The sequence below is a fragment of the Simochromis diagramma genome, unplaced genomic scaffold, assembly GCF_900408965.1.
Source record: "Simochromis diagramma unplaced genomic scaffold, fSimDia1.1 OVJJ01000107.1, whole genome shotgun sequence".
NCBI lineage: Eukaryota > Metazoa > Chordata > Actinopteri > Cichliformes > Cichlidae > Simochromis > Simochromis diagramma.
Window position 1 is genome coordinate 1 of NW_024387209.1, and position 144179 is coordinate 144179.

At 41.1% G+C, this 144179-nt stretch overlaps 5 protein-coding genes, 3 long non-coding RNA genes and 9 other non-coding genes across 23 annotated transcripts; 8 read left to right on the plus strand and 9 right to left on the minus strand.

The window, feature by feature from the left end:
• Positions 1-5530: 5530 nt before the first annotated feature.
• Positions 5531-5613, minus strand: trnas-uga. Its single transcript has one exon. It is a non-coding gene; the product is annotated as a tRNA-Ser (tRNA).
• Positions 5614-6375: 762 nt separating this feature from the next.
• Positions 6376-6447, plus strand: trnaw-cca. Its single transcript has one exon. It is a non-coding gene; the product is annotated as a tRNA-Trp (tRNA).
• Positions 6448-7756: 1309 nt separating this feature from the next.
• trnam-cau lies at positions 7757-7828 on the plus strand. Its single transcript has one exon. It is a non-coding gene; the product is annotated as a tRNA-Met (tRNA).
• A 917-nt stretch (positions 7829-8745) lies between these two features.
• trnas-uga lies at positions 8746-8828 on the minus strand. Its single transcript has one exon. It is a non-coding gene; the product is annotated as a tRNA-Ser (tRNA).
• Positions 8829-9590: 762 nt separating this feature from the next.
• On the plus strand, positions 9591-9662 carry trnaw-cca. The gene has a single exon. It is a non-coding gene; the product is annotated as a tRNA-Trp (tRNA).
• A 1302-nt stretch (positions 9663-10964) lies between these two features.
• Positions 10965-11036, minus strand: trnaw-cca. The gene has a single exon. It is a non-coding gene; the product is annotated as a tRNA-Trp (tRNA).
• Positions 11037-11798: 762 nt separating this feature from the next.
• On the plus strand, positions 11799-11881 carry trnas-uga. Its single transcript has one exon. It is a non-coding gene; the product is annotated as a tRNA-Ser (tRNA).
• A 918-nt stretch (positions 11882-12799) lies between these two features.
• Positions 12800-12871, minus strand: trnam-cau. Its single transcript has one exon. It is a non-coding gene; the product is annotated as a tRNA-Met (tRNA).
• Positions 12872-14180: 1309 nt separating this feature from the next.
• On the minus strand, positions 14181-14252 carry trnaw-cca. Its single transcript has one exon. It is a non-coding gene; the product is annotated as a tRNA-Trp (tRNA).
• Positions 14253-21732: 7480 nt separating this feature from the next.
• On the minus strand, positions 21733-22769 carry LOC120746222. Its single transcript, XM_040051577.1, has one exon. It carries the CDS (start codon positions 22705-22707, stop codon positions 21733-21735), a length of 975 nt encoding a protein of 324 aa, XP_039907511.1. The 5' UTR covers positions 22708-22769.
• A 258-nt stretch (positions 22770-23027) lies between these two features.
• Positions 23028-28068, minus strand: LOC120746034. Its single transcript, XM_040051245.1, has 2 exons — positions 27900-28068; positions 23028-27752 (listed from the first exon to the last, which is right to left on the minus strand). The coding sequence occupies exon 2, from the start codon at positions 27564-27566 to the stop codon at positions 23028-23030; it is 4539 nt and encodes a 1512-aa protein (XP_039907179.1). The 5' UTR covers positions 27567-27752; positions 27900-28068.
• A 4867-nt stretch (positions 28069-32935) lies between these two features.
• On the plus strand, positions 32936-50153 carry LOC120746198 (hydroperoxide isomerase ALOXE3-like). 5 transcript variants are annotated; one of them, XM_040051537.1, is made up of 9 exons: positions 32936-33045; positions 33307-33436; positions 36363-36566; positions 47680-47766; positions 47841-48010; positions 48446-48567; positions 48654-48754; positions 49620-49790; positions 49937-50153. In XM_040051537.1, exons 2-9 carry the CDS (start codon positions 33416-33418, stop codon positions 50114-50116), a joined length of 1056 nt encoding a protein of 351 aa, XP_039907471.1. In that variant the 5' UTR covers positions 32936-33045; positions 33307-33415; the 3' UTR covers positions 50117-50153. The 5 variants fall into 5 exon arrangements, with proteins under 5 accessions (XP_039907471.1, XP_039907468.1, XP_039907470.1 ...); XM_040051534.1 differs by lacking the exons at positions 32936-33045; positions 33307-33436; positions 47680-47766; ... (3 more) ...; positions 49620-49790; positions 49937-50153 and adding exons at positions 36962-38602; positions 41486-42525; positions 42729-42884; positions 43553-43645; positions 45908-47618 and having other exon boundaries at positions 36452-36566; XM_040051536.1 differs by lacking the exons at positions 32936-33045; positions 33307-33436; positions 47680-47766; ... (3 more) ...; positions 49620-49790; positions 49937-50153 and adding exons at positions 36962-38602; positions 41486-42519; positions 42729-42884; positions 43553-43645; positions 45908-47618 and having other exon boundaries at positions 36452-36566.
• Positions 50154-62635: 12482 nt separating this feature from the next.
• Positions 62636-95210, plus strand: LOC120746199 (polyunsaturated fatty acid lipoxygenase ALOX15B-like). Its single transcript, XM_040051538.1, has 13 exons — positions 62636-62886; positions 63575-63659; positions 63942-64055; positions 65853-65953; positions 66174-66340; positions 66508-66651; positions 69649-69852; positions 76868-76954; positions 77038-77207; positions 89696-89817; positions 89899-89999; positions 94665-94835; positions 94987-95210. Exons 1-13 carry the CDS (start codon positions 62664-62666, stop codon positions 95164-95166), a joined length of 1869 nt encoding a protein of 622 aa, XP_039907472.1. The 5' UTR covers positions 62636-62663; the 3' UTR covers positions 95167-95210.
• Positions 68212-84604, minus strand: LOC120746201. Its single transcript, XR_005698798.1, has 4 exons — positions 84594-84604; positions 82005-82006; positions 77028-77210; positions 68212-68242 (listed from the first exon to the last, which is right to left on the minus strand). It is a non-coding gene; the product is annotated as an uncharacterized LOC120746201 (long non-coding RNA).
• On the plus strand, positions 69929-76006 carry LOC120746200. Its single transcript, XR_005698797.1, has 2 exons — positions 69929-70540; positions 74578-76006. It is a non-coding gene; the product is annotated as an uncharacterized LOC120746200 (long non-coding RNA).
• Positions 95211-122051: 26841 nt separating the features above from the next.
• Positions 122052-130543, minus strand: LOC120746094. 3 transcript variants are annotated; one of them, XR_005698775.1, is made up of 3 exons: positions 130199-130412; positions 122798-129978; positions 122052-122577 (listed from the first exon to the last, which is right to left on the minus strand). XR_005698775.1 is itself a non-coding variant. In XM_040051367.1 (3 exons), exon 3 carries the CDS (start codon positions 129294-129296, stop codon positions 123330-123332), a length of 5967 nt encoding a protein of 1988 aa, XP_039907301.1. In that variant the 5' UTR covers positions 129297-129978; positions 130199-130273; positions 130422-130543; the 3' UTR covers positions 122052-123329. The 3 variants fall into 3 exon arrangements, 2 of the variants coding, with proteins under 2 accessions (XP_039907301.1, XP_039907300.1); XM_040051367.1 differs by adding an exon at positions 130422-130543 and having other exon boundaries at positions 122052-129978; positions 130199-130273; XM_040051366.1 differs by having other exon boundaries at positions 122052-129978.
• A 7941-nt stretch (positions 130544-138484) lies between these two features.
• LOC120746095 lies at positions 138485-139518 on the plus strand. Its single transcript, XR_005698776.1, has 2 exons — positions 138485-139189; positions 139486-139518. It is a non-coding gene; the product is annotated as an uncharacterized LOC120746095 (long non-coding RNA).
• Positions 139519-144179: the final 4661 nt, after the last annotated feature.

The following is a 144179-nucleotide window of genomic DNA, read 5'->3' on the forward strand; positions in this document are numbered from 1 at the left end:
TTAGAGAGTCTGTTACATCCCTTTCAAGTATGGAAAGAGGTGTGAAGGCACATGGAGAAATTTTTGAGCTTTACTAAGTGGTAGAGGTGATGGGGGAGCCGCAAGTGTTGACCGTCTGGGGAGGGGGCCCGGGTAGCTGGACGTTCCATTGTTTTCTGAAAGCACCAGGTGTGAATACATTGGATAGGTGTGAATAGTAGCTGAATTAGAGGGCTTCTGTAAATGGAACTGAATAAAAATGGCAAACAAAACACCCGCATGCTGCAGGTATACAGAGAGCAATGCCATGAGATACATGTAAACACATAGTTGAAAGAAGTAAAGACTGCACCAAAGAGAAACTCACAAAATTATTGTAAAGAAAAGAACATTCAAATATCAAGTATAAGTTTTTCATTCCGAGCAAACAAACAGTTTTGAATGATAATGAAATCTAAAAGCAGCTTCAGAGCTGGGCTTAGCATTCAAATCAAATTCAAATCAAATTCAAATTTTATTTGTCACGTACACAGTCATACACAGTACGATATGTAGTGAAATGCTTGGACAACTGCTCGTGACCTAAAGAAAACAAAAAAGGAAAAGGCTATGAATAAGATAGGAAATAAATATGAAAAATTAAAAAGGGTAAATTTAACTAGGAAGGAATAAAATATAAATTAAGGTTAAAAATGAAATAACTGTACAACACAAATTAGAATGAAGGGTAAATTTAACTGGGAGAATAAGATAAAATATATAAATTAAAGTTGAAAATAAAATAACTGTACAACAAAATACACAATATAGAACTATATAAGAATGTATGAAGAAATATAAATAAATATATACACAATAACAGCAGCGTGATTTAAGTAATGAAGTGAAAACAATGTCCAGAATGTCCAGTGTGTGTGTAAGAACTATATGTGTGGGTCAGTACTGTGTGGTGGTGTGATTGAGAGACCGTATCGCCTGCGGGAAGAAGCTCCTCCTCAGTCTCTCTGTGTTGGTCTTCAGGGAGCGGAATCGCTTTCCTGACCTCAACAGAGAGAACAGTCTGTTGTTGGGATGGCTGAGGTCCTTCATGATCTTCCTGGCCTTGGTCCAGCACCGCCTGCTGTAGATTGAGTGCAGGTCAGGGAGCTCGGAGCGGATGGTGCGCTCAGCTGACCGCACAACCCTCTGTAGAGCTCGTCTGTCCTGCATGGTGCTGTTCCCGAACCAGGTTAAGATGTTTCCCGTCAGGATGCTCTCTATGGTGCACGAGTAAAAGTTCCTGAGCACCTTGGAGGGCAGTTGGAAGTCTCTCAAGCGTCTGAGGTGGTAGAGACGCTGACGGGCCTTTTTCACCACGGTGTTGATGTGACAGGACCATGACAGGTCCTGCGTGATGTGAACTCCGAGGTATTTGAAGCTGTCCACTCTCTCCACTGGGCACTCGTTGATGACAGGGGTCTGGTAGTTCCTCTCCTGCTTAGTGCTGAAGTCCACTATCAACTCCTTTGTCTTACTGAGGTTTAGAAGGAGGTTGTTCCTCTGGCACCAGTTCTCCAGATTCCTAATCTCCTTCAGGTAGGCCGTCTCGTTGTTATCAGAGATCAGGCCCACCACGACGGTGTCGTCAGCAAACTTGATGATGGTGGTGGAGCTGGTAGTGGCCACACAGTCATAAGTGTACAAAGAGTACAGCAGGGGGCTCAGAACACACCCCTGGGGGGCTCCAGTGCTGAGAGTGGTGGAGGCTGAGACATGTCCGCCCATCCTTACTGCCTGTGGTCTGCCAGTTAGGAAGTTGGAGATCCACAGACACATAGATGAGCTGAGTCCCAGATGCTCCAGCTTGGTGGTGAGTGTGGAGGGAATTATGGTGTTAAATGCAGAGCTGTAGTCTATGAAGAGCATTTTAACATAATTCCCCCTTCTAGTGTCCAAGTGAGTGAGTGATGTGTGGAGGAGATGAGAGATGGCATCGTCTGTGGAACGATTTGGACGGTAAGCGAACTGTAGTGGGTCCAGTGTGTCTGGTAGTGAAGAAATGATGAAGTCTCTGACCAGGCGTTCAAAGCACTTCATCACTACTGAGGTGAGGGCTACAGGGCGATAGTCATTGAGAGAAGCAGGGTGGGGTTTCTTCGGGACAGGAACAATGATGGACTCTTTGAAGCATGTGGGGATCACCGACTGAGATAAAGAGATGTTGAATATCTCAGTGAACACAGGAGCTAGCTGGTATGCGCAGTCTCTTAGGATACGACCTGGGATGCCGTCTGGGCCTGCTGCTTTCCTGGTGTTCACTCTCTTGAAGGCTCTCCTTACTTCATGCTCGGAGATGACGAGCACGTTTCCGGTGCTGGCAGTATCTTCCTGTCTGCAGCCGTTAGCGCCGCTAACACTAGCATCGTTGGAGTCCTTAGCTGCAGCCTCGAAGCGAGCATAGAAAGTGTTCAGCTCGTCTGCCAGAGTCACGGCCGCGTTCGTCATACCGGTTGTTGGTGCTTTATAGTCCGTTATTGTCCTTAGTCCCCGCCACAGGCTCCTAGAGTCACTCTGTTGGAGTTGTGACTCTAGTTTCCTCCCGTAGCGCTGCTTCGCCTCTTTCACCGCCCTCCGCACGTTATATGACGCGGCTTTGTACGGGTCCATGTCCCCCGTCATGAGTCCCGTGTTGTAGGCAGCGGTGCGGGATCTCAGAGCGTCGCGGATGGTTTTATCCACCCACGGCTTCTGGTTGGGAAACGTTGTGATAGTCTTTGTCTCCACGGTATCATCCGCTAGTTTCCCGATGAATCCCACAACCGCTTCCGTAAACACGTTGACATCATCATCGGAGCTGTTTCTGAACATGCCCCAGTCTGCGTCATCGAGTGCGTCCTGTAACGCGGCCACCGATTGATCCGTCCAGCGCGCGACCTTCCTCTGAACCGGAACTTCCTGTTTCAGCCTTTGTTTGTATTTTGGGATGAGGAAGATGGCGGCGTGATCAGATTTGCCAAAAGGAGGGCGGGATTGTGCCTTGTAGCCGTCCTTGACCGTAGTGTAGCAGTGGTCCAGTGTCCTTTCACCCCTGGTGGGGCAGGTGATGTGTTGATAAAAGTTCGGCGCTGCGCGTTTGAGGTTGGCGCTATTAAAGTCCCCCGTCACAATAAGCGCAGCGTCCCGGTGTTGTGTCTGGTGCTGTGTGAGTGCCTCATGCAGCTCGCATAAGGCGGTGACCGTGTCCGCTTGTGGTGGAATATAAACGGCACTTACAATGACCGATGTAAATTCCCGAGGTAGATAAAAAGGACGACACATGATGGACAGTAGTTCCAGATTTGGTGTGCAGGAGCGTGTGAGAGGAACAACGTTCGCACTGTTGCACCAGTTGTTGTTCACCATTAAACACACGCCGCCTCCCCTTGACTTCCCCGAGTCCCGTGTCCTGTCCATGCGGTGAACCGAGAAGAACTCGGCCGGCTGGATGGCGTGGTCCGGCACCGCTGGGTTCAGCCATGTCTCGGTGAAGCAGAGGAGATTGCAGTCCCGAATGTCTCTCTGGAACTTTACCCTGGCCCTGAGGTCGTCAAGCTTGTTCTCCAGTGACTGGACGTTGGCGAGCAGGATGCTAGGCAGAGGTGTGCGGTGTGCACGAGCTCTCAGCCTGTTCCTGACGCCGGCTCGCTTCCCTCTAGGCCGCCGCCGCTTCCCTTTGTTCTCCCTCAAGATCTCACTCGGCCAGCTCGGATCCGGAGTTAAAAACTTTGAATTGTGAGTACATTGTATACCAATAGAAACAAGAGTGTCACTGTCATACCTAATGTACCCAATGGTGGTGATTTTGCCGATTTAGAAACGCTGAAAACTAACTTAAAAAACAAAGACAAAGAAAAAGTGGTCGGAGCAGTCGTGACGGCAGCCGACCTCACCGGCGCCATCTTCTATTCTGAAGCAAGCTCTGAAGCATTCTGAAGCAAGCTCATCATATCCAGGATAGTTTTTCACTGTGGACAATGTCACTGTGTCTGCTGTGTTGGATACATTCAGATTTCACGTCTAATGTCGGTGCTTGTGATTACAGACGGTATTACATCTCTACCGATAAGAACTACCATTGACAATCAGCGGGAAGTATTAAGAGCATCGAAGTGCATCAGCAGAGTGTGTTCGTGTAACACAACGTCGATTTTAGTTAACTAAAGGTAAAATAAGGTTCATTGAAGAGAGTTCATGGGTTTATTTAGGAAGTAAACATATGCAACACCAAGTGTCAGTGTTTTCACGTCTAAGCGTTTATGTGACTATGCGACTCAGTGGCTCACACAATAAGCTCAGTGATTCTTAAGAGTTAGCAGCTAACGAGGAAATGGTTGGCTGACCCTAGCTTAAAATCTGTTGGGCCGCACACGAGACCTGACAAGCAGTCCAAGAAGCTCTGAAGCATTGAACGCCGAGGTGACAAAGATTTATAAAAGTCAGTGTTCAAACGGGTACCGTCCACCTTCAGAATTCCCACAGTTTGTTCATGCAAGATGTTAATGAAGGCCCACTTTTAAGCAGCACTAGTCTGACGGCACATGTAGAGCAGAGTGGCGCAGCGGTAGCGTGCTTGGCCCATAACCCAGAGGTCTATGGATCGAAACCATCCTCTGCTAGCCGCGTCAGTTTTCAGAACGTGCTAAACAACTGTTCTCCGAAAGGCTTGCTTACAAGTCTGGGATAGGTTTCCAGGAAGAAGCCATTCACCTTCCTAAAATTGGACAAAACAGACTAAACCCAGAAGTTGTCTCACTAAGAAGCAAATCCTAGTTAATATAACCTGTTCCCCACATCTTTTTCAAAGCCCATTCACTTGTTACCTCAAAAGCGTGACATCACCTGTTTGCAACACAAGAACAACAATGGAGGCAACGGTGTACCTGCTGCTAAAGTGACGGTAAACGGTTGGACCACTGTGTTGCTTTGGGTGTACCCAAATGGCTGGCTCTGTTTGCCGGGAGACCAGTGACCAGGTACTGTCGCCTAACTGAAAACCAAACGTAGCCAGAAAGGATTAAGATTTGTCATTCTAGCCTTTCTATAGCAGTGATAACAAGTAGCCCCTGCAACAATTTTGATGTCTTGTGTGGAAAGAAGATGGATTGGCTTTGCAGAGATTTTCAGAAGTTTTGGGCAGAGGGGCAGGTTTGTGGGACCTTGTGGGGCAATGGTAGCGCATCTGACTCCAGATCAGAAGCTTGCGTGTTCAAATCACATCAAGGTCAACCAAGAGTGAGAGGACTGCAGCCTGTTTGAATTAATATGTGATTCAAAGTCTGTGCACATGCCACTGATCGACATCTCCCACCGTTTTTGTTTATAAAGCCTGGAGAGAAGAAGACGGACTCTCCTTGGAGACAAGCACATTTTGTACATGAATGATTAGTATGTAAGTACAGTGGTGTGAACCAGTGATTGTAGAATTGTCAGTCACTCAATGCTCTTGGGCACCGTTGCAACTTTTGTATATGAGCTCCTCCAACTAATTGCAACCTTATCTTAGCAGAAAAAGGAAGCTCCCGTAATGCATTTTCGCTGTGAGCAGGGTTTGAACCTGCGCGGGGAACCCCCCATTGGATTTCAAATCCAACGCCTTAACCTCTCGGCCATCACAGCTCCTCCACTTCACCTGCACCTTTTGGCCTGTGGTGAGAGATGCCTGCTCCCTGCTCCAACAGCGCTGGTTCTTTTGGAGATCATCACATGCCAGAACACTCCCTACTCAGAAGTCACTTCTCTGGTAAATACCATTAACAGTCGTTGAAGAGACCATTGTGTGTGAACTGTAAGGTCGTTTAGTCAGGTAAGATTTCATTCAAGGCTGACAGCACTGGTCTCCTACCCCCATGGATAGCATTTTGGTGCAGACGGCACAAGGAGCCTCTCCAGAGCAGGTTGTGTTTGAGACAGGAGATCATCACGTACAAAAGCACTCCCTTCTGAGCAATCACTTTTCAGGTGTGTGTGAGAGGAAGGTCTTTTATTTTTAGACACTGTCCAAGGACTTTGTCTTTCTCTGACAAGCATCAGTAACAAATATGCATTGTTAAGAATTTGTCTAGCTGGCTTGCAAAGCTCATCAGAGCGTGAGCACTGAATGACAGACACTATATTAGGCCTTTGATTGACTACTGCAAGCGCACTTCAAACCTCGATTTGTATTCTTTTGTCAAAGAGGAGAACCTTTCAAGTATAAAGAGAGATTCTACGTGTGCATGTTGACATGCATGGTCTGAAATGACATGCGTCTTTGGCACAACCTCTTTGCATTCACAAGTTGAACAACCTCCAGTTGCCGAAAAATTGCTTGTGTGGAAAGAAGATGGACTGGCTTCTCAGAGATTTTCAGAAGTTTTGAGCAGAGGGGCAGGTTTGTGGGACCTTGTGGCGCAATGGTAGCGCATCTGACTCCAGATCAGAAGGTTGCGTGTTCAAATCACGTCAAGGTCAGCCGAGAGCGAGAGGACTGCAGCCTGTGGTTCCCTTGGAATCGGAGGTTTTTAGTTGCTTGTGGCATACTCGTCCGTCTGTCCAGAAATTCAGGTCCATGACTCATGACGTGTCTCCAGTGAGTTGTTGATGGTGTCAGTGAACACTGTAGACAACTGATCAGCACAGTGCTTCAGGGTGGATGGAGGCACCGAATTTGGCCCAGCTGCTTTGCGTGGGTCCTGTGTCTTAGAGAGTCTGTTTACATCCCTTTCAAGTATGGAAAGAGGTGTGAAGGCACATGGAGAAATTTGTGAGCTTTACTGAGTGGTAGAGGTGATGGGGGAGCCGCAAGTGTTGACCGTCTGGGGAGGGGGCCCGGGTAGCTGGACGTTCCATTGTTTTCTGAAAGCACCAGGTGTGAATACATTGGATAGGTGTGAATAGTAGCTGAATTAGAGGGCTTCTGTAAATGGAACTGAATAAAAATGGCAAACAAAACACCCGCATGCTGCAGGTATACAGAGAGCAATGCCATGAGATACATGTAAACACATAGTTGAAAGAAGTAAAGACTGCACCAAAGAGAAACTCACAAAATTATTGTAAAGAAAAGAACATTCAAATATCAAGTATAAGTTTTTCATTCCGAGCAAACAAACAGTTTTGAATGATAATGAAATCTAAAAGCAGCTTCAGAGCTGGGCTTGGCATTCTGAAGCAAGCTCATCATATCCAGGATAGTTTTTCACTGTGGACAATGTCACTGTGTCCGCTGTTTTGGATACATTCAGATTTCACGTCTAATGTCGGTGCTTGTGATTACAGACGGTATTACATCTCTACCGATAAGAACTACCATTGACAATCAGCGGGAAGTATTAAGAGCATCGAAGTGCATCAGCAGAGTGTGTTCGTGTAACAGAACGTCGATTTTAGTTAACTAAAGGTAAAATAAGGTTCATTGAAGAGAGTTCATGGGTTTATTTAGGAAGTAAACATATGCAACACCAAGTGTCAGTGTTTTCACGTCTAAGCGTTTACGTGACTATGCGACTCAGTGGCTCATACAATAAGCTCAGTGATTCTTAAGAGTTAGCAGCTAACGAGGAAATGGTTGGCTGACCCTAGCTTAAAATCTGTTGGGCCGCACACGAGACCTGACAAGCAGTCCAAGAAGCTCTGAAGCATTGAACGCCGAGGTGACAAAGATTTATAAAAGTCAGTGTTCAAACGGGTACCGTCCACCTTCAGAATTCCCACAGTTTGTTCATGCAAGATGTTAATGAAGGCCCACTTTTAAGCAGCACTAGTCAGGTGGTACGTGTGGAGCAGAGTGGCGCAGCGGTAGCGTGCTGGGCCCATAACCCAGAGGTCGATGGATCGAAACCATCCTCTGCTAGGCGCGTCTGTTTTCAGGACGTACTAAACAACTGTTCTCCAAAAGGCTTGCTTACAAGTCTGGGATAGGTTTCCAGGAAGAAGCCATTCACCTTCCTAAAATTGGACAAAACAGACTAAACCCAGAAGTTGTCTCACTAAGAAGCAAATCCTAGTTAATATAACCTGTTCCCCACATCTTTTTCAAAGCCCATTCACTTGTTACCTCAAAAGCGTGACATCACCTGTTTGCAACACAAGAACAACAATGGAGGCAACGGTGTACCTGCTGCTAAAGTGACGGTAAACGGTTGGACCACTGTGTTGCTTTGGGTGTACCCAAATGGCTGGCTCTGTTTGCCGGGAGACCAGTGACCAGGTACTGTCGCCTAACTGAAAACCAAACGTAGCCAGAAAGGATTAAGATTTGTCATTCTAGCCTTTCTATAGCAGTGATAACAAGTAGCCCCTGCAACAATTTTGATGTCTTGTGTGGAAAGAAGATGGATTGGCTTTGCAGAGATTTTCAGAAGTTTTGGGCAGAGGGGCAGGTTTGTGGGACCTTGTGGGGCAATGGTAGCGCATCTGACTCCAGATCAGAAGCTTGCGTGTTCAAATCACATCAAGGTCAACCAAGAGTGAGAGGACTGCAGCCTGTTTGAATTAATATGTGATTCAAAGTCTGTGCACATGCCACTGATCGACATCTCCCACCGTTTTTGTTTATAAAGCCTGGAGAGAAGAAGACGGACTCTCCTTGGAGACAAGCACATTTTGTACATGAATGATTAGTATGTAAGTACAGTGGTGTGAACCAGTGATTGTAGAATTGTCAGTCACTCAATGCTCTTGGGCACCGTTGCAACTTTTGTATATGAGCTCCTCCAACTAATTGCAACCTTATCTTAGCAGAAAAAGGAAGCTCCCGTAATGCATTTTCGCTGTGAGCAGGGTTTGAACCTGCGCGGGGAACCCCCCATTGGATTTCAAATCCAACGCCTTAACCTCTCGGCCATCACAGCTCCTCCACTTCACCTGCACCTTTTGGCCTGTGGTGAGAGATGCCTGCTCCCTGCTCCAACAGCGCTGGTTCTTTTGGAGATCATCACATGCCAGAACACTCCCTACTCAGAAGTCACTTCTCTGGTAAATACCATTAACAGTCGTTGAAGAGACCATTGTGTGTGAACTGTAAGGTCGTTTAGTCAGGTAAGATTTCATTCAAGGCTGACAGCACTGGTCTCCTACCCCCATGGATAGCATTTTGGTGCAGACGGCACAAGGAGCCTCTCCAGAGCAGGTTGTGTTTGAGACAGGAGATCATCACGTACAAAAGCACTCCCTTCTGAGCAATCACTTTTCAGGTGTGTGTGAGAGGAAGGTCTTTTATTTTTAGACACTGTCCAAGGACTTTGTCTTTCTCTGACAAGCATCAGTAACAAATATGCATTGTTAAGAATTTGTCTAGCTGGCTTGCAAAGCTCATCAGAGCGTGAGCACTGAATGACAGACACTATATTAGGCCTTTGATTGACTACTGCAAGCGCACTTCAAACCTCGATTTGTATTCTTTTGTCAAAGAGGAGAACCTTTCAAGTATAAAGAGAGATTCTACGTGTGCATGTTGACATGCATGGTCTGAAATGACATGCGTCTTTGGCACAACCTCTTTGCATTCACAAGTTGAACAACCTCCAGTTGCCGAAAAATTGCTTGTGTGGAAAGAAGATGGACTGGCTTCTCAGAGATTTTCAGAAGTTTTGAGCAGAGGGGCAGGTTTGTGGGACCTTGTGGCGCAATGGTAGCGCATCTGACTCCAGATCAGAAGGTTGCGTGTTCAAATCACGTCAAGGTCAGCCGAGAGCGAGAGGACTGCAGCCTGTGGTTCCCTTGGAATCGGAGGTTTTTAGTTGCTTGTGGCATACTCGTCCGTCTGTCCAGAAATTCAGGTCCATGACTCATGACGTGTCTCCAGTGAGTTGTTGATGGTGTCAGTGAACACTGTAGACAACTGATCAGCACAGTGCTTCAGGGTGGATGGAGGCACCGAATTTGGCCCAGCTGCTTTGCGTGGGTCCTGTGTCTTAGAGAGTCTGTTTACATCCCTTTCAAGTATGGAAAGAGGTGTGAAGGCACATGGAGAAATTTGTGAGCTTTACTGAGTGGTAGAGGTGATGGGGGAGCCGCAAGTGTTGACCGTCTGGGGAGGGGGCCCGGGTAGCTGGACGTTCCATTGTTTTCTGAAAGCACCAGGTGTGAATACATTGGATAGGTGTGAATAGTAGCTGAATTAGAGGGCTTCTGTAAATGGAACTGAATAAAAATGGCAAACAAAACACCCGCATGCTGCAGGTATACAGAGAGCAATGCCATGAGATACATGTAAACACATAGTTGAAAGAAGTAAAGACTGCACCAAAGAGAAACTCACAAAATTATTGTAAAGAAAAAAACATTCAAATATCAAGTATAAGTTTTTCATTCCGGTTGGACCACTGTGTTGCTTTGGGTGTACCCAAATGGCTGGCTCTGTTTGCCGGGAGACCAGTGACCAGGTACTGCCGCCTAACTGAAAACCAAACGTAGCCAGAAAGGATTAAGATTTGTCATTCTAGCCTTTCTATAGCAGTGGGGCTTGATAGAGATATCCTGACCAGGGAATATTAGAGGATAGAGGAAAAGGGGATAAATTTATTATTTCGGTGATGAAATACGTATGCATGGGGGGAAAGATAGGGGGAGCTGAGAGATGAGGGATAAATAGTGATAATAAAACTATTTTCTTTAAAATATTTTTTTTTTTAAAATGAAGATTGGGATGGTGTTGGAATATTTTTTGGGCGGAGATAGAGGAAGATGGAGTGAGATAAGCTAATGAAAAGAGGAATGTTGTAAATACTTAGAGGGGGGGAAAGAGGAATGGAGAGTGTGACACAGGACCCACGCAAAGCAGCTGGGCCAAATTCGGTGCCTCCATCCACCCTGAAGCACTGTGCTGATCAGTTGTCTACAGTGTTCACTGACACCATCAACAACTCACTGGAGACACGTCATGAGTCATGGACCTGAATTTCTGGACAGACGGACGAGTATGCCACAAGCAACTGAAAACCTCCGATTCCAAGGGAACCACAGGGTGCAGTCCTCTCGCTCTCGGCTGACCTTGACGTGATTTGAACACGCAACCTTCTGATCTGGAGTCAGATGTGCTACCATTGCGCCACAAGGTCCCACAAACCTACCCCTCTGCTCAAAACTTCTGAAAATCTCTGAGAAGCCAGTCCATCTTCTTTCCACACAAGCAATTTTTCAGCAACTGGAGGTTGTTCAACTTGTGAATGCAAAGAGGTTGTGCCAAAGACGCATGTCATTTCAGACCATGCATGTCAACATGCACACGTAGAATCTCTCTTTATACTTGAAAGGTTCTCCTCTTTGACAAAAGAATACAAATCGAGGTTTGAAGTGCGCTTGCAGTAGTCAATCAAAGGCCTAATATAGTGTCTGTCATTCAGTGCTCACGCTCTGATGAGCTTTGCAAGCCAGCTAGACAAATTCTTAACAATGCATATTTGTTACTGATGCTTGTCAGAGAAAGACAAAGTCCTTGGACAGTGTCTAAAAATAAAAGACCTTCCTCTCACACACACCTGAAAAGTGATTGCTCAGAAGGGAGTGCTTTTGTACGTGATGATCTCCTGTCTCAAACACAACCTGCTCTGGAGAGGCTCCTTGTGCCGTCTGCACCAAAATGCTATCCATGGGGGTAGGAGACCAGTGCTGTCAGCCTTGAATGAAATCTTACCTGACTAAACGACCTTACAGTTCACACACAATGGTCTCTTCAACGACTGTTAATGGTATTTACCAGAGAAGTGACTTCTGAGTAGGGAGTGTTCTGGCATGTGATGATCTCCAAAAGAACCAGTGCTGTTGGAGCAGGGAGCAGGCATCTCTCACCACAGGCCAAAAGGTGCAGGTGAAGTGGAGGAGCTGTGATGGCCGAGAGGTTAAGGCGTTGGCTTTGAAATTCAATGGGGGGTTCCCCGCGCAGGTTCAAACCCTGCTCACAGCGAAAATGCAATGCGGGAGCTTCCTTTTTCTGCTAAGATAAGGTTGCAATTAGTTGGAGGAGCTCATATACAAAAGTTGCAACGGTGCCCGAGAGCATTGAATGACTGACAATTCTACAATCACCGGTTCACACCACTGTACTTACATACTAATCATTCATGTACAAAATGTGCTTGTCTCCAAGGAGAGTCCGTCTTCTTCTCTCCAGGCTTTATAAACAAAAACGGTGGGAGATGTCGATCAGTGGCTTGTGCACAGACTTTGAATCACATATTAATTCAAACAGGCTGCAGTCCTCTCACTCTTGGTTGACCTTGATGTGATTTGAACACGCAAGCTTCTGTTCTGGAGTCAGATGCGCTACCATTGCCCCACAAGGTCCCACAAACCTGCCCCTCTGCCCAAAACTTCTGAAAATCTCTGCAAAGCCAATCCATCTTCTTTCCACACAAGACATCAAAATTGTTGCAGGGGCTACTTGTTATCACTGCTATAGAAAGGCTAGAATGACAAATCTTAATCCTTTCTGGCTACATTTGGTTTTCAGTTAGGCGACAGTACCTGGTCACTGGTCTCCCGGCAAACAGAGCCAGCCATTTGGGTACACCCAAAGCAACACAGTGGTCCAACCGTTTACCGTCACTTTAGCAGCAGGTACACCGTTGCCTCCATTGTTGTTCTTGTGTTGCAAACAGGTGATGTCACGCTGTTGAGGTAACAAAGTGAATGGGCTTTGAAGAAGATGTGGGGAACAGATTATATTAACTAGGATTTGCTTCTTAGTGAGGCAACTTCTGGGTTTAGTCTGTTTTGTCCAATTTTAGGAAGGTGAATGGCTTCTTCCTGGAAACCTATCCCAGACTTGTAAGCAAGCCTTTTGGAGAACAGTTGTTTAGTACGTCCTGAAAACAGACGCACCTAGCAGAGGATGGTTTCGATCCATCGACCTCTGGGTTATGGGCCCAGCACGCTACCGCTGCGCCACTCTGCTCCACACGTACCACCAGACTAGTGCTGCTTAAAAGTGGGCCTTCATTAACATCTTGCATGAACAAACTGTGGGAATTCTGAAGGTGGACGGTACCCGTTTGAACACTGACTTTTATAAATCTTTGTCACCTCAGCGTTCAATGCTTCAGAGCTTCTTGGACTGCTTGTCAGGTCTCGTGTGCGGCCCAACAGATTTTAAGCTAGGGTCAGCCAACCATTTCCTCGTTAGCTGCTAACTCTTAAGAATCACTGAGCTTATTGTGTGAGCCACTGAGTCGCATAGTCACATAAACGCTTAGACGTGAAAACACTGACACTTGGTGTTGCATATGTTTACTTCCTAAATAAACCCATGAACTCTCTTCAATGAACCTTATTTTACCTTTAGTTAACTAAAATCGACGTTCTGTTACACGAACACACTCTGCTGATGCACTTCGATGCTCTTAATACTTCCCGCTGATTGTCAATGGTAGTTCTTATCGGTAGAGATGTAATACCGTCTGTAATCACAAGCACCGACATTAGACGTGAAATCTGAATGTATCCAACACAGCGGACACAGTGACATTGTCCACAGTGAAAAACTATCCTGGATATGATGAGCTTGCTTCAGAATGCCAAGCCCAGCTCTGAAGCTGCTTTTAGATTTCATTATCATTCAAAACTGTTTGTTTGCTCGGAATGAAAAACTTATACTTGATATTTGAATGTTATTTTCTTTACAATAATTTTGTGAGTTTCTCTTTGGTGCAGTCTTTACTTCTTTCAACTGTGTGTTTACATGTAACTCATGGCATTGCTCTCTGTATACCTGCAGCATGCGGGTGTTTTGTTTGCCATTTTTATTCAGTTCCATTTACAGAAGCCCTCTAATTCAGCTACTATTCACACCTATCCAATGTATTCACACCTGGTGCTTTCAGAAAACAATGGAACGTCCAGCTACCCGAGCCCCCTCCCCAGATGGTCAATACTTGCGACTCCCCCATCACCTCTACCACTCAGTAAAGCTCACAAATTTCTCCATGTGCCTTCACACCTCTTTCCATACTTGAAAGGGATGTAAACAGACTCTCTAAGACACAGGACCCACGCAAAGCAGCTGGGCCAAATTCGGTGCCTCCATCCACCCTGAAGCACTGTGCTGATCAGTTGTCTACAGTGTTCACTGACACCATCAACAACTCACTGGAGACACGTCATGAGTCATGGACCTGAATTTCTGGACAGACGGACGAGTATGCCACAAGCAACTAAAAACCTCCGATTCGAAGGGAATCACAGGGTGCAGTCCTCTCGCTCTCGGTTGACCTTGACGTGATTTGAACACGCAACCTTCTGATCTGGAGTCAGATGCGCTACCATTGTGCCACAATGTCCCACAAACCTGCCCCTCTGCTCAAAACTTCTGAAAATCTCTGAGAAGCCAGTCCATCTTCTTTCCACACAAGCAATTTTTCAGCAACTGGAGGTTGTTCAACTTGTGAATGCAAAGAGGTTGTGCCAAAGACGCATGTCATTTCAGACCATGCATGTCAACATGCACACGTAGAATCTCTCTTTATACTTGAAAGGTTCTCCTCTTTGACAAAAGAATACAAATCGAGGTTTGAAGTGCGCTTGCAGTAGTCAATCAAAGGCCTAATATAGTGTCTGTCATTCAGTGCTCACGCTCTGATGAGCTTTGCAAGCCAGCTAGACAAATTCTTAACAATGCATATTTGTTACTGATGCTTGTCAGAGAAAGACAAAGTCCTTGGACAGTGTCTAAAAATAAAAGACCTTCCTCTCACACACACCTGAAAAGTGATTGCTCAGAAGGGAGTGCTTTTGTACGTGATGATCTCCTGTCTCAAACACAACCTGCTCTGGAGAGGCTCCTTGTGCCGTCTGCACCAAAATGCTATCCATGCTACCATCCTAGCACCACTCATGGGGAACACCCCACATCACATCAAGAACTCCACCGACTTCACCGACAAGGTCCAGAAACCTACCCTGGATTCAGATGAAACCATGGTGTCCTTTGATGTAGTCTCTCTCTTCACTTGCATACCCACCACGGAGGCAGTGGAGACTGTCAGAAAACGACTACAAGAAGACAGCTCCTTGGAAGACAGGAGCAACTTCACACCTGATCAGATTTGCACACTGTTAGACCTCTGCCTTACTACTACATATTTCAAATACAACGAGAGTTTCTACAGCCAAAAACATGGCTGCGCCATGGGCTCCCCTGTGACATCTATTGTAGCCAACCTTTACATGGTCGAAATGGAAAGAAAGACTCTTGGCTCTTTTAAAGGGAGAGTACCCAGCCACTGGTACAGATATGTAGACGACACCTGGGTCAAAATCAAAACACAAGAAGTAGAATCCTTCACTGCACACATTAACGCCTTGGATAAAAAGTTCAAGTTCACCAGGGAAGACACAAAGGACGACTGTTTGCCTTTCCTGGACTGCGCTGTGCACATTGAAGAGAATGGCAACCTCAACATTGAAGTTTACCGGAAGCCAACACACGGACCAGTACCTCCTCTTTGAGTCCCATCACCCTCTGGAACACAAACTTGGAGTAATTAGGACCCTACACCACTGGGCAGAACATGTTCCGTCTAAGCCTGAAGGGAAAAAGGAGGAACACACACATGCAAAGGAAGCACTCAAAACATGCGGTTATCATAATTGGGCATTTATAAAGTCAGCAAAGAAATGGTCTGTATTTGTATAGCGCTTTACTTGGACCTAAGGACCCCAAAGTGCTTTACACTATACACAATCATCCTCATGAGCTGGGGCTCAAACCTGCAACCTTCCGACTACAAGACAAACGCCCAACTCTTGAGGCACAATCACCACAGAAAAGAAGATGAGACACCAGCTAGGGAAGATAAGAAAGACAGACGCAACAAGATTGTCATCCCCTATGTAGCCGGTGTATCAGAGATACTCAGGAGAGTTTTCTCCAAGCACGACATCCCAGTGTATTTCAGACCCAGCAACACACTCAGAGAAAAACTGGTTCACCCGAAAGACAAAACTCCAAAACACAAACTTAACAATGTGGTGTATGCTGTACAGTGTAGCGAGGAATGTCCAGACCTCTAAATTGCAGAGACCAAACAGCCACTTCACAAGGGCATGGCACAACATAGAAGAGCCACCTCCACGGGACAAGACCCAGCAGTTCATCTGCATCTAAAGGACGAAGGTCACTCTTTCGAGGATGCCAATGTTCACATTTTTGACAGAAGAAGAAGACAGATGGTTTGAAAGAGGAGCGAAAGAAGCCATTTATGTCCACTGTGAATTACGGTGGTTTACGACACCAACTGTCTGCCATCTATAATCCAGTTTTGAGATCCCCAGACGCCTCAATGCCCACTCACATCCTGGGCCATCTGACCCCAGGAAAACACATCATAGGGTGGGGCTAGGTTTCACAATGAGCTCACCCGAAACCCTGACCGATTGTGACCCACACCCATTTTCACACCTTGGCTCACGTGATTAGGTAGAGGATCATCAGGGAGCAGTGTTGGTCAAGTTACTTGAAAAAAGTAATCAGTAACTAATTACTGATGACTTCCCCAAAAAAGTAATCCCGTTACTTTACTGATTACTTATTTTCAAAAGTAATTAATTACTTAGTTACTTAGTTACTTTTTAAAAACACGATTTACAACCTGAAGAGGTGATAAAGCGATAGATCTTTCAGCCCAATTCTACTTTTTCTACATAATCCATCATACAAAATGTAATCAAATGGAAAAGTCTCTTTTTTTAACTTGTTTTATCAGTTTTAATCTTTTAAATTTATGCATCGAGCAAAAATTTAATTATATGCAACATTCTCTGACTTGAATAAATTAGTTTAACATTTAAACCTATTTTCTACACATTCCAGCACATAAAATAAAATATTTTTTGTGTTTACACTCACTATTTCAAATAGATGCAAGTAAAACACAGCAGAAAATAAATAAAGTCAAAGACTCAGCGGTCCTGTTGCTCTATTTTCACCTGTAAAGCAGGACTGGGGTAGGCGGAGGTTTACCCTGGTGCAGGTGTGCCGCGGTCAGTTGAAGAATCCGTAAGTTTCTCTGTGAATTTCCCATTACGTGGTAGCGCACTCGGTGCTTGCTTGGAAGTTTAGGGTTTTTTTTCACTGTAAAAAGAAGTTTTCTTCTCACGCACGATGGACGCTAATGTTTTTGTCACTTTTTATGGAATCAAACTCAAAGTAAGGTCAGTACTTCCACGCTTTAAACGCTGCACGCTCATACTCTCTCCCACAATCGATATGTGATCCATTGTTGATCTGCACACAGCTGTTGTCACTAACGGCGCACTCGCTTACGTCACTGTCGTGAGACATTCTCGCAAAAAATCGTGGTTTTAGTAACACAGTAACGCAGCGTTACTACGGGAAAGTAACGGTAATCTAATTACCGTTTTTGCAATAGTAATCCCTTACTTTACTCGTTACTTGAAAAAAGTAATCAGGTTACAGTCTCTGTCAGGGAGTCCTTTGTCCTTCCTTGGGGGGACTCTCTGGGACTGGGACTCTATTGGCGATCACTGGTTGTTGGACTGAAAGCAGCCCATTAATCATTAGAATCCAATCTGCACTGTATTCTTACAGAATAACATGAGGTGACTAAACAACAATGAAAGAAGGATATTGCTGCTGAAGCACCAAGTCTTTTGACTTGGTTCATTCAAGCAAGAAGTTCAGTTCAGAAGTTTCTGAGCTAATTTTGTTTTCTCCTGAATTTCCAACAGCACCCCAAAGAAGGTGACAAGAAGACAGTCTACACACACTTCACAAACCAGCAACTGCAAAGTTAATTTAGAGGTGATTTTATTTAACTGCTGTATGACACAGTGTCTCAAGTATTTAAATACACTGTATATGTGTATCTGTGTATTCTACCAGTAAATTAAGAGGGCTTAAGTATTGAGTGGGAGGCTGCCTGGTGGTATGAATCAGTAGTTTCTGCAAACAGAAACAACAAACTAACTATGAAATGAATGTGAACCAGCTCATTCTAATAACTGTGGCTTGAACACTAAGCTTTTTAAGTGAGAACCTTGTGAACACTGGACAGTTTCCTCATAACTTCATTTGACATCTTTACTTGTTACTTGTGTATCTTTTCCTTGTTCCTTGTAGTGTTCTGAATGTTAGTTCTTATCATAGTTTAACCCATTAAAGCCTAAACCACGAGATAATTGCCAAAAAACGAAAATATTTTGAAAGTGTGTATTGAACCTTCAAAAAATTCAAAAAAATGAAATATCAGTTTGCATATATGACTTGTTTTGCTACATTTCTGTGGAATTTATTGCTCTGAATTTGTTTATTTTACACTTCTTCTATGATCTGTGAGCTTCCTTATAGATCATCTATGAATAAGATTACATAGACAATTAGCATTGCTAAGAGTACAGCAAAATATTAAGCTGCAACCCAACAGAACAAATGAAGGACATGCTCTAAATTCAAACAGAGGTTTGAAGAAGTAACAACCCAGCAAACAATAGGCTAAATGAAAAATGAAGCTCTACCAGACTCCAAAATAACTTCCACATCTGGTTTGGGATCTATGGGAAAGATATGTCTGTGTAGGTTCTCAATCATCCAGGTCACGATAATCTAAGAGCTTTGTTTAAGTTTCTTGAAGACATTTCACCTCTTATCTCAGAAGCTTCTTCATTTCTAAGAGCAAATGGTGGAGAGTCCCAGATATGTTTTGCCTAATCACACAAGCCAAGGTGTAAAAACGGGTGTGGGTCAGCCAAGGTTTCAGGTGAACCCAAAATGAACGTGCCCCACCCTATTATGTGACTTATTGAGACCAAATGACCAAAGAGGTGAGTGGGTGTTAAGACACGTGGGAAGATGTCTCAACTGATTTATACATGGCAGACAAATGATTTTCTAAGCCACTGCCTCTGTTCAAAGATGGTCGCTCACGGTGGACATAGATGGCTTCTTTCGCTCCTCTTTCAAACCATCTTTCTTCTCTGCATCCAAAATATTAACATTTTGGACAGAGTGACCTTTGTCCTTTAGATGCAGATGGACAGCCAAGTGTTGTCCCGTGGAGGTGGCTCTTCTATGTTGTGCCATGCATTTATGAAGTGGCTGTCTGGTCTCTCCAAATGGAGTTCTGGGCATTCCTCACTACAATGTACAGCATACACCACATTATTAAGTTTGTTTTTAACAGTTATGTCTTTGGGATGAACCAGTTTTTCTCTAAAAGTGTGGCTGGATCTGAAGTACACTTGGAGAAGACTCTGCTGAGTTTCTCTGATAAACCTGCTACATAAGGGATGACAATGTTGTTCATTTTGTCCTTCTGGTTCTCCTTAGTTGGTGTCTGAGCTTCTATACTGTGAATCTTTGCCAATTTTATGAAATCCCACTTGGGATAACAACATGTTTTAAGAACTTCGTTTACATGCGTGTGTTCCCTCTTTTTCCCTTTTGGCTTAGCGGGAACATTTTCTGCCCAGTCTGGAATACTTCAATTTTGTGCTCTATAGGGCGGTGATAGTCCAAGAGTAAGTACTAGTCTATGTGTATGGGCTTCCGATAAACTTCAATGTTGAGGTTTCCATTCGCCTCAATGCGTATGGCACAGTCCAGGAATGGCTAACTATTATCTTCTGTGTCATCCGTTGTAAACTTTATGTTTCTATAGTAGTGAGTAGTGAAGGTTTCTACTTCTTGGGCTTTGATTTTGACCTAGGTGTCATTCACGTATCTGTACCAGTGGCTAAGGACAGCACCTCTATTCTACACATACCTCACTGAACAACTAGCCTATAAATGTACTAGAAATGTACATTTAACTGCTTATTTTCCATAAAGTCACTAAGTAACCCTAGAATGTGGGCGAAATCAAGCTAACAACATATAATAGCTGAATATAGTTGAGATGAATCTAGCTGGGATAATGCCAGTTATTGGAAATTGATAGAAATGATATGCTCACTGAAAAAAAGTAAATAAAGAAAGGAAAGTGAAACAAGTTCATTTTAATCTTTCACTTGAACATTGAATGACAGTATCCTTTTGGGTTTGAAGAGAGCCGTCTCTTCAAGAGATTAAGTACGTATCATTGTGCAGGCGTTTTGTAAAGTTTCCTTGTTTTTTGTTTTGTTTCACTTGTGTGTGGTTCCCCAGGGTTTCACCTGTTTCTTAGTTAGTTCTTCTTCATCTAAGGTTCATCTACTGTTCAATTGTCATGGTGAATCATTACCAGCAGGGCCGTGCAGAGAGGTTTAAAGGGGCGGGTGCTCAAAGTTAAAAAGGGGCACATTGAACCAGGCTGAATAACAACAACACACATTCATCAAGAATCTAATATGGGCAACAAGGCAAAGCAAACGTAGCCGATGTTTTACCTGATGGATACAATGTTGCTGTTGAGGGGTTTCTGCTGTTGCTGCAGCTGATAGTGCTGGAGGGCGGGGCTGTGTTGATCTGAGACTGTAGACATTAAAAAGTCCATAGGAGAGATGGTAGCTGATTAAACAAGTGTCATGAGATAATAACAAAATGCAAAGATTGGTGACAGCGCTTGGAACCATAAGGCAACAAAAAACTGTGAGAAATAATTTAGGCTCTGCCTGTGAATCACTCTTTGCTTATCTTCTTCCTTCCATCCCATCATTTCATATATCACTCTCCACTTGCTGTCCATCTGAGAACAAGGCACAACTTGCTATTGCAATAAACTATAATTTAATTATCCACACCTAACAACTCTTGCACTTAATCTATAATAAAATGATGACAGAAAAATGTTATAGCACTGCCTTTAGTAGCCTCACACAGCTCCTACTGTTTCCTCCTCATGTCCTTACCAGGAATGTCTGGACAATGTTATATCATGAGTAATATTTTTTTTAAAAATCCATCTAAATAAAACACACACATGCACGCACACACAGTGACATTTTAGACCTTCTTCAGAATACTGTATATACTATGGGTATCATGGTGCTGATCCAGAATCCTTACATATTTATTACTAGAGCTACAATAATAAAGCAATGAGGAGGGGGAAGTAATAAATATGAAATAATGTCATTATGATGATTCCATTTGTTTCACTATCCACTCTGTGCAGGGGCAAAGCTTATTACATTTTTAAACTGTAGAGATACAATAATTTTACTGCTGTAAAATCCAAATTTTGTCTTATTTAAAATATAAATCTAATATAATCTGCTTCTTAATGTATGTTCTTTAAAATACAGCATGTGTTTTTAATATATTATAATTATAATAATGCATAATTGTGAACATGCATTGTACTGTTGCACCCAATGTGACCCAGTGTCCTATATTGAGATTCACAGCCAGCTAAACTCTCTCTTGCATCACTTCCTCCAAGGAACAGACACGTGTTGTATTTGGACAGGATTTAATGCAAAAAAGTGTGAAACTGAAATGATACAGAATACAGAAATGTCACATAAACATTAGCTTGGGTTGAACTTAAGTGGACATATAAAACACATCAAAAGTTTCCAAATCACTTCAATAATGTCATATACCCTCTCTTAAAGGTAAACACAATTAAGAAACTTACTCATATTGCCACTCAAAGGGATTTAACGGAGTGGATGGCTTTGGATCGGAGGAAAACACACCATGTCTTGCTTCACTCATGAGCAAACACTTCCTATCACACTTCTTTTAGTGACTAATTGGCTCAACATAGCAAACTGTGCAAACCTGCGCCCCCTATAGGCCTGGGGAAATAACATACAAACAGTTCCAGTACACTCCCCACCTGGCATTATTTTAAGATTGGTCTCATGTGTAAATAGGGTCTAGTGGCAATCTCTCAGAAGAAGGATACAGTCCGAAATGGGTCTACAGAACGTCTTTGCAATCTTGTCGCGTGTCACCTTCACTTCCATCTTTCTAACAACTCCATCTCTGCTTGGAAGTGTCTTCACGATGACACCCATAGGCCACTCATTTCTTTTTAGTTGCTTGTCCTTCAGAAGAACAACGTCTCCTTCCTTCAAGTTTGGTTTGCTGCGCTGCCATTTCTGACGACCTTGGAGCATGTGGAGGTACTCCCTCTGCCACCTGGCCCAGAATGTGTCGGCAAGGGCTTGAACTCTCTTCCACTGCCGTGTATATATGTCGGCCTTGGTGAAATCCCCAGGTGGAGTTGGAATCGGATCGAACTTCTGGGTGAGCAGAGCTGAGGGGGTCAGGATTAAGGGAGCGTCTGGATCCGAGGAAACGGGTACAAGGGGCCTTGCGTTGATAATAGCCGTGACTTCCGCCATTAACGTTGTCAGGACCTCGTGAGTTAGAGTAGGGTTTCCTGCTTGTAGGAGCATTGAGTCTAGGATGCGTCGTGAGATGCCTATCATACGCTCCCAGGCGCCACCCATGTGAGATGAGTGAGGAGCATTAAACACCCAGGAACACCTCTGCTTGCGTAGGTAGTCATCCACACTTGTATCACCAGGTTTTGGGGAATGCAACTTTAGGTCCTTGGAGGCACCAATGAAATTGGTTCCGCAATCTGACCTCAACTGTTTGGCAGGGCCTCTGATCGCAAAGAACCTGCGAAGAGCATTGATGAAACTGGAAGAGCTGAGAGTTTCAATCACTTCAATATGAACAGCCCGTGTAGACATGCAAGTGAACAAGACTGCCCATCTCTTACTGTTTGCATGACCACCTTTGGTGCGGCGTGTTGAAACCTCCCACGGTCCAAATACATCGAGGCCAACATAAGAGAATGGGGGGTCCGTCTGAAGGCGTTCAGCAGGTAAGTTAGACATGATTTGATGCTCTGTTCTACCTCGAAGCTTTCTGCAGGTGACACATTTGTGGATTACACTGCTGCAGACCTCTTAGAACCAACTACCCATAAGCCACTTGCTCTCACAGCCCCCTCAGTGAAGTGTCTTCCTTGGTGCTGGGTGGCTTCATGGTGATGTCGAATGAGCAGTGTTGCAATGTGATGCTTCCCTGGTATCAGAAGAGGGTTAGCCTGATGACTCGGCAAGCCAGACTCTGCAAGTCGACCTCCTACTCGCAATAAGTTTTTGCCAACGACGATGGGATGAAGTTTGTGAAGAGCACTGTTGCGAGGTAAGTCTCATTTCGCCATGATGCATTTTATTTCTTCTGCATAGGCTTCACGCTGGACACACCTGATGATCGTGTGCTCTGCTTCAGATAACGCTTCATCTGTGAGACTAGCCTTACAAAGATGCCAGCCGCTACAGGCACCACCATCTTTAGACTTGAAACTGTGGGAGATGTGGCGAAGGTAGGCCACCGCTTGGACAAGGGAAGTCCATTTTGAGAATCTTTCAAAGCGTGATGAACCCAAGACACCTGGAGCAGTTGTGGTCACAAACACATTGACGTTACGTCGAATTTCAATGTCCGACTCTGGATCGACGAGTTCAAATGGACCCTTTTCTGGGGAGAGAGTCTCGTGAATGAGAAGAAATGCTGGGCCGTACAACCATGAAGTACCAGAGAGTTTGTCTGCTGGTACAGACCGAGAGCCATGATCGGCAGGATTGTGCTCTGATGGGACGTATCTCCATTGATCTGGTAGGGAAGACTGCTTGATTCTCTGTACACGATTGTTCACATATACATGAAATCTTCTGTTTTGATTGTTAATGTATCCTAACACCACTTTACTGTCAGTGTAGAATGTTGTCTTGTCAATCTTTACGTTTAGTTCTACTGTGAGAAGCTCTGACATCTCCACAGCAAGCACTGCAGCACACAGCTCTAATCGAGGAATGGTCGGTTCTGGTACAGGAGCTAGTTTGGCCTTACCCATAACGAATTCGACCTCACTGTGCCTATCTTCATGTGTGACCTTCAGGTAAGCTACCGCAGCGATGGCTTTCACTGAAGTGTCTGAGAAAACACAAAGTTCGATGAATGTGGCTTGTGAAATGGAGAACGTGACGTAGGGGCGGGGAATGTGCAGGTTTGTGAGACTCCGTAGCGAGTCATGCCACCTTCTCCAGCCGTCGTACATGTCTTGGGGTAAGGAACTGTCCCACTCAAGGTTGCCGCTGGAGAGCTCTCTGAGAAGAAGTCTGCCTTTGATGGTTACAGGTGCAAGCAAACCAAGAGGGTCGAACAAGCTGTTCACTGTTGAGAGTACGCCCCGGCGAGTGAAGGGTTTTTGCTCTTGTGGAACGTGGAATGTGAACGTGTCTGTTGTGGGGTTCCAACTTACCCCCAAGCTGCGCTGGACTGGAAGCTCATCTGTTGTTAAATCGAGATCTTTGATATCTTTGGCCCTATCCTCAGGGGGGAATGCACTCACCACTTCCACTTTATTGGAAGCAATCTTGTGGAGACATAGATTTGAGAGGGCAAGCATTTTCTGAGTTCTCTGTAGGACATCAACAGCCTCAGCTGCAGTTGGGAAAGACTTTAATGCGTCGTCGACATAGAAGTTGTGCTCTACGAAGTCTCGGGCATCAGTTCCATACTCGCTTTCTGCTTCCCTTGCTGCCAGTCTCAGCCCGTAAATTGCCACTGCAGGGGAAGGACTGTTACCAAAAACATGCACCCTCATTCTGTAGTCTACTACGTCTTTGCCAAGGTCGTTGTCTTTGTACCAAAGAAAGCGAAGGTAGTCTCTGTGGTCTTCTTGGACCACAAAGCAGTAGAACATTTGTTCAATGTCAGCTGTGACTGCGACTGGTTCTTTCCTGAAGCGAAGCAGCACACCCAAAAGTGTGTTGTTCAGGTCCGGGCCAGAAAGCAGCACCTCATTGAGGCACACTCCATCAAACTGTGCACTCGAATCAAACACAACGCGTATCTTCCCTGGCTTTTGGGGATGGTACACACCAAAAATCGGGAGATACCAGTTCTCTTTGTCTCTATTGGGAGGTGGTGCGAGCTCTGCGTGTTGGTTATCTAGCATTTTCTGCATGAATTCCACAAAATGTGTTTTCATTTCTGGTTTCTTGTCGAGCGTACGTCGTAACGACATCAGCCATTGGTAGGCGTAGGACCGGTTATCCGGGAGTTTGCGTCTGGGGGTTCGGAACGGGAGTGGTGCAACCCAGCTGTTTGTATTGTCCTTGAAGAAGCCTGCCATCTTTTTCAAAAAGATTACATCTTCAGCTGAATGAGCAAGGTCGTTGTCGTTGCTGGTGTGACAAAACACAGAGTCTCCCAAATTCTCAGCCGTGGGCCTTTGGTGTGAGAGAGCAGATGGCGGTTGACTGGAGATGGCTTTGTTTTGGCTCAGACTGAAGTCCTCCTTTACACTAAGGTGACTGTCGCAGGGAGTGAGATAGCTTGGGCGTCCATTGTCCAATACATAGGTTTTCAGAACATTCACTTTACTTGGCTTGTGGGCATTACCAAGACACACATCGCCAATGATAACCCAGCCCAGGTCAAGCTTCTGTGCAAATGGGTCATTGTCTCTGCCATTGATTTGCTCCCTCACTTTGTGAACTCTCAGAAGGTTGCGTCCTATCAGCAACAGAATGTCTGCACTTGGGTCGAGAGGTGGTATTTGAGCAGCTATTGCTTTCAGGTGCGGGTGGTGTAAAGCAGCTTCTGCAGTTGGCACCTCTTCCCTGTTGTTGGGGATGGCATTGCACTCAATGAGCGCGGGGAGAGGGAAACTCATTTTTCCATCTAATGACTCAACCATGTAGCCACATGCTCTTCTACCAGTCGTGTGTGTTACACCACTACAAGTTTTCAGCATGTATGGTTCAGGTGTGGTTTGTATGTTAAATATGTCAAAAAACTCTGTCTTTGCAAGTGACTGGTTACTTTGATCGTCAATTATTGCATACATCCTTCTGGCGTTGTCTCGCTGACCCTTGGGATAGACTTGCACTAAGCAAACCTTAGAACAGGATCTCCCTGTGATTTTATTTCCACATACCTCTGTACATGTGGCAGTAACATCCGGGTCTTGTGGATTTGCTTGCTCCCCGCCGTGCACTTCAGGAGATGAAGGTGGTCTGAGCATTTGCAGTGTTGGGGCAGGATGAAGAGCTGCCAGGTGTTTCTCACTATTGCACTCTTCACACTTAATCATGACTGTACAGTCTTTGGCTTGGTGGCCGGTGGAAGCAAGGCAGCGGTAACAAATGCTATTGTCTCTGAGGAACCTCTTCCTCTGCTCAAGCAGCATAGCTCTAAAGCCCCTGCATCTTTTGAGTGGGTGGGGTTTGTGATGTATGGGGCACTGTCTTTCAATGTCTTCATCTGCCTTTTTTACCTTTGATCCCTCTGATGATATGTCCATCTTGTGCACTGTAACCGATGACCTTTGGTTGTGGTTACTTAACGGTTTTTCTTTTCTGTAGCTGGACATGTGGTTGGCATAGGAAAGAGTCGTGTTGAAAGGTGTGGTAAAGCTTGGATCATTCCTTGCTTTTGCTTGACGTTTCACAAATTCAACAAAGAATGAGAATGGTGGGAAGCTAACATTGTGGTCTTCTTTAAACTTTGACCCTACCATTGTCCACTTCTCTTGAAGATGGAAAGGCAACTTCTCCACAATTGGATGTACTCCCCTAGCTGTGTCGAGGTAACTTAAACCAGGCAAATAACCATCTAGCTTTGCAGCTTGGAGTTCACACAGCAGATCTGATAGGTCGCGAAGCTTGTGTGGTTCTTTACTGGAGAGCTTTGGAAAGTCTCGTATTCGGGCAAACAGGGAGTTTTCTATTGCTTCTGGTGAGCCGTAACATTCCTCTAGTCTCAACCATATCATGTTCAGACCGGCAGGTGGATGCTTTATGTTGACTGCTTTTAATCTCTTGGCGTGTTCAGAAGACTCTGGGCCTAGCCACTTAATGAGTAGGTTGATTTCTTCAGTGGCAGTTAGACCAAGGTCCCTAACAGTGCTCTGGAATGTGGCTTTCCAACTAAGGTAATTTTCTGGCTTGTCGTCAAATTTAGACAGCCCTCCAGTTATTAGCTGACTCTTGGCTAAGAATCTGGCGAGGTCGCTTGCTATGGTGTCTGCATTATTATTTGAGCTTAATCCGTGCTGCAGTTGTAATGCATCGTGGAGAGTCTGTGGACTTACATCTCTTTGTAGTCGTCTCTCTGCCCCATCTTGTGGCATGAATGAGTACTGCACTGGCTCTTGTTTGGGACAAAGAGGTGCGTACATTACTGGTTGTTTGGATTGTTCATTCTGATATTTACTGTCATCATGGTGAGATGTAATGTCTGGAACCAGGTCAGTGTGGCTGTGTTTATTTATGTATTCACTCACTTTTTGCTCTGGGGTTACTTGTAGGGGTGACAATGGCCACTCTTCCCCTGATTCAGCTTTGTCAAATTGAGCTGCTGCTGACTCCATTACCTCTGCTTTAGCCAAGGCTGCATCTGCTTCCTTTTGGAGGTTGATTACATCCAGAGTTGCTTCTAGACGGGCCTTTTCTACTTTAATGTTCATCTCCTTCTCAGCGTAAGCTAATCTGGCTTTTGCTGCTTGAGCTTCTGCTTGTGCCCGCGCTGCTGCCATACTGGCTCGGGTTGATGCTGACGACCTGCTTGAACATGCTGCAGATGATCTAACAGTCAGTTTTCCTGAAGACTTTGAGGACCTTCTTGAGCGAGTGGACCTTGCTTCCTCGTCGTTTTGACCTTCAGCGTCTGATTTCTCCATGTTAGAGTAGAACTGTCACTCGACGTCCCTCGCAGAGCGCTATGATTTCACTGTACTGTTGCACCCAATGTGACCCAGTGTCCTATATTGAGATTCACAGCCAGCTAAACTCTCTCTTGCATCACTTCCTCCAAGGAACAGGCACGTGTTGTATTTGGACAGGATTTAATGCAAAAAAGTGTGAAACTGAAATGATACAGAATACAGAAATGTCACATAAACATTAGCTTGGGTTGAACTTAAGTGGACATATAAAACACATCAAAAGTTTCCAAATCACTTCAATAATGTCATATACCCTCTCTTAAAGGTAAACACAATTAAGAAACTTACTCATATTGCCACTCAAAGGGATTTAACGGAGTGGATGGCTTTGGATCGGAGGAAAACACACCATGTCTTGCTTCACTCATGAGCAAACACTTCCTATCACACTTCTTTTAGTGACTAATTGGCTCAACATAGCAAACTGTGCAAACCTGCGCCCCCTATAGGCCTGGGGAAATAACATACAAACAGTTCCAGTACATGCATATTAGATCGTTTTTAGTGAAATATAATCCCTCCAGAAAGGCAGGGAAAGCCCAGAAACTTGCTTTAAAACTAAATATGTTTCTAAATACTTTAAAACTAAATATGTTCCCTAAAACGGTGACAGAGCTACAGACCCATGACAGCCTTACACAGGTAGCCAGCAGCTATGACCAGCACTACTTGTGCAGTTAATAAAAGGACAGGTAATGTTTGTCGCGCTGTTGCACACACAGCACGCTCGTTTGTTTCAGTTCGTCAGTTGCAACAAGACAACTTACCAACGTGTACGTAATAAGCTAATACTCCTGGGTGCTACACACTACAGTGTACGCTGTACACCTACTTACTGGTTGTGTCGCATCAGTCTGTGTCTCTGAGTTAACTTGTGTTTCTCCTACAGCTCCGGACCGCTAAAAATGCGCGTGCTCTTTGTGAGCTCGTTCCCGGCTCGTAACCAGCGCGTTCTGCCGTCAAGGGCGATCATTGGTTAAATGTGATCATGTGACTGATGCAAGCCAGATCCTTTTATTTAGCAAAACTGTGATTAATAGTTAAATATTATTGTTGAGGGGCACAGACAGGACTCCGCACGCACACACACATTAAAAAATAAATAAATAAAATTAAAAAAAATTTAAAAGTTGCCTCAACAAAAGGGCACTTTGGGCACTCATCAGGAAAGGGGCGGGTGCTCAAGCCCCTCTAGCCCCCCCCCCCCTCTGCACGTGCCTGATTACCAGTGTAATACAGTGCACTGCCTACTGCAGGAATAGTTGCTTTGTTAGTGTGTTCGTACTATCTGTGTTTTTGCAAAACAAAACAACTAAAAATCCACTCTGGATTTGCAATTTTAGGTAGATTTCTTAGATGCCAGGTATTCAGCCAGTCGTGTGCTCAGTCACTTTTCACTACCCACCAAGTCAAAGCCCTTGCCTGAAAATGTTGTGATAGCTGAAGCAAGTAGTTCATAAGAGATAACCCGCTGTCAGCCCTGAGCTGAATTTTTTTTTTCACAGAGAAGAGAACTTTAAATGTCAATAAAACCTGTACTTGTAAAGATAAAATAAATACAAATAAAAAAGGAGCATCATCATGTGTATCATTCTTTAAAAAATGAAGGCCTGAAGGTGTTTCCTCTGCAGAAGTGTTTCTCTAGGTCTGGAACCTTGCAGCTTTTTTAGGATTCTAATGTCTTTTTTGAAACTACCTCACGTGGCTAAGTCATTCACTAGGTTTTGACAGGTTTTTTTTCCACAAAAAATTAAAAAGTTTATTGGGGGGGCTAATAATTTTGTCCCCATCTGTAGTTGTTGACCTGAAAAAGAAATTTGTAGTTGCATACTCCTGCACTCTCTTATGTCTGTACTAGAGATGGACCGATCCGATATTACGTATCGGTATCGGTCCGATACTGACCTAAATTACTGGATCGGATATCGGAGAAAAATAAAAAATGTAATCCGATCCATTAAATATCACGAAAGCACCTCACAAAACTTGCAACACGCCGTAACTCACCTCAGAACGTTAGCAGTCGGAGCAGTATGCATCACGTGATAGAGCGGCTGTGGCATGCGGGACCTGTGGTGGTCTGGATAGCATTTGGAGCTTCGCTAGCAACCCGGCATTTCATCTCCGACAAAGTTATCCCGAGAGAAGTAAAGCAAGTGTGTAAGTCCATCTCTGAATGTTTGTAAAGCATTCCTGCGTTAAGCTTAACAAGCGACTGCCTCTCGCTCTCCGGCTGCTACTTCAATCATGAAACTGCTTAACGATCAGCTGATCGGCTTTTCTGTCGCGAGTCCGTCTCTCTGGTTTGTTTTTGGCTCACTTTGCACCAGAAAGAGGAAACCAGCGGCTGAACAACAGCAGCACGTTTAAGCTTGATAAGCTGTTGTTAGAATTTATTTAATATTACTTTCTACACCAGGATCTTTTTCTGCGCAGCTGACGGCTGGTAACTGTGCAGGGGCGGATCTAGCAAAGTTTAGCCAGGGGGGCCGATAGGGCATTAACAGGGAAAAGGGGGCACAAAGACATATTTTCTTTCTTATTCTCATTTAAAATGTCGAGCTTTTAATAAATAATTATCCGAATCTTACACCCAAAGTTTTAATTTGATGTAAAATGAATAGAAGTCCATTACTGTATATAGTGACTATTAAGTCTAATATACCCTAGTAAGCTATAGTACTTTTTCCTTTGGGAAGGTACCATCTGTGCAGTCTGCAATTTTGTTGAAGAAAGATGTTGAATCTATTTAATATTTCTTGAAAAATAATTGATTTCTGTGCATTTTTTTTCCACACTGCATCAAATTAAGGTTGATTACATCGATTAAGCATCATGAGGTGGAGCGTGGTTCCCTATTTTTTATTTATTTATTTTTGTTGTTGCTGAGAGTTGGAACCCTATTAGTTAGGTTGCTTAATATTTATGCTAAGTACTCTTTAAAACACCAGAATAGGGAGGATGGTGTAGGTTTAAGTTTATTAGATTGATCAGTATTGCTGAACTATGAAATATTTTTTTTTTGCATACAGGTATAACAGAATAGCTTTAGTGTAGTTGTTGTTTTAAACTTGAGTATGAACTTATACAAAATGCAGCAAGATATTTAAAAAAACAGTTTTGTTGATTAAAAAACACTATATCGGATTCATATCGGTATCGGCAGATATCCAAATTTATGATATCGGAATCGGTATCGGACATAAAAAAGTGGTATCGTGCCATCTCTAGTCTGTACCAGTATTTCCGTTGATAGAACGATTACAAAAACCTTAAAAAGCAGTCAAACAGATATCTGTAACAGAAAGTCAGTAATTTTTTTTCAGTGTGTAATTAGTTTCTAGACATAAGAAATATTCATAATCTTGTAAAATGAGGTGTAAAATGTATTGTATTGCATGTGCTGTTTTTTTTTTTTTTTTAGGTCCCACAGGTTGACCATGATCTCACCAGAGATGACAGTTTCATTTCAAAGGACACTCCCACAAAATTGTGCATAAATAGAGACATCAGTACTGCTACATCAGCAGAGCAGTTCATCAAAGGAACTTCTTGGTGACATTAGAAGAGGTAAGACAGATAACTTTTGAAAGGATTTCAGTCAGTGTCAGGTTTGGGATTAATTCATTGTCAAAAAAAAAAGAAGAAAATCATAAAAAAATATATTATTAGAATTCTTTAACCATCAGGATTTTTGTTTTACTTTCAGGGGTGAAAATGGTTGATTATGAAGTTATTGTGCTCACTGGCAGTCTGGGCTTTGCCACCACTTTTGACAATATCTATATTAAGCTGGTTGGCCTTAATGGATCGAGCAAACGCAAATGCCTGTGGAGCTGCATGCCATCTTTCTACAGCGGTGCAGTAAGTCAGAAATACCCATCTCCATGTTTAAATGTGTGTCATGCTTACTGATCTTTGGCTAAATTAGATTAAATACTGTTTTATTACATCAAATACATCAATTTTTTTCCACCATTAAAGTAAATGTTTTATAACGTTACAGCCTAGCTCCCGATTATAATATGTATGTAATCTTGATCACTTGTAAATGTTCCAAAGCTTGTGTGTCATTACTCTAGGTGTCCCGTTTTACTGTGACCTGCCCAGTCTCCCTTGGAGAGCTTTTGCTGATAGAGGTAGACAAAGAACATCGGTTACTCCTCCCAGACATGTCTTGGCCAAGGTAGAAGTGACTTCCCCTGAAGGAGACACCTACCACTTTCCTATCTACCAATAGATCACCAACAGCGATGTTCACCGCTTCAAAGAGGGAGAAGGTTTGTGGAAACATGCTTGCCTGACATCATGCATGTAATTTACTGATAACATGAAAGATAAAAACAGAAAGATAAAGTATAAAGAATAATGACAAAATTCAAACCATACTATATTTAAAGGTAATTGCTGTAAAACAGTACACATTTCTATGTTTAAGCTCTCAGAGCCTCTCAAGAAAAAAACAGTCTTCTAGCCAAGTACAGTCGGCAGGAAGAGCTGGAGAAGCAACAGCAAGTCTATTGGTAAGAGTGCTGAGCTGTTATTTTAACATCTAATAACTAAAGCTAATAACATTATCCACCTCTGTGTTTATTCTCAGACACAGGCATTGTTTGTGAATGGGGACCACCCGCATCCTTTATGTCTTAAAACTTTTTTTTTTCAGCTGGGAAAAAGAGGGAATTGCACACTGCATGAAGGCAGACAATGCCCAGTCACTGCCCTATGATATCCGCTTCTCTTTAACTAAGACTGCAGAAATGACCTACATTTCAGCCAAAGGGTAAATGCCTTAACTATCTATCTATAGATACAATGTAATTATTAAATTCATCTTAACACAAACTGTTGTATCTTTACTTTATAGACTGGGGCAAATGGGACTAATGCAAATATTGGAGTGGAAAAAGGAATTTACTCGTATGGAAGATATTAGTCTCCTGTTGCGTATCCATCAGACTAAAACATCAGGTAATGAAATGATCATTAAACTAAAGATGACAATTGACTCAGGAGTACTTAATTCCCAGTAAATAAGGTTGTGAAATCACTATTCCACTATATTCTCTTGGCTTCTTCTGAAACCAAGAGAAAATTACAAGTATATGAAATTTTTAAAAAGTTGTTTATCTATCAAAACATGTATATTTTACCAATTCCACTAAAGATTCCTGTTTAATATCTGGAAGGCTCAGACTCACAGTTACATCCATGAACTTAAAGTCAGTTTTATTTTACGATGAAGTAAAATGATGTTTTATTTTCAGATTATGTTCAAAAACATTGGAAGAAGGACGCTTTCTTTGGCTACCAGTTTCTAAATGGTGTCAACCCCATATTGATCCGACGCTGTACAGCACTGCCAGACAACTTTTCTGTCACTGATAAAATGGTCTTCCCTGATGGTCAGCATAATCTCAAAGATGAAATGACGGTAATTGTTCAATTCCCATCAAATGCTGTAAAGATTGGCCAGAGAAGTTTTCTTTCCCTAAAGGCAAGGTCTTTCCCAATTGTCAGTGGAAATTGGAGGATGAAATTATGGTAATCCCGATGAACTAAAGTTGACTGTTATCTGGTTTATCTGTTTGGCAATGTGAGGACATTTACACGTTTACTTTGTAAATGTAAAAGGCATAAGTACAGTATGTGTACAGAATCAAATTGTTGTGCCTCTTTCTGAAATTTAAAACAGAAGGGCAACATCTTCCTGTGTGACTATAAGCTTTTGGATAGAGTGCAAGCAAACACCATCAATGGGAAAAAACAGTACTTGATGGCTCCCCTTGTTCTGCTCAGGAAAAATGAAGAGAATTGCTATTCAGGTAAGTTTAGGACTTTGGTTCTCAAGTACTATCAAGGTTATTTTCGTTTACAAGAAAAAATATCAGCCTTTCTGAATGTGATAGTCACAGTTAGATCAGCTGCTAATTGATCTCGACAGCAGCAAAGACTTCTCTTTGCTATGAAGTAGAGATGGCACGATACCACTTTTTTATGTCCGATACCGATACCGATATCATGAATTTGGATATCTGCCGATACCGATATGAATCCGATATAGTGTGTTTTTTAATCAATAAAACTGTTTTTTAATATCTTGCTGCATTTTGTATAAGTTCATACTCAAGTTTAAATAAACAACAGCACTAAAGCTATTCTGTTATACCTGTGTGTAAAAAGTACACTGCGCCCAAAATATTTCATAGTTCAGCAACACTGATCAATCTAATAAACTTAAACCTGCTCCATCCTTCCTATTCTGGTATTTTAAAGAGTACTTAGCAGAAATATTAAGCAACCTAACTAATAGGGTTCCAACTACCAGCAAAAAAAAATAAAAAATAGGGAACCACCCTCCACTTCGTGATGCTTAATCGATGTAATCAACTTTAATTTGATGCAGTGTGAAAAAAAAATGCACAGAAATAAATTATTTTTTCAAGAATAATTAAATAGATTCAACATCTTTCTTCAACAGAATTGCAGACTGCACAGATGGTACTTTCCCAAAGGAAAAAGTACTATAGCTTACTAGGGTATATTAGACTTAACAGTTACTATATACAGTAATGGACTTCTATACATTTTACATCAGATTAAAACTTTGGGTGTAAGATTCAGATAATTATTTATTAAAAGCTCGACATTTTAAATGAGAATAAGAAAGAAAAGTATGTCTTTGTGCCCCCTTTTCCCTGTTAATGTCCTATCGGCCCCCCTGGCTAAACTTTGCTAGATCCGCCCCTGCACAGTTACAGCCGTCAGCTGCGTAGAAAAAGATCCTGGTGTAGAAAGTAATATTAAATAAATTCTAACAACAGCTTATCAAGGTTAAACGTGCTGCTGTTGTTCAGCCGCTGGTTTCCTCTTTCTGGTGCAAAGTGGGCCAAAAACAAAGAAGAGAGACGGACTCGCGACAGAAAAGCCGATCAGCTGATCGTTAAGCAGTTTCATGAAGTAGCAGCAGGAGAGAGAGAGAGAGAGAGGCACTTGCTCCATATATCGGTTGTTAAGCTTAAGGCGGGAATGCTTTACAAACATTCAGAGAGGAACTTACACACTTGCTTTACTTCTCTCTGGGATCACTTCCTCGGAGATGAAATGCTGGTTTGGTAGCGAGACTACAAATACACACAGCCGCTGTATCACGTGATCACACTGCTCCGACGTGCTACGGTTATGAGACGAGTTACGCCATGTCGCAAGTTTTGTGAGGTGCTTTTTTGATATTTAATGGATCGGATTACATTTTTTTATTTCTCGCCGATATCCGATCCAGTAATTTAGGTCAGTATCGGACCGATACCGATACGTAATATCGGATCGGTCCATCTCTACTATGAAGTGAAGTTTACCCACTGAAGTTTGATTTGTGGAAATCCAACTGTAATAATCATACATTTCATCATCATCTGCATTCAATGAAGTTGGCAAAAAAAAACATCATTAAAGGATCTTTATTCTGTTGATTGCATGGGTTGCAGGAGGGGCCACAATGGCCGACTGTTATGTGGATCAGAGTCCTTGATAGCTCTATCCCTATTTGCTGTAACTCTTTCTTTAGACATGGGATGTCACCTTTCTGGTATGGAAAGAATCCAAGCTTGTGTATGAGAAAGCGACCAGGAATGGGGATAATTGCATTGCCTCAGCTCTTTGCTTTTACTTTGGGGTTGCCCCTAGCCTGCATGTGTGTCCAACTGGCCTCATTGGAGAACCCAGATTAAGTGAACAAGATGCATGAGATTTAATTTTCATGCTGGAGGACTTAATTGCTCATGTGGGCAACGACAATGAAACTTCAAGAGGCAAGTAAGAATGCCTTGCTTATCTGAGCCTGAGTGATGATCTGTACTGGATCTCAATGTTAATCACAGATTATCCATAATAAACACTTCAATCTTAAGTGCATCTGGCACCAAAACACCAGGTCTGGGACAATTCCTACCTCTGCAGAACTTCAACTGCATTCTGAAGAAGGCAAGATGTGGGTGCGTGAAGTTCCTCCAGTTGGTAGTTGGCGCATGTCATGTTGGCAGTCTACAAACCGAACAATAGGCACCAAAGGTTTAGAGTGCTGTCAAATCAAAGGAGGAGTGTTTTTTTAACTTGGTTAATTTTTGGAAATCGAATTTCCCAGAGGAACCCACCCGAGAGATTAATAAAGTTCTATCTTATCTTATCTTATCTTTATAGGATGCTAATGGATGACTACAGTTACTGCTAGGCTAAGCAGAGTGCTGCTCCGGCAGTGGCTGAATCAAATACATTGATGTGGGAATAGTTTAGTGAGAGGATTCTGGCAGAGAAGGCAGTTTCCTGTTTTATGCTGCTTACTTAAAATAAGGATATATTCCTCCATGTGTGGAAGCAGGGTGATTGTGTGGATCAAATGGGATGACCATCCCATCATTACTGATATCAATCAAGACAGAAAGTAAAAGAAAAACAGGAATAAAAACTGGAGTACATGAGACTGCAACATTTACTCAAAACACTTTCATTTTTTAATTAGATCAAAATAATAATGACCATAACTGTGTTCACATACAGAACTCTAAAAGAGTTTCATTTTATCATCTGACCCCTTTGGGAAAACTGAATTACCCACTGTTGATGAAAACCTACACAAACCTTGCTGTCTAGTCTCTGGGAAGAACATGGGGCATTAAAAACACACATTGTATGTATTTATTCAGTACTAACACATTCATTGAATTTACAACATGTTTGTCTCGTCTGCTGCAGCTGAAGCAAAAATCAGCAGAGGACAACCCAGTCTTTCTCCCTTCTGATTCTGAATACGACTGGTTGTTAGCCAAAATCTTTGTGAGGAGTGCAGATTTCAACCTGTATGAACTGAATGCTCACCTGCTGCTCACTCACCTGCTGGCTGAGGTTTTTACAGTCTCATTGCTGCACAACCTGCCCATGGTGCATCCTCTATACAAGGTAACTAAGGCTGAGGAGCCTTCATGCTTCTAAGTTAACCTACACAGCTAAATAACTTGATTGAGCAGCAGTGAAACACAGGACTACACACAAATGTGAACATGAATACACTCTAAAAAGTAATTAATGGGACCTTTAGTCATTACTTACATATATATGTTGTTGTGAAATGAAAAATCAAGTTCATAAATACTGTTAGACTTCCTAATTAAAATTTTTATTTTATTGAGTTCGGGTGACACATAAATTATACCTCTTTACTCAATATATAATCGTGTTTTGTCTGAATTTAAAATCTTCTTTTAATCAAAAAACAATATAATTTTAAGTTCTGTCGATGTAAAATACAACTTGATGACGTGTAAACAGCTCACAGTTCCCTTCTTCTACTCAAGCGGACATATTCAACAGCACGTGTTCAAGGTTTATCAAGAGCTGTGTTCGTCGCAAACGGTGAGTAATTTTATGCGAAATTACACATATTTGCAGTCGCTCTGGATTTTGTTAGTTTACTTTAAAACAACAATGTAACATACATAACATACATCTTAGCTTGCCCCCGCGTTTGTGTGTTTTAATATACACACAGCAGCTAATTCCGCGATAGCATAAATTGTTGGGCTCTTTTTGGAAAATTTAACACTGACGTTACTCTAATGCAGACCACTGTAATTGTCTTATAATTTTTAAAAGATAGCGGACGTTGTTAGCCCCGGCACAAACTACTATGCTAACGTAGCTAGCCAAGCTAAGTTGTGTTCACTGTGATTTTATTTTTGAGATGTGAAATTTATTTTTTGAAGGGAAGCATTTTATGTTAGTAATTGTTAAGAAACGCTTCTAAATTTTCGTAACGTTACGGGGTGAAGTTCAACCCCGTTGGCTTCTGCGCAGGAAGTGCGGTCGCCATTAGTCCGGTGTGTCTGTTGACTGCTAAGAGCGGTTCTTCACCGGCTGCTCGGCCTATTTTCACAGGTAAAAGACCAGACTTAAGTGCACTGTGCCGCATATGGTAGGGTAGTTAGCTGTCCCTAATTTTTGGGGACTTTCCGTGTTTTGTAGAGACGTAGAGGCGACGTGCATTGGCACTGGCTGTAACATTGATATGCCTCAATAAAGTTTGAAAGTAAGAAAAAATCAATAGCGGACCACCATCTTGGTTGGGTCCCAATTCGCCGCCAGTGCATTTTTTTCTACTGAGGAATGTATTCACCCATGGTAAATAAGGAAAATGTTTAAATATTTTTCCAAACAGATAAGGCAAGAAAGGTCAATAATCCCACATATGGTTTCAGTAGTATGCCAGTTTTTGCAACACTAAGGTGCACAAAAATGACCATAGCTGCTGACTCAGCATTGATTCCAATTTGGTTTTGGAGAATGAAATGAAAACAGATCAAGTGGGATTATTGACATTGTAGCTTGTGTATAAAAAGTTTGGGTTTTTTTTTCATATTTACTGTCAGAAATGATTCTGTCCTGTCATGCCACACCTTATGTTTGCTTTTGTTAATAAAAAAAAAAATATATATATATATATATATATATAGTTTTTTTTTTTTTTTTTTAGTTAACACATTCCTCAGTAGAAATACATGCACTGGGGGCGAGTGGAGACCCCTCCAAGATCGCGGTCGGTGGGGATACACGCTCCAACAGACTGGCCCAGTCCATGTCACCTCTATGTATATTTGATCGATGGAAAGCCACGTTAGGCTTTCCAGCACCCAGTGTATTCAGGTCTATGTAGTTTTGAATGTTTGGTTCTAGCTCACACAGCTTTGACAGGTGAAACTTATTCACTGTATTGAAGACTCACAGGTGAAGTTGAAAATACCATCTTTTGTATTTTTGTGCAGGCATGACTTTCTGGTGTTATACACTGTCCTGGCGTTGCAGATCTAGGGGTTCCAGTTAAGACATGGTCAGCCTTCTAAAGAAAGTGGGAATCTCACCGAAGGCCAGGACAAAGGCTCAAACCATCATCTTCTCCTGGTATCGAATACCAAGGGACCTTCTGAAGTAAGCTTTAACAAGTAAGCTTGAATTGAGTAATTCAGAATCATGAAGTATGGATTGGCCTTGCAAAATCTGTAAATTTGCAACCTCCACTAAGGAAGAGCTGATGAAACATTATAGGTTACGCCATATCCCCAGTGTACAGCCTCTGCCATGTCCTTACCTAGATTGTTTTTGTTCATTTAAGTCATGGGGTAGCCTAAAATCACACATATCAAGGAAACACTCAACTCACTCAACAGTGAGAACCTCTGAAATACTCAGTTTCTGTTGCCAGTTCTGTAATGTGGGCACATTTTCCACTGAAAAAGAGTATTTTGAACACCTTCGTCAACATTTGAAAAAGCAAGAAACTGTGTCCTGTGTTTTCAAAAATTGTAGTTTCAAAACTAACATTTATGGAACATTTGCGTCACATAAAAATCGCAAGCACACTCCCCACTCTTTAGATGAGTTTAAAGAAGACGTTTTAAAGAGGTTTGAAAAGCCTTTACAAACAGATCAGTGCAGCGATGTAGTTAATCAGGAGGGTGAACAATCTGACATTGAGGAGTTTAGAGATGATGATGTGAATGTACTGCCAAAGTTGATTGAAAAAAGCTTGGCTCATTTGATGTTGAAATTAGAGAGTTCATTTCATGTTCCCAACCAATGCAATGATGAGCTTGTAGAGTCGTTGCATTTTATTTGTCATTCAGCTTCCGCTCCCATCATGAAAGACATTTTACAGTCCTGCTTGAAGAGACACAACTGTGAAGTTGATGAAGCCATTGTGTCTGAAATGGTGAACAACATATGTGTTGCTAACCCTGTTAGCGCTGCCCTTTGTGATGGTGGTCCTCTCTCTTCTGCCTTCAAAAGAAGAAAGTATTTTAATGAACACTTTTCTGTCGTGGAGCCGATTGAGTATATTCTTACTGGAGAGAGTAGCTTCCAGTATGTTCCCATTCTAAAGTCTTTACTTCAGGTTCTTAGCAGGAAAGATATACTAGACCTGATCTTGAGTGAAGCAGAGGCGCAGAGAACTGTGTACAACTCATTTCATGACGGCACCTTTTACAAAACCAATGAGTTGTTCTCAAAAAATGACCTTACAATTGCGCTAAATCTCTATGTGGATGACTTTGAGATTTGCAATCCTCTCGGTACATCCAGGAAAAAACACAAAATCACATCTGTATATTGGGTGTTAGCTGATGTCCCTTCATTGCTCAGATCTGAGCTAAACTCAATCTTCTTAGCAATTCTTTGCAAGGCTGAGGATGTAAAGAGATTTGGTTACAGTGCTGTGTTAGAGCCACTGCTCAAAGATCTTGTGGTCTTAGAGGAGGAAGGACTGTATGTTCCATCACTGGGTAGAAGAGTCAAAGGCACAGTGTTTAGTGTAGTTGCAGACAACCTTGGTGCCCATTCTATGGGGGGATTTGTTGAGAGCTTTTCCAGTTCATATGTCTGTAGGTTTTGTCTTGGTGAAAAGTCACAATTTCAAGATGGTGAAGTGAGAAATAAGGCATTCCCACCCAGAACAGCGGAACAACACACACTGCATGTCCAGGCTTTACAGGAAAATAACAGTTTGATGCATGTTTATGGAGTGAAGAGACAGTGTGCACTGACGGCAAAACTTAAATATTTTCATGTTTTGTCTGGATATCCACCTGATGTGTTGCATGATCTCTTTGAAGGTGTAGTGCCCCTAGAAATAGCACTGTGCCTAAGACTATTCATTCACAACAAATACTTCACTCTTGAAGAGCTGAACAAATGCATCAAAGAGTTCCCCTATAAATGGTCGGACAAAACCAATGCACCACAGCTTGTTCCTGTGAACTTTGCCCAACGGAAAAGTGTGGGGGGCAATGCCCACGAGAACTGGGCTTTGCTTCGTCTCTTGCCACTCATGGTTGGATCAAAAATCCCTGAGGCTGACCCAGCATGGGAATTGCTTCTTGTGCTTCGAGACATTGTTGAGCTTGTTGTGAATCAAGTGCACACAGAGGAGACCATTTGCTTCCTGGACAGTAAGATATCTGAGCATAAACACAGGTTTCTCATGGTTTTTCCAGAGCAACGCCTCATTCCAAAACACCATTTCCTAGAACATTATCCAGAACTTATCAGGGCTTATGGTCCTCTGGTGTCACTGTGGACAATGCGGTTTGAGGCAAAGCACAGCTTTTTCAAGCGTGTTGTCAGACATACTCGTAGTTTTAGAAATATTCTGCTGTCACTGGCCATGAAGCATCAGTTGTTGCTTGCTTATAACCAACATGATTCCAGAGCTGTCAGACCATTACTACAGGCTACAACACTGTCTACAATGGATGTTAGTGTGCTGCGAGAGGATATCCAAGAAGCACTGCAGGCTAAGTTTCCTGGTGAGACATGTGTCCAGATAGCCAAAAGTGTGTGTTACAGAGGCACCAAGTACACTAGTGGAATGATCCTGGCTTATGGTTCCACTGGTGGTCTACCAGATTTTGGGGAGTTGATCCAGATTGTGGTTTTGAAAGGCAATGTGGGATTCATAGTGAAAGGTGTAACTGCTTGGTCAATTGAACATCTGAGGAGCTATGTACTTGAGAAAACTGGTCCAGTGAAAGTCATAGAGGCAGCTGAGTTATCAGACACGGTCCCCTTGATTTCTTACATTTGTGGCGGAACAACCATTATGACTCTTAAGTGCAGCATTTATGTTCCATAAATGATTTCCATACTTTCTGTGGAGATTTTCAGCTGAAAAAAGACAAACCCAAATCTCAGTCTTTCTACTATTTTCAGAGATGGCATGTAGTTAATTGGCTCCTAGTTTCCATACATGGAGATCAAATTTTATTATATTATGCACTATTTAGCTGTTACTAAGAATTACAGAAACATGTCAAAAATTTGGTCTACAGGTTACCTAATGTCACAACCGTCTCAACTTCGAGTGATCCTTGCAGATCATGATGTCCGTAAAGTTGTACTACCATCTGGAATCCCAGAAACGGTGGATGACCTTTATTCAGCCATCCGTGATACCTTTTCCATTACAAGAGACTTCTGTCTTCACTATAAAGATGCTGATTTTGGTGATGAGTTTTTTACCCTTGTTTCGACAACTGACCTTAAGGACAAGGACACAATCAAGATTGTGTTTCTCCAGGACCAGGAGCCTACAATAACCTTGACCTTAAGTGATGTGACCAACGTGACTGATAATCCATCTGAGGAGGACTCTGTTGACACCTCATCTGTGTCAACTAATGACACTCTGATTCTTTCCACATCTGAAGATAGTCCAGGGCACCGTTATCAGCGCTGGCCTGTTCAGTTTCAGATTCCCAGCTTTTCTGACCTCACAGAGATCCAAATTCGGTCAGCCAACGAGCGCTTCCAAAAAGATGGGACTCTTCTCCCTACAAAAGATTTAATTCCACTGCTTCCTGACATCCTTAGAAAACTAGCAGAAGCTATTTATAAGTATACTGCTTATCCATCCAGTCTGCAGATCAGTGAGGTTGCAGAGGCCCTGACTCTAAAGCATCCCTGCCTGAAAGAACCAGGGTCCATCAAAGGATGCTATGGGTGGGCGCAGCATCTAAAGTACAAGATGAACAATTTCAGAAGCAAGCTTAGAGGTCTCGGTTGCCCTGAAGTTGAAGTAAACTCACTTAAGAGGAAATTGACATGTGACCAATACCCGGCAAAGAATGTCAAAAAACCAAAGAAGGGTGAGATGAACTACCTACCCCCTCATGCTCAAGGTGAAACTAGTGAAAGTTTGGAAAAAGAGAGAATCGAGCTACTGAGTGAAGTGATGAAAAGGGACAACTCCAGAGTGGTAGCTCAGAAAATGGACAAGACGTTCAGCCTTCGTCGGGAGGAAATAGTGAAAGAGGTCCCTGCCATCAGTGACTTCATGAAGCGCTGGCCTGCTCTTTTTAGCGAGGTACAGGTGAGATAAAATTTTATTAAACCAGTGTTTTTGTGTTGTGGATTGATGAAATTACAAATTGAAGTCAGATAAATAAAAAATTTAGAAATGCATATATTTACACATAATAAATTTAAATGTTTACAAATGCATATTTGGATTTTCATTTATGAATTATTTATACTTATGTCTCTTGTTGTATTTTATTCTGGTGTGCCCTGCAGATATGTGAAGAATTTAAGAGGATAACAACAGTCAGCCTTGAATCAACCTTTCTGGCCAGGCTTGACCAATGTACCCCAAAACTGATGGCCTTGACCCTGTCAAAAGGAGGAGCTGCAGGTCTGAGGATGAGGCAGATTAAGGACATGCTTCTGCAGGTATAATGAATAACTTTATGAATAGACCTTTATTTGCATCTGCCTTACTTTTTTCATGTCAAATGTTGATATGGCTGCTTTGAACAAGGTCCATTGTATACTAACACTATTTTTTTCCAAAATTGTTCATATTTTGGTTACACTTGCATCTAGGGCAGGGCAAAAGAAGAAAATATGTCGTCTGTACAATATACACTGTTTATTATTTTTAAATAAAGCTCTATGATTTACATAAAGTGTTTCACACGCGCAAGCACGTTAACAATACATAACATGGAGGAAGACTGTATCTGTGCCAGTTACATTGTAACTGAATGAATGGATATTTATTGTTATTATACAAGTTCAGAGCACAAGTACAACAAAATGTATCTTTATTTTAGTGTTTTTACTTATGAAGAAGGAATGTCCAGGTGACAAGCGCAGCGTTTGTCAGATCTCCGCAGAGTGAGACAGCCATGCCCCCCACTGTGTGCGGAGTAAGCAGGTCCCAAACAATAAGAAACTCAGGAGAATAGCCAGATCACCTTTTCCACCTTATTCCAAATGAACTTTTTTATTATTTAATTTAAAAAATGCTATATCATTATGGATATCATTTTCAGTATATGAAGTAAGCTACTTACATCTGATTTTTTTTAACACATCTATTTTTTTCTATCAATCAGGACAACACAGTTGAAAAGCGCAGAGAAATTGCTATTCGCTGCCTCATAGTCTATCTTGGAGAGAAGGAGGAGGATCTTTTCAAACAATACAGCGTAAGTACTTGAGTTGGTTTTTAATTTTTTGTTTAGTTTTGAATGCATGTCTCTGTAGGGTCTTTGTGTTTTGTTCATTGGATTTTCTGTTCAGGGTTGAGTATTTAAGTCATTCAGTGCCATAGACATCTTTAGACGTCAAAATGAATCCGAATGCTCAGTGCCATAGACGCCTTTTGAGCTTTTTATTGAATTGAGAAGGTGGTGGAGTTGATTACATGGATAAAAAACCACCAGCGTGACAGTCGGCTCTACTGAGAACGAGTATTGTGGCGCGATTTTTGATCCAGCTCGTCATTTCGAACTTGAGGTGTCTGCAGCCTGACGTCATGGTTTTTCTAGCGATTCCAGTGAACATGAACCGGATTTATCTGACCAGTATCTCCTGTTAGAAACTTCTGAAGGCAGCAGGGACCAGAATAATAAACGATTTGCTGCATAAAATACACAGAAATTGTTGATAGGCGAACCGATGGCCGGGTGGGGGGTGAACAGACTAAGTCGCGCACTCACTTGTGCACATGCGGGAGTAACACACACACACACACACAGACTCTCTGAATCATAAATCAGTCGCTTTTTTCTTATATATTTTTCAAATGTTGAAATTGTCTATAAACAACTATTTTATACACAAAATAATCTGCCAAAAGTACATTTTCACAGGTGATTTTTTTTACTTTCATAGTAGTAAAACATAGTTGAGATGTTGCATGAATCATTGAAACACGACTTACATCAAAGTCACTGATCTGCTAGAAAAACCTATTTACACAAAGCGCTTTTGATCCAGAAACAGGTGTTTTGTCATGAAAGTTTCTCTTTTCTACTGCAGATTTCTAAATAACAGAGGTAGAAACATTTATTTTTTTTTGGTGCTGAAAGAAGAGAGACTCATTTTTGTCATGGTGGTTTCAGAATTCACATAGTCATAGAACAAAATATTCTGTGAGCCTTCAAAATCAGTGAAAAAGCTAAATATCTCTGGAACTGAGGGGGGTATGAAATCTGAGAGTGGCTGGCACTGAATGAGTTAAGGGACATTCCAACCCTAAGTGAAGATATGTCTATTGCCAAGTGAGAAAAAAGCATTTCAGAATTACAATCCGAAGATATTTATTGCCATTGTCATTGAACATAATTTGCTGAATAGAAACCTGTTTCCGTGATAAGGTGCAACATAAACACACAGGATAAAAAATTTTGTAGCCAGCGCAGTCATTTTCCTGATCTGGCAGCAGCTTTAGCAGAGCATAAACAATGGAAGTGAATGGCAGGTACTAGCATTTTGTATGCAAAAGTGATTAAAATCACTCAATAATGATACCAAGTATTCCTGGGGAGCTCAACAATCATGCTGACTGCAAATGAAAAGTATGAATTGACATGAAGGATTTTCAGGAGCCGATTTAGACTTGGGACTACATTACGACAAAGCACTGCTGTAAGCCTCCACATGGTTATAACACAGCAGTTGAAGCCACTGCCGACCAGTGTCTATAAACCAACATGCTATTTGTGCAATATTTCTTCAACAAATCAAAGACCCGTCCATTGTTACTGCAGCTTACTATGCTTGTATAGTAGTGGCTGTGTGTGTTTGTTTATGGAAGCTGGAGGCTTTTTCAACTGTTGCGTTATATCCATGCACCATGCAGTGGATGTTTACAGCGGTGTTTGTCGTAACTGCAATGTAGTCTCAAGTCTAAATCAGCTTCTGCAAATCTTCCGTGTTACTTTTGCACTTTTCATTTGCCGTGAACATGATTACTGAGCTCCCAAGAAATATTTGTTTTCATTACTGAGTCATTTTAATCACTTTTGCACACAACATGCTAGCACCTGCTATTCACTTCCATTGTTTATGCTCTGCTAAAGCAAATGGATTGCTTCCGGATCAGGAGAATTAGTGTGCTGTTTACAAAAGGCTTGTTTCTCACTTTCTAACTGTGGCAATATGGCAATAGATAAAATTTCACTTAGAAGTGGAATAACCCTTAAAAATGATTTATTAGATTTTCTTTTCAAAGTGGAAAAACAAAACTGTGAAAAACAAGACATTTTTTATTTTAAACGTTGGATTATGGTTTAATTTAGCTTTTAAAAATTACAGAATGACAAAGTAAAATCACTGAAAAACACAAAAGACAACCTGTTTTAGCTTATTTTCCTACCTATAGTAGTTCATTCCCTTATGCACGTCATCCTGAAGTGCTTGAGCTATGTATTTTATACATCCTAACATTTAATTTCTCCTACAAGGATGAGGAGGAGCTCAACGCAGACCTTGCAATGCAAATCATGAAGATTGCTATCATTGGTGATGGGCCTCCAACCATCATCGTTGAGGGATCCAAGATCCTGGAGAGGATTGATGTTGCCAGATCCTGTGCTTTGATGATGGGAGTAATCTACGCTCTGAACCTTACCTATCCCAAGCAGCTGAAATTTACCTTTGAGGTATTTCAAAAGCAATGCCTTGAGCTTGATGGACAAAAAGCCAGCTCTAAAGTAATGAATCTTAAGTTTGGTATTTTCTAGAGCAGACTTGATAGACCATTCGTGAGTGAGTTTCACAAAAACCTTATTCCTGCATTTCTGGCACTACTTCATTGTGTTTTACTAAATTTTAAAGCGCTGTTCTTAAGTCTTCTGAGTTAATGTTTTGCCGTGTCTTAAATGCTGTTATTTGCACATTTTTAAGGAATGCGTTTAATTTCTCCCATGACCTGTGTTCTGAGGGTACTGGTGTGTTTTAAAGTTTGTGTAATGCCCTCTTTAGCTGGCCTTAATCTTGAGGGTGAAAAGTCAAATATAGAAGAGAATCAAGAATACTTTGTAAGAGTGCTGACAAAGTTGAATGAAAGAAGCTTTGCTCATTTTATGTTTAAATTAGTGCATTTAATGTATAGCAGCCTGTCATCTTTTGGTTTGATTCACTGTCAAATGTTAAAGTAAAAAAAAAAAAGAGGATTCAAGTAGTAGGTTGTATTACAATTTTAATACACAGTTCCTTAAGTTTCAGTGGGAAATTTGTGTTCTAGGAAACTGAAGCCCACAAATCTTGCACTTCGCACACACGTTAAAGAATTGTGATGTTTGTTATTGTAATTAAATGGGTCTAACTCATTTGAATACATCTGTCTGAATTTCTATTCTTTCTGAGCACCAGGTACGAGTCCCTTAGCTGATGTCCAGGTATTTGGCATCACATCTGCCGCATTCAAACAAATACACACAACATCCATTTCTTTTTCTGAAGGTCATGACACAAGAGCACACACAGCGCATGTTAAGGCTGACCTTCGTTTGGGGAAAAAAGTGATCGACAAGTTTCTAAGGTCTTAGAACCTTGATTTCTTTGTGGGCAGGCACCACCATGCATGAGCCTGCCCACGCGGTAGTCATGGTTATAAGACACAGCCAAATGATCAAGGTTGTATTTTGGAGCGACTTAGCCTGCTGGGAAACAGGTAAATGCCCTTATAGAATCTCCTGCAGGACCAAAAAATTACTACACTGTAACCAAAATATCATATTTGACCAACATAAATACTATTTATGCCGACAGTTAAGTTCATTTTAATTATAAATGTGTTTTATTTTGATCAAAAAGTTACTACTTCATACATAAATATAATCTTGGATCAACTTAAATTCCTGTGTATTTGTTGACAATTATTAAGTTCATGTTACTCAGAATGTGGGGTTTTTTTGTGGCCAAAAAGTAATTTCACTATACATAAAATTCATGTTGGATGAACTTAAATTTTTGTGTTCTAGTCGAAAATTATTAAGTTAATTTTACTTAAAAATGTTTTTAATTGTGGCCAAAAAAGCTACTTCACCATACTCAAAAATATTGCTTTGAATTAATGCTATTCTGCCAGAAGTTGGCTTAACTCAACAATTCTAGTGGAAAACGTTAACATGTTTTTTTTATTTGAAACAATGTTTTATTTATTAGAGTGTATAAATCATCCGAAAAGAAAGGAAAAAGATTTTTTCTTAATGAATTTTCCTCTTTCCGTCAGCTTCTCAGACCTCACACTTGCTACACTCTTCAGATCAATTACTTAGCTCGGGACCTTCTGATCTCTGAGAATGGATCTTTTGCTAAGGTATAAATAGTCCAATATATCTTCTTTTTAAGTATCATGTAGTCTCCTCTAATTGTGCCTTGACTATTCACTAGTTTACAGCTTCTGGTGGAAAGGGTGCTGCCGAAATCCTGAAGAAATCACTGGCCACCGTGACCTACACCTCCCTCTATATCCCAGATGATATTGAAGAGCGTGGATTGAAAGATGTACCAAACTTCTACTACAGAGATAATGGACTCAAGCTTTGGGACATCATCCACAGGTTATATCACAACTTTGTCCGACAACACATAAAATATATAAAAAGGAAAATAACTCCTTTCCAGTTTGTGCTCCACACACAGAAAAGGCCTTGCACTTTGTGCTTGGTTTGTACTTTTTAATTATATGCATTTATTCATGCAACCATGTTTACTATTCATCCATTCACAAAGGCTTACCAAAACAAAATAGTTCCTCAGGCCTTCCCAGTAAATAGTTTTCCTTTACATACCAATCTCTCTCTCAATGTCAGTGGTGGGAAATAAACTTGATAAGAGGAGTAAAAACTCTAATTACAGAGTGGAAATGATTTTCACACATTTTATATACTTGATAATCATCTGTTATGCATTATAGTTCTTTTTTTAATTAATGTGCATAGAAAGCTACAGGGAAACCAAAAACAATGTTTGAATGTGTCCCCATTTGTCCAAAGGTTTGTGGAGCCAGTACTCACCCACTACTACGAGACTGATGCTGATGTCCAGGAAGACCATGAACTGCAGAACTGGATCAAAGAAATTTTTGAACATGGATTCCTTTCAAATAACAATTCAGGTGATGATAATGTGAATGTTGAATATTATCATGAAATAGTTTTAATTGAATTTATGTGTTGACAGTTTATTCTTTCGTATTTATAGGAATTCCACAGAAATTCACCACTAAGAATGAGATGGTCAAGTTTGTCACCATGGTGATCTCCACTTGCTCTGCCCAGCACTCAGCTGTCAACTCTGGACAGGTGAAGCCTTTTAATTTACCTCAGTTAAAAGTGATTGTGTATTGTTCAGAGAGTGTGGTTTTCCTATATGAAAGGATGAAGGCCGGTTCTGTGCAGATAAATTGCACTAAACTTTGAGGCTGTCTGAGTATTTGTACACAATCTGACTTTGCATTAGCACCATCCTAGCAGCAAATAAGTAGAGCTCACTCCAGTTGGAATCCCATTTATTGTACAATCATTTGACTGCTACAGTGTTGACCCTGTTTTTTGGTGAAAACACAACATCCAGCGCAGAATCAGCTTTCTGGAATTTCCTTATCTGGATGATTGAGCATATATCAAGCAGTGAATGGTATTTGACTTTTCCCCAGTCCCCAGTCTGCCCTGTCTGGCCAAAAGCTCAGCCAGTGATTCATCAAAGACAAAAGTGACGTGTGAATGTTTTTGCTACAAATTTGTCTGACTGGGATTGAAATTTAAATCGACATTTTGCACCTTCATTTTCTTTGTCCTGGTGCCTATAATAGTTCAGCCATCAGGCTTGTTGACATCATGTAATGTTAGCTACCCCAAATTCACTAACTGTTCAAGCATTGGTGATATTCAGCTTTGCATCTTCATTTAACAGTCTAGCACTGCTGTACATTTTAGCAGGTTTTTTTTCTCAAGATAGGAACTTGCCAGCTGATTTTCTGCTACCTATTTAAACCTCATAAATCAATTATAAATACTGGATTTTAAAGAACTTAACACATGGGAGAGCAGCCACATTTTATTGTATTGTTTTTTTAATGTAATGGTTTTTAATGTCACATTCTGGTGTTTCAAAGCTATACTTCAGGCCTATTAATAGATATATTTATCCATTACTTTCTCAATGCAGTATGACTTTGGTGGCTGGATGCCCAATAGTCTTACCTCCTTGCAGCTTCCCCCACCAACAACAAAGGAGACAGCAACTGAGAAAATGATGTTGAACACATTTCCCAGTGTTAACACCACAGTGCATGCCATGGCCACCTTATGGCTACTCAGCAAGGAGTCATCTGACCGTGTAAGTGCTCTGCAAAGGCTTTATAAAAGACAAAGATCATCATGCATGTGTGTATTTTATGTAATGCACAATAAGAGCAAAGAAAAAAAATGCCCATAGTTGAACAAAAAGTAATTGGTTAGTTGATCTAATGTCAATCTTACCAGGTCCTACTTGGCCACTTCCCTGAGGAGCATTTCACTGATAAATTTCCTCGCAAAAAGATAATGGAATTTCAAGAAGAGCTCCAAACGCTGAGTGCAGAGATCAAAACCAGAAACAAGGATTTGGACCTTCCATACACATACCTGGATCCAAAAGTGATTGAAAACAGTGTGTCCATTTGAATATTAGAAAGTGTGTTCTCCTTCATTTTCATATCAACAAACAGGAGGAGAGGGAGAGCGGTGATTCTTCTGGTTTGGCTTTTGTTTCACATCATAATCTAAAAACAGCTCTTAAGCTTATGAACAGGAAAACTAAAATAATTGACCTAGTGACCATGTTAGTGAATATATGTATATATATGATAGGCGTTACATAATACTGTATAACTGACACATTATGCCACACATCTTGGCAGATGCAGTGAATAAATTATGTGTGGAATTTGCATGTTCTCCTTGTATCTGCATGGTGTCCTTCTTCAGTCCAAGAACTTGCCTGGTAGGTTAACTGATGACTCAGCGACTGTATGTTTAAATTTAAGCCTTCTTTTCCTTGTGTTAGCCCTGTGATAGACTACCCACCTTCTTAGTATGCATCCCTGTATCTCGCCCTATACGGGATAGGCACCAGTCCCTGCAACTTTAAAAAGGATTCACATGAATTGTGTACTTACAATGCCCTCCATAATGTTTCTTCCAAAGACACAGTTGTTATCGTTCTTCGTCTGTACACTATCACAGTGGAATATGGAGGCTTTTGGTGGTGCTTTCACTTGGTGTTGACTCTCTCTGTAGCTGAATATCACTTCTTGTTCTTATGGTTTTTCACTTTAATTGTCATTTTAAACAGGAGGCCCACAGACATGTTACTGCAAGGGCAAGAGGCCTTGAACACCCCAAGTAAAGATATTAGGGAGAAAGCAAAGACTTGGCTAAATCAATAATGTGATGGATTGTTAAAGAAAATGAATGCACTGATTAGCTCAACAACACAAAACGTCCTGAAAGACCACAAAACAAAACTGGGCATGGTGACAGAATTATTCCACAGTAAAGAAAAACATTTTTACAGCATCTAACAAAGTCAACAACATTCTTGAGGAAACAGGTGTATCACTGCCACAGCCAACAAGGTTTTAACCACTGGTTACACTTGGTGTTCGCTCGCTCTGCGGTAGAGTATCACTTCCTGTTCCTGCTCAAACACAGTGGTGTTTCTGAGTAGCTTATTTGCTTAGCAATTCAATTAACAACTTTTAAATACATTCTTCTTTCATAGTATAATCTTCACGTGCTTCATCCGAAGCACACTTTCTGTGTACTCACTACCTAATTTATAGCCAAAGTATTCACTCACTGTCTCTGTACTGTTTCGCTAGCTTAGCTTAGCTCGTAGCCGACTCGTTAGCACCATGGCTACTTCACCTGTCCCTCCTGCACTTTCTTGCTCATTGTGTCAGATGTTTAGTTACTCCTCGGCCTCCTTTAGCAGTATTGATATCTGTAACAAATGTAGTATATTTGCAGCTCTGGAGGCCAGGATTACTGAATTGGAGACTCGGCTTCGCACCCTTCATTCACCCGTAGCTAGCCAGGCCCCTGTAGCTGGTGCAGCCGAAGATAGCGTAGGCCCCGCTAGCTGTTCCCCGGCAGACCCCAAGCAGCTGGGGAAAGAGGGCGGCTGGGTCACGGTGAGGAGGAAGCATAGTCCTAAACAGAAGCCCCAGGTACACCACCAACCCGTTCATGTGTCTAACCGTTTTTCCCCACTCAGCGACACACCCGCCGGGGGTCAAACTCTGGTAATTGGTGATTCTGTTCTCAGACATGTGAAGCTAGAGACACCGGCAACCATAGTCAATTGTCTTCCAGGGGCCAGGGCAGGCGACATTGAAGGAAATTTAAAACTGCTGGCTAAGGGTAAACGTAAATTCAGTAAAATCATAATTCACGTCGGCAGTAATGACACCCGGTTACGCCAATCGGAGGTCACTAAAATCAATATTGAATCGGTGTGCAACTTTGCTAAAACAATGTCGGACTCTGTAGTTTTCTCTGGTCCCCTCCCCAATCAGATCAGGAGTGACATGTTTAGCCGCATGTTCTCCTTAAATTGCTGGCTGTCTGAGTGGTGTCCCAGAAACGATGTGGGCTTCATAGATAATTGGCAAACCTTCTGGAGGAAACCTGGTCTTGTTAGGAGAGACGGCATCCATCCCACTTTGGATGGAGCAGCTCTCATTTCTAGAAATATGGACAAATTTATTAAACCCCCCAAAATATGACTATCCAGAGTTGGGACCAGGAAGCAGAGTTGCAGTCTTACACGCCTCTCTGCAGCTTCTCTCCTCCTGCTACCCCCCAAAAACCCATCTCCATAGAGACTGTGTCAGCTTCCAAAAAGACAAATAACAAACTAAAAACCAGCAACAAACAACTTAAACATAAAAAATTACAAAGAAAGAACAATACAGTATCCACATCTGAACCAAAGAGTAAAACAGTGAAATGTGGATTATTAAATATTAGGTCTCTCTCCTCCAAGTCTCTGTTAGTACATGACTTAATAATTGATCAACAAATTGATTTACTCTGCCTTACAGAAACCTGGTTGCAGCAGGATGATTATGTTAGTTTAAATGAATCAACACCCCCGAGTCATTCTAATACCAGAAATCTCGAAGCACAGGCCGAGGGGGCGGTGTGGCAGCAATTTTTCACACCAGCCTATTAATTAATGAAAGACCAAGACAGACTTTTAATTCATTTGAAAGCCTGATGCTTAACATTGTCCACCCCAGCTGTGAAACTCAGAAACCAGTCTTATTTGTTATCATCTATCGTCCACCTGGGCCTTACACAGAGTTTCTGTCTGATTTCTCAGACTTTATATCTAATTTAGTTCTGAGCTCAGATAAAATAATTATTGTGGGTGATTTTAACATCCATGTAGATGCTAAAAATGACAGCCTCAACATGGCATTTAATCTGTTATTAGACTCAATTGGTTTCTCTCAAAATGTAAAAGAACCCACCCACCACTTTAATCACACTCTAGATCTTGTTTTAACATATGGCATAGAAACTAAACATTTAACACTGTTTCCTGAAAACCCTCTCCTGTCTGATCATTTCCTGATAACATTTACATTTACAATAATTGATTACACAGCGATGGAGAGTAGACTTTATCAAAGTAGATGTCTTTCTGAAAGCGCTGTAACTAAGTTTAAGAATATAATCCACCCACTGTTATCATCTTCAATGCCCTGTACCAACACAGAGCAGAGCAGCTATCTGAACGCTACCCCAACAGAGGTCGATTATCTTGTTAATAATGTCACCTCCTCACTACATACGACTCTGGATACTGTAGCTCCAGTGAAAACTAAGGTCTCTAATCAGAAGTACCTGACTCCGTGGTATAATTCTCAAACACGTACCCTAAAGCAGATGACTCGTAATCTGGAGAGGAAATGGCGTGTCACAAATTTAGAGGATCATCATTTAGCCTGGAGAAATAGTTTGCTGCTTTATAAGAAAGCCCTCCGCAAAGCCAGAACATCTTACTATTCATCACTGATTGAAGAAAATAAGAACAACCCCAGGTTTCTCTTCAGCACTGTAGCCAGGCTGACAAAAAGTCAGAGCTCTTTTGAGCCAACCATCCCTTTAACGTTAACTAGTAATGACTTCATGAACTTCTTTACAAATAAAATTTTTATCATTAGAGAAAAAATTACCAATAATCATCCAACAGATGTAATATTATCTACAGCTACTCTTAGTACCATTGATGTTAAGTTAGACTCTTTTTCTCCAATTGATCTTTCTGAGTTAACTTCAATAATTACTTCCTCCAAACCATCAATGTGTCTTTTAGACCCCATTCCTACAAAACTGCTCAAAGAAGTCCTGCCATTAATTAATTCTTCGATCTTAAATATGATCAACCTATCTCTCATAATCGGCTATGTACCACAGGGCTTTCAAGCTGGCTGTAGTTAAACCTTTACTCAAAAAGCCATCTCTAGACCCAGCAGTCGTAGCTAATTATAGGCCAATCTCCAACCTTCCTTTCATATCAAAAATCCTTGAAAGAGTAGTTGTCAAACAGCTAACAGATCATCTGCAGAGGAATGGTTTATTTGAAGAGTTTCAGTCAGGTTTCAGAGCTCATCACAGCACAGAAACAGCTTTAGTGAAGGTTACAAATGATCTTCTTATGGCCTCTGACAGCGGACTCATCTCTGTGCTTGTCCTGCTAGACCTTAGTGCAGCATTCGATACTGTTGACCATAATATCCTATTAGAGCGATTAGAACATGCTGTAGGTATTACAGGTACTGCACTCCAGTGGTTTGTATCATATCTATCTAATAGACTCCAATTTGTGCATGTAAATGGAGAGTCCTCTTCACACACTGAGGTTTATAATGGAGTTCCACAGGGTTCAGTGCTAGGACCAATTCTGTTTACATTATACATGCTTCCCTTAGGCAGTATCATTAGAAGACATAGCATACATTTTCACTGCTATGCTGATGACACTCAGCTCTATCTGTCCATGAAGCCAGATAACACACACCAATTAGTTAAACTGCAGGAATGTCTTAAAGACATAAAGACCTGGATGGCCGCTAACTTTCTGCTTCTTAATTCAGATAAAACTGAGGTTATTGTACACGGCCCTGAAAATCTTAGAAATATGGTATCTAACCAGATTCTTACCCTGGATGGCATTACCTTGGCCTCCAGTAACGCTGTGAGGAACCTTGGAGTCATTTTTGACCAGGACATGTCCTTCAACGCACATATTAAACAAATATGTAAGACTGCTTTCTTCCATTTGCGCAACATCTCTGAAATTAGAAATATCCTGTCTCAGAGTGACTCTGAAAAACTAGTTCATGCATTTATTACTTCCAGGCTGGACTACTGTATTTCATTATCATCAGGATGTCCAAAAAGCTCACTGAAAAGCCTTCAGCTAATCCAAAATGCTGCAGCAAGAGTACTGACAGGGACTAGAAAGAGAGAGCATATTTCTCCTGTTTTGGCTTCCCTTCATTGGCTTCCTGTTAAGTCCAGAATTGAATTCAAAATCCTGCTCCTCACATACAAGGTCTTAAATAATCAGGCCCCATCTTATCTTAATGACCTTGTAGTACCATATCACCGTATTAGAGCACTTCGCTCTCGCTCTGCAGGCCTACTTGTTGTTCCTAGAGTATTTAAAAGTAGAATGGGAGGGAGAGCCTTCAGTTTTCAGGCCCCTCTTCTGTGGAACCAGCTTCCAGTTTGGATTCGGGAGACAGACACTATCTCTACTTTCAAGATTAGGCTTAAAACTTTCCTTTTTGCTAAAGCATATAGTTAGGGCTGGACCAGGTGACCCTGAATCCTCCCTTAGTTATGCTGCAATAGATGTAGGCTGCAGGGGGATTCCCATGATGCATTGAGTTTTTCCTTTCCAGTCACCTTTCTCACTCACTATGTATTAATAGACCTCTCTGCATTGAATCATATCTGTTATTAACCTCTTGTCTCTCTTCCACAGCATGTCTTTTATCCTGTCTTCCTTCTCTCACCCCAACCGGTCGCAGCAGATGGCCGCCCCTCCCTGAGCCTGGTTCTGCCGGAGGTTTCTTCCTGTTAAAAGGGAGTTTTTCCTTCCCACTGTCGCCAAAGTGCTTGCTCATAGGGGGTCATATGATTGTTGGGTTTTTCTCTGTATCTATGAAGCGCCTTGAGGCAACTTTTGTTGTGATTTGGCGCTATATAAATAAAATTGAATTGAATTGAATTGAATTACATTTAACACCAGGAAATTTAGATTAGACTTTGGAAGAAAACATCTAATATAGCTGGCATTGTTCTGTAAAAAAACACAAAAAAAAAACAATCTTTGGAGAGGTGAAACCAAGGACAAGTTGTACCAGAATGAAGGGAAGAGAAAAGTAGAGAAGAACAGAAACTGTTTATGAGCGAAAGCATACCACATTATCTGTCTAACATGATGGTGGCAGCATGGTGGAATGGGGAAATGTGGCTGCCATTGAAACTGGGCCACTAGAGCTGTTATTTATAATGTGCATATTATAAATAACAATGTCGGAGTCTGATCGGACAACGCAGACAAAGGCTGTGAAAGTTATTAGATGTTGCTTAGCAGTGCAAATGGATAATGACTCAAAACATCCTGAAAAAGTAACCCAAGAGTTTTTAAGGTAAAGAAAAAGCATATTCTTCAATGGTGAAATCAGTCAACTCATCTTAACCCAAAAGAGCAGCTTTTCCATGATTAAATACAAACCTGAAAGTAGAAAGACCCACAAACAGGCAGCAACTCAAACGGGATCCAAAAAGGTTCTTGCAGAAAAACTGTCCTCACATTCACTATTATGTTAATTTCTCCAGTTATTTTTGAATTATGTCTGCAATTGAGTGACTGTGTATAAAAATGACTGTAATTCCTAAAAGTTGATGAAGAATTAACACAAAACTGCTTGAATTATAGTTGAAAGTATGATCTTCAATTACATTTTAATCGTTTGATTTACATGTGGTGGTGAATGTGGTCTACAGAGGCAAAGCTCTCACTGCACCTCACAATAACACACACAGTCCTGTGGAGGAGTATAGAAGGGGAAGCAGGGACAGGACTACATACGTTATAACCACACAGATAGTATTGAAGACAGAATAGAGAGAGAGCAGACGGACATGGAGACATGACCGGGGGAACAAAGGTAAACAAACATGGGAACAGTGATGGCAGAACAGAGACAAGACTAGGACAGACTGGACACAATATAAGAACATAATCGAAAACATAATCACTCAAGAACTCGAAATATAAATAATGAAAACTAAGAGACTCTAGAAGAAACTGAACTCAAGACTAACTAATAGAGAAAACTAATACACAACTAGAACATGAAAATCTGTCCATTCCAAGAGAACAAACTCTCCCCACCTTCCTTAACATGGCCTTTGGTAAGTAGTGCTAATGTTTATATTCTCTTGTTCCTTTTTTTTTACTTTATATCTTTTACTTTTTGTCCAGAATTTTTTAAGCTTGTTTATAAAAAGACTTGAGTGGCTTAGTGACTATTTGGCCAGTTTGTCCCCAACATGGGACTGAATTATGCCGTGTATGAAGATCTTAGCAGTATCCACGGGGAGGCAGCCTCTGATGATGATACTTCAAACTGAAATGTGAACAGAGAATAATATACATTTTTTTAAGCTCACCTTACAATTTAAGTCATCTCAATGAAAATGTCTGTTCTAACAGATTATTTTGAATTATATTCAGAAGAGTAAACCTTTAGTCTTATATCAAGAGTAAGAGAAGACTGGTCAAGCCACCTCATGAATCTTCCCATTCCTAACATTATTATGTTCTTCACTTTGTGTGTTTTTAAGTGTATACATTACAGTATCATTCATACATTTGCACATTTTTTCCATGACACACTCATTGATGTAGAGGCTAAATAACAGAAGGTCTAAGTTTCATCTGAGCTTTCATGACACATGTAGTGCAAAGATTTGACACCAAAGAGAGGCAGAGCAATCGAGACACAACATGAGGACTGGGAGACCATGACATGTCCTGTCAGGTATAAATTCAATCTGACTGGAAACTTTAAAAAATATGTATTCATAGCTGCTAAGTTTATACTAATAGGAAAGGTTTATGAGCAGCATGAATGGTAGTAGGAAGTTCTCCTAACAAATAAACTAAGACCCCACTAAAACTGGACATACACTGTGTGATTTTTTGGCCCATTTTGAGCAGATTTTTCAGTCATGCCTTGGCCTTAATCGTGTGTCGTGCATCGTGTAGTGTACATTCAATTCAAATTCAATTCAATAAAACTTTATTGATCCTGAAGTTTGACCCCAAAGGAAATTGGGTTAAGGCTGCCGACCGTTTGCCAGCGCCATCTTACCCTTCCGACCATACATACATTACACAAACACCACATGGGGAAGACAGGTCAGAGAGGTATAACAATGGAAAATGCACAACACGAGGAAAGACGAGGAGAAAAAAGAACTCCCCCAGACTGAACTGCAACAGGGAGAACAGCTTAAGAACAGCCAAAACCACCTCAGCACATAGCACATGAATCAGCACATCTCACAACAAAGAAGACATAAGCTTTGAAGGCGTTTGGGAGGGGGTGGGGGGGTGAGTGTAGGTCTGTGTCAGTGTACGTGCGTATGTGTGACTGTGTGTGTGTGTTCAATGTTCAGCTGGGAGAAAGTGTCCCTTCACTCAATTAGGCAAAAGTCAACAATCTTCAGCCGACAACGCAGTCTTGTTATCTAAGGAGAATTTGTTATTCCCGTCAGCTTTTGCCTTGAGCATCCAGCTGACGCCAGGGGGGCCTCATGAGATGAAGATCGTAGTTGTTTTGGTTAGTGCGAACAAAGTGCTTCCAATTTTATAGTTGGTCTAATGTCCATCACTGGTCACCAGGTCTCTCAATTCCTGTTGTTCTTCAAGATCTTATCCATATTGCAGAGCCATGAGCTTCTCCAAGATCTTGTCGATATTGCGTTTAATAAACACAGTCCGAGTACTTACAGCCCTGCCCATCGTCTATCGTGTCGGCCAGCCTTGTGGGATTTTGAGAAGAGAGAACATGGGGCAACAAAAGACCTCACAACCGGCTCCCGGTCATCAATTGTATAGTCGCAAGAAAATCAAAGCGGTCGTCCCTCGTGAGGGTGTCAACACGGCCTCTCACACTGCGCACGCACAAACTCAGAAATGAACGTGAAAAAGACGGAGTAGCATGGCAGTGCAGGGTGTGATCTGGACACAAGTGATAGATGCCCAACTTGTAGAACTTTGGCAAGCTCATCTCAGGCTTTTCAATGTGGCCTCAAAATTATCACGACTACAACAACCGTGAAAAGAGTTGGATGGACATAAGATAAGATAAGATAAGATAAGCTGTATTAGTCCTACACGTCGGAAATTTCTTTTGTTACAGCAGTGGACAGTGCGAAGTTACATGGAAAATTAGAAAAAAAGAAAAACACTGGAATAAGATATCAATAGATACTGTACACAACTGTACACAATAGAATAGAATAAAATTAAATAAAATACTATATACAATCGAATAAAATAGAATACAATTGCTGCTCGGTTGCAGCTGCTTGGTCAATGTTTTTCGTTAGGAATTTAGCAAAGTTGATGGTGGTGTGTGTGTCTGTGTGAGTGAAAGACAGAGAGGGCGAGAGGGCGAGAGGGCGAGAGTGAGAGACAGATTTTGTGTTATAAGTTTCATGTTATGGACGCACAGCGTGAGCACTCAGGTAGCATCACAGCATCGGGCCGTGTAGTGTGAGACCCTGCATCGTAACATATGAACTTCCAGCCCCTGCAATTCAGTGATACAGTTTGAGCAGGATTTAAACAACACGACTGAAAACATCTCACAGTACAGTGGGATGCAAAAGTTTGGGCAACCTTGTTAATAGTCATTATTTTCCTGTATAAATCGTTGGTTGTTATAATATAAAAAGGTCAGTTAAATATATCATATAGGAGACACACACAGTGATATTTGAGAAGTGAAATGAAGTTTATTGGATTTACAGAAAGTGTTCAATAATTGTTTAAACAAAAAACAAAATTGTTTAAACTTTTGCATCCCACTGTATATGCCCAGCTTAAGGAAACTACAGCAGTCTATAACAAAATCTTGTTCTTTCCACAACGCTTGATGAATGACGATTTCCTCATAACTTCTCTGGTTTAAAGATAACTTCCTGTTGGAATAAACAATAACTTATTCGTTGCTTGTTTGGAGTACAGTACATTTGACCGAATTTCCCAGAGGAACCCACCCGGGGGATTAATAAAGTTTTATCTTATCTTATTTTATCTTATTTGCTAAATTTCCTTGTTTCTTTTTGTTTTGTTGTTTATCGTTTCCTCTTTTCCTCTTCATAGTTTAATGGGGTTTCACCTGCTTCTTGTTAGTTCCTTGTGTAATCATCCACTTGTCGGCTGTTATTGCAGTGTATTGCCAGTGTAATGAATTGTACTAACTAACATATCAGAAAAAGCTTAAGCAATTAACATTTTTTCGTATATCTGCAAGCAAATGACCCACCAAAGGGTCTCATTAATAAAGTTACTGACTCCAAAGATCAAACAGGACATACAATAAGACAAACTGACATTTTTTATTATTATTATTAGTGCACAATTTAATTTATATACTGGCAAAAACTGGTTGTAGCACTGACAGGGACCCTTTGTGAAATCACCAAAATGTTATCTGTATTGTATATAAACCAAATCACGGGAAGAAAAACAACCCCCTTTGTCTTTTTTTTGCTAAAGAACAATTGATGAAGAAGCTGAATACTGCTGAGAAACCACCAAGTCAAAGTCCCGACCTTTCAGTGGAATTTTGTAGCAGCTGAAGTAAGAAGTTCCTCCAACATATACAGGGGTATACACTGGCTGATCATAGTTTGAATTAATGTAATTGTTGCTGTTTCTTGGCAGACAGGAGACATGATCTGTTTGGCTGGAGATCTGCTACAGAAATGAAATATACACTGTAATTTTAATAGGTTATCCTACCAAATTCCTTTTATTCATTCATGCATTCCTCAATTGATTAAAACCTCCAGGAACAAACATTTTGGCTTCAATGTTGAACTGAGAAACTTTTGAACACTGAATGAATGACAGTTTCCTCATAACATCTCTCCCTGTTATCTTCTATCGTATCTTTTCCTTGTTCCTCCTTTATCGTTTTTGTAGTTTAACTTATTCATACTGCCCCGTGTAATAGTCTAGTGTTCTGACAGGTAGTTGCCATCATAACCTGGTCCTGTAAAGCCTAAACCATGAAGTCATGATGAGAAAATTGATTTTTTTTTTTAAAAACTTGAACTTTCTGAAAAACTCATCTCTAGAATAAGATTTTTTTAATTAAAATAAAATCTTCATTCCCTTAGAAAAAAAAATCAATGATAGGAGTAAAATTGAAAGTGAAATTAGACCTGTAATTCAAGTGCAAGGCCTTAATCTGTTTATTAAAATCTGATCTTTCACAACAGGTTTAAGGAAGTGTATGATCACTAGCACTGAGGCAGACAATAGATTGAAAGGTGTTTTGTTGATCCAACTGGCTGAGCAGGAAAACAATTTCATGTTTCATGGCTCATCTTTTGAACGAAAGCAATACAGCGTTAATACCTACTGAAAAGCATTGCTTTTATTTATTATTTTTTACTTTTATTTATTTTTTCTATTTGCAATAAAAGCATTAAAATGCAACTGCACTGATCCTGATTTCCAATGAGATCCTGCTCAGTTTGTTTCTGGTAACCTGCAGCTGATGCTCAGTCACGCCTGTATTGAAATATGACCTTGACCAAAATCTTTACCAGTAAACACAATGAAACACTTCAAAATGCAGTGCAGATTGATTTTGTGTATATTCTTGGTGTAGCTAATTAATGTCACCCACAAAGCATCAATGGATTAGGACTTATTCTGTGCAGAGACACAGAACGGCAGAGATTTTAAATGAACGAATGAAATGAAACATTGAAAAGGTTGAACATTGTTGACAGATGCACCTTAGAGGACACTCCCACAAGTTCTGCATAAAAAGAGAAATCGGTTTTGAGTTGTTAGATGAACAGGGAAGTTCTTCAGCATAAGATCTTGGTGTCATTAGCAGAGGTAAGATAGATAACACTGACAGTTTCTGCACTGAAACTGATCGTAGATAGAGGACACATTTGAAATTACTTCTCATAATATCTTTTGGTTAATATAATTTTGTTCCCATCAGGATTTTTCTTCTTTCAAGAGTGAAAATGGGCGATTATGAGGTGATCATTTTCACTGGCAATGTCTCCAATGCCTCCACTTTTAACAAGATCTACATTAAGTTAGTCGGCACAGATGGAGAGAGTGAACGCACACACCTGTGGAGCTGTGTGCCATCTTTCTACAGGGGAGCAGTAAGTATGATACTCAGTTACTTTTTTTTATATATAAACTCAATTCACAATAACAGTCACCTCCAGGTAGTCTCTATTTTAAGGTAAAGAGCATACGACATTAGAGAAAACCACAACAAACAGATAATCTGCTATGAGCAATATAAAGGCAGTAGGAAATCAACTCCCTTATAAAAGTTAAAAGTCTTCCAGAAGAAGCAGGTTCAGGGAGAGGCAGCCATCTGCCGTGACTGCTTGGAAGTAAGGTCAAAGAAAAGAGAGCGTAGGGAGAGTGGATGGAACACAAACTGTGGGAGACAAGACAAAACCTGAGAGAGCTTAATAAATAGTGGTTTGATTACAGCCACCTTAAAAGTCTGTCGTACATAAACTCAACTACAGTTAGTCACATTCTGGAGTTTTTAATAAATTTGGCCATGTTATTCAAAACAAGGCTGTACTTTCCACAGTGGGAAGGGTGGTATCCTTCCTAATCAGATAAAATATTCTCCACAGGAAAATGGATGTTTAAATTTGTGCCATGGTTATATGAGATTACATCGTGATTTATAGCATTAAATACTCTGAAACTGAAATGTACATTTTAATTTTGCCTGTGTAGTAACTGCACTGTGATTACTAGGAGGTAAAGACGTATGATAAAATACAATTGTCAGTTTAATACATGCTGACCTATTGTACATTTTTCAAAGGTATTCAAAGGTATATGCTACTTTTACTTCAGGTGTCACATTGTATTGTGTCCTGCCGAAAATCCCTTGGACATCTAGCACTGATAGAGCTAGAAATAGAGAATCAGACGCTTGTCCCAAACAAGGCTTGGTATCCTGCTAAGGTGGATGTGACCTCCCCTGAGGGAGGCAAATACAGCTTTCCTGTCTACCGCTGGATCACTAACAGCAAGCCGCACTACTTCAGAGAGGGAGCAGGTTTGTGTCAATGCTAGATATGAATAAATTAAAAGCAAAAAATGATGTAGCTATTCATTTAGAAGAGATCATAAAGATTATAAAAATTAACTGAAAAATGACACATTAAGAAAGTCTTCTTTTTTTTTCTGCCTGTCTTCTTTTTTTAAAAAAAAACCAAAATCTTTAAGAGAAATTTTATAGACAATAAAGAATTTGCTAATTGGATCTCCTCAGTGAGTGTTTGAGAGAATAGTTCCTGTCCACCACAAGACGGAGGAGCAAATCAGCAGCAAGTGTATCGCTCCTCCAGTTTTCCACCTGAAGACAGCGTTTACATTGCAATCTACCTTTGGTAGTTTTTTGGCCAGTATCTGTAACATTCCGGAGATTCCTCATTGTTTTGACACGCCCACACACAACCTGAGTACACACTAAGTACACTACACGACAAAGTAAAAGTAAGAGTAAAAGTGCTGCAAGCACAGCAAAATTCTAGGAATAATGGAAATAACTTATATTATAATTTATCATCAACTCTGACCACAAACATCTGGAGTTAATTAAAACAAAAACAAACAATATCATGAAAACCAGCAGGAACATCTGCAACTGGTAACCAGAACTAATGAAACAGACCAAGCAGGTAGATCAAATCCAAACCTTCTGTCTTTTAAAAGAATTTTTACCTTGTGTGTGTTTTTTCTAGCTCTCACAGCAATTGAAGACAAGCACAGACTTCTTAGCCCGTACAGTTGGGAACAGGAGCTTCTGGAAAGACGCAAAATCTACAGGTAAGAGATGAGAGCATCATGAGAACCAATAGAATGAAGGCCTGAAATCCTTCTCCACCTCTGGTTCGATCAGTTGGATGTAAATTTGTGAAATACCAAGATAATTTAAACACCACATATTATCTGCTAGAATTTGACGTGCATGGTCGAAGCATAGATTTGCATGTACAAACAATTAGTCAGTAACGCCATTTGTTTTCTGTACTATAATCCCTTTCCACTACACTTAAGTTATTTTGTTTTTGTATATTTTATATGTTTTGTCTTTATCTTCTGTTCCAGCTGGGACAAGCAGGGCATCTCCCACCTGAAGGCAGACAGTGTTTTATCACTCCCCTATGACATCCGCTTCTCTTTGACTAAGACTGTGGAGATGGTCTACATTGGGGCCACAGGGTGAACCCCTCATGTCATATAGATAGATAGTAGGGGTGCAACGATATTCGTATCGATATTGAACCGTTCGATACAGTGCTTTCGGTTCGGTACGCATATGTATCGAACAATACAACATTTGTAATTTATTTTATCAATTTTCCTTCTGACGATGCTGTCTGTGTTGAGCGCTCAGTGAATCTGTGTTCGACTACTCCGCCTAGGCTGCACTGTCGAGCGCAGATCCACTGAGCGCTCAACACAGACAGCATAGTCAGAAGGAAGAGCGCAGGGCAAGCTAGCAGACAGAAGTTAAGCTCTACTTGCAACATTCAGATCTGGCGTTTGGAATTATTTTGGTTTTCATGTGACGTATGACCGTGAAGGTAAGCGAGTCATGGACTAAAGTAAAACAGTATGTTGGATGTGCCATGCAATGCTCAATTACATTGGTGTGAACTAGTGTGTTAGCGCAGTTAGCTCGTTAACGTGTTTGCCGTGTAGCCCCATGCACGGAGCGATCGGCGGTAGCTCGTTAACGGAGATTTGCCGTGTTGTGGCGTTAAGGTCATTTCAACGAGATTAACCTGAAAGCACTAGTGGGAACACAACGAATATGACTGCACATTTACGCCGACATCATCCTAGTGCAAAGACAAAAACAACAAGCATGCTACTAACTTTAGCCGAGTCATTTAGACAGCTGTTAGCACATGATTCTCCTTATGCTGCTGAGAATATAGCCCAGAAGAAGCGGATAGTATAGCTTTTATTTTGGAAAGAGCCATTTCTCTGTAATAAACTCTCTTTTCCAAAGATGAGTGATTCCTCAATCAGATACAGGGCTTGCAATATCGCTAGCCCGACGTCCCGGAGCTAGCGATTTTTTCAGTCGGGCTACCAAAATCTATCTCTTCCCTGCCCGTCGGGCTATTGTAGGAAAAATATATGTCAATGCTTTTGCATTCTTTCAGAAATGTAGCTGGGTAATTATGTCATTGGCATCGGTGAGCCACTGTCAATATGTGACATATTGAAGTCGCGTTTGAATTTGCGCTTGTTTTTTTGCTTTCACTTTGCAATCGTGCGAACTGTGTATAGAGAGCGACAGCACTGATCTGTGAGTGATGATAATTTGTGCACCAATTCCTCTGACATCGTCTTATTAATCGTTAGCTTACTATGCAAACATGACAAGTGAAATCTCCCGCAGCAAGCTTAAACATGTGAGAGGTTGATCGCGCAGAGAATCGCTGAGCTTATGTGAGTGAGCGTGTAAAAGCATTTCAGTTCTGCTGAGCCAAATAAGACAGGTCAGGGTGAAGAAGTGACAGCCAAAGAAAAGCTTACCACAAAACGGAGAAGTTATGACAAATCAGACTATAAGGCAAAAAGAAAGTGCAGCTTTATGGTTTCATGGACAAAATAATTTCTGTGACTGCAATATGATGAGCTAAATAACCAGGGCTGCACATAAGTGGTCCACAGGTGCGCATTCGCTGTCAAAATAAAAAACATGCACAAGGGTTAGGGTTAAATTTAAAAACTGTACTTTTGAGTTAAAATATATATTTATAATTTTAATAAATGACAAATTAAAAAGGCATGAACATTTTTTTGTATCGAAAAAATATCGAACCATGACACCAAAGTATCGAACCGAACCGAACCGTGAATTTTGTGTATCGTTGCACCCCTAATAGATAGATAGATAGATAGATAGATAGATAGATAGATAGATAGATAGATGTGTAGGTGTGTGTGTATACACATGACATGATTTTAATCATCTGAAAAAGCTACTGTGTTTTTTTCTAGACTGGGAAGGCTGGGACTGATGGGAATGCTTCAGTCTAACAAGTTTAATTGTATAGAGGATATTAAACAACTATTAAATGTCCACAAAACTCAGGTTTCAGGTAATGAACAATCATTAGACCATATTATATAATGTATAATAGCACATAAAGTAACATAGAATAAGTCATATTATTAGGACTCTGGCATTTATGTCCATGACATGATCAATTTTACTTTCCTGTTTTTTGCCTGCAGTCAAATTTTATGATATTAACAGTGGTTGAGAAGGATTGTAAAGCATTTTAAACACAGAGAAGTAAAATTATGTTTTATTTCTAGAATATGTCTCTAAACACTGGAAGGAAGATGCATTCTTTGGCTATCAGTTTCTAAATGGTACCAATCCCATTTTGATCCAACGCTGTACACAACTGCCCAATAACTTATCTGTCACGGATGAAACTGTTTTCCCTGATGGTCAGCACAATTTGGCAGAAGAAATAGAGGTTTATTTAATTTAAATTTCTATTAAATAAAGTTGACTGATATCTGGTTGCTCTTATTTGTATGTTGGTGAGGTATTTGTATTGGCAAATTTTACTTTGCAGTTGTAATACCCAGACTAAATGCATGGGGTCAAATAATTTGTCATTCCTTCTGAAATTTCAAACAGAAGGGTAACATCTTCCTGTGTGACTACAAGATTTTGGATGAAGTGGAGTCAAACACCATCAATGGGAACAAACAGTTCTTGATGGCCCTGCTTGTCCTACTTTGGAAAAAAAATGCTGATCAGTTAATGCCAGTTGCTATTCAGGTGAGCTTAGAACTCAGACATTAATAACGTAAATTAACTGGTTCTTATATAGCACTTTTCAAGCCTACCTGAGCACTCAAGTTGCTTTAGACAATGTGCATCTGTTGTATACGGATTTTGTTTATCTTTTTCCTTCTGCATAGAGATTAGCTCTTGCTAAGCCAATCCCTGTTGTTGTTGCCAATGTCTGTGGCAGAAAAAAGTTCTCAGTAGCTTTAGCTAGGGAATGAAATTAATAAGAATTTATTCCAATTCCAATATCAATATCATTCGTTGATTCCATTCATTATCAATTCTCTTATTGATTGTCTATCCGGTCTTTAAGTCTGACATCATTAGTCGCGTCTGGGCCCAAACTCTGCTGCAGGTTCCTAAGTCAAAAGATCTCTGCAGCATTACTGAGAGTTGAAAAACTGTCTAAATTCATTCATCTTTAATAAAATGATCAGTGTTGCTGTTTTACCAGGTGTAATGATTAAGTTTAACATCCAGGCATCCATGAAAACAGAATTATTTATGAAATTTAACTGAAGTCGAAGTTAGCAGGGAGTTAGCTCGCTAGCTTCCATTTAAATATAATACACCATGTTCTGACTGAGAGATTTCTGAAAAGATTAAAACATTACAGCTCTGCTATCACTCCCAACATAAATGAAGACAGAAAACTAAACAGCAGTGACGTTTGTAGGATTACAGAAGTTGGACTAGCAGGTATATAATGATGTGCTGCATGATCGCTAGCGACACAGCTATGTTAGCATAACATTAGCACAGTGAAGCTGGAGGACGAACAAACTTTTTTCCACTCAATAAAAACCAACGTGAGGGTCCCTGATGGTTAGGAACAAATGTAATCGCATGGCAGGATGCTGTAAACGGACCAAACTTCAGTCAGGGGAACAAGTGAGATAATCCATCCACAAAACAAGGTTAGTCATTAATATACTGCTGCATGGGCTGTGCTGTAGTTACATCGTAAGGTTTTAAAAAAACTGAGCTTTAAAATGATTAGTGGAAATAAAAATAGAGAGAGGCCGACAGTGATCACTGACTGTTTTTAGGGGCTTGTTGAGATGAAATAGAACAAGATACAAAGCATTAAAATATGTTAAAAGCACAATAGCCCTATTAAAAGCAGAGTACTTTTGGACCGGAAGCAGGATTCAGCACATCATCACTTAAAGGCTGGATAGGTTCTGGTTGGCTCAGCTTTGAGAATAACCACTATCTCTAAGCAGCATATCAAGGAATGTCTCAGGAATATCATCTAACAATATCAAACTGAAGTTAAAATCTCATACACCTACACTAATCCTATCCTAATGAGGAGTCACATATGATCTTTCTCTTAATATTTAGATATGAACAAAAAGCGAACAACACAAAGAAAAGATAAAAACAGCAGAAAGAAACTTAAAACAATCGCAACAAGATCATACAAGATTCTCAAAACTCTCATCTTGTCAATTTAGCTATTGGGATTTATCTGTTAGCTTGTAGCATGGGAGCCAATGCAGCAGGGTCACACAAGACCGGCATCAAAGGAAATGGCAGAGATTTGTGGAGTGACTCTGCACATATTGCGATCTGTCTGTCCTTTCTTGGCCACTTGCCTCATTCAACCTAAAGAAAGTGCCAACCTCTAAATGTGGCGGTACTGGTAAGCGGTGTCTTCTGGACTCGAAGGTCCCCACATGCAACAACCTTTCACTGGCACTCTTTCTTTTTAAGTGATTTTAAACTCTGGTGCTGAATTTAATTGACAGTTAGCTTATGAAACAACTCAGTACGGAGGTTTGGCCCTTGAGGCTCCTGTGGAAGTAACTGCCAGTTACTCCCCACCATCATCATCACAGGGTTTTTGATCAGCACGTTCTGTTTGTCACACTTCTTACAATTCACCATCCCTTCAGCCCCAAATTGGGTCCTTAAACCTGACTTAGAAACTGCAGATTTAGCTTTAGTTCCCTAGTAATATCTTGACACAAACAGCAGGTTATTTTCCTTCCTCCACATGACCCCTAAGACTCTCGGCTACTGGTCTCTCCCCTTTCAATTATCTATAAATTACATTACAAGGGCAGAGACTAGTGTGCTATTGCTTCCTAAGAGACTGAAATCACAGTTCCCTCCATGCCTTAACACCTACATCACAGCCGGAGGATACGAAGGCAGACTTTTCTGTGACGTAGAATCATTGATTTGCCACCAGGGAAAAGGAGGACTGGTACGATCCAGCCTGGATGGGGTTTACCTACCGCTTTCTGTTTTGCTTTTCAGGAACAGTTGGGCAGCTGGGTGTGACTGTGGTGTACATGGTTTCTCTGGCACAACTAGGGCCATTTGGTTCTGTCAACCTAGTGTATTTAAGTAGCAACGAGGCAGATATCCTACGCCTGATTGTTGTCTCCGCTCTGGTGGTTTTATTGTGACTTGAATTTTGGGAAAGTGTCAATCTGCACTTTCTACTTTTGCTTTACGGCAGTCCTCCTTCCAGCTTGCCAGTTTTCCCAGGATCTTTCAGAAGAATATCAGCCATGACCCTTCTCCACTTTCACCAGACTGTCCTGCCACCGTAAATCCTGCACTGTGTGCTGCTTACCTGAACACCTCTATGCCTCTCACACACCACTACTCTTACCTTTATTCCTCTCTGCCTCAGCCACCTTTCCTCAAACTCCTCACACAAGACCTTTTTAACTTGACAAATAATCTCTATTCACCTTTAAATTCTTTCATTCAGTATCCAAATCTTTTCCTAGTCATGTGCTTTCCAGTCACTAACTGCCATTTCTCTGTCTCCCTGGATTATCAAAGATCCTCGGTCTGTTTCTTTCCTGCGCCTTTAATCGTTATTTTTACAGTAAATAAAGCTTTTCATTACAGTTTGTGTTGGTCTGCTCAACATCTATAAAAGTGTTTGATGGTTAGCAGTTCGTAATGATTAAAAAAAAAGCTAGTATAAGTAAGAAAACACATTTATTCCTTCTCCTGCAGCTGAAGCAGAAACCAACAAAGGACAACCCGATTTTTTATCCTAGTGATTCTGAGTACGACTGGTTGTTGGCCAAGACGTTTGTGAGAAGTGCAAACTTCAACCTTTATGAACTAAATGCTCATCTGCTGCGCACTCATCTGCTGGCTGAGGTTTTTGCAGTGTCACTGCTCCGCAACCTTCCCATGGTGCATCCACTGTACAAGGTATGTAAAGTCGATTAATTGTTTCGAAGATGTAACACAATGGTAAATGGTACAGAAAGCAACAAAACTTGTGACTTTGTTAGTGGAAAATGATTCTATGTTTCTTTACCTTCTTTTAAATGTACAAAGATGCCTTTTCTCTGCCCTTTGTCTATGGTTAGATTAGTTTAGAATTATCCTTTTAGACTTTCCCAGCGAAGACATATTGTTTTGGGACATATTGTTTTAGATTGTTTTATCTCTCACAGCTTTCTCCCAGCTCTCTGCTGACGAGACTAGCGCCACATATGGAGTTGTTTATTTTATCTGTTTATTATTTCCTTATCCTGTTCTCACTGTCTTTCCTATAAAAAGTGCCAAGCCTCTGTTCACGATGTGAGTTGTTCTTTGCAGCTCACCCGTGCGCACGTTAAAGCATAAAAAGTAACGTTGTCTCATTGTGTCTTTATTTCTCCTGGGTTTTTTACAGAGTTTTCTCCCAACATTTCTTGGTCCTTCGGAGCCGGAGCGCCTCCATCATGTCCCATCTCCGTGACCAGTCCACGTTGTTCGCCTGTCGACAGCTCACACACCAGGTGTGTGATAAAAGACCAAGAGCGTTAAATTCGGGTCTTGGCCAACGTCTTAGCAAGTGACCCACGGTGGTGGGGCCCGATCGAGGTGGACCAGACCCGGCGACACTGACCAGGTAGATACAGACACACTGACATAATCTTGCGTAAAAACGTATTTTAAATTCAGGGAATTTAAAATAGCGGAAGTAGCTCGTCGACTGGTAGCTTGGAGCTCGTCGACTGGAAGCTCCCCACTTCTGTGGGTTAGGTTTGGAGCTCTGGGTAGCTCCCCCAGCTGGGTCTAGACAGGGTCTAGGGAATAAGTAGCTCGTCTACAGAAAGACTGGCAGCTCCCCTTATAAGGGTTCCGGTCGCGCGAATAGGTGTGAATGTGAGCGTGTATTGTTTTAATTAACGGAGCAAGCTGAATTTTCACGGTCCAATAAGAGACTGAGCTGCTCCTACTGTGTTTTTCTTTTACTGCTATTCACTGACGTGCTGGTGAGTTGAGAGAACGGTCGAGTTCCGTCTCGTAAAGTTCACACCGCTTTCGGAACTAGTCCGAAAGTCGAAGGGCGTGTGAGCAACCACTCTCGTCTCTAATACCAGCGAAGGTGATAGCAGCTGTATCGTGTATACATTACTTAAACAAAAATAAGTAAATACACAAATAAGATGGGTAATCAAGCAAGTGAAATTAAAACTCACTCCTGCTGACGAGCAGTGGTGAGAAAAGAAAAGTCCAGGGGCCGGACAAAACAATGTCTGTAAATTGAGAAATTTAAGAAAACAAAATATAAACAGTCAGAAGAATAGAACTCAACTGCCAGTTTAGTAAAACCAGAAGATGAGACACTGTGCAGTGCCCACAATCCTTTTAGTAAACCAACACTCATTCCTGCAGCCGCATCTGCAGCAACACCCATATCAGGAAGAACATAATAATCCCTTATTAAGTGAAAACTAGAGATCAAAGTAGTTTGAAGTAGTTTAACAGGGTTGAAAACAGACCCCACTGAGTAGATATAAATATAAAAAGTACGAAATAAAGATAAACAAAGGGAAAATTACAGTAGAAATTATCTTTAGAGTATTTGAAATTAATAATAGCAAGGATAACAACCTGTAAAGTGATATTATCAATGAAACACAGTTGGCATGATGACCATGCCCACAATGTATAAAATGAATATAAAGCAAATAATTCACACGAAAATATTTTAATAACATAAATAAAATATATTAAGGCTGTGTCACTGATCAGCCAAGGACAGTGTGTGAAAAGGTAACTGTCTCCACCTTGGGAAAAGGATGATACTGCAGGTCATCTGAAGCCCTTGATGGATACAAAATAAAATATAAATAATATATTATAATAGAACTGCCTGGTCCGCCATGCAACAGAGAGAACAAATGTGACCGCAGATTGGATGAATTCTAAATGATCTGTTTGCTGAATAAGATGATCCTAACTAACAAATTGGCTCAGTAGTAGTATAGTGGTACACACTGATAAAATATTATAATATGCTATTGCTGTTATATAAGACAAAGAGGATAATATTAACAATGACATAATATTAATATGAAGAGGCACCTTAGTCGGTTATGATGTGAGGTGGATAATTGTTAAACAGTAGTCTGCATCAAGCTTAAGGTTTGCTGAAACTCAGTGTAATGACATGTGAGATGAAGACAATACAGAGAATAACTAAACTAATGAAGTACATAGAGGCACTTGACCAGCTTGAAACCTATCACCCTAGAATGACACATTGCTGAGATATAGAGCACACCTATAATAACAACCAATAAGCAAAACCCTGTAGACAACAGCTAAAACTACAGGATTGAGAAGCTGAATTAAATATGTAGACACTGCTAAGCTGATGAGCATGTTCCACATTTTCTTTTTTGTTTCTTTTAGAGCAGAAGCTGCTGTAACACACCCAAAGAAAGACTCTAGGTCTGACCAATCGTCTCAGTCGTGGGCAAAAAGATGACAGTCAATAAAATTCTAAAAGATAATTTATTGACGAAAAATATATCAAGAGATAAAAGATAAAACAGTCCAGTGTCCCACTTATGAATTGTATAAAAACACACAGTCCCAAGGCCAGAGCCAGCTATGCCACACGGCCAAGTTACACTCCACATGTTGCCTTTAACAGGGTTAGAAGTTGTCCTTGGAGACCCACCACCCTGCAAGCATATAGTCAGTGGTCACTCAAGCCTCTGCAACCCTGCTGCCTTTAGGCTGTGGCATATAATAGGCCCTGGACTGCACAGAGAGACAAAACGACACACTTAATATAAAATTCATAGCGCAAAACCCATCCATCCCTAACATATCTGATTTCATCACATTACATACCTGCACAGAGAGACAAAACGACACATCAGTGTTTGTAGTGTGGGCTATAAGTAGACCAGTGTATCAGTGCAATCAAGTACACCTGCCTCTAATTAGTCCAACCCCATTCCAGCCATTGGCTCACCAAAAATGTGACACACACAAAACCACTCACAACCCAGTGCAACTTCACACAATAATATGGAGCTGAATTAACACAGGCACATTAGTCTACCATGTTACAAGCTGCATGCTATTAAAAGCCAACATATGCAGACTTCTGCCTTGTTCGGGTGGCAGCATTTTTCTTTTTTCTTTTGTGTCCTGACACGTTTATGTTTTTGTTTTTGTTTGATTATTTTGTTGGTTTTGGAAACAAATTTAAACGAACTTGTGACAATACTTGAGAATCACAGTGACACATAGTGATTAGGCATATGATTGGAAAATGCCTAGGTTTAGAGCTGTGAGCTATGCAAAGTTATATATATATATTTATATGTATAAATGGGAAACAACCCTAACTTGAAAGTTTGAAATGTGTGAGATCCATGATTTGTTTGAAAAACTAGAAATTATTTAAAACTGCCTTAAGTGAAAATGTAGTGTTGCATCTATTCTCCCAAACCAAGACAAAAAAAGAAGAAGCATTCTGTAACTTAAAAATAAGGCTGACATGTTGACAATAGACTAAAACACTAATCCGCAGGTGGCTATCAGGAACAGAGAGGCGAGCAAAGTCACAAACACCAAGGCTGCAGACAGCCACGCAGAAACAGCAGATAACATAGAGACAACGCCTGCTAGAACCGTGGAGAGGAAGCTCACTTCACACGAGATTGTAGGAGGAGGCCACAGAGAAATAATGCAAAACAGTTTTGGGGCAGCCACTTAAGAACTTATTTGACCTTACAGCACAGGCCGAAATTGTGTAGGTTACGCAGTAACCACAGATAGTAAAATAATAGAAGCAAAACCACTTTCTTCTTCATGTTCTGCACAGAGCGCTGAGCTGATAGCTGTGATTCGCACATGTGAAATACACAAAGATAAACAAATAAACATTTATACAGACAGCCAGTATGTTTTCTCTGCTGTGCATCATTTCGCAAAACTTTGGCAAAACAGGGGAATGATTACATCAACCGGAAAGCCGGTTCAGCATGCCAGCCTGCTACAACGCCTACTGACTGTAATACATTTACCACAACAACTCGCATTGTGTAAATGTGCAGCACACAAAACTGATGGCTCTTTCATAACTACAGGCAATAACTTTGCTGACAGAGCAGCAAAACAGGCAGCGCAAACGACAAACATCACATTGATGGCAGTAAACACGCATCAGTTTCCACTGGATGTGTTGAAAAATGAACAAAAAGCAGCAAGCACAGCCGAGCAGGCAAAATGGCTAAAACATGGTGCAGTTCTGACAAACAACTTAATGATGCGTTATGGTAAGCCAGTGTTGCCAAAATCCCTCCACAAAACGGCCGCATTTGTCAACGGGGGGACTGACCAGTATTGTCAACTCTCATTTCTACACTGTAAATTCTACACTGTAAATTTTGAAACATCAGCAAAACAATTTGTCAGAACGTGCATGACGTGTCAAAACAATCCACATGGACTTTATTGAGCTAAATGAATGCCAAGGGTAAAAATACGCCCTAGTGGTTATAGATGTATTCTCAAAGTGGCCAGAAATCTACCCAGTGAAAAAGGCAGATACAATTTCAGTAGCAAAATGTATGTCTAAGTTGTAGGAAAATAAAGAGATGATTGTAAATAACGAAGAATGTAATGATGTCTATCAAGTGTCTTGCAGATTACAGCCCGGTGACTGGGTTCTGATCAAGGTGCTCCAAAGGAAAAACTGGAGCGCAACCAGGTGGGAGGGACCACATCAGGTTCTCCTCACCACGCCCACCGCTTGCAAAATAGCGGAACGACCATCTTGGATCCATCAGAGCCATTGCAGGCCAGTAAGTGAAGCCATCTAAACTCAGCCGACACAGGCTCGCCCAATTGTCGTGATCTCGCCCGGTGGAGGGAACAGCCTTTCTGGCCGGGGGGTCTACTCACGACAGGAGGGTGTGTCCTGTTGTCATGAGGTGGTGGCTCCTAATAACTGCAGCGGCCCTGACCCTGGCCGGGCTCCTCATCTTTGCTTCCGTGAGGGACAACAAGTCACGCTATATGAAGAAAAGACAGACACTGTATGACAAAGGAAAGTACACCAAGTTTCCCCATGGTTACGCCACTAATTTCTGGTGGCAGTTTATGAACACTACAGCTCACTTGAATAATAAAACTGACTGCTATGCATGTACCCATATGCCCCTATCCTCGCAGACGTCTGGCCTGTGGCCGTACAGCATACCTGAAGATCACAGTTGGTGCCTGTTGGGCCTGGCAACACATCCAGGCTACGGTACTCTTTGGTCCAAGGCCAACTACAGCATCCCAGCAAAAGCAACCTGGAGGTCATCATCACCCACAAATGTGAACTGTTCCGGACAGACCTACCTACTGACCTGGCCCCAAGTCTCAGACCCACTGCCTGATGTAATTCTACTGAACAAGCTGAACGCAGCGCAACTGCCAGTATGTGTGATGAACAATGGATCGCGGGCAGTGGGGGAGCTGCCTACTCACCTATCTACCGGATGCCACTACAAACAAAGACTCAGTACCAGACAGGATGTGCACGGACGGCACCAAGCAGTAAAGGAACCAGAGTTTCGCATCTGAGGAGGAGTGAAATTCTTACAGAGCTTGATCCCCGGCATTGGAGCTGCCGAGGTGCGGGATCATGTGGAGGTCAACCGATATGCTCTGCTACGAAACATCAACTTTGACAAAGACCCTGGGACCGGCTTTAGCAGGAGAACAGAAGGCCATCAGAACGATGGTGCTGCAGAACAGACTGACTCTAGACCTGCTAACAGCATCACAAGGAGGAGTTTGCAAGCTGATTGGGGAGACATGTTGCACGTTTATCCCTGATGGATACGAAGCTGGAGGAGACATTTATGAAGCTTTGCAGAATTTGACCATTCTGCAGAAATATGTCACTGACCACACATCTGGAGCAGCTACACCGCCATGTCTAAGAGTAATGATTTCAAAGATGATAACAACTACAATGACTGCTTATGTTGCCGTGCCTAAAGAAGAACAGCATCCCGTTGCAATTCTGTTAGAGAAGAACTTGTAATAGCTGCTAATAAATGACGTGGTGATTTAAAAAATGACTTGTCAAGTGATCATGCACTGATTAACACATTAGTAGTTTATGCAGGTACAATATAAGGTTTATATTCTTTTCTTTTTATCCTTTTATTTTTTGTAGTTTTAGTTTTATTGTTTTCTCTTGATTATTCCTGTTGTTATTTCATTTACTATGCTTTTCTTTGTTCTTTTATTATCTTTTTATTTGTTTTATTCTTTAGACCACATGATTTACATTTCTGCTATGTTGACATTTTGACCATTAAAAAATTGCTAAAGATACTTAATAAATAACCTTCACAGACAATTGTTGTATACATTTAAAATAAGTTAAAACAGGAGGGAATGTTAGTGGAAAATGATTCTATGTTTCTTTACCTTCTTTTAAATGTACAAAGATGCCTTTTCTCTGCCCTTTGTCTATGGTTAGATTAGTTTAGAATTATCCTTTTAGACTTTCCCAGCGAAGACATATTGTTTTGGGACATATTGTTTTAGATTGTTTTATCTCTCACAGCTTTCTCCCAGCTCTCTGCTGACGAGACTAGCGCCACATATGGAGTTGTTTATTTTATCTGTTTATTATTTTCTTATCCTGTTCTCACTGTCTTTCCTATAAAAAGTGCCAAGCCTCTGTTCACGATGTGAGTTGTTCTTTGCAGCTCACCCGTGCGCACGTTAAAGCATAAAAAGTAACGTTGTCTCATTGTGTCTTTATTTCTCCTGGGTTTTTTACAGAGTTTTCTCCCAACAGACTTTGATGTTAGCCATTTACATATATGTTATACAGCAGAATTAAACATTTGAATATAAAACATCAGACAAGAAAGGAAAAAGTAGTCTTCTTACAAATGAACTTCTCTGTTTCCCTCAGCTTCTCATACCTCACACTCGCTACACTTTGAACATCAACTTCTTAGCTCGGATGCTTCTGATATCTAAAGGAGGAACTTTTGCTAAGGTATAAACAAACAAAAAGGACAAACAAATGTTCTTTTTGACCAACATGTATTTTTTTGCCACTAAGATTTGACTGTTTCCTAGTTTACATCTTCTGGTGGAGAGGGTGCCCTCACAATCCTGAGAAGATCACTGACCTCACTGACCTACAGCTCCCTCTGTATCCCAGATGATATTGAGGAACGTGGACTGAAAGATGTGCCAAACTTCTACTACAGGGATGATGGACTCCAGCTTTGGGAAATCATCAACAGGTTCTATTACCACTTTGTCTGACACAACATACATATAATTATAGAATAACTTCAATTTATTTCGAAGTTCACCTAGGCCATTCTTCACACCCTGGTAAATGTAATGCACTTTCAGATGCTTGCCGAAACAAAAACAAAATTCTTCCAGATGGCTTCCCAGTTATTATTTTAAATGAAAGAATAAATGAATGAAGCCTTTATTTGTGACATGCAGTTGCCTGCAGTGAAACTCACCCTTCTGACCATACATGTATTACACAAACATCACATTGCGGAGACAGGTCAGAATAGATAGCATTTAAAAAGAACAGTGAAAATTCACAACATCAGGGACAGGAGGAGAAAAAAAGGACTCTACTCAGACTCACCTCCACTAGGAGAGCAGTTTAAGGACAGCAAAACAAAAACAACTCAGTGTCTGTGTCCGTTACACGAGTATGTGTGTGAGTGTATCCCGTATGTGTGTGAGTGTATCCCGTGTTCACCCCATGCTTTATATTGTACAGTAAAAGCTACTGCAGCTAAACACTCCAGTAGCTTTTGTAATAGCTTTAGCCCAGTCGGATTGGGCAGCAAAGGGCTGCTTAAATGCTGCAAACTCCTCTGCTCCTCCACTTGGACCGCTAACACTGGCCACAATTATCGCTTGACAGACTGACGACGTGAACCATACACTTTTTTTCCTTCTTTTTCGAATCTTCGGATCACCTGCATACAGAACTGTGGATTGGGATCAGTTCGGATTACGGATCAACCTTTATCTGTTGCACCATTAGTTATTAGTGAAGAATTTTCTTGTTCCAGTCAACTTCAACCTTGGCAGGTCTCTATCTGTTGCCAGTGGGATAGCCGCATGAGTGAAGATGGTGGTTGTTTGTGTTTAGTGCGAACAACTGCATCCAGTTTTTAGAGCTGGTCTAATGTCTGTCACTAGTGACTAAATCTCTCAATTCCTATTGCAGAGCCGTGAGCTTCTCCAAGATCTTGCCCATATGCGTTCAATAAACACAGTCTGAGTACTCACAGCTCTACCCATCATCTATCGTGTCGGCCAGCCTGGTGGAATTTTGAACAGCTGTAGCTGCTTCTTGTTCTTCGATAAGCCAGGTCCAAGCCAGATCCAATCACCCAGAACTCTGTTATTGAGGTTCCGAATTGGTAGATCTCATTCAATGTCCTCCATCGATAATGTCGCTAAATACACAACACAACCGGCCATACAGGGAGTGCAGAATTATTAGGCAAGTTGTATTTTTGAGGAATAATTTTATTATTGAACAACAACCATGTTCTCAATGAACCCAAAAAACTCATTAATATCAAAGCTGAATGTTTTTGGAAGTAGTTTTTAGTTTGTTTTTAGTTTTAGCTATTTTAGGGGGATATCTGTGTGTGCAGGTGTTAGATTTGTATTGTTGATTGTCATTTATGCTTAGAAATATTTAACCATATATGCTTAGAGGTGTATAATCATTTGTAGATTGAAAGAATGTCTCATCCTAGGAGGTCTGTAACAGCTCTGTGTAGCATGAAGGGGGAGTGCGTTCACTCCCTCTACAGAGTGTTCCGGCGTAGATCACACCTCCTAGGAGAGGTCGTATCTTCTCTTATTGATTTATGGTATAGCAAGCACACGTATATCTGTTTAAGTATAAGAGCCTTTTGTTCAGATGGACCGCTAGACTCCTGGCACCAGCTTTGGGGAGTCTTCACAGGGTCACATCTGGACCTCATACACACACACACACACACACACACACACACACACACACACACACAGGCAAGGTACTCTTTGTGTGAATGTAGACGTCATATGTTAATGAACCTATGCATATTCATGACCCACATTACTGACCCACACATATGGTTCTTACACACACACTGGACTTTCTGGACTTTGTTTTTGCACAACACTGGTTACTATATTCTTCATTTCCGGTTAATACTTGTACAGCTGCTGTTATTGTGTATATATTTATTTATATTTAGATTTCTTCATACATTCTTATATAGTTCTATATTGTGTATTGTGTATTTTGTTGTACAGTTATTTTATTTTCAACTTTAATTTATATATTTTATCTTATTCTTCCCAGTTAAATTTACCCTTCATTCTAATTTGTGTTGTACAGTTATTTCATTTTTAACCTTAATTTATATTTTATTCCTTCCTAGTTAAATTTACCCTTTTTAATTTTTCTTTTTAATTTTTCATATTTATTTCCTATCTTATTCATAGCCTTTCCTTTTTTTGTTTTCTTTGGGTCACGAGCAGTTGTCCAAGCATTTCACTGCATATTGTACTGTGTATGACTGTGTACGTGACAAATAAAAAATTTGAATTTGAATTTGAATTTGAATTTGAATGTAACCTCAATAAAAGAACAGTGGTACGGGAGAACGGACGAGAGCAACTGGGGTCAGGCGAGGGAACGGCGCCTCTCCGGCTTTCTCCCGTGCACGAGTACCATGAAGAACTTTGCCTACTTGTGTCTTGCTTTGCAGTGTAATTATATTGTCCTCAACGTTCCAGCGGATAGGTTCAAGCTACAAACCTATCATTAATTGGTCCTTCGATGCCGGAGCCCTGGAATCGCATTCACCGAGGGGAGGAGAGGCACGCTGAAAGACTGACGTCAGCCAGGAAGTTCCTGTGGATTCGCTGTCTGTCTTTTCTCCTCGATGAATGGCAATCGGCGGGATTCGAAGCTATACTACACGCTAAGCAACACCGAGTAAGTTTAGAGTCCAACTCTATAACTGTACGTCTTCGCCGCTCAGTGGGGCGTTGTCCATGGCCGCTCAGTGGGGATAAAATTACGTCTTTGCCGCTCAGTGGGGCGTTGTCCGTGGCCGCTCAGTGGGGCTAAAATTCGCCGTCTAAGTGGGGCGATGTACAAAGCCGCTCAGTGGGGTTTTTTGTACAGAAGCATTAAGTCGCAGAGTTGCGCAGTTCGAACTTTTTTTTTGTTCGCCGTCTTAGTGGGGCGAAATACAGACCGCTGTGTGGGGTACTGTAGTGAGTTCTCCACCGCTCAGTGGGGTGTTGAGAAGTTCCGCGGGGTCCAGATTGTGCTGGACAGTAGGCCTATTTTGTGTTGTTGTCATTGTCGTCGTCGTCATTGTTGTTGTGTGTGAGTGTGTGCGGAGCAGAACACGTGGTCTGTGACACCGACTGTTGTTGTTATCATGGTTTCCTAAGCAGCCGGGAGTGTGTGGAAAAGGCCAGCCCACATCAGCAGCACTTGAGATATGCTCTGGTGGGTGGCTTTCCCCCCACCCCTTGCTGACACAAAATGTTTATTCTTTGGCTTGCCCTGTTCGACAACGGCCTGTGTGCCAGACCATAGAGGTAATTGAGGTGGATAGTTGTTAAAAGTAATCTACATTAAGCTTGTGGTTGCTCAAATTTTGTAAAATGACATATGAGGTGAAGTGATATAGATAAATATTTAAACTAATGAAGTGCATAGAGGCACTTGACCTGTGTGAAAGACTGTCGTCTTATTATGAGCCATTGTTGAGATATAGGGCACACCTGTGAAAACAACTAATATGCTGAACCCTGTATGAAACATCTAAAGGTACATGATGGAGAAGCTGAATTGAATATGAAAGTGTAAGACTTTGCCACTGTGGGCAGAGCATGCGACTACTGTGTGATGTTGCGTTGCGGTTTTTTTCTTCTGAGCTGATGAGCAAGCTACACATTATCAGATCAAGAGCTGTCTGAGAACTACTCAAAGAGAGGGAAACAGAGCTATGAGTGTGCAGCGTTCCCGTGAGCAGTTTTCCTGCACCTTGACTCATGTGTGTAGCATCAGCATCATGTTTTTGTTTATTTGTTTTGTTGGGTCGAAAATAATTAAATAAACGTGTGATCATGCTTATGGATTACCATGGCACATATCACCAGCCACGTGATTTATTTATGCAGCTGACAAAGTGAGTGTGAATGTGTTTGACATCACAGTGTTTCTGTGCGCTGTGTAAAAGTAATTGCCTCTGAGAAAGAATTTATATTGTAGATGAAAAATAAATCATAGGGAAAAGGTTTTGTGTTGATCAGCCAAAAACAACCACAATTTCATTTTCTGCTTTTAAGAAAGGATTGTTCACAAAAACACACAGAGAGAGAGAGAGAGAGATGTGTGTTGATTAAGCAGCGATGATAATAATGAACATGTCTTAGTTGTCACTTTCAGGTGAAAAGCAGACCTGAATCAATTTTCCACATGCAGCAGTCGGAAGAAAGTTATAGTTTAACATCATTGGAAACATGCAGGCCAAGTTTCTGGCTGACTTATTTACAGCGCAATGTGTATGTGTCTCTCAACCTCACAAGCAAGTGCTCACTCCTCCCTGAAGAATGCAGCTCCAAAGAGCAATAACATGGCAGATAAAGACAGCAGCAAGTCCTGAGCAAAGAGTCCCAGCAAAGCAGCAGCAATGTGGACAAACAGCATCAGAGAAGAAGACCAAACCCATCATCCTGACTGATCGGATGAATGGCACTGTGTTTACAACAAGCTGAAACTTCACTGTGCATGTGAAGAAAACGTTTGAGGAGAACTGAACAGTTGGAGTTTGACATTTGCCACCTGTGGAGTAAAATGGCAAGAAGAGACAGTGGAACATAGGACAAAGCTGAAGGAGAACTGCCGGGACTGTTGAAGTGGGAGAGGACAAAAGAGTGAGAGGACAACAGAGTGAGAAGACTAGGTGAGAACACATAGGAATTATTTAATGTGGGAAATCAAAATTTGGGTTAGCAAACCTGGGGAAAAGAAAACTGACTGCTTAAGTTGGAAAACTGTGAAGGAGTCTGAAACACTGCGAAAATAGAAACATATACAAAATCACACAAACAAGCACAACATGCATTAACCCTACTAACACTTCCAAACACAAGAGAGCTTATGAAGATTAGACAACATCTTAAGCGTGTGAGTCTGTTTATCATCTTATCCAAGTCACCTCGTGTGATGCAAAAACCAGTGGACTCATAGCACATTGGTTAAGAAGTGATCAAATAATAGCAGAGAAATGTGTAGGAAAGGCAGAGAACATGCTCTGTTGGATATGCAGCTCCACAGACATGCATTAGACCTGCCTAATAACACAAACACCCATGCAATGAAAATTAGCTTGTTATCTTTCATCAGTGTTAAAATAGTGTCAATTTAGCAGACACTTGTTATCAAATACTGAATTTATCCAATGCAAAAAATTGACTCTCTAGGTTGCAGGACAACAATTTAAACTTTTGTGGGAAAAAAGATTCTGGTTTGACCAACCAGTGATCAGACAATAAATTTAGTTGTTAATATAGTAAATTGGGAGAAGCTTCCTGCTTGATTGATGCAGCACAAGTTTACTACTAAATTTACTGTATGAGGGAAATTCTCTTTTAGTGATAACATTTTGAACATGCATTTCTGTTGTCCTGTCATCCTAGTGGGTTAATAGCTGATTCAAATTAGTTGATCGTTCTTAGATTAATGAAAGGTGACTGAATTCTAGCACGAGTGAATGGGATGTGTTGGAGTTGTTGTGTGTTGAGTGGAGACTCTAAAACACTGAGTTTCCTGCTTTGATGTGCGAGTGAATCCTGTACCTAGATACACAACTCTGAATACGTCAGAACAAACTTCTTTTGTGAAGTGCATGACAGCATGTCACATGTTTTATGATGAAGGGAAAAAAGGAAAATTGAATAAAATAGATCTGTGGTTTAGATGAGTGAAGAGCACAGACCTGGTGACTAAACTCATAGCTAATAAGACATTAGGCTTATGTTGTGAGTTGTGCAGCTGATGGTTGGTTTGGAGTGAATCTAGCTGATGATTCTTCTCCTGTTGTGAAGTTGATGAGGAGCTTGTGTCATGACTTAACAAGGCCTTTTTATTTTGATACTTTCACAGTGCACTGAGAGTTTGGTTTGATAATCTCTGTTATTTTTCATTTTTCATTTTTGAACAGGCACTGATTTTGTTTGTCTATTTCTTTTCTTTAAGCAGATCTGCACGTCAGAAATTAAAAGTGCTATACGACCTGTCGAGAAAGCTGTTACAAGTGAGTTTTCTCCACATTGAAATGGGCTCAGGAGAAAGCTACTTATTTGGGACAATATTAAATGAAAGTCCCGGCCTAAAAGGGATTCAGCAGCGATGTAATCCGATCTAAAGTTCTTTTTCTTTTTGAAATAACGTCATTTTGCTGGAAGTGGAAACTAAATGCGACGACAGGTTCCACTATCAGCAAAGAAAGAAAGAATGACTGAATGAATGAATGAGTGAAAGAAAAAAAACTGACTGACTGGTAAATGCTGACAAAAGCTGACAAGACTTTACTGACGTAACACGACTGTGCGAAGTTAACCCCCACCTGACAAAGGTGCAGATGAATCTATGTGTGTTTCCTTTTACAGGAGCAGAGAGATGACAGCAACATCCGAGGTTGCGTGATGATTTAACCTTTTAAATGCCATTTTTATGTTTGTGAACTCTGAAAATTTAACCTTTTTAGTTTAAATTCTCTGTCTGTGAATTTACTATGTGTGTGTCATTCACTAACTAGTGTTGCTCACAGACATTACTGTGAGAAAGTGTACACACCTGCGCAGCGCTAATGTTTACATTTCTTTTTACAGCAGATGGTTAATCATGTGTTTGATCATGTGATTTATAAGAGGATTAGTTAATGTTTTCCTACTACAGGATTTCTGGGTTTATATGTGAATGACATTCTTTCTACAGCTAGGGTTGGCTAACTTTATGGTGTTTTTATGGCACCTCTGGAATGTGGATGGCCAACGCCTGCCCACCAGGATAATCAATGTGTGTTGCTAATGTTTGTTTTTCTATGACTGCGTGTAGAAGATTCAGCTGAAGCGGACAAGTGACATGAGAAAAATATATAAGGGATTGTTTATGGTATAGTTGAAGATGGGCTATTGAGCTCATAGTAATATGTGAGTGGAGTGACTTTGCTTAAGAGAAGTCACTGATTACATTAATGTTGCCTGAGTACATGGGATGATCCATGTCTGAGGCGACTTATGAAAATAATTGTAGTTTACTGATTTGAGAAAACCTGCACATGACACTTGTCTTGCTGATGTTGAATGCTTATTGTTCTTATGATACAATTGTTTATAAGTGTGAAGTTTGATTTTACTTCCAGATTTTGCTTTCTAGGCCATGATGGTGTGTATGCAGGCTCCTGGGAGAGCCAGGTGTTAAGCAAACTTAATATGCGAGACACACTAACATCTTTTATTGCAGGGTTACGGAGCTACTCCAGCGGAGATGCCCTGATGTTGCCTGAGACATGATCTAGCTGACCTTTTTCTTTAAGACAGGGATCCAGGTTTGATGAGTTGACTCGTGGGAGTGTCCATGAGTCAAGAGGTGGAGTCCAAGGATTAACATTAAACAATGTTTTCTATTATTGTTGCAGTGATTTGTGTGATTAACAGTTTATTTACAGGTATTAAACCTATGCAAGGTTCAAGGTTCAAGGTTCTTTATTATTTGTCACATGCATAGTTATACAAGTATAACACACAGTGAAATGTAGCCTGACACGCTCCTCGACATGTGCAAAAAAATTGGGGGGGGGGGGGTGTAGAGGAAAAAAAGCATTATATATATATATGTAGTATATACACTGGGTGAATGTGCAGTAGTAGCAGCAAGCAGGTGAATTCTGTACATTAATATGAATAGATATCTGACTATTTTACAGGATAGACAATATAAACATATTTAAAATTAAAGGAATTGAAATGTACATTGTGCCTTGGTTTAGTGTCTGGAAGAGTCCTGTCTCAGTCAATTATAGATGATGTGAGAGGGCGGGTGTGTGTGTTTAGGGCACGGATGGCTTGGGGATAGAAGCTCCTCTTGAGTCTCTCTATCCTTGCCCGGAAGATGCGGAACCTTCTACCAGATTGCAGAAGTTGGAACAGTTTGTTACCAGGATAGGATGGGTCCTTCAGTATCTGCGCTGCTCTAGTCCGGCATCTCCTGGTGTAGGTGTCCTGAAGCGGGGGGAGAGCAATCCTGCAGCAGCGTTCTGCTGTACGGATCACTCTCTGGAGAGCTTTTTGGTCCTTCACACAGCTGTTCCCGAACCACGATGTCATGTTCTGTGTGAGGATGCTCTCCACAGCGCCTGTATAGAAAATCCTGAGGATCTTTGGAGAGACCCTGAACTTCCTCAGTTGTCGTAGGTGATACAGGCGCTGCCTAGCCTTTTTGGTCTGGACCTGAATGTGGGCAGCCCATGTCAGGTCTGAGGAGATGTGGACACCAAGATACTTGAAGGACTGCACCCTCTCCACTGGAGCTCCATTGATGATAATGGGCTTGTAGTCTCTGTGCTGACCCCTTCTGAAGTCCACCACCAGCTCCTTGGTCTTGCTGACGTTCAGCTGGAGGTGGTTGTCCTGGCACCACGATGCCAGATTCTTCACTTCATCCATGTAGGCCGCCTCATCGTTGTTGGAGATGGCACCCAACACCACTGTGTCGTCAGCAAACTTCACAATGGTGTTGGAGCCATGGGTGGCCACACAGTCTGAAGTGTAGAGGGAGTAGAGCAGTGGCGAGAGGACACATCCCTGAGGTGCTCCTGTGTTGATGGTGATGCTGTTGGAGAAGCACCTGCCCACCCTCACCACCTGAGTTCTGCCAGTGAGGAAGTCCAACACCCATGCACACAGACGGCTGTTAAGTCCCAGATCCCTCAGCTTTGTGAACAGTCTGCAGGGCACTATTGTGTTAAACGCTGAACTGTAATCAACAAACAGCATTTGCACATAGTTACCCTGTTTCTTGTCCACGTGGCTGAGAGTGGTGTGTAGGACGTGGGCGATGGCATCCTCTGTGGATCTGTTGGATCTGTAGGCGAACTGCAGCGGATCTGTGGTGCATCCATGTTCAGATGAGGCTTTGATGGCCTATAAGTGAAGTTCACTGAACTAAAGAATGTTGTTTGATGATTGTTGACATGCTCTCCAAATAGAAGTTTTTCTGAAATACAGGTGCAGCAGTGAGAAGCGAGAAACATTCCAGGCATAGCTGAGCCCAGGCAGTGGTTAAGGTCAAAGGTCAAGCTGGTTGGGGCCCATCATGAGATCAGACCTTGGAGCCACAGCAAGGACCATTTCAACTGCCTGCAAACTTATCAGAGCCACTGCAAAGAGGTCGAGGTCCCAGGAAACCCCGGCACCCTCAAGACAGCACAATAGAGAAATCTCACACTTGGTTGTTTCAGTGGTGAGGGGGGAGTGCTGATTGAGCCCCCGTAGGGTAAGCTCGCACTTCAACCTCCAGCCTCTGATCAACTCTAGGGCAACCAAGTGCGAGGCGTGACGGCTGAATCAGCTGAACCAGGAGGAAGGCAGGGAAGCTGAGTGTTTTGAGACAGGTCCAGCAGGCCCAAAATCAGGACTATGCGTGACGAGAAGGAGTGCCTGAGAGGATCGTCCACAAGATGGGAGCTGAGGCCAGGAGAGGGGCTTCAGGAGGATCAGAGATCATCTTCAGCAGCGTTGGGACATGAAAACTCGAGGGATGAGGGGAGCGTGCCAAGCTCCATCGACAGCGCAGAGGGAGTCTAAGGATGACATCATGATTCTGTGAAAAGCACCGGAACCAGAAGCTATGGTGGTGATAACAGCAGTTTCCTATGAGGTCTGCAGCTTTGGAAATAGCTGAGACCCATGTTGACAAACAACAAAACCAACTGGTGTTTGAATGTTTATTCTACATATATTTGGACTCTGGTCCTATGGACAATGATGGAAACAACTGGAAGAGACATTCATGACGCCCTGCAGAACTCAAACCACTCTGCAGAGAGACATGTGATTTGCACACCCGGAGGAAGCATCACCAAGCTGAGATGTTTTTGAAAATGTTACTTTCTTATTTTCACTATTAAATTAACAATTTCTTTGTTTGCTCGTAGGATGCAGTTTGCCATTGGATGAGATCAATGAGTAATGGGATAACTGCTAATACATTTGTTAAACTGTGTATTTTTTCAGTAATTTAGGGTGATTTGACATATGCTGAGTATAAAAATGTTTGCATTGAAACTGTCAGACATGAAGTATTCATAACTGGGAACTTTTCAAGCATAAAGGTCAAAAAGGGGGGAAATGTTAGATTTGTATTGTTGATTGTCATTTATGCTTAGAAATATTTAACCATATATGCTTAGAGGTGTATAATCATTTGTAGATTGAAAGAATGTCTCATCCTAGGAGGTCTGTAACAGCTCTGTGTAGCATGAAGGGGGAGTGCGTTCACTCCCTCTACAGAGTGTTCCGGCGTAGATCACACCTCCTAGGAGAGGTCGTATCTTTTCTTATTGATTTATGGTATAGCAAGCACACGTATATCTGTTTAAGTATAAGAGCCTTTTGTTCAGATGGACCGCTAGACTCCTGGCACCAGCTTTGGGGAGTCTTCACAGGGTCACATCTGGACCTCATACACACACACACACACACACACACACACACACACACACACACACACACACACACAGGCAAGGTACTCTTTGTGTGAATGTAGACATCATATGTTAATGAACCTATGCATATTCATGTAACCTCAATAAAAGAACAGTGGTACGGGAGAACGGACGAGAGCAACTGGGGTCAGGCGAGGGAACGGCGCCTCTCCGGTTTTCTCCCGTGCACGAGTACCATGAAGAACTTTGCCTACTTGTGTCTTGCTTTGCAGTGTAATTATATTGTCCTCAACGTTCCAGCGGATAGGTTCAAGCTACAAACCTATCAGCAGGTGACTATTACTGTGCATAATTATTAGGCAACTTAACAAAAAACAAATATATACCCATTTCAATTATTTATTTTTACCAGTGAAACCAATATAACATCTCCACATTCACAAATATACATTTCTGACATTCAAAAACAAAACAAAAACAAATCAGCCACCAATATAGCCACCTTTCTTTGCAAGGACACTCAAAAGCCTGCCATCCATGGATTCTGTCAGTGTTTTTATCTGTTCACCATCAACATTGCGTGCAGCAGCAACCACAGCCTCCCAGACACTGTTCAGAGAGGTGTACTTTTTTCCCTCCTTGTAAATCTCACATTTGATGATGGACCACAGGTTCTCAATGGGGTTCAGATCAGGTGAACGAGGTGGCCATGTCATTAGGTTTTCTTCTTTTATACCCTTTCTTGCCAGCCACGCTGTGGAGTACTTGGACGCGTGTGATGGAGCATTGTCCAGACAGATGCAGACTTCTTCCTGTACCACTGCTTGAAGAAGGTGTCTTCCAGAAACTGGCAGTAGGACTGGGAGTTGAGCTTGACTCCATCCTCAACCCGAAAAGGCCCCACAAGCTCATCTTTGATGATACCAGCCCAAACCAGTACTCCACCTCCACCTTGCTGGCGTCTGAGTCGGACTGGAGCTCTCTGCCCTTTACCAATCCAGCCACGGGCCCATCCATCTGGCCCATCAAGACTCACTCTCATTTCATCAGTCCATAAAACCTTAGAAAAACCAGTCTTGAGATATTTCTTGGCCCAGTCTTGACGTTTCAGCTTGTGTGTCTTGTTCAGTGGTGGTCGTCTTTCAGCCTTTCTTACCTTGGCCATGTCTCTGAGTATTGCACACCTTGTGCTTTTGGGCACTCCAGTGATGTTGCAGCTCTGAAATATGGCCAAACTGGTGGCAAGTGGCATCTTGGCAGCTGCACGCTTGACTTTTCTCAGTTCATGGGCAGTTATTTTGCGCCTTGGTTTTTCCACACGCTTCTTGCGACCCTGTTGACTATTTTGAATGAAACGCTTGATTGTTTGATGATCACGCTTCAGAAGCTTTGCAATTTTGAGACTGCTGCATCCCTCTGCAAGATATCTCACTATTTTTGACTTTTCTGAGCCTGTCAAGTCCTTCTTTTGACCCATTTTGCCAAAGGAAAGGACGTTGCCTAATAATTATGCACACCTGATATAGGGTGTTGATGTCATTAGACCACACCCCTTCTCATTACAGAGCTGCACATCACCTAATATGCTTAATTGGTAGTAGGCTTTCGAGCCTATACAGCTTGGAGTAAGACAACATGCATGAAGAGGATGATGTGGACAAAATACTCATTTGCCTAATAATTCTGCACTCCCTGTAGAGTATCACACAGCAAACGTCTCTGCAGGCCAATTGGGCTCTCCTGAGCGCAGGCTTTTTGTCGAGAGAGGATGTCAGTTCCGTTACGGGACCAGTTGATCAAATCCATAATTCTTTAGGTTTTAACCCTCTCGAGGCAGGCGTTGCCGATTTGCAACAGTTAAAAACTAACAACCTGATTATCCCACATACATATTTTATATTTATTTCATCTGTTATGCATTATAGCTTTTTAAATAATGTGTTTTAGAAACCATCAATGGAAGTAGGAACATGTTTGAATGTGTCTCCATTTGGTCAAAGGTTGGTGAAGTCAACACTTGCCTTCTACTACAAGACTGATGCTGAGGTCCAAGAAGACACAGAACTGCAGAACTGGATTAAAGAAATTTTTCAGTATGGATTTCTTTCACAGGAAACCACAGGTGATTCATTGTTTATTATATTATATTATATTTAATTTCTGTGTTGACATAATTCATAATTTATTCTGTCTATTCTGTCAGGAATTCCTCAGGAATTTAGCACTATGGATGAGATGGTCAAGTTTGTCACCATGGTGATCTTCACTTGCTCTGCCCAGCACTCAGCTGTCAACTCTGGACAGGTGAAGCATTTTAATATATCCTGATTATCAGTGATGATGTTCACATCAGATTTTCTCAGTTCTCTCTGCATGGATCACTTTTGCATAGATAAATCCACTAAAATTTTGAGGTTTATGAAGGAGTTGATGCAACTCCATCAGCAGTGAATACAATACATTACTTAATGCTTATTGTATTCTATGATCATAATTGAACTTTACCTCGTGAACATGGAAGCAGAAATTACGTACAACTATTTCCAATCGGAATCCCATTTATTGTGCACTCATTCATGTACTACAGTGATGACCATTGTTGTAGGCCACAGCCCTCATTTTAAGTCATAAGGTGATTCAAGTAGTTCATAATTTATCTTCCAATGTATTAAGAAATCTAAAAGTTGATAGAAAGTCATGCAAAGGATTTTAAATGTTTTTCAGTTTAATTCAATGGTAATTATAAAGGGCAGAATCATAACTCTCACCTCAAGGTGCTTTATATTGTATGTTAAAGACCAGTGTTGGGGTCCTTACTCAAAAGAAGTAATGTATTATACAATACTTGTTGCTGCTCACTGCAGCGTTGCATTTTTGTAATGCAAGTAACTATAACATTGAAACTGTAATCTAATTACAGTTTCTCAACTGAGACTGGGTGTACCAGTCCTAACCCAGCAGTCCTAAGTACAGGTGTTTAAGACTGCCTGTACTGATAAACTTACACTTCATCTGCCTAATGGACACAATTTTTTTTTAATAAAAAAGGTACGCTATACCTTCTAAGGATACTGCCTGAGAGAGGCATGTATAATGTAAAGAGTCTTAACATAAAACGCTATGAAACTCCATCATTAACAAATTCGAGTTACGTAAATATGATTCAAATCAGTATTTTTAATACCTAGAGCATGCTCTAATCACCATAATAAAATATTAGCCAGGCTGACAAAAAGTCAGAGCTCTTTTGAGCCAACCATCCCTTTAACGTTAACTAGTAATGACTTCATGAACTTCTTCACAAATAAAAATTACCAATAATCATCCCACAGATGTAATATTATCTACAGCTACTCTTAGTACCATTGATGTTAAGTTAGACTCTTTTTCTCCAATTGATCTTTCTGAGTTAACTTCAATAATTACTTCCTCCAAACCATCAACGTGTCTTTTAGACCCCATTCCTACAAAACTGCTCAAAGAAGTCCTGCCATCAATTAATTCTTCGATCTTAAATATGATCAACCTATCTCTAATAATCGGCTATGTACCACAGGCCTTCAAGCTGGCTGTAGTTAAACCTTTACTCAAAAAGCCATCTCTAGACCCAGCAGTCGTAGCTAATTATAGGCCAATCTCCAACCTTCCTTTCATATCAAAAATCCTTGAAAGAGTAGTTGTCAAACAGCTAACTGATCATCTGCAGCGGAATGGCTTCTTTGAAGAGTTTCAGTCAGGTTTCAGAGCTCATCACAGCACAGAAACAGCTTTAGTGAAGGTTACAAATGATCTTCTTATGGCCTCTGACAGTGGACTCATCTCTGTGCTTGTCCTGCTAGATCTTAGTGCAGCATTCGATACTGTTGACCATAATATCCTATTAGAGCGATTAGAACATGCTGTAGGTATTACAGGTACTGTGCTGCAGTGGTTTGTATCATATCTATCTAATAGACTCCAATTTGTGCATGTAAATGGAGAGTCCTCTTCACCCACTGAGGTTAATTATGGAGTTCCACAGGGTTCGGTGCTAGGACCAATTCTGTTTACATTATACATGCTTACCCTAGGCAGCATCATTAGAAGACATAGCATAAATTTTCACTGCTATGCAGATGACACCCAGCTCTATCTATCCATGAAGCCTGATAACACACACCAATTAGTTAAACTGCAGGAATGTCTTAAAGACATGAAGACCTTTCTGCTTCTTAATTCAGATAAAACTGAGGTTATTGTACTCGGCCCTGAAAATCTTAGAAATATGGTATCTAACCAGATTCTTACTCTGGATGGCATTACCTTGGCCTCCAGTAACACTGTGAGGAACCTTGGAGTCATTTTTGACCAGGACATGTCCTTCAATGCACATATTAAACAAATATGTAAGACTGTTTTCTTCCATTTGCACAACGTCTCTAAAGTTAGAAATATCCTGTCTCAGAGTGACGCTGAAAAACTAGTTCATGCATTTTTTACTTCCAGGCTGGACTACTGTAATTCATTATTATCAGGATGTCCTAAAAACTCGCTGAAAAGCCTTCAGCTAATCCAAAACGCTGCAGCAAGAGTACTGACAGGGACTAGAAAGAGAGAGCATATTTCTCTTGTTTTGGCTTCCCTTCATTGGCTTCCTGTTAAATCCAGAATTGAATTCAAAATCCTGCTCCTCACATACAAGGTCTTAAATAATCAGGCCCCATCTTATCTTAATGACCTTGTAGTACCATATCACCGTATTAGAGCACTTCACTCTCGCACTGCAGGCCTACTTGTTGTTCCTAGAGTATTTAAAAGTAGAATGGGAGGGAGAGCCTTCAGTTTTCAAGCCCCTCTTCTGTGGAACCAGCTTCCAGTTTGGATTTGGGAGACAGACACTATCTCTACTTTCAAGATTAGGCTTAAAACTTTCCTTTTTGCTAAAGCATATAGTTAGGGCTGGACCAGGTGACCCTGAATCCTCCCTTAATTATGCTGCAATAGACATAGGCTGCCGGGGATTCCCATGATGCATTGAGTTTTTCCTTTCCAGTCACCTTTCTCACTCACTATGTGTTAATAGACCTCTCTGCATTGAATCATATCTGTTATTAATCTCTGTCTTGCTTCCACAGCATGTCTTTTATCCTGTCTTCCTTCTCTCACCCCAACCGGTTGCAGCAGATGGCCCCGCCCCTCCCTGAGCCTGGTTCTGCCGGAGGTTTCTTCCTGTTAAAAGGGAGTTTTTCCTTCCCACTGTCGCCAAAGTGCTTGCTCATAGGGGGTCATATGATTGTTGGGTTTTTCTCTGTATCTATGAAGCGCCTTGAGGCAACTTTTGTTGTGATTTGGCGCTATATAAATAAGATTGAATTGAATTGAATTACAGTCAGCAGCATCAAACACTAAATTGAAGCCTGGTAGAAAAAGCAAAGAAAAGAGCCTGTCTTTAAGTTGTTTTTTTAAAAACTTAGAATTCACTGCAGTCCATGGGCTTATGGTGTTATAGACACTAGATATTTGAGCAAATCAGCAAAGAATTATTTATTTACTAAGATTTCATTAAGTTCAAGATGAGGACTTTTTTCACAGTGAGTAATTCAAATCACCCAGCCACCAACATGTTACTCACTAACCTTGTGCAGTGGATATAAAAAGATGTTCTCTTGGCTAAAATGTGATCAGTTTTCAGTACAGTGGTCCCTCACTGTAGTGCGGTTCACCTTTTGCGGCCTTGTTGTATCGCAGATTTTTTATTTATTTATTTTTGGTGCAATATTACATGCTTTTTTTAAAGTGCAATATTAAGTGCATTGTGGTCTGGGTCCTGATTGTCTGTAGACTATTGTCAGTAAATCTCGTGCTGTGTCTCCTGTCCAGTACAGAATGCATTCAGCTTGTCAAATATAATCACTAGCACTGTGACTCTGAAGTGCTGTACTGTTTGTTTGTAAGTTTTCTCCCCAACAATGTCGACGAGACATTTTGCACCATCAAAGGCACCTGTGGTAGCACCCAAAAGGCAGAGAAAGATGCTAATCATTGCACAAAAAGTTGGACTTCCGCACTTGCTAAAGGAAGGTAGAAGTTAACGTATTTTTCAGACCATTATGCTGGGCATACACTGTGCAATTTTTGGCTCATTTTGATTTTTCAGTCGTGCGACCGTTTTGTTGATTGGAAACCTGAGTTTCGCTGAGTTTCGCCTTCATCGTGTGTCATGCATCGTGTAGTATACGTGGGGTAACGAGATTAACACCTCATGACCAGCTCCCGATCATCAATCACTTCGTCGTAAGAAAATCAAACCAGTTTGAAATCCTGTCAGCCGTCGTGAGGGTGTCATCACAGCCTCTCACACTGCGGACGCGCAAACACAGAAATGAAAGTGAAAAAACGAAGTAGCACAGCAGTGCAGCATGTGATCTGGACATAAGCGATGGAGGCACAACTTGTAGAACTTTGGCAAGCGCATCCGAGCCTTTTAGATTTGGCCTCACAAAATTATCACGACTACAACAACCGTGAAAATAGTTGGATTTACATTGCTGCTCAATCAAAGCTGCCTGATCAATGTTTTTCATTAGCAATTTAGTAAGTTGATGGTGGTGGTGCATGTCTGTGTGTGTGAAAGACAGAGAGGGAGAGCGAGGGACAGATTATCTGTTATAACCTTCATTTTATGGATGCACAGTGTGAGCACTCAGGTCACATCAGGGCATCGGGCGGTATAGTGTGAGGCCCTGCATCGTGACCTACGAACTTCTAACCCCTGTGAGTCAATCGTGCAGTTTGAGCAGAAGCTGAATAACGCGACTGAAAAAACTGCACAGTGTGTGATGTTACACTTGATGGATAAATCTGGATGTGAAACACCTTAGAAATCATGTGGAATATCTGGTACATTTGGATCCAAATGTTAATGCTATCAGACCTAAAAACTATCCCTCAAAGCCTATAAATAATGTATCAATTACTTCACCAATGCAGTACGATTTTGGTGGCTGGATGTCCAACAGTCCTACTACCATGGAACTTCCCCCACCAAAAGAAAAGGGGACAACAACTGAGAAAACGATACTGGACACATTCCCCAGTGTTAACACAACAGTGCATGCCATGTCCACAGTATGGCTACTCAGCAAGCAGTCCTCTGATAGTGTAAGTACTCACCAAAGACGTTATGTTTTATGTTGCTTTTTGTTTATTTTAATGTAAAATACATGAAAATTTTGCTAGAGTTACATATTTGATCAACATGATAGTGGAACCAAAACTAAATGTACCATTGATCTCATATTGATCTCATCAGATTTTTCTTGGCAACTACCCAGAGAAGCATTTTACTGAGAGGTTTCCTCTCCTGAAGATAAAAGAATTTCAAGAAGCGCTCAAAAAGCTGAGTGCAGACATCAAAGCTAGAAACTCAAGGTTGGACTTGCCGTACACATACATGGATCCAGAGGTGGTTGAAAACAGTGTATCTATTTGAATGAATATTGAAAGGCATCTTCTCCTTCAGCTTCATATTAATTTAACGGGGTAGGGGGAAGAGTGTGTGTCCAGATTTAAACTTTTTCCACTGATTTAACTTTTGTGTACATCATAATCTTAAAACTTCTTAATAGTGTATCAGTGATTATAACAAACAGGGAAACTGTAAGAATGAATGTAAAGGTGTTGCAGTCAGAAGGTTTTTATGAAGAGGGGGGTTTGTGTAGTCATGGCCTTTTTTGTCTCAAGATATGAATTATTTGATTTATATTTGTTCTTATTTCAGTGTGTATTGCATGTCTGTTGTGTAACAGTTACTGATCACTGAGTTTCTCCTTTCTCAAATTCTGATAAAAAAAAAAACTAAACAAACAAAGCTTAATCCATATAAAATATTTACATTCCGTACAGATTAATAGAGTTTATGCATCTTAGGAATTGTGTGACAAGTGATGACAAAATACTGTGTAACTGCCGTGTTGTGATCACATGTTTAAACATTAAAGTCAAAGCTTGAAGCACCATGTTATCAATCTGTGTGACTTCAGTTATGACTGGATCCATTATGTTTTGTTGTGTGTGTGTGTATATACATGTATAGAAACTCTTCATCTCCTCTTCACTTACAGTGGGGCAAAAAAGTATTTAGTCAGCCACCGATTGTGCAAGTTCCCCCACTTAAAATGATGACAGAGGTCAGTAATTTGCACCAGAGGTACACTTCAACTGTGAGAGACAGAATGTGAAAAAAAAATCCATGAATTCACATGGTAGGATTTGTAAAGAATTTATTCGTAAATTAGGGTGGAAAATAAGTATTTGGTCACCTCAAACAAGGAAAATCTCTGGCTCTCACAGACCTGTAACGTCTTCTGTAAGAAGCTTTTCTGTCCCCCACTCGTTACCTGTATGAATGGCACCTGTTTGAACTCATCATCTGTATAAAAGACACCTGTCCACAGCCTCAAACAGTCAGACTCCAAACTCCGCCATGGCCAAGACCAAAGAGCTTTCGAAGGACACCAGGAAAAGTATTGTAGACCTGCACCAGACTGGGAAGAGTGAATCTACAATAGGCAAGCAGCTTGGTGTGAAAAAATCAACTGTGGGAGCAATCATCAGAAAATGGAAGACATACAAGACCACTGATAATCTCCCTCAATCTGGGGCTCCACGCAAGATCTCATCCCGTGGGGTCAAAATGATCATGAGAACGGTGAGCAAAGATCCCAGAACCACACGGGGGGACCTGGTGAATGACCTGCAGAGAGCTGGGACCAAAGTAACAAAGGTCACCATCAGTAACACACTACAACGGCAGGGAATCAAATCCCGCAGTGCCAGACGTGTTCCGCTGCTGAAGCCAGTGCATGTCCAGGCCCGTCTGAAGTTTGCCAGAGAGCACATGGATGATACAGCAGAGGATTGGGAGAATGTCATGTGGTCAGATGAAACCAAAGTAGAACTTTTTGGTATAAACTCAACTCGTCGTGTTTGGAGGAAGACGAATACTGAGTTGCATCCCAAGAACACCATACCTACTGTGAAGCATGGGGGTGGAAACATCATGCTATGGGGCTGTTTTTCTGCCAAGGGGACAGGACGACTGATCCGTGTTAAGGACAGAATGAATGGGGCCATGTATCATGAGATTTTGAGCCAAAACCTCCTTCCATCAGTGAGAACTTTGAAGATGAAACGAGGCTGGGTCTTCCAACATGACAATGATCCAAAACACACCGCCCGGACAACAAAGGAGTGGCTCCGTAAGAAGCATTTGAAAGTCCTGGAGTGGCCTAGCCAGTCTCCAGACCTCAACCCCATAGAAAATCTGTGGCGGGAGTTGAAAGTCCGTGTTGCTCGGCGACAGCCCCAAAACATCACTGCTCTCGAGAAGATCTGCATGGAGGAATGGGCCAAAATACCAGCTACTGTGTGTGCAAACCTGGTAAAGACCTATAGTAAACGTTTGACCTCTGTTATTGCCAACAAAGGTTATGTTACAAAGTATTGAGTTGTATTTTTGTTATTGACCAAATACTTATTTTCCACCCTGATTTACGAATAAATTCTTTACAAATCCTACCATGTGGATTCATGGATTTTTTTTTGTCACATTCTGTCTCTCACAGTTGAAGTGTACCTCTGGTGCAAATTACTGACCTCTGTCATCATTTTAAGTGGGGGAACTTGCACAATCGGTGGCTGACTAAATACTTTTTTGCCCCACTGTATGTAACGTCCCTTAATGTGAAGAGCACTCTGTGAAAACAGGACTTCCGACTTCACAGAGAGTTAAATGTCCAAATTGTAGCTCCTGTCCACGGCTGCTAGGTAGAGATATGCACTCAAATTAAGTAGCCACTTAATTAGGAACAGCTTAAGTGTTACTTGCTGTGGTTCGGTTTGATGCTAGACAGGCTGCATCAACTGTTTCATACACTGTTTTAATTTTCATGCTTTTTTTTTTTTTTTTTAAACTACAAGTATTTCAAGGAGGATTTATTCACTTGGTCTTTCCGGGGTATTCTGTGTATAATTCTGAGGTGAAACATGAATTTATTATTCCAACAAAAGTAAATGAGGAATAAGTGGAGTTCTGCAAATACTTTTTTATGGAGAGCAGCTGAAAAGCCTCCTGAAAGAAAGAAAAACTGGAGTTTACTAAAACTGGATAAATTGAAAAGAATGCATCAGAATTTGGTGCAATAGCATGTAAACAGCATGAAGCTCGTCTATCCTGTTTAGTATTGAAAAATGAGGCTACTGCTGCTGTAATAGAGCTAAGGGGCGCTGTCATGGCACTCTCTGAGCTCCTGAGCCCCACCTGAGCATCATGTGAAGGCCACAGTGCTGTTGCTGAACATCGCTTCATGTGTGGTGTCCAATTTGTGAATTTCTTCATGAGAAGCACATGGGCCCCACAGACAGGAAGGAGCTGTGTGATGCTATCATAATGACATGAACCAAAGTCCCTGAGGAATGCTTCCAGCAGTTTCTTGAACCTCAGCCACCAAAAATAAAAACAGTTCTTGTCCCAGTGCCTAGAATGTGAACCTAATAAAGTGTCCAGTGAGTGTACATTCACTGGAAATTGTGAGGTTTTAACCACTGTCAGGGCCAGTGCCACTGAAAGACTTCAAAGAAAGAGATTGGATGGAGCTAGTTTATCACCATGTTATATGACAGTAATGTCCTTCACTCTTGAAGGCTGTTTAACTCTCTGAGATCTCACGCTCTCACCGCAGTGAATTCTTACAATGAAAGGTCATATTATAGAGAATATGAAAATTGGGTTTCTGCAGTTAGAATTATACTTTTACTGAATTTCTTTTGTCCCTTGATCTCCAAAATGCAGGAGAGCATGGAGTCAGGGTGATGGGTTTAGAGGACAAAGGTCATCACTGATGTTGGCTCAGACCTCACAGGGATAAATCCAGGGCACCCACCCTGTGTTTCTCAGCTGTCGCTGACCTTCCATGGTCTCTGGTGTCTGCTTTGCTGCCAGCTGCTTCCTCTGTAGTGATGGCTGTACATGCTGGGATTTTTTTGTCCAGCTCAGCAGCTATATTGATCTACCATATAAGACCTAGAAGAAATGAAGGCCACTGTTTTTTTCTTGCCATTTATGTTGTTCGTCACGTATTACTTTGGGTTATTTCATGTTTTAATGCTCTGAATACGACTGAAGGAAAAGCACAAACATGAAGACAACACACAGCTGCTGTTTCACTCAGAGGATGGATTAGTTGAAAATAAAGGACCTTTTTTATATTTTGGGGTGTTGTATGGAAGGCTTTTAGGTGCATAAGAATGATTTAAATGTTAATATGATCAGTTTAATGATGTTGAACTCTTTAGACGGGAAATGCGCTTCTCTTCTCAGACATGCGCACTCTGGTTCTCTGTGAAGACCGTTTGTAGTTGCTCTGTTTGTCCGGTAGATGAAGACAAAAATTCAGCTTTAAATTCGTGTTGTCCATGAATAAATGACAAGCGCGATTGAATATTTAAATATTTATTCTTCCCGGTGTCACTGGAGGCTGGACGAGTCACTCCCACCACTCCTCCTCCGCTCTCTGCTGTCACAAAGTTTCATTCTTCAGAGCGCCGCCTTGTCAGCAGAAGCACTCTCTGTAAAAATGAGGATCTGTCAGACGTCAGTGGGGCAGATGTCACGTCTGGAGAAGACAGTGGGGCAACGCTTTAATCTCGTGTTGAGGTGACAGGGTCCGCGGGAGTCCTCAGGTCCAGCTCCAGGCTCTCAAGGTGAGCTTCACATTTAACAATAGGCTATCCTCATCGGGAACGACCCAGATCCTACACGGACATGATGTGTCGTTTTTATTTCACGGTTTGCGCAATAATCGGTCTAGCTGACAGACATCGAAAACTATTCATACACCCTTAATAAACTTTCTGTGTTCCCTTTAAAATGTAGAGCAGATTTATTAATAACAATGAGTTCCAGCTCAGTATACTTAGTGTGGGGTAGGAGTTGGCAGGAGAGCGCAAATCTTGCTTAAATTGTGCAAGTTTGGAAGATATCGCAGCCAATTCTTATTGCATCAGCCCCCTGCTTGCAGATTTCATTTCACCCTTTCGCTCAACTCTGTTCTCATTAAGCCAACCCCCAAAAGCAAAACTGCAGCGCTAATGACATTTAGTGAAACCGGCAACAACTGGTCACAGTTTCTGCTGCTGATGCCATGCACAAAATCAGCAAGTCTGTCACTTCGGGCGAAAATGACTTGGAGGTTTGTTTGTTTTTTTTATACCTGGAAAGTAAATCAAAGACGACATGATTCATACTTATTATAATTATGTTGGAAACTGTGAAACGGACCTGTTTTCATGTTTCAGTCTGAGAGTCATAAGCACTGTTCCCTCCATTTTTTCATGTGTCTGAGCGAACGCACAAACTCTCTGAGCGGTCGCTTATAGTGATGGGATTTCCGATCTTTTTAGAGAGCTGGCTCTTGCGGCTCCGACCGACTCTTCCGGTTGTTTTTTGCTTTAATTAATTTATTATTAACAATAATATGACATTATGCACAAAAGGAATTACTAATGTAAAAAAAAAGTGGTTTTATTGATATATGTTTATATATAAATATATACAGTGGCCCCTAGAGACAAAGCATGTACAAACTCCAAAGCATGTACAAACTCCAAAACACATTCCTAGCGTTAACTGAACTTCAAAACAGAGCTACCTAGATCACTTAAATTACACAATTGAAAGCATATGTGTATTGTTTGTGTATTTATACACAAGCACCCATATATATTCAAATAATTTAAAAAAAATGTTCATTTACCTGTTAATACACCAAATCCAGTCGTTGGTACTTGCTGGCTTGTGTAGCCTCTACACTGTTAGAAAAAGCATCTTGAAAAAAATGGTAATATTCCGGCAGCTGAAGCCAAAATACGACCGTATAATTACAGAAAATACCTCCCGCATAAAAATACGGTTATTTCCAGTAATGAAAATACAATTAGTTGCGCTAATTTGACATGGGATCGCGCCTTTTTCAAGTGCCGCTAAACATTAAATTAGGAACATGTTAATGTCATTAAACAATGAAATCATCTATAAATAGGAAAAAAAACATCTTAAAAAAACGGTAATATTCCGGCAGCTGGGGCGCCAAAATACGACCGCAAAATAACAGAAAATAACTGTCCCATAAAAATACAGTTATTTTCAGTAATGAAAATAGAGTTTGTTGCTCTAATTTTACATGGGATTCTGCCTTTTCCAAATGCTTTTAGACATTAAATTAGGAACATTTTAACGTGATCAAACAATGAAATTACCTATAAACCAGGTCACTGAATGTGGAAATATGAATCATAATGCATAAATGTACAGAAATATACAGTTAACAGTTGGTTTAAATAATAATTGATTGCATGCCCTGGGACAGAGGCCAGGCTGCCATATCGCACCATCGGCCATCACTAGTAGGCGGTAGGTGAAGAGTCTTGACCACGGACACAACGACGGAGAGTGTCCAAGCCGGGGTGTGAACCGACAACCTTCTGATCACCAGGCGAACTGCCAACTCTTGAGCCACGAACGCCCTAACTAGTGATGATAATAATACTTATGTGATGTAACACAAGCTTATAGGGATCATGTTATATACTTTTCCATAGCATTACATTTGAATTCAACAGTTCAATCTTTCAAATAACGGACAGATATTTGTGAAATCATGATACATTTGTGAATGTATTTTTACAATCTAAATATGCATATGTACAAAAAAATATATTTAAAAAACAAGTAAATTGTGTTTTATTACATTTACAGTGATGTTATGTTATTTTACATTTGACGTGTCAGATCACAGTCTACTTATGTAAATGTAATGATATTCTAGAAAAACAGTACACAACTGTAAAATACACTGTAAAATAATTTGACATTTCTATTTTTTGGAACAGTGCAGGTAACAAAAGCTCAATGCTGGGCCTAGCATTCTGGAGCACTTCTGTTGTGTTTTCTACGTGTTTTGGAGTTTTTACGTGCTTCTGAGTTTTTACGTGTTTTGGAGTTTGTACTGCTTCAGGGTTTGTACGTATTTTGAAGTTTGTACGTGCTTTGTCTCTAGGGGCCACCGTAAATATACTTTTATTTATTCACTCCACATAAAATGTAATAAATAAATCATGTAAAACGAAAACCAACTAGTCACAGTTCAACTTTTAACTATTTAAATTTTCAGCTTTTTTTTTTAAATGAAACAACACAAAACGCTGCAAACCACAACACAATTAAATATAAATGAAAATATGAAAACAAAAAGAAAATGCACATTCTCAGTCATATGGGCATGCATGAATAAACTTTCTGAATCCTTTATCATCCGCAACTGAAAATAGTTGTGGATGATTACTGTACCTTTCTAATGTGACATTGTTGTCCCTGGCTCTCTTTCTCTGTCTCTCTCCCTCCTGTTCCTGTGCTACTGCGAGTGTAACTACCGCCACAACCCCCCTCTGCCCAGCACAAAGCACAAGAGAGAAGAGAGAAGAAAAAACAAAAACACGGCTCGCGATAAAGAGCCGTCTCGCGTCGTTCACGTCAAAGATCCGGCTCTAAGAGCCATTTCGTTTGCGACCGACACATCACTAGTCCCTTGGACCACTGTGAGCGACAGCAGACGTGCACTGTGGTCACACCAACATCAATTCCATCCAAGTTACATGGTTTATTAAAATAATCAAATTACAACATTTACATGTTAGACTACTTTTAATTAACTGCTTTGGCCCACTTACAATGAAAATTTAAAAAATCTTGTTCATGACCTGTGTAGTATGTTAACACTATTGGAAGTAAAAATAACTTGGACTCCAACTCCAAAAAAACTTTCTTTTTTTTTTATATAAAGCTCTGACTGTATTCTGAGTATGAGTTTGTGGTCTGGGAGAGAGTCCTGTAACTCTGTTGTTACAGAATATAGTATATAAAGACCAATGCTGGGCAATTAATTATATAGTTACTCATTTAAAAAAAAGTTACTGAGTTTTGCAAACAACAAAGTTTTTTGCAGCTGTTTACCTAAAAACAAACATTTCAAACTATTTACAGAACAATCAGGTGTTCTGCATCAAATCTGATGCCACAGAAATTATTTGTGCCACTCCAAAAACATAATTTCTGTCCACTATGAGATATAGGAGAACAACAGCCTGATACCTGCAGGCCTGACAACAGGAGATGTATCACTCCTGTAACACCTGTAACATTCAGCAGTTGCCTCCTTGTTCTGACACACACAACAAAACTATTGACTACACTACACACTAACTACACAAGATTTGCGCTAAACGTCGGAAATCTCCCACATCTCAAAACCACCGTCACTCCTAAAACTTCCTCCCGTTTCTTAACAACTAAATGCCATGTTTTGATTAGAGATGGACCGATCCGATATTACGTATCGGTATCGGTCTGATACTGACCTAAATTACTGGATTGGATATCGGAGAAAAATAAAAAATGTAATCCGATCCATTAAATATCACGAAAGCACCTCACAAAACTTGCAACACGCCGTAACTCACCTCAGAACGTTAGCAGTCGGAGCAGTATGCATCACGTGATAGAGCGGCTGTGGCATGCGGAACCTGTCGGTGGTCTGGATAGCATTTGGAGCTTCGCTAGCAACCCGGCATTTCATCTCCGACAAAGTTATCCTGAGAGAAGTAAAGCAAGTGTGTAAGTCCATCTCTGAATGTTTGTAAAGCATTCCTGCGTTAAGCTTAACAAGCGACTGCCTCTTCTTGCTGCTACTTCAATCATGAAACTGATCAATGATCAGCTGATCGGCTTTTCTGTCACGACTCCGTCTCTCGTCTTTGTTTTTGGCCCACTTTGCACCAGAAAGAGGAAACCAGCGGCTGAACAACAGCAGCACTTTAAGCTTGATAAGCTGTTGTTAGAATTTATTTAATATTACTTTCTACACCAGGATCTTCGTCTACGTAGCTGACGGCTGTAACTGTGCAGGGGCGGATCTAGCAAAGTTTAGCCAGGGGGGCCGATAGGGCATTAACAGGGAAAAGGGGGGCACAAAGACATACTTTTCTTTCTTATTCTCATTTAAAATGTCTGGCTGTTATTAAATAATTATCTGAATCTTACACCCAAAGTTTTAATCTGATGTAAAATGTATAGAAGTCCATTACTGTATATAGTAACTGTTAAGTCTAATATACCCTAGTAAGCTATAGTACATTTTCCTTTGGGAAGGTACCATCTGTGCAGTCTGCAATTTTGTTGAAGAAAGATGTTGAATCTATTTAATATTTCCATCCATCCATCCATCCATCCATTCGCTTCCGCTTATCCTTTTCAGGGTCGCGGGGGGCACTGGAGCCTATCCCAGCTGTCATAGGGCGAGAGGCAGGGTACACCCTGGACAGGTCGCCAGTCTGTCGCAGGGCTCTATTTAATAATTCTTGAAAAATAATTGATTTCTGTGCATTTTTTTTTTCACACTGCATCAAATTAAAGTTGATTACGTCGATTAAGCATCATGAGGTGGAGCGTGAGGGGTGGTTCCCTATTTTTTATTTATTTATTTTTGTTGTTGCTGGGAGTTGGAACCCTTTTAGTTAGGTTGCTTAATATTTACGCTAAGTACTCTTTAAAATACCAGAATAGGGAGGATGGTGTAGGTTTAAGTTTATTAGATTGATCAGTATTGCTGAACTATGAAATTTTTTTTTTTGCATACAGGTATAATAGAATAGCTTTAGTGTAGTTGTTGTTTTAAACTTGAGTATGAACTTATACAAAATGCAGCAAGATATTTAAAAAAAACAGTTTTGTTGATTAAAAAACACTATATCGGATTCGTATCGGTATCGGCAGATATCCAAATTTATGATATCGGTATCGGTATCGGACATAAAAAAGTGGTATCGTGCCATCTCTAGTTTTGATTGGTCGACATAGTACATTTTTCGACCAATGGGAAAGGGTAGGGAGCATTTTGGTTTCGTCTTTGCTCACAGGCGGAGAGCGCTTTCGAGCCTGTTCCTCGTAAAATGCAGTTTTTACCATTTCTTCCTGCAGTAAATATAAACAATTATAGTATTCAGAAAGAAAAACAAACATTGCATATATTTTTAACATAACTCTGGTTTTACGTGGCCTATCAACACAATTTAAAAACTAGTATAAAGTCCACACTTTTTCCGTCAATTGTTCCGTCTGTTCTGCTCACATCTCCAATGGTTGTACACGTTGTCATTAATGTGGCTTCACTCCACATCAGCCACGCCACTTTGCCAGCTAAAACACCGGTGTCGGCACATAAGGACGCTGTCATAGCCTGTCAACAACGTTGATTAGCTGCGTATATACGAATGTGAATCGCGTGATTGGCTGGACTATGGGATAAGGCGGCATCGTTCTAATCCCATACGGGAGCAGTCAGTCAATTACTGACTAACACTGCAAAACAGAATTGTTATTATGCGAGAGTCACCACATTCCCAAACCAGAAACCGTGGGTGGACAGATCGATCCGCACTGCAGTGAACGCCAGGACCGCCACCTACAATGCGGGTCTCACCACTGGCGATATGAGCGCCTACAAAGCGGCCTCATATGGCATGTGGCGGACGGTGAGAGATGCCAAAGGCCAGTACCGGGATCGTGTGGAGTCCCGCTTCCACCAGGGCGACACACGGAGTATGTGGCATGGACTACACACCATTACCGACTACAAAGCCAGGGACACTGTGCCGATCAACGCCGACTCTGCATTCACCAACGAGCTGAATCAGTTCTACGCCCGTTTCGAGGTTAGCCAGGCGGCTAATGCTATCTACCGCCTGACTACCGAGGACAGTGACGTCATCAGCGAGAGAGCGGTGACCAGCATTGCGGAGCATGACGTCCGAGCGGCATTGAGGAGAGTGAACACAAGGAAAGCGGCAGGGCCAGACGGCATCACCGGCCGTCTGCTGCGCTGCTGTGCTGACCAGCTAGCAGGTGTGTTCACTTCCATCTTCAACGAGTCCCTGGTGAAGTCTGTGGTCCCCACATGCTCCAAAAGATCCACCATTATCCCTGTGCCCAAGAACAGCAAACCCTCATCCCTGAACGATTACCGGCCAGTTGCACTGACCTCGGTAGTAATGAAGGTGTTTGAGAGGCTGCTGAAGAACATCATCTCCTCCTCCATTCCAGACACCACAGATCCGCTGCAGTTTGCCTACAGATCCAACAGATCCACAGAGGACGCCATCGCCCACGTCGTGCACACCACCCTCAGTCACGTGGACAAGAAACAGGGTAACTATGTGAGAATGCTGTTTGTTGATTACAGTTCAGCGTTTAACACAATAGTGCCCAGCAGACTGTTCACAAAGCTGAGGGATCTGGGACTCAACAGCCACCTGTGTGCATGGGTGTTGGACTTCCTCACTTGCAGAACTCAGGTGGTGAGGGTGGGTAGATGCGTCTCTAACAGCATCACCATCAACACAGGAACACCACAGGGATGTGTCCTCTCGCCACTGCTCTGCTCCCTCTACACTTCAGACTGTGTGGCCACCCACGCCTCCAACACCATTGTGAAGTTTGCTGACGGCACAGTGGTATTGGGTGCCATCTCCAACAACGATGAGGTGGCCTACATGGACGAAGTGAAGAATCTGGCATCATGGTGCCAGGGCAACCACCTCCAGCTGAACGTCGGCAAGACCAAGGAGCTGGTGGTGGACTTCAGAAGGAGTCAGCACAGAGACTACAAGCCCATTATCATCAATGGAGCTCCAGTGGAGAGGGTGCAGTCCATCAAGTATCTTGGTGTCCACATCTCCTCAGACCTGACATGGTCTGCCCACATTCAGGCCCAGACCAAAAAGGCTAGGCAGCGCCTGTATCACCTACGACAACTGAGGAAGTTCAGGGTCTCTCCAAAGATCCTCAGGATTTTCTATACAGGCGCTGTGGAGAGCATCCTCACACAGAACATCTCATCGTGATTTGGGAACAGCTGTGTTAAGGACCAAAAAGCTCTCCAGAGAGTGATCCGTACAGCAGAACGCTGCTGCAGGATTGCTCTCCCCCCGCTTCAGGACACCTACACCAGGAGATGCTGGACTAGAGCAGCGCAGATACTGAAGGACCCATCCTATCCTGGTAACAAACTGTTCCAACTTCTGCAATCCAGTAGAAGGTTCCGCAAGGACAGAGAGACTCAATTGGAGCTTCTATCCCCAAGCCAAACACACACACACCCGCCCTCTCACATCATCTATAATTGACTGAGACAGGACTCTCTTCCAGACACTCTAAACCCAGGCACAATGTACATTTCAAATTCCTTTAATTTTAAATATGTTTATATTGTCTATTCTGTAAAATAGTCAGATTGTCTGTTCTTATTTAACTCACTTAATGTACAGAATTCACCTGCTTGCTGCTACTACTTCACATTCACCTAATGTATATACCATATATATAATGTTCTTCCTCTATCTTCCTCTACCCCCCCCCCCTCCCCCCATTTTTGCACACGTCGAGGAGCGTGTCAGGTTACATTTCACTGTGTGTTATACTTGTATAACTATGCATGTGACAAATAAAGAACCTTGAACCTTGTTAACGTATTTATTTTAATTTCAATTCAAGTTAATTTTTTTTTTGTGCGCAACGCAGATTTTTTCTGCCCAGAGACCGTGCCAGTAGTGCGCAATTGCGCATGCGCGCAGCTTAGAGGGAACATTGGTCATAAGAGCATCCAGTTATTAAACACCGTTGTGTTTTACCCAGCTGTGAGCCAGCTGTTCTTTGTTTTTGCTCTTTGGGGAGGAAACGTTAATATGACCTCCCGCTGCGCTCTCACGGGGAAATCCTGGCCTTTCTAGTGAGGCCACAGTTGTTGGCCTTGGCTAACAGAGCACACACTTGATTTTCGAACAACTTGTACATTCATGGCAACATGGGATGTTCTTGTGAGCATTTTTAGTTGGCTTCACGATCAGCTAAATGTTTAAATTCTTCAGCTATTTACCTCGTTGATTTCTAAATCTAATAAGATATCTGCTAAAAGTGAACAATGCGTACCCTCTCTTTATTAACCAAATTCAACCCATAAAAACATGAACTTAGACAATCACAGCTACCAAAACTGGAGGCCTTTAAATTTAGTTCAAAAACACAAACAGTAAGGAAGTGGTCATCTATAAAGAAGTGGAAACCAGTCTTAAAGGAACTCTAGAGAAGCTTAGGTCTGCGTGAGCAGATGATTCCCTTCGCCAGTGGTCTGCATGGCAGTTTGTGCCAGGGAAGTCAAATCCCATGGCTTCAGAGCCCTTTGAGCAACACTCAGGGGAGGACGTTTTACCATCCTCTGTTGTCTGGCCCTTCTTCATCTCATCTCCTGACAGCTCTCTGACTCCCTTTCTACAGTTCTGAGTAAAACCCTTTCTGCTTCACCCAGGTGTCTGTCATACCATGCATGCCTCCCCTAGGAATTGAAACAAGAGCATTTCCTTTATGTTTGATTTCGTTTTCGCTTCCTGTGTGAAGTTATACAAAGTGGTCAATTCGACTGTCTGTTTCTATTCATCACTTTGCAAAAGAAAGTCTGAAGATGAGGAGGGAGAGAATAAGGGTGAATGTCTGTTGTCACTTCACATTTTTATCTCTGAGAGCTGTCAAAATGCAAAAGAGATGCAGTCAGTAAAGCAAGGACATCCTCTTTGTTTAGTTGTTTAGTTTGGGCCGTAGGTCTTTGGTTCAGACTCAGAGTGTCAAACATTGAGAGAAGAGGAGCAGGACTGATGGTTTAGTTGGAACTTTCTGCTTCACATATCAGACTAAGGGTTAGTTAGCAGCATGTTCATAGGTAGTCTGGTGTTTGAAGATTCAGTTTTGGTGTTTGTCGATGCCTGTTTTGATTTCAGAATTAATTCCTTTGGAGCATTAATGTGATTTGATTCCTGTCCTCCCTCTATCTTATTTTTCTGTTAGTGCCTCTTCATCTGGCTCTATTATTCCACTGTATGTGCTCAACGTTTTCAGGTATTCTTTATTCTTCACTTTCACTTAACCAAATGTTCCTGCTGTCATAATGTTTCCTGTTGTACTCTCTCTGTAGGTTATACCCGACCACACCTGTGTACCGGTGCTGGGCTCTTATCTTTGATCAGTGTGACTGTTCATTGTTCAGAAGTATTTGCCTTTGTGATCATAGTTTGCATACATTCAGTGCTTCAAAGGACACTGACAGAAAGGATAGAGACAGATTAACTTTATTTAGAGACATGACTTTGTACTAGAGCATTTCCAGTCTTCTTATATCCCAATGTGTTTGCAAAAAATACTAATCAGCAGCAGGTGATATGACATTACGGAGTCAGAGACAGCATGTAATTTAAGAACTGAGCTGATCAGATATCCGCCTACTTTTGCCAGATCTGTGAGTTAAACTTTGTTGTTTTTGTATCATGAGACAGGAAAACCTGGGGGAGATTGTTTCTGTTTTTCCAGCCCAACCACACTGGATTTGATGACATTCAGATTTGACCGGAGGCCAGTATTTTTCCCTGACACCATTCACAAAAATCTGGGTTGTTCTTTCTTTTACTTTTGTTCTTTTTATTCAAACTCTAATGTAGGGCTGGGCGATATATCGAGTTTTTAAAAAATATCGATATATTTTCATACGAGATATAAGATGTGACAATATCCTTTATATCGATATAGTCTATGTTACGTTATAATTATACTTGTGGAGCCACAAGTTTGCTTCTCTTTCGTCCACTTTTGTCTCTACGCAACGTTACTCGGCCTCGCCTCTCCTTCACTGAATACAACTCCCCCTCCCCCATAGCTTCACCTGCAGGCAGCGACCAGATGGACACGGCAAATCTCCATTAGCGAGTTGTGGGGCTGGACGGCGTCAACGTGTTAGCAAGCTAACTGCGCTAACGAGCTAACCACGCTAACGACATGCAGCCCACAGGGGCTGCACGGCCTAAAATCCTTTCATTTTCTCAAAAGTTGACAGCGCGCCTAATGTATGAATTCTGGTTGTGCTTACTGACCGCGAACCGATTTTAGGTGGTACACGGCGCTCAGCAATCTGTCAAAAAATGTTTTACGACTTTGGTAAGCTACGGAGCTGCAGCGCTTGATGAATTGTCGGAGTATTACGGCTACTGTAGTCTGGAGCCTCGCGGAGTAATACGTACTGTGCTTCGACGTAATATTACCATATTGTGTGTGTATAAGGACCATAAATGGCACCTGTTAAGAGACATGGTTACGAAGCGGATTTCAAACTCACGGCTGTCAGTCACGCAGTAGAAGTTGGGAACAGAGCAGCTGTGAAATCCGTCTTTGTTATTGTGCTCAGTGTCTGTTAGTTTACATTTTCACTGCACAATTATGAGCTTTTTGTTATGCACAAAAACAACATTGTTTTCTTTTATTTATGGAGCATGATTATTTAATAAATGCTGATAATTTATTTTTGAGTAATTTCTTCATGTAAATCTATGCTGTATGTAAATAAAAATGCCTGTGTGACATCTGGGACACAGTGTGACTAAGAACTCTCTTTTTGTTCTAACTTATGGCTTTAAAAAAATATCGAGATATATATCTTATATCGCCACCCAGCTAAAAAATATCGAGATATGAATTTTGGGTCATATCGCCCAGCCTTACTCTAATGTATTCAATAATCCTCTGACCTCAATGTCAGATCTTAGCTCTGTGGCAAAGATGGCAGCCATTCAAGTGTGTTGTTTTTGTTTGTTTTTAATTGTTTTTACTCTTGTTTAAAAATTTGTCTCTGGCTGTAAAGTGCAGTTGTCAAAAATTATGAATGCTTCTTGGTTCAATCCCAAGAGGAGACTCTATTTCGCTTGGGGCTGTGACAGGAAAGGCACCCGTGCTAGTTTTAAAATGTGATTAAAGAAAAGCTTGATCACAACAGAGTGCTGGGCATGTTGCTACATGGCAAACGACTGTCTCATAGCTACTAGCTCATTCGTTTGTTACGACCCATCCTCTTCCTCTTATCAGGATTGCAGAGGGGGTGGAACCTATCCCAGCTACCATAGGGCAAGTGACAAGGTGCATACAAACTCAAAACAGAAAGGCCAACCTAGGTGATGAAACTGGACCTTCTTGGTGTGAGGCAACAGTGCTACCCACCGCACTACCGCACAGCAGCGGAGAGGTGACAAAAAATGTTTCTTGTGCTGTGATGAAACAGTGACTTTGTGTGAGAGCTCTGTGATCTAGTCTCCTGTAAGCTTCCCTTTATGGCTTTGTTTGTTTGAGAAACCCACCAAAAATCTGTGAAGTAACACTGCTTAGGCCAGGGGTCAGCAACCTTAAAGACCCAAAGAGCCATTTGGACCACGCAAAAGAAAACACTGGGAGCCGCAAATACTTTTTGACATCTAAAATGAAGATAACATTGTATATATTGTTTTTTACCTTTATGCTTTGTGTGAAAATAAGGTGTTGCTTATGAAATTCATGAAGTGCTACAGAGAAGATTACATTGTATTTATGTAATTAACACATTTTGAACTCTTAAAGAAATATAACAAAAGGAAAGACACCAACCTGAACTAAAATGATCCATGTAGCAAACAAACACTGTTGTGAGCCGCCACCCTTATATCGACTTTGGACTTTTGGAGCCTTGACCTGACTTTTTAAAAAAAAGAATTGGAAAAAAAGCAAAAAATGAAAAATAGATAATTGCAAAATTCTGCCTAAATATGTATTTTACCTGGTTAATGTGTGTGTCAGGGCGTGGTCTGCAGCACCGTTGCAGGGGAGGCGGACGCACGTGAGCGGCACCTGCAATCACGCCTCGCGGCCTCAACGTCTGTGCTGTTGTGTTGGTTTACGTCGGGCTGTGAGCTGAAAAGCTACAGCCGGCTGTATGCGTTTAGCAACTGTGTGTGAAAAGTGGTCAATAAAGAGATGCTGAAAAGCGTGTTCATGCAAACATAGTCAGGTCTCCCGTGATATGTTTACAATGGGACTTCTGCTCCTGAACCTCTGTGCACAGCGTCTGCAAATCGGGGCTGTACGAAGTCACTTTCATCTTTACGCAGGACTGTAAGTTGTCATCTGTGAGGTGTGAGCGGTGTTTGTTTTTAACATAGTTCACGGTGGAGAACAGCTGCTGACATAATGTGGATCCGAAGATCCATAATTGGCCTACCTGGGGTTGAAAGTCTCGATAAATGCACGGCGTTTCGGCAGGTATACCAGCTTCCGCGAGTGTGACGCTTATTTTGAGCGATGAAAAAAATAATAGAATATAATTTCATTTTTATATTTCAATATCACAATAATCTTCCAATTTAGAACTACAAGTTAGAAAAAAGAACTAACATAAATAAAATACACTTCAGCTAAATACTTCTAATTTATTTTCCCAAACCACGCGGAGCCACACTATAAGGACTAAAGAGCCGCATGCGGCTCTGGAACCGCAGGTTGCCGACCCCTGGCATAGGTGTTGAGTTACCAGAAAAGACTTCCAGATGTGGTTATATGAAAGCGAGTAGCACATATTCCCATTTAGTTTTGGCAGGGATGTGCCTCTAAAGCTCACGATCAGAGGTGGGTCGAGTATCCAAAAATTGTACTCAAGTAAGAGTAGCATTACTTTAAAATATTACTCATGTAAAAGTGAAAAGTAGTCATCAAAAAAGTTACTCAAGTAAGAGTAAAAAAGTACTTGGCGAAAAGACTACTCAAGTAGCGAGTAACTGTTTGAAATGTCCGATTTATTTTATAAATAAATGCTATCAGACAAACAAAAATTAACAAATATACAAATTTTAGTATTTTCAAAAGGAATATATGTAAAATCATCAACAAAATAAGGCACAACAATTCTAATTTCCAGATTTCAGTTTTTCACAACATAAAGCTTTTTTCACCAATACCTACAGTAAATAATATAAATATATAAACAGTGCAAACAATTTCCAGTGACAAGATATGCTGTAAACTTTATATTCATTTTTGCTCCAAATGGCACAGCAGCCTCAGAGAAAACATTAGAACGAGGCATCTTCAACATATGTTCATACAAGGCAGCTCAGTTTACCATAAATTGTATGGGTGTGCATTTATTTCTGCATATTTAGCAAAAATGTGTCATTTCTTCACTCAGTGAGGTAATGGTTAAGCTTCAGCAGCAGTTTGCTCTCAAGGTTCTTTCTGTGAAGCTCTAACTGTTTAGCAGTGAACAGGAGTCCTGCATGACTAAGAAGTCCTTCACAAGCTCCAGATGCATGAAGAGCTGTATTGATTTTGATCAACAGCTTCTTGATGTGAGGAAAGCCATGCAATAGATCCACACCTCCAGTGAATGGACATGAAAGGTACCTCTCCAGCTCCCCTGCTTCTGGCTTTCCTGACCCCATGGAACCATCATCTTCGTCGAATAGGCCGCTGTTTGTGCTGGCATCATCGAGCTCTGAGTCTAGGTGATGTCTGATGAAGTTGAGACCTGTGGAAAGATGTATGGTTTTCAAAAGAATTAGGTCTGGTCATTATAATAATAATGATGATAATAATGGATTGGATTTATATCGCGCTTTTCAAGGCACCCAAAGCGCTTTACAATACCACTATTCATTCACTCTCGCATTCATACACTGGTGGAGGCAGCTACAGTTGTAGCCACAGCTGCCCTGGGGCAGACTGACAGAAGCGAGGCTGCCATATCGCGCCATCAGCCCCTCTGGCCAACTCCAGTAGGCGGTAGGTGAAGTGTCTTGCCCAGGGACACAACGACCAGGACAGAGAGCCCAGGGATCGAACCGGCAACCTTCCGGTTACAGATGCGAGTCCCAACCCCCTGAGCCACGGTCACCCAGTGCTGTATACACTGCCAAGCTGCAGATATTTGTTTGGAGCTAGCCTCCAAAAGCTGGCCATACACGGTGCGATTTTTGGCCCATTTTGAGCCGATTTTTCAGTCGCGCAACTGGTTTGGGGATCGGCCCAAGTTTTGCCTTAATCGTGTGTGCATCGTGTAGTATACATGGGGTAATGAAAAACAGTTAACACCTCACGACCAGCTCCCAATCATCAATCGTTTGGTCGCAAGATAATCAAACCTGTTTGAAATCCTGTCGCCCCTAAACGCAGCCTCTCACACTGCGCACACACAAACACAGAAATGAAAAAGAAAAGGTGGAGCAGCACAGCAGTGCAGCGTGTGATCGGGACACAAGAGATGGAGGCACAACTTGTAGGATGAGGCAAGCTCATCCAAGTACGTAGGCATAGAGCTGCCACACAGGCAAAAGAAAAATAGAGCTATATCACGTTATAACGTGAAAAGTTTATTGTTCTAACAATATATTTTTCATGTTCGTGCAATATACCTTTCACGTTTGAACAATATAATATTTATATTGTACAAACATGAAAAGCTCTATTTTTCTTTTGGCTGGGTGGCAGCTCTACGCTTCCGTATCTGAGGCTTTTCAATGTGGCCTCACAAAATTATCACGACTACAACAACCATGAAAAGAGTTGGATGGACATTGCTGCTCATTTGCAGCTGCCTGGTCAATGTTGTTCATTGGTAATTTAGCAAAGTTGATGGTCGTGTGTGTGAGTGTGTGTGTGTGTCTGTGTGAGTGAGTGAGTGAGTGAGTGAGTGAAAGACACAAAGAGGGAGAGCGAGAGACAGATTTTGTATGATAAGCTTCATGTTATGGACGCACAGTTTGAGCACTCAGGTCGCATCAGAGCATCAGGCCGTATAGTGTGAGACCCTGCATCGTGACCTATGAACTTCTAACCCCTGAGATTTAATTGTACAGTTTGAGCAGGAGCTGAATAACGTGACTGAAAAAAATCGCACAGTGTTTGTCCAGCTTAATGCAGACTGTTTAAACTAAACAAGCTGCTGTTTCACATATTAAACCCTGTCACCTGCAGTATTGCCTTCTGTTTTAACAGTTAAAGCAGTAGAGACGTGCTGTTTGCATGTGCGTTGAACTCTAGCGTCATTAACCAGGCTAGCTGTTAGCTTATAGCTCACGCTAGCTAACCAGCGAGCAGTTAAAAAGACAGCCGAAGCTGCACAAAACACCCACAAACTTGTCTCACTACAACGTAGCGCCAAAAATATGACTCGCAGCTCGAGCTCGACACAGCTGCTGTAACATAAGACTGACGTCCAGCTAACCACAGCTAAAAAGATATTTAGAGAAAACTTACCGTTTCCTCAGGTTACACGAGTTGAGTTGTTTCACGCTGAAAAGTTGGTTTGTTTTGGCTCTCGCTGAAGACATAGCTGTTCTTTTGTGCTGCTTTTAAGCAAAACATTCTTTGTATGTGAGGCCAAGGGTGTTCAATTCAATTCAATTCAATTTTATTTATATAGCGCCAAATCACAACAAAAGTCGCCTCAAGGCGCTTCATAGATACAGAGAAAAACCCAACAATCATATGACCCCCTATGAGCAAGCACTTTGGCGACAGTGGGAAGGAAAAACTCCCTTTTAACAGGAAGAAACCTCCGGCAGAACCAGGCTCAGGGAGGGGCGGCCATCTGCTGCGACCGGTTGGGGTGAGAGAAGGAAGACAGGATAAAAGACATGCTGTGGAAGAGAGACAGAGGTTAATAACAGATATGATTCAATGCAGAGAAGTCTATTAATACATAGTGAGTGAGAAAGGTGACTGGAAAGGAAAAACTCAATGCATCATGGGAATCCCCCGGCAGCCTACATCTATTGCAACATAACTAAGGGAGGATCCAGGGTCACCTGGTCCAGCCCTGACTATATGCTTTAGCAAAAAGGAAAGTTTTAAGCCTAATCTTAAAAGTAGAGATAGTGTCTGTCTCCCGAATCCAAACTGGAAGCTGGTTCCACAGAAGAGGGGCCTGAAAACTGAAGGCTCTCCCTCCCATTCTACTTTTAAATACTCTTCAGTATTTCATCCTCTTCAGCTCTAGCGTAGACAACTGACTCTGCCATGTTTTCATGGGTTTCTTCTTTCCATGTGTCTGCTACTTTGAAACGCTTGGGCCGCTCTGCCCGCCACAGTTTCAAACTGGTCATGTCTGCATGGCCACATCTCATTGGTAAAAAAGTACCGGAAACTCCACTGGCGGCATGTTATCTAAAGTGTTAAACTAATTATTTTTTTAAAAAGTAACGAGTCAAATTTTGCAAATGTAGCGGAGTAAAAGTACCGTTTCTTCTTCACAAATGTACTCAAGTAAAAGTAAAAAGTATCGTGCAAAAAAGGTACTTTAAAAGTACATTTTTTTGAAAAACTTACTCAAGAAAATGTAACGGATTAAATGTAACTCGTTACTACCCACCTCTGCTCACGATGCACTGTAGATCATACTATAATCACGATAAAAGCCTTGTTCTTATTTCCTGCTTCTATCACCGTTGCTATGATGTAACCATGTGAATGTTCACGTTGAACCTAAAGTATGAGTTTACACGTCTTCATCTCAGACTTTGGGTCATCTCACTGAGAGTTATATTTTAAATGACTGTAACTCTGTAACACCTTGTTCAACCACAAATCCTCTCACACATTAACAGCTTGTACTTTGACACTTCACTTTTTCACTTTCAGACAGCGTTATATCTGATGAAAGAGCAATTCGGTCACATCAAAAGACAAGTTAGCATTAGGTAACATTAGTCAGACTGAAGCAAGGCCAGACTTCCTGTCTTGCAGAGGTCTGTAGGGAAGCAACGCTCGGCCTTGACCTCAGTAAACAATTTGCTGGTGAGTTCATGGTCTAAAATGGGTTTCCTGTTTCAGATTAACTGGAATAAAAAAAATATCCCTCTGTTTTCCTCACATCACTTTCAGTGACACTATAAAAGTGACTTTGCTTTAAATTAAATGTTCCTTTCACTGTTGCTATCACTCACACTCAGACATGTTTACTGTTGAGAATGAACTCTCAGCTCAACTGTTTTCACTCTGTACATTGTAACTGTTCAGCTGTCCAAAACATGTCTGAGCATGTCCATCAGCAGCTCTGTTATACAGGCTGCACAGCAGCCCGTAGAGTGTTCCCAGCATCATGAATCTGATATTCCTCAGAGTACGGGATGACTCCAGAGCAAAAGAAATCACAACATGTTGTGTCTGTTTTTGGCTCTGATAAATCCATTTCATTAAAATTGCTCCAAATAACCAAAATTACAGAGGTGTACGTGTTGTCCTCTCAATGTTTTACTGACTCAGTTTCTTTGAACTGTTTTGCAACTTTTACACAAAACATTTGTTTCCTTTCTTGTGAAGCCTGTTAGTGTCCATGGCTTTTTTTTTTTTTTTTTTTCACAAGGGTGTGTTCTACAATGCTTGTCTGATGCAAAAGCCTCCTTTCCTCTTACAGCAGTGCACACACACTTGTGCTGTGGTTTTACATCACGTCTCCGTCTTTAGATGGTTATTACTCATAAAGAGCAAAGTGTGTGTGTGTGTGTGTGTGTGTGTTTGTTGGGGTAGGCACCGAGTTTGTCATAAAAGAATTACAACCTAATGCAGACTATCTTACCATAGACCACAACAGAAAGTCTCAGACCAACTTAAATAAACAAAAAGAAAACATTTGTGTTTTTGCAACAAAGCATGTAAATGCAACCGTTTATGCTGTTTTTTGATTTGCTCATTTGTGTTTGGTGTTAATAAGACACGCTGTGGCCTCATCACTGACACTCAATTAGCTCCTCAAGCGAGAAGCAGATTTTAGAGAGCCACTTTGAGTTTTCCACAAATAAAACACACCATACAAAAAGACAGCCGGCTGGTGATCATTCAGTGCAAATGTGTGCACTTTTTTCTTGTCTTGGGAATGCATCCTTTCAGACTTTGCATCAGCATAAATGTGTCACTTTGAAGTGACATTTCTAAGAATTTTTGCAGAAATTCAGTGGAAAAAAAACCCAGCCTTTAACTGCAGTTCATCATCAGCTCCCCTTTAACGTGCTACAGCAGCAAAAAGCATGCTTTTACTTCTGCTTTCGTAACCCAGGTTATTTATTTATTTATTTTTAATTACTTGAACATTTTAAAAAGAGACAGCTGTGTGAATACTGGTGCAGAGAGCCATTGGCAGTTGCTAGACTACCAAACAGGAACTGACTGCATGCAAATAAAACCTTTTTGTTCTGAGTTCTGGGGGAACTGTTATTTGGCAAGTGCACAAAAAAAGACAAAGTAGTTAGTGTGTTGGTATTACATATTTGGTCACTGTGGCTACAGTTTAAATGCAGACAGGAAGCCAAATTGTGAGAACGTGAACAAGACATGTTATTATTGAATTATCTGCAGGACATGACCTGATTTAAATAAATGTCATGTTATTTAAGTAACATTTTAAATGGCCTGTATTTGTATAGCGCTTTACTAGTCCCTAAGGACCCCAAGGCGCTTTACACATCCTGTCATCCACACATTCACACACTGGTGATGGCAAGCTACATTGTAGCCACAGCCACCCTGGGGCGCACTGACAGAGGCGAGGCTGCCGGACACTGGTGCCACCGGGCCCTCGGACCACCACCAGTAGGCAACGAGCAGTGTTGGGAAGGTTACTTTTAAAATGTATTCCATTACAGAATACAGAATACATGCCCCAAAATGTATTCTGTAACGTATTCCGTTACGTTACTCAATGACAGTAACGTATTCTGAATACTTTGGATTACTTAATATATTATCATGCTTTTTACAACAACATGAATGTACTATTGCTGTGTGATTTATTACTATTACTGAAGGTCCGTGACTCCGAACTGTAGTAAAGGGACCTCTGACTAATACGGCGGGGTCCCTGTCGGCTCGTAGCCGAAAAATAGCTTTACTTTGTTGTGTGGGTCAACTTTTCTTGCGAGAGACAGAGAGAGGCGTTGAAAGGCTGCTCCAACGGAACTTATTGTTTTCGGAGGAAAACACGAACACGGTGTACAGTCGAGTCTTAATAGCTTACTTACAACTGGGCTCGTCAGGCACTCTTCTTGGCTGCAGTGGTTATTATTATATTTACATGCTTCCAGCTCCCGTTTTTGCTCGATGACAACTCGTACCTTTCCACTCCCCTTTTTCTCCCTCCTCGCTCACAGACACATAACGTGTATGGCAGTCCATTCTCCCTGCAACACGGACTACACTGCCCATGATGCTACATTCTTTAGAGCTATGCTTGTAGCATTCTGCCTGTTAGCTTAGCACAACAACAACAACAACGAAAAGGCGCTCTCTCACCCAAGAAACACACAGTCGCAGAGAGAGAGAGCGTCGCCCTGTAACCATGGCAACCGTAACGCTGCCGCCTGGAACAACAGAACGTAGCTGTCAAACAAAACTGAAACAGTCCTGACCCGCGACAAAATGAAACAGGAAAGTACCGCAGTGTAATCCATTTATTTCAACAAAGTAACTGTATTCTAAATACCACCTTTTTAAACGGTAACTGTAACGGAATACAGTTACTCATATTTTGTATTTTAAATACGTAACGGCGGTACATGTATTCCGTTACTCCCCAACACTGGCAACGAGTGAAGTGTCATGCCCAAGGACACAACGACCGAGACTGTCCAAGCTAGGGCTCGAACCGGCAACCTTCCGATTACAACTCTTGAGCCACGATCGCTCCATTTTATAGGTCTTCTCATTCATACAGTGCTGCAGGAGTGCTCAGACGTAATGAGAGGTATAAATAATTGATGTTGTTATGTTTAGGTTTGAATCTGTGAGTCAGTCCTGTGGGGAAATCCATCCATGCTGTACACACATCAAATGTCTGTTAAGCACCTCTCTGATGTATTCACTACCTCATACTTTGTGTTTTCTTGCTACTGCAACACACAGGCCACACTTGATCTGACATTAAGGATAAACTCAAAAATTGAGTTTATAGATGATTATCTGCCTATTACGTCTTATAATGCTAGCTGATACAAACTCCTCTTTAGTTCCCAAAGTCAAACAAACACTGCGCCTGAGAGTAAAACGCTCTAAAATCTGTCATCTTTAATAAAATGATCAGTGTATACCAACAATAACAGGTTTAACAACAATAACATCCATGATAACAGGATTTATAAAGTTTCATGGAGTTAGAAGTTAGCAGGGAGTTAGCTCGCTAGTTTCAAAATAAGAATCATGTACAGCTCTGCTATCATTTCAGGTATAAATGAAGACAAAAAACTAATAATGTAAACACATTAGCACAGTGAAGCTAGAGGATAAGCGCTAACTTTTCCCCACTCAATAAAAGTTAACATGAGAGTCCCTGATGAACAGAGAGAAATGTGATTGCATGGCAGGAAAAACATGCATAAAACAGACCAAAGTCCAGTCATGGGAACACCTGAGACAATCATCCACAACACGAGGTTAATCATTAATATACTGCTGCATGGTCTGCAAAATTCCTGATTCTCAGCTTCATGTACTCATTCAATCTTTGTTAGCCTCAGAGTGATTAGCTTCTAACCTGATATTATTTGATTATTATTTGACCTAAATATTTGATGTTTGGCAAACCGTGAGCTGCTGGGCTGTAGTTACATCACAAGGTTTTAAAAACTGAGCTTTAAAATGTGCTGCTGATGAATAGTGGTGATATCAACTCAGAGAAGCTGACACTGATCACTGACTATTTTTAAGGACCTGTCTCGTCTCACTTCCAAGACTTGCACTATTCTGTATTGCACTATTCGACTTTTTGTACTATTGTATTTATTTATTATTATTAGATTCAAATATAATACTACTGCACTTATTCTTAGCTTATCTTATTTCTGTATATTTGTATATATGTATATCTGAATTTATATTTGTATTTTTACACTTTGCACCTTCGATCCAGGAGGACGATATCTCGTCCCACTGTATACTTGAGTGTATTTTATTGGGTTGACAATAAAACTCATCTTGACTTGATTCGACTTGCTGTATGTGCTCTTTAATGGACTGCTATGCATTGAGAAGGCTGTTACTGATAGAGCTACCCAAACTGAGCGGCCCCTAATTATGTATTATTTATTGAGATGTGCTCTCATTTGCTTTTGAACTACTCCACGTCTTTACCATTACAGCTGCCACACTGTTTAGTAGTGAAGCACTAGAGTATGTAAGTTTTTCCACATAAAAAAAAACAGCTCTGCTTTGTTAGTCTCAAAGGTCAGTCTGTCAGTGATTAAAAACTTTGATGGACTGAATGATCTGTTTGAAGAGACACTTTGAAGTCACAATGTACAATTGTTGTTGTTGTGTACTAAGAAGAATTTAATTGAGAATTTTAAATCTAACAATATTTTGGCCTAAATGCATATTAAATAGTAATTTTATAGAAATACATGCTTATGGATATCAAGAAGTATTTCTAATGAGTTACAGTGACAGGAAATGCCCATAAATGATTATTTAAATAGTTTACGCTTTTACTATTAATGGAAATGTCCATTAATGGTACAAAAATATGCCAATTACCCAAAAGTTTGTTACCTTCCACAAAAAATACAAGCATTTTACAGAATTTTGTTTCCTAAAGTTTCACTCAGAGCCGATCCCCCCTTTCTTTCTTTATATAAAAGTGAAGTTGTAATTCACACACGGTTCTTTGTCTTGTTTCGGCTGCTCTCATTGGCGGTCACCACGGGGGTCTCCATCACAGCCTACACCTAGCACCCTCTTCTGTCACAGCTGCACATCCTCCTTCACCACATCCATGAAGCTTCTCTGAGGTCTTCCTCTCTTCCTTTCACCCAGCATCATCATTTTCAATTTTTGTCCAGTACATCCACTCTCCGTCTGCACCTTGTAGACTTTACATACTGTATAAAAGATGGACATAGTGTGGTAAATCTGCTTCATCTCTCATCTCCAGCTGACCTCAACAAAAACTCTCCTAAGAGACTTTAGACCTTTTAGCAACCAAAGGGAGGAAAAACCATGTTGTCATGCTCAGCTCATGCTTGCATCATCCTTTTCATCCTTTACAGTAACACGTCATTTGTGACCTTAGAATAAGATTTCCCCCAACGTCCCACATAAATCTTCATACACAGTTCAGTTTCTGCTCTCCATCACATTGACATTTTTAAATGTTACATTCATGAGTGCTTTAACAGACTTTGCTTTTTTCTGATTTTTTTTTTATTTATATTGCACACACAGTTAGTGTGTGTTAACATCTGGAGAAGTTTGGGACAGATTCCAGTCAGACCGAGGAAATAAATCCTTTAATTTAAACACTAATCCAATTAGCTCAACACAACAGGAGCAACAACACAAGAGAGTGGGCCACTGAAGCAGACAGCTGTGCAAACACACACACACCCACATGTTGCTGCACTTTTCTGACCCAGTCTCTTGTTTATTTGCTTAAATGAAATGTGATCCACTTAAATGCTCGAGCTGTTATACTTAGAAACACACATCTCTTGTCAGGGCCAGGTTTATGGCCCTCTCCTGGCTCAGAAATACCAATATAAATAAAAATGACCAAAAAAACCAAAAAACAAATTGTAAAAAAAAAGAAAAATCAAAGGAAAATGCATCCATCCTCTTCCGCTTATCCTTATCAGGGTTGTAGCAGCCTGGAGCCTATGCCAGCTACCATAGGGCGAGATGCAGGGCACATTTTCCACAGGCCAGCCTGAGGGCTAACACACGAGACAACCATTCGCACTCGCACCTTTGGGAAATATAACCTAACCCCACTAACTGCATGCGTTTGGACTTTGGGAAGAAGCCAGAGTACCCGGTGTAGCTGCCCACTTGGAATTACCACTCATGACGCAGAGAGCTTCGACTGATGCAACTTTATTCTCTCCTCTCTAAACCACCGACAATATGGCACCGTGAAAACTATAAAGATGCACAAACAAATACCATTAAACATTCAAGTAGAAAGTGCAGAAATGTTCGCATTTTACTATAGAAAATTATTTTGATTAACCCAAATAGTGATATTGACATAAATCAATAGTTTTTAAACTATTTATGTTACAGCATTTAATAAAATTAATTAACAACAACCATTCTGTCTCTTAAATACATAAACAATCATTTGCAATCATTAACCAACCTCTTTCTGCTTCCAAGGGTGCTAATCATGCTGAATCAGCTAGCCAACCTCCTCCATGCGCATCTTTTAGCCAGTCTTTCCACACCACGAACAAATGACATGCATACACAATAAAAAACGAATTCAACAACATTGAGTAAACTTTCAAAGTTATAGCATGTGACAGATACATAAACACATAGTTCTGCATGAGTACCCTCAAAAAACAAACGCTTTTACTCACTCTGAAGCAACGTATTTGCGTCGCCTCACCGAGAACAGAACAGGAAGTCTGACACAATAAAAGAGGAAGTGCTAAGGTACTCTTCAAAATAAAAGCGCAAAGTAAAGTGGCTTTGCCGGCATTTACACTCCCACCAAATCCTGATACAACGAACGAACAAATTCCCAAAGCAAGTGAGTTGTACAGGATTTCTTATACTAATAGATGGATGACTGAATTGAACTATTAGAGGTATACAGGTAAGTGTACTTTATGCATTGAGGTAGTGTATAAACATAACTATTATTGTCTTAACATATTTTGTTTTATTTAATTCTCAAGGAGCAGTACTAGTTTTTGGATTGGTCTCTCAATAACTGAAGGTTTAGAAGGGGCATCTTGCTTTCTTTGAGGCTTTCTCTCTCCAACTCGAACTTTAACTCGACGGACTAAGCCATCATGGTCTTGAAAGGTCTCCACAACTCGACCTAGTTGCCAATGGTTTCGTGGGAGATTGTCATCCTTGATAACAACGATATCATTGACCTTGAGGTTACGCCGAGGTAAGTGCCATTTTTGCCTTGTTGATATGTTGAGCAGATACTCCTTTTTCCAGCGGCCCCAGAACTGTTCAATAAGGTATTGGACTCTTCTCCATCTTTTTGTAGCATACAAATCTTCTTTCATGAACACTCCGGGGGGTGGAAGAGCAACCTTTGTTTTCATCGTGATGAGATGATTCGGCGTTAAAGGTTCCAGTGCCTGAGGATCGTTGATTCCATCAACTGATAATGGGCGACTGTTGACAATAGCCATGGCTTCATATAGCAGCGTTCTGAGGGAGGCATCATCAAGCCGACCTGGGCACTGTGCGAAGGTAGCATTCAACACATTCCTAACCGTTCTTATTTGCCTTTCCCAGACACCTCCTGCATGGCTGGCAGAAGGGGCGTTGAAGACAAATTCGCACTGTTTTTCAGATAAGAAGGTCTCCAATTGCTTGGTGTCGCATTGCTTAAGTGCTTCTTTGAATTCGTTCCTGGCACCAACAAAGTTAGAACCTTGGTCACAGTGTAGTTGTTGGACAGCTCCTCTAAGACTGATGAAGCATCTCAATGCATTGATGAAAGAGTCTGTTGACAAATCTTCAAGCATCTCAATATGGACAGCTCTTGAATACAGACACGTGAAAATCAGACCATATCTTTTGTGTTCTTTGCGTGCTGTCTTCACAATGAACGGGCCAAAGCAGTCCATGCCGCTAAATGTGAAGGGTGCTGAGGCTTCAAGACGTTCTTTAGGGAGTTCAGCCATTCGCTGGCTCTCTGTAGGTCGTCGAAGTTTCCTGCAAAGCACACAGGTGTGTATCATTTTGGCCACCAGTTTGCTCCCACCAATGACCCAGAATCCATTTGCTCTAAGCTCCATTTGTGTCTGGCTTCGACCTTGATGGCATGTCTTAGCATGGTAGTGGGACACAATGAGCTTGGTTATATGACTGTTGCTTGGTACGATGAGTGGATGCTTCACTTTGTGGCAAAGAGACGACCACTTTAATCTCCCACCAACGCGCAAGAGTCCATCAGACCAGATGGGGTCAAGACTGAAGAGAGAGCTTGAGTTTGGAAGGTCACCTTTGGCTTGAAACGTTTTTATTTCATGAGGGAAGGCGTGCTGCTGTACGATCTTTATCACTGCTTCAGCAGCCTTCTCACGCTCCTCGATCGTCACATGTTCAGTATGCTCTTGTTGAGATCTCAGTCTTTTGATTCTTGCAACCACCTTTATGAGTTTTGTCCAAGATGAAAACTGATTCAGACGATCGAGAATATCATTGAAGGTACTGACGTCAGTTGCGAGCACCTGAATTGTCTTGACTTCGGGATCACCAACAAGTAACTCAGCTGGAGTGCTAGGTGTTAGACGTAACTCACGTTCCCAGAGAAACTTTGGTCCTTGCAGCCAGTTTGTAGAGTGGATGTCTGAAACATGAAGCCCTCTGGACGCATGATCCGCTGGGTTTTCTGAGGTGTCCACATAATACCATTGATTGGGATTGCTGTTGTCTCTAATGAGTTGAACACGGTTTGCGACAAATATGTGGAACCTGCGAGCGTCATTGTTGATGTAACCAAGTACCACTTGGGAATCAGTCCAGAAGAACTCATCATTAATTTTCATGTCAAGCTCAGCCTTTAACAGGACGCTTACTTTTGCAGAAACCACCGCTGCTGCGAGTTCAAGCCTCGGGATACTTGTGACCTTTGAGGGTGCCACCCTTGCCTTTCCTATCACAAGGCTGCAATGAACCTCGTCTTTGTCATTTTTATATCTCAGGTAAGAACATGCACCATATCCTAAGCAGCTGGCGTCCGAAAAATGGTGTAGCTCTACTCTGACAATGTTTTGGAAGTCGTGTGGGTGGTAACATCTTGGAATTGAGACCTCCTTCAACTTGAAAAGACCATTTATCCATTTCTCCCACCGTGGCTTCACATCTTCTGGGAGTAGGTCGTCCCATCCAATGCCTCTGTGACAAAGCTCTTGTAGGATATGTTTTCCACTTAGGATGAATGGAGCGATAAATCCAAGTGGATCGTAGAGTGAGGCAATGACAGACAAACAACCACGGCGGGTTGAAGACTGATCTTTCAGGCTGATGTTGAAGCTGAAGGTGTCTTCCTTTATCGACCACTGAATGCCAAGAGCACGTTCTGAAGGGGATGGGTCAAACCCATGAGGTTCAATGGTTGCTGCTCTTTCAGAAGGGTCTAAGTTGGAGAGAGCAGCTTCTTCATTTGAGTTGAATTTGTGAAGGCGCAGGCCTCCTTTTCTGCACAACTCTTGTGACTGAATGATCAGTTCTTTGGCTTCCTCAACTGATGAAACGCTGGCTAATCCATCATCAACGTAGAAGTTTTTCTCCACAAAGGCTGATGCTAGAGGATAGTCGGTTTGATGTTGTCGTGCAAGATGCTTTAAACCGAAATTGGTGCATCCTGGAGATGATGCAGCTCCAAACAGATGAACTGCCATTCTGTACTCCTGAGGTTCTTTCTCCAAATCACCTTCTTTCCACCAGAGGAATTTCAGATAGTTTCTGGATTCAGGGGTGACAACGAATTGATAGAACATTCTTTCAATGTCGCAGATTACGGCCACGGCTTCTTTCCGAAATCTGCAAAGCACTCCAACCAGAGGGTTGATGAGATCAGGTCCAGTTAATAGGGTATCATTTAGAGAGACACCATGGGATTTGGCCGAACAATCAAAAACAACTCTTAGTTTGTCCGGCTTCCTGGGGTGATAGATTCCATGATGTGGCAGGTACCACTCGGTCTGCCCCTGAGATGCTATAGGAGCAGGCTCTGCATCACCCCTGTTGATGGTTTCTTCCATGAATGTTCGGTACTGATCGTAGTATTGTTTGTTGGCCTTTAGTTTTTTCTTGAGACACTGTAGACGTACCGTGGCTAACCTCTTGTTGTTTGGCAGGTTGGGTGGGCTGTTCCCTTTGAAAGGGAGAGGCATTTCGTAATGTCCGTCTTCCCTTTGTGTGATGTGATTACTGAGGAACTGTATGAAATGGACATCTTCTTGGGACACATATTTGTTCTCATAGGTTCTCTCAGCAAAATCTGATTCCAGGGATTTTAGAACATCTGTCGCTGATGGAACAGGCAACTCTTTTACTGTGAGCCGATGCACAAAGCTCTGGTTTCCTTGTCTGTCTAGGTGGGGATTTGATGAGCCAATTATACTCCATCCTAGTTCTGACCTTTGTGCGAAGGGTTCATGCTTGTCACCTATGATGACTTCAAGAGGAGCCAGCACAGATGGACAGTCATATCCAATCAGGAGCCCTACATCACAATCTTGGAGAGGCGGCAACTTATTTGCCAAGCTTCTGAGATGAGGCCACAGTAATGCTGTTTCCTTCGTTGGGATGTACGACTTATCAACTGGGATAAAGTCGCGGCTATAAGCCTGTTGTAGTTGGATACAACTCTCAGAGTGGAGTCCTCTAACTTGTAAACCATGAACGCTCTTACTCGAGATGACTGTGTCAATAGCTGTCATGGTACTGAGTTTCAGTTTTACTGGTTGGACATCCACATTCAGCTTATCAAGTATGTCGTCCAAGACAAATGTTGAGTCACTTTGTGTGTCTAGCAATGCATAGGTGAGTATTTCTCTGTGTGGCTCTTGTACAGAAGACACAAAGACTGGGACAATACTTGAGGTAGCCGAAACGCGTTGTGTTGATGTATGAGACATGACCTTGTGTGTTTCCTGGCTTGCAGGTTCTTCTGTGGGAGCGGAACTATTTGTTACTGCTTCTGCAGGGCTTTGCTTCCTGTTTTCGTGCAGGCAAGTTGGATGACGACGTTCACAAATGTTGCACGTGTGTCGTCTTTTGCAATCTTTGGTGATATGACCTTTTCTTAAACATCCAAAGCAGAGCCGGTTTTCATGGATGAATGCCCTTTTATCTTCAACACTCTTAGCTGTAAAGATGGGACACTTTGAGATTCCATGAGTTTCACTTTTACAAACAGGACAAGGTGATTTTGGTTTACTAATGTTTGTGTCTTGTTTCTCCTGAGCGGAACTCTTTGGTTGCATGTTTGTGTTGAAGACTTTGGCTCTCTTTGGGATTCGATCATCTACAGGTTTGAAATTCATCAACAGTGGAGAAGCTATTGGGTTGCAAGCTATCCGTGCTTCTCTACTCAGGAAGTCTGTGAAGCATGCAAGATTTGGATAGGTGCCAGATTCGTCAAGTTCATCTACGACAATTTGACTCCACTTGCGCACGATCCATTCTGGCAGTTTTTTGAGCAATTTGTGATTTTCTTCACAATCGTTTAGGATAGCTAGTCCTTTGACATGTGGGATTGCTTCAGAGCATCCTTTGAGGAAATCGCCAAACTCTCGTAGTGCTAGTGGGTCATTTGCGCTGATTTTTGGCCATCTCGTGAGTTTATCACGAAATGCTTTCTGTATAATGAATGGGTTCCCATATCTGTCCTCTAAGACTTTCCATGCTCCCTTGTATGCATTTTCTGAATCTTGGTAAAAGAAACCTTCTACCGCTTTGCGTGCTTCTCCTGCAAGATAATTTTTCAGATAAAACATCTTCTCGCTTGCTGGAAGGGGTTTTCGGTCAATCAGATTAATGAATGACATTTTCCAATCGGTAAACTGCAAAGGGTCCCCACTGAATGTGGCAGGCTCAGGGACTGGCAAGCGATTCATACTTAATGAGCTAGCGATTGCTTGTGCTAAGCTGACAGACTCCTGGGTCATTGTCATTTCTGGAATTGCTTTGTGGGGTTGGAATGATGCGGCATTTGGATTCAGCTGAGGTTCAATTTGCCTTCTGTAGCAAGCAGAGCTAATTTTACTATCAATTTCCCCGTTGTGGTTCTCAAACCCTTCAAGGCTGTTGTACGCTTTCACGCGAGCTATTGCTATAGCAACTTCTTTGTCTGCTTGTAACTGCTGTAGTTTTGCTCTTTCTTGTTCCAACTGTTGTTGCATTTCCACCTCTTTTAGTTTAATTTCTGACAACATTTTTGCCTCTTTGAGTTTCCATTCACTTTCTAACTTGTGAAGATGTGCTTGCTGTGCTTGAATTTCTTCCATAGCCTTTGATTGCTCCAGCTTGGCAGCAAGCTCTGCTTCTGCATCTACTCTACTGTTGCGGGTACAGGATGAGCCAGAGTGACGGCTCAATTGCTCTGACAACTCTATAGAGCTTGCAGTTTCCGTTATGCTGTCGCCAAAAACAGACCTATATTCGTTCTTGCTTAACACTTCTCTTACTCTTTCTTTCTCAAGATGGTTATTATATTCCTCATGAACAGTCTTTAGACGGTCACTTATGAGGTTACATACCTCCTTTGTTAGTGTAACACAGGCGTCCATTTTGTTGACAATGTCAGGTGTGGAGTTACTGTTACGCAGGATAGGTTCATACTGTGAACTTACAGCGTCGTGCTTTGCTTCAATGTTTTGCTGCAGTTTATTGAGGTCTTCTGCTGAGCAGAGGGATTTTAGTTTTGTTCTAGTTTCCCTTGCTACGAACTTCCAAGAGTCATAAGTCTTGTTGAATGATTTTTCACGCTTTCTGATATCATGCTTTTGCATCTCTAGGCCTTTCTCTGTTAATTTTCTCTCACGTGAGCTAGATTTGCATGGTGCGTTCATAGGGTTGCCTGTTTCTTCTTCTGATGAGCTGGATTCGCATGGTGCGCTTGTGGGGTTGTCTGTTTGCTCTTCTGGTAGTGACATTTTGTTTCCGTAGCTGCCTTAAGTTGATTGTAGCTTTGATTGCCTTACTGCCTGACTATACTTTGAAGCTGTAGTTAATCTTTACCACAGAGTAACGCTGTGTCAAACATTTACTGATTATGGACATTCAAAGGTATGTTTAGCGTAAGACAGCAACAACAAATGTTCATAAATTAGATAATGAGCTTCACCTTTTAAACCTTTTCATAAACAGACATCCTGTGAATTATTATTCCACAAAAAACACATTTCGCTCACCAAGAAACATTAACCAGATTCAGGAATATTATGTGTTGGCAGTCCATGAATTAATTTGGCCTCGTAACATTATTTAAAGAGTTTCTAGTTATGCATTAAGCTTGTGCATGTGTGTAAGCAGTTTCTTCTTGGTAGTCAATGTCTCTTTTAGTATCTGGAGTCTTGAGCTTTAGTATGCTGTTCTTTCTAACCTTGCGAGTGCAGTTTGTGGATGCGAGTGGAATCAGCTGGCTGGTAACAGGTTGGTAGCTGGATCTCTGATGAAATGGTGTCAGGTTCTCTGCAGGGATGGCAGGTCTCTTGCAGTCAAAGAGTTTTCACTGTAGCTGCCCACTTGGAATTACCACTCATGACGCAGAGAGCTTCGACTGATGCATCTTTATTCTCTCCTCTCTAAACCACCGACAATATGGCACCGTGAAAACTATAAAGATGCACAAACAAATACCATTAAACATTCAAGTAGAAAGTGCAGAAATGTTCGCATTTTACTATAGAAAATTATTTTGATTAACCCAAATAGTGATATTGACATAAATCAATAGTTTTTAAACTATTTATGTTACAGCATTTAATAAAATTAATTACCAACAACCATTCTGTCTCTTAAATACATAAACAATCATTTGCAATCATTAACCAACCTCTTTCTGCTTCCAAGGGTGCTAATCATGCTGAATCAGCTAGCCAACCTCCTCCATGCGCATCTTTTAGCCAGTCTTTCCACACCACGAACAAATGACATGCATACACAATAAAAAACGAATTCAACAACATTGAGTAAACTTTCAAAGTTATAGCATGTGACAGATACATAAACATATAGTTCTGCATGAGTACCCTTAAAAAACAAACGCTTTTACTCACTCTGAAGCAACGTGTTTGCGTCGCCTCACCGAGAACAGAACAGGAAGTCTGACACAATAAAAGAGGAAGTGCTAAGGTACTCTTCAAAATAAAAGCGCAAAGTAAAGTGGCTTTGCCGGCATTTACACCCGGAGAGAACCCACACAAACACAGGAGAACATGCAAACTCCACACAGAAAGGCAACAGTACCAATCACCAGTGCTGCCAACAAAAAATGATAGAAGAAAAATCCTGTTTGGTCCATTTAAACCAAAGCCTTCCTACAACACTCTTCATTCTGGCTCAAAGTTCTAGATTACCCCAGAGTAAACATAATGAAATGATTCAAATTATACACATGAGTGGAATAAAAATAGGAAATAATGAAATCTCTAAGACCAACAATAAAAGCCAGTGAGCTGAAGAACAGAATAAGAAATGAAATCATGATGAGGGAAATTTCTGTGCCAGATTCAAGTAATTTTCTCACACTAACAAAAGCCTTTAATTTCAAACACATTCTCCGAGCTGTAGTTTTCTTTTTGGCTCAAAGACAGCAGCGGTTCAACAACTCGCCCAAACAAACATTGAACAACACCTGTTAACACCTGACATGTTGACATGGAGAGAGAAAATTTTTTTGACTTGCTAAGATAAAAATCAAACCACTCACGCTTCACTAACGTCAAACAACGGTGTTACGTTCATACTTAAGATCGACACAACTTCTAAGTGTTCACATCTAAAACTGTGGCTGATTCCTTCTTCAGCCAGCCATCCATACACATCCTCATCAGTACAAACTGTTCAGCTTTGTGAAAGACATGACAGTTATAAACCAGAGGACTGTAAAAACCTGATCAACAGGTTACATGTTCACACATGTCTTTACAGCTGTTTCAGGCCAAAAGAACTACTACCACAGTGGTGTCGGGGTGTTCCTGTTATTTCCTTTGATGTTGCTGTGAATTCGGTGCTTTGTTACATTCTTCAGTGTTTGGTTCTACTGAAGAGTTTCAGCAGAATACAGATTATTATTTTAACCTGTGTCTTTATGATGGTCTTCATTTTTGTTTTGTTCATTGCTTGTGGGATTTTTTTCTGACTTGATTGTCTCCAGTGTTTTGCTTTGAGTTTCACACATTGTCTGTACCTGTGTCTTTTACCTAGCTATTCACACTTTCCTGATTACCCAATATTACTGTTTAAAAGTCTCAAGCACTTTTGCTTTCTTTGTAGCATGTTCAAAAATGCACAGAAATCCAGTATTTAAGGCAAAAACAGAGTTTGTATAATTCTAAAAAGCTTGAAAGTCAATATCTGGTATGGCCACCTTTATTCTTCAACAATAGCCTGAAGGCCGAAGGTGTGTCAGGTTTTTCCCTGGGATCCTCAGCTATAGATTTTTTTTTTTTTTCTTTGGCCTGCCATAGTTGGAAGCATTTGGCATCAGAAACGGGCATTTCTAAACAAAAGGCTGGCCCAACCCTTTTAAATACAGGAGGGGCAAAAATAAATTAAATTAATAACACGTAGTGGATGGTTCTCTGATGCAGATCCAGCAGAACGAGTTCCCACCAAGCGTACACCTAACTTGGTAGCAAGTGAAACTGACAGTCACAATGCATGTACAGGAAATATGGAAACATTTATTGTATATGCAGTGAAATGGAACCCGAGGGAGGCACCTGAACCTTCAGCTAATACATTTATTATTAAAAAATGAAGGTAACCATTTTGAAATACTGACTTCCAGAAACCTCCCATACCTATTTCCCACATGTATTGCTTTCATTGAACAACTACAGAGCGCTTTAAAAGCCAACGTGTTTCCTTAATGATTGTTTGACCTGTTTGGATTTCACTAACAGTAAATCCAACACGCTGCTCACATTCCAGGTGTTCTAAACTTTATTGTGATCTTGAAACAGATCAGAATTTGATCTCAGGTTAAGTTATTCTGTAGAAAAGCTGAAGGTGCATTTGTCTGCTTTCTACAAAGCGATGCCACAGCTAATATGGGCGTGGTGTTAAACAACTAGCTGTGCAAACAGGATGTGTGCAGAAGTGTATCTATATGGTTGATCAGTGGTGTCAAAGAGGAAAATGTTGGTTTGTGGTACGAGTGGAGTCAGAGGAATAATTACGATCTTAACACAAATATAGATTTGCATGAACTGGACACAGCAACCTTTGTTTACTGTTATTTCTGAAAAGGTGTTGTCACAACCTCTGACGCATTGGCACGGATACACGGACAATATAAACAAACATAAACAGTTACCACCAAAACAAGTTAAACTGGAACACCAGCAGGTTGATATTATATGGTGCAGATATCATTAACATTATGTTGGGATCATGTGGTTCTGGTTTAATCACAAAAAACCACAGAGACTCAGTGTTGAGATAAAATGATTTTTAATGTTTATTCTATGAGTAAAATGTTGCAAAAAGGAAAATGAATTTTTAAACAAAAAAGGATGTTAAAAAATTAATTTTTTGGAAATATTTAGATTTTTTTAATATTAAAACTTTGAAGATTTTATTAATTAAATTCATAGTAATCATAATCATAGTAATACTTTATAATGTTTTATGAAAATTTTAAACAATAAATCATCATAGATAAAAAAAAATGTATATTTTATATATTATTGATTTATATCATTAGATTTTAAACTAATTAAAAATGTAACTGAATATAAAACATACTGATGTAATCGATGTCGTGAATGAGGGTTTATAAATAACTGAGGTGGAGATTTTTTTCTCTTGCATCATGTTCATAAACTTCACTTCTGCAATGCAAACAAAATGATGATGTTGGTTGTGTAAAAGAAAATTCAAACAGAAACATCAAACAGGGGAAAACGTCACGTCATTTATTCTCTGACTCATTGCCTTTTCCTAGACCAGTCACGCGCCTTTCTTCACGAGTCGTGCATCATGCCGACGCCTGCAGTGGAAAAACGCAATGGGGTCAAGAAAAGAAGTAGAACTGATAACGACTGCGCTCAGTCTAAACTCATAACATCATTAAAAGCTGCTCTGAGTCTTTTGTTCTACGCAGGTCATATAAACAAGAACACCATCTAAAGAAGCATTATGACATAAGCTGAGGATGTTGAAATAAACAAACAGAGAGGCTCAGTTCTCGATCTCTAGAGCCAAGGTCCACAAAACCCTGCTGCTCAGCAATGCTGGCATTCATTTGAACTGAGGTGACCTCTCTTTTCTCAGGGCTCAGATAAAGTACAAATAAAAATCACTGTTGCAATAATTAGTGACCTGAAATCAAAGCACAGCCACAGAAACTACAGATAAAATGACAAACTTTACTTCCCCAAATCATACAGCTCCCACATAGTTCCTCCTTAACCAGCTCCCAAACGAGCTGAAATTCTGCTGAAAAGAAAAACACAATATGATATAAACAAAAGTTATTAAAAGTCTCCCAGGCCACCGTCTATCCCCACTGAGATACTGCTGTGGCAGCAGAAGCAGCACACTAACACAGGCTGAAATGATATGTGCACAGTAGACAGCGGCGTTGAACAAAAAGCTATTACATCTCTATGACCACATCCAATACCTTAATACAGTTTGTAGCAATTTCTCTTTCCCTCTTGGGGAGTCTTAAAAATATATTTTAAAATTTCCGTTAGACGTTTTTTTCAAACCATAAAAACAAGTTTAAATTCAGGATCTCACTGTGCCCAACGTGTATTATCGCGGGACCGTCAGTCTACTGGATTTCATCCGTAACCCGGCTCCTAGAACGCGGAAGGTCGTTCCTCGGGAACGCCGCGGGACAGGAAAAATCGCCGGGATGTTACGCCTCAGGAGTTCATTATTTTTATTTTGATAGGTGAAAAAAGATGAAAAAAAGAGTCTAAATCTTTTTGGACTGTATATATATATGCAGTAAATAAATATGTGGAGACAAAAAAAAGAAACATTGAAGCTATTCTTGCATTAAAACCGTGTTTTTGTTTTTACTGTGATTATTTATTGTGAGCAGCAGGAAACTACCTGCAGGATTAAACGGGAGGAGGTGTTGCAGTAAATTCTGTCTCCCTGCACATTCCATGACTTTTCAAACAAACTTTATTTAAACAGTTTTTCTGTTTAAGTGTAATTACTGAAGTTTTTTTCTGTTTTTTCTCCCTTCACGCAGGCTCAGTGAGGACCATCCACACATGGACATGGCTGCAGAAGTCTCCGCTACACCAGTGCTGGAGGAGGCGCAAGAGGAGAAAGAGAAGACAGCATGATGAGGTTCCGCCTGTGCGCATGGTTTTTTCATTGATGTCAGGCAGTTGCAGAATATATGACAGGTGCGTTACAGCTGGAAAATCTGCTTAATCTGGCCTTTCGGAGCACAAATCGCAACAATTTAGCAGAAATTTGACGTAGACGGCTTAAAAAACGTGGATTTTTAAATTTGGGGGGTTGAAATAATATTGTAAACACACACAAACACAGCCGAGATATATTTAAAAAATATTTCTCATAGTATGTGCACTATTATTATACTGAACTTTTTAAAGCGGAAATGACTGCCTCTCGGCTTCCGTTTACTGGGATACGTGAGCCAGGAGTGTCTAGCTAGCTGGAAAACTAGAAGTAATAAGTAAATATAAAATTTATTTTGGGCATCTGGGAGGGATAAAGAAACGGCATGAACAGTTTAATCAGGTCAGTAATGAAACCGACAACGACTGGGCCATAAAATGAGTGTGATGGGTCATCGAGGCTAACTACGTAGTTCAGCGTTAGCCGTTTTCTTTTAGCTTAAGCTACTTCCGGTAACTGGCCAACTTTAAAGAAGTCAAACAAGACAAACAGAATTTCTCTGAATTAACTGCAGATAAACGAGCTTCTCCTCATATAACCAGCTCACAGGGAGCCGCTTTAACTCCTGCCGCTTCTCCGCTAACTCATTTCACTCCATCGTCTTTAAGTTTGAAGTTAAAAACACGTCGAGATAACATTTTTAGATGAATAACACATGGTGAAACCCTGGATCACGGATAATGATTTTTAAAAACTGAAAAAAAATCCAGACAATACTTCAGTTTTCTCTCATTTACGCTTAAAACTCCCTTTCTTAATAATAATTAAAAAAAAAAAGCCCAACTTAACACCAAGAAAATATTTTACGAAGGTTTTTGGCCGTTTTTCCTTGAAAATGAAAAGACGAGTCCACTCTTTTGACTTTTACTTTTAATCTAGTTTAAGTTTTACTTTGGAAGGATTTTACATAATTAAAATGCTATTTCATTTTATGTTTTTACCTCTAATGCTTCATTATGGGTTGAATTTTCGTTTATTACTCAATACTGCTGTTTCTGCACTTGAGCTTCACTGAACCTGCTCGTTGACATTCCTGGATTTGTTGGATTTCAGTATCATCAGCTGTGTCACAGGAGTTACACTGAAACCTGGGTGTCTTTCTTTGTCTCCACAGCCTGACGGTGTTCCTGCTGTGGAATCTGAGCATGGGTGAGTCTAGCATAAAAAAAACTTTTTACAGTCTAAAGTTTGGATAGATGTCATGACTTCTGTGAAATTTGAGCTTAGAATAGAATAATCCTTTAATTGTCCCACAAGGGGAAATTTGGGTGTAACAGCAGCAAGAAAGACACATATACAAACAAACAGTACACAAGAGTTTCATACATCAGATATTTCTTCAGGTATGCTTTTTTTTTTTTTTTTTAAAGGCCGATCCACTCGCTTTCAGCCCTCCCTCACAAACACACATGAAAGTCTGACTGCATGTTTAATATTAACGTCTCAAACAGTGTTAAAAATAAAACCCTGACGTTTTTACCGGCCCTTCTGAACATAAAGTGAATCAATTGATTTGATTGGTAATTTATTTCAACATGTGAACAATATACAAGTACATTTAGAAAAGAAAATAAGAGAAAGAAAAAATACTATACAAATTACATACAAAAAAACGTTCTGATTAATTTACATGTTGAAAGGGATTAATTAGAGGAATTAAAATCCATTAAAATGTTAAATTAATAAAATAAAACTCAGTTTCATATCAAGCAATCTGAAACCTCTTGTTATCCCCATCACAGCGCTGTTTTACATACATAGGCTGTGTGTACTTCTTAAAAATGGTTAAATGGTTCAGAAGAACTATAATAGTATATATATATTTTTTTTAACATGAAGTTTTTAGTCACAAAAATTAGTAAACGCTTTTTTCATTCAGCTTTCACGCTGGATCGAACAAATATGACAAATGATACCACAAAAGCAAAAACATCAGCAGAAATTAGAAAAAGAGTCTGGGGTTAGATTAAACACGGGCATATTTTCACAAGTGGATTACTTGCTCATTTCATGTGAGAAGTCTTCTGAGGCCAATACATAACGCCATGATCAGTAGTCAAGATTCTAACTGTAATGCAACGATGGCTACAGGCAAGCAGGGGTCAGACGGTCAGCATGCTGACAGCCAGAGTGAATGCTGCAAGATTTGTGACACATGAAAATGCTACTCTGTGGCAGTTTTAATGCCTCTTTGTATATTTAAACCTAGCCTGAATTAAGTTTATCAGTCAGCTTAACCTCAGACTACTCCTGAGCGATGTCCCTGCTTTCAAAGTCAGTCTCAAAAATGAAAACATTAGTTTAATGTTGCATTTCTGTGAAATATAGCACTGGTCACTAGTTGCTTTTGAAGTTTTTTATTTTCAAATATGGGACTTCAACACTTGAATTATTATTAATTTATATATTTATTTCATATTTTAACTAGCCAGTAGTGAAGACATTTATTAACGGATCTGTCTCAAATTGGAGACTCTGCGTGTTCTCTCACCTCAGTGTAGTTTTTCTTTGGTTCAGTGTTGGTTCTCCTTGTGTGTCAGGGTAATTTAAGATATTTAAACACAGTGTGATTAAATGTTTCCACCAAAAAAAAGACCTAAAGCAGAAGACAGCTCTATGTGGTTAAGTATTGCGGTTTCAGTTCCTAGTCAAGTGTGAATCTTCTTCCTCTTTCTGGTTTCCTGCTGTTCATGTTCTTGTTGCGTTGCATCAGTTGAGCTGAACAAACATGAGAAGCGTGCCATGGAAAGTCTGTGTGGCCCTCCAAAATAAACCAAAATTAAAACTGTGCAGTCATTAGAGAGCAGTTTGAGTGAGTTGGCAGTTCCTACTGACCAGTGTAGTCATTTTCTGAACGTAAACGGCTCGTCTCATTGTGGTACCTGCATGTACGGCAGCATGAGACAGACAGGAAAGTGGAAGATGTGAAAGAGTGGAAAATTTCTGAGCTTGGCAATTGTTGTTCTCTTTGTGGACAGAAGAGGATTTAGATCCAGTTTAGTTAGTGTATGTTTGCATGTGAGCAAAGAGCAGAGATGAGCAGGGAGCCTTTTGATACTGTGGATACACAATCACTTCTTCATACAGTGATGCACACAACAAAGAGGCTGCAGGGTGGCCGGAGAGTCATTAACGACATGGTTTTTTAGGGTTCCAAATGGTCTGAGACCGTCCAACAGACTCCATGCCATCAATTGGCTAATCAGTGGCATCACTCGATAAGTCATGAGAGCGTCTCCTTCACCTAAATCAGGTATACCATCACCTCGGCGTCCATGTTGCATACAACTGACGTCACAAGACACTTCCCTACGTTGCTATAACAACCCGATGTGCTTTAGGTTGTACTCGATTGTAATGGAAAAAAGAGTCGTGCCACGTTGGGCCTGTCCCAGTAGGTACTATGGAAAAAAAAAAACCCTAAAGACTGTGCAGAAAATCAGGATCCTGTTACCGTCTTTATGACTGGATTTATTACAAATGAATTAACCTTTATAATAATAATAATAATAATAATAATGGATTGGATTTATATAGCGCTTTTCAAGGCACCCAAAGCGCTTTACAATACCACTATTCATTCACTCTCACATTCATACACTGGTGGAGGCAGCTACAGTTGTAGCCACAGCTGCCCTGGGGCAGACTGACAGAAGCGAGGCTGCCATATCGCGCCATCGGCCCCTCTGGCCAACACCAGTAGGCAAGTAGGGTAAAGTGTCTTGCCCAGGGACACAACGACCAGGACAGAGAGCCCAGGGATCGAACCGGCGACCTTCCGGTTACAGATGCGATTCCCAACCCACTGAGCCACGGTCGCCCAAATGTAATGTAAGCAGGTTGCCTGGAATTATTTTCTAGTTTCAGCTGTAAAAGTAACATAAAATAATCTGTGAGTGTGTGGTTTTCTCCCTTGTTTATCACCAGCTCCAGGCCTGTGCTGAATACATGAAAGAATGGCGCCCCTCCAAATAAACAAAGAACAAACAAAAACAAAGATAAAATCCATAAAACTACAGTAAAGAAAAGTGAAATCACAGGAAAGAACAGAGGACAAAAATCAGTACAAATACATAAAAAAAGAGAAAAATCACAGCAAAATAACAGTAAAAAAACAGGGTAATAAAAATAAAAACACTCCCAAATTTTCCACAGATCTCTGTTACACTTAGTGATTAACTGACCTGTAAACCAACTGGGGATGCTGGACTCGCATCAATTATTTTTATCATGTATTTGTTTTTAGTTCTTATTCAAAGAATTAGAACTAGAACTAGTGTGTCAGCTTATAAGCAATAAGCCTGGCTGCCAGAAAGTCTTTTTAGCTTGACAATGAGAAACTGAATGGGGGGGGGGGGGGGGCATGCTTGCGCTTCATCCAGAATATTCCTGGCAATCTCAGAGTGGACTGTGTGGGAAAAGAAACATGGTGAAAACATATTAGCTGATGAGTGCCACGCTGTCACTTTTTTCATTCTCAGCAAAGTGTGGAAGATGTCAGCGATGAGCACAGAGAAAATGTAATCTGTGAGAGTTGTTGGTTCTGACATACAGTTGTGCAGTACAAGCCCAAAAGCAAGTGCTGGAAGCATCTTTGCGCATGCTAGCCTTCTTTAGCCCATCCCTCCTTCCAGAGACGTACAAAGATCATACACAGATGTTGCAGCAGTTTGAAAACTTTAACCTCTGTGGTATTGTCTTTTCGGTTTGTTTTCAGAATAAAAGCATTAAAACAAATGTTATATTTGAAGTCAGTGTTAAAAAAAAAAAAACAACCCAAAAAACCCCAAAGAGCTGAAGTTCCCAGGTTTTTCTTGCTGATAAAACCCATTCATACTACCCTAAAGTAACTAACAGAACAGGGGCTTTCATTTCATTTCAGTCTGTACAATCAGCCATTAAAACATTTTATATAATTTTCCATGTTGATTTCTTACAGTTTACGAGTTGCTCTGATAGATGTCTCCCACTTACTACAGCAGGATGTTTTTTAACATGTAGGAAAACTGAAGAATATTATTGAAATGACACTTATTTTTTTCCTAAATGAAATCATCTCAACTAAATGTGTAGTTAAACTTCACTTTACAGACAGGACAGTTTCACTGGTTCAGACCACCTCGGATAAAAATGGGCTGTACGTCACCCTAATGAGTTTGATGTTCCTGCTTTACAGAGTAACAACCAGTGGAAAAGAAGCAGGATTTGTCAGATTCTGTACAAATCAGCTCCACACAGACAGATCTTCTGGCAGCTTATCTTTGTTTTTATTAAGTTAATTGTGTGAACACCCTCGTTTTGAATTCGATGAAGGACTTGGATTACAGTTAGGAAAAGAGGGAAGCTGTTCTTGGCTTCAGCTTGCGGCCCCTCAGAGTCTCAGGACAGACATTTACAGCTGAGTCAGATTAATTAATGCTAAAATACTGCTCATGTTCTTCCTCTGCTGTGAGATTTTCCCTGTGCTCAAAGTCACATGATGTTTGCAGGTCACTCACTCACAGCACTGAGCATGAATTACACAGTGCAGCAGCGATTACCGAGTATTCCCATCATCGTGTGGCAGATTTTAATCACAGTAAAAATTTACAGTCCTCTGCATATTTAAAGACATTCATGAGGGTTTACTAAGCAGGAGAACATCCAGTGAGTGTTTTATGTGTTTAAGGTTTTTCCAAACAACAGACTGATTCCATAAATTGGCTTGTGATGATCAGAGGAGAGATGTTTATCCAGAGAAAAACTGGAACATTAAGTTTTTTAGTCTGTTGCTTAAACAGTGAGCTAAAGCATAGAGCTGTGGTGAAGCTGTGCACAGGTAATCTGTAACTCACCTGTCCTGTCGTCCTGCAGCCAGCAGCCAGTCTGTGAGGACCGGCTTCATCGGGGGTGAGGTCCTCCTGCCCTGCGTCTACTCTGAAAAGCTGCCCAAGGAGGTCAACGCCTTCTGGAGGGACAAGGATGACAAAGTTGTGTTGGACATCATCAACGACAGAGAGGGTAAAATGGATCCAAAGTTCAAAAGTCGCGTGTTCAGCTTTCCAAACCAATACGAGACTGGAAACTTCTCCATCCTCATAAAGGGCCTGAGGGCGGACGACGCCGGCCCGTATGACTGCGACATCCCCATAGTGGACTATCAGACCAAGATAACTCTGAAAGTCACAGGTCAGTTCAGCAGCACAAGCACCTTATTAGGAACACCTCAGTGTTTGTGCAGCAGCAGCTCAGGGGTCTTTAAAAAGTGCAGAAAATTATCATGCTGCTGTGATTAGTGAATAGAAATCAGGACACGTTTCCTCTTTAGATCTAATTCAGTGCAGAAACTGTGTGATAGGGCTGCTCGATTATGGCAAAAATGATAATCACGATTATTTTCACTGAAATTGAGATCACGATTATTTGACGATATTTATTTAACCCTTTAAGACCTACTATAGAACCAAGTCCACCAGAGCTTATATTATTTTTTTTTTAATATGCTGTAGTGCCATTTGTGGGAGCATTTCAAGTTGCTATACATCAATACAACTGTTATAGCCCATATTTTAATAATATGTATGCATTAAGTCCATAGTAATTACATAAATTGCAAAAAAGTGCAATAAACTACAAAAAAAATTGAAAATCGCTTTTGTTTTGTTTACATATATTTCTACTTGGAGAAATTTAAGAGGTTTATCCCTCAAAACTTTAAATACAATAAAGTTGCAAAAAATAGTTTCCCACCACAGGAAATTTATTTTGTGTCTTCATAGTTTTATTTTGGAGATACAGCAATTTTTATATACTGCAGGAAAAACAAAAAACAATCCTATGATGCAAATTTGCAAAGAAAACAGCATGTGCATCATTTCACTGTGGGAAATGTTACGAACAGCTGATAGGAACGGCAAAGCGTGTTTCTGGAATATTATGTTTTTGTTCCTGCAAGCGCTTTTTATGCAGTTTTTGCAAAGCTATATGTGGAACGAAACCGTGACCGAGGACAAGCTGATGGCATAAGATGTAAGTACAACTCCTCCGGTTTCATATGCAAAACAAATTATTGCGCTAGCTTACATGGTTCAGATTCTACAGGGATTTAAAAATAGTTACGCAAAACGGAGCGTGCTGCTCTGACCGGCTTTAAAGGGTTAACAATGACTTTAAAAAAATAATATAAAATAGTGTGCAACACCACTGAAGTTTTTTTTAACCTCTCTTTTCAACCAACGGCAGTCACTCTCCTCTCCAAATAACTTCTGCTTAGCTTTCCGAGCTTCCCTCGGGTCCTCTTAATCAGCGGTCTCCAACCTTTTTTGCGCCACGGACCGGTTTATGCCCGACAATATTTTCATGGACCGGCCTTTAAGGTGTTGCGGATAAATGAGGGAGGGGCTAATAATCGGCTCAGTCATTTTTAATGATCGTTGAAAGCCCAGATCGTAATCGTGATTAAAATTCGATTAATTGAGCAGCCCTACTGTGTGATGAAAGTGTCGATGAAGTCTCGAGCTCACAAAGAGCTGACTGCTGCACAAAAATCCTCTTTATTAATCCATTCTCTCTCTGAACAAATACACGTGCTGCAAATCTAGCGTGCAACTCTTATTATCCTGTTGTTGTGGTGCCTGACTCTTTCCACATTATTAAACTATGACATCACTACAACGTGATTGGTGTCTTGCAGTGTTGAAGCTGGACACCATTAGTTTTATTGATGCAGAAATAACAACAACGCAACAATATTAAATCGAGTCAAAGCTGGAGTTGGTGGCTCGTTATGTATCTGCTGCGTCCATGTGGCCCTATATGTGTCACAGATAAACAGCATGAACCCTGATCAGTGAGTGTGAGCTCAGGTATGGGGATAAAAACTTTTTCAACTGCTTGTGGTTCGTGCAGCAGGTCAATATCAGGTGAAACTTGAGAGCTCAGACAGCACCAGACTCCATTCAGATTTTCCCCAATTTAAGAGGCTTTTTAAAAATATCCTCCGTGTCCTGCAGGTGAACACGAGTGTGGTTATCAGACTATTAAGCAGCCCCATCAGTGGCTCTGTGCTGCAACACTGCCACCTGTTGGACTGCACCTACACCTGTGAACACATTTGAATCTTTAAAGAGTTCCAGTGTCGTGTTTGCCTTTTAAATATTGTTCACTTTTCATATTAAAAAAAGTGAAAACAAAAACTTAAATCTGAATCTAAAATCCGAAGCAGCACTACAAGAGGAAGAAAATAGCTTCTTTTTTTTTTTCCTTTTTTTGTTCGTTTCTGATCTGCCCACAATATTTTAGTATTCCACTGTCAGGCGTGTTTTTAGAAGCAGCATACAGCATACATGTAGCTTGCCATCACCAGTGTGTGAATGTGTGTGTGAATGGGTGGATGACTGAATGTAGTGTAAAGTGCTTTGGGGTCCATAGGGACAAAGTAAAGCGATATACAAATACAGGCCATTTACCATTACATCACCTACAAAGCTGCAGTAGTGTTAAAACAGAGTGGATAAAAGAGGAAACAGACCTTTTAGAGCTCAAACACTGACTAAAATGAACAGCTAATTTACTGAACCACTAAGGTGTGCCTTGTGCGGATTTGACTTTGGGCTGATTTGACAGCATAAAGCAAAGATTGCGCTGCTTCCCAGCAAACTTACAAATTCTACACTTAAGAAGTTGCACTTTTACAATTTAAAAAAAGTAACAGAAAGCATCTTTATTTTTAGGCAAACAGAAGAAAAGAAAAAAGTGTTTTTTGCACGTTCAGCTCTGATTAAACTGATGTTTATTTGTTTTGTGTTGCAGAGAAGCCCGCCGTTAAAATAACGACTCCACGTCCTTTGCCTCCTGTGACTGCTTTGCCTCGGGGTGCAGCGGTAACCTCCTCCCTGCAGCACCTGACTCTCCTCTGTCCTGCTCTGTTTGTGCTTTTCCTCCCTTGACAGTAGGCACAGACTTGAGTTAAAGTTGGGTTTAGCTTTAATCAAAAACTAGATTATACCTTAAAAATAACATTTCACACTGTCGTATAAAGTAAAACCCTTCTTTTCCATATTTGCTCTAAATCTGGTAAATGTATGATGGAGCTGCTTTGAATTATTGACATCCATACATCTATCGTCATTATATACAACTATCGTCTTAACATTTCATCCTTCAGCTCAGACGACTGAAAAATTCCTCTTCTGCCCTGAGGCATTTCTTATTAGACTGTTCAGTGTGCTGATGTAACTCATCCTCCAATCAGGTGACAGAAAAATGTAAAAACTAAACCTCAGCTCGAAACCACCTGCGACCGTTACACTCCGACTCACCCGCTGCATCCACCTCCACCTGTTTTCAGCCCTCCAAAATAAACATGAATGAACTCGCTGCACTGATGTTCATGACATCAACGTTAAATTGATCCATTTATAAACGGTCTCCTAAAGACA

What these genes read in the sequence shown, in the direction of transcription:
- LOC120746222 (XM_040051577.1), bottom strand. Translation starts at nt 22,707, where the DNA reads ATGTCTAACTTACCTGCTGAACGCCTTCAGACGGACCCCCCATTCTCT.
- LOC120746034 (XM_040051245.1), bottom strand. Translation starts at nt 27,566, where the DNA reads ATGGAGAAATCAGACGCTGAAGGTCAAAACGACGAGGAAGCAAGGTCC.
- LOC120746198 (XM_040051533.1), top strand. Translation starts at nt 38,638, where the DNA reads ATGGATTGGCCTTGCAAAATCTGTAAATTTGCAACCTCCACTAAGGAA.
- LOC120746199 (XM_040051538.1), top strand. Translation starts at nt 62,664, where the DNA reads ATGCTACTTTTACTTCAGGTGTCACATTGTATTGTGTCCTGCCGAAAA. An exon ending in GAAAGACGCAAAATCTACAG is followed by an intron (nt 63,660 to 63,941) that starts GTAAGAGATGAG and finishes CTTCTGTTCCAG; the next exon opens with CTGGGACAAGCAGGGCATCT. An exon ending in CCACAAAACTCAGGTTTCAG is followed by an intron (nt 65,954 to 66,173) that starts GTAATGAACAAT and finishes TTTTATTTCTAG; the next exon opens with AATATGTCTCTAAACACTGG.
- LOC120746094 (XM_040051367.1), bottom strand. Translation starts at nt 129,296, where the DNA reads ATGTCACTACCAGAAGAGCAAACAGACAACCCCACAAGCGCACCATGC.